Source organism: Equus quagga, chromosome 7 (genome assembly GCF_021613505.1).
Source record: "Equus quagga isolate Etosha38 chromosome 7, UCLA_HA_Equagga_1.0, whole genome shotgun sequence".
Taxonomy (NCBI): Eukaryota; Metazoa; Chordata; class Mammalia; order Perissodactyla; family Equidae; genus Equus; species Equus quagga.
This window is the reverse complement of record NC_060273.1, coordinates 100,308,201-100,452,379: the sequence shown is the minus strand read 5'-3', so window position 1 is coordinate 100,452,379 and position 144,179 is coordinate 100,308,201. Positions and strand designations below refer to the sequence as shown.

The following is a 144,179-nucleotide window of genomic DNA, read 5'->3' as shown; positions in this document are numbered from 1 at the left end:
GGGGAGGGGACGGAGGAATTTTGTTGTGTATGTGGTAAGTTTGAGAGACCTTCAGACGTGCAAATCAAGTATGCAGTTTCTGCACATACCTGTCTTATATTCAACGGAGAAGTTGTGGTCAGAGATATGGAAAGATCATAAATGTGGTAGACAAATGACTCAAGTTCGGGAAGCTCGAGGCTAGATGATCCTTAAGGGTCTTTAGATATGAAGGATTCATGATTCAATAATGTGATGCCATCTCGCTCAGGCTGAGCAGTCTCTTACCAGTCTCACAGAGGGCCCTTCCTATCATTATGGTTTCTCTTGCACTATTGCTTTGCCAGGATTATCCACTTTTTCTCCTTTGCTTCTACAGTATCTATCTTGCATGGTTACCATGAGCGTTAAATAAGTTACATAAAATACCTGGTGAGCACTCAATAAATGTTAAGGCTATCTTATCTTAAATACAGAATCCTGTTTCTCAAAACGTAATTTCACTTCACACGAATGTTCATAGTGCCTTTATTCGTAATAGCCTCAAACTAGAAACAGCCCAAATGTCCACCAACAAGTGAATGCCTAAACGAATTGTGGTAGATCCATACAATGGAACATTAGTCAGTAATAAAAAGAAGGAACTAATGAATACATAATGGTATGCATGAATCTCCCAAGCTCTAAACAAGCCAGACAGAAAATAGTACATGCTGTATGACTGCATTTATATGAAATACTAAAAGACTAATCTAATCTAGAGTGACAGAGGAGCCAGCCTCGTGTGCTCTGCTTCGGCAACCTGGGGTTTGCTGGTTCACATCCTAAACACAGACCTACACTCATCAAGATACGCTGTGGCGGCATCCCACATACAAAATAGGGGAAGACTGGCACAGATGTTAGCCCAGTGACAATCTTCCTCAAGCAAAAAGAGGAAGATTGGCAACAGATTTTAGCTCAGGGCCAATCTTCCTCATAAAAAATTAAAATAAAAAGTAAAAAAATTAAAAAACATAGAGCGACAGAAAGCAGATCAGTGATTGCAGGGGACCAGGATCAGGGTGGAGATTGATCAGGAAGGGCACAGGAAACTTTTTGGGGTTATGAAAATCAACCTTGATTGAGGTAGTGGTTCTACAGGTATATAAATGTATCAAAACTCACTGAAATATACACTTAAAATGAGTTCATCGTATTGTATGACAGTAATCAGGAAATACCACATATCAGAGTTAGCTCTTCTGGGTGACTGGGTACCAAATTTGCCCCATTCAAAATTCTCTCCTTCATATTAGTTTTAATGGTTTTTCTTTTATTTTTCTTTTTTTCCTTCACTCACATTCAGTTTATACTTTTTTAAGTGACATTATAGTTTGACTGCGACTTTGAGGTTTTTGGTATTATTCAGTTTCCTTGAAGTCTGGCTTTGGTTATGCTATTCTATGAATCTCACCAAAGCCTCTCTTTTAAAAATTGTTTTCCAGAGTTATCTTTCTAAGAATAACCCTTATGTCACAGGACTCTACTTGGCCATAAGATAAGGAATCTAGAGGTCATTTACCTTTTGTTTAAGTGGCTCCTCTCTCTAGCCTCCCCAAACAAGATTTCTGCTACCACTGACCAGGGGAAGAAAAGTAGAGTATATATAACATGTAGATCTGTGGTTCTTTAGTTAAATACTAAGAAAACTTGAAAATCTTTTGTTGTTGTTTTATTGTTTAAAGAAGACTAAACAAAGTGTCTGCAAAGCAATTCTAGTTCACAAATTTTGCTAATAATTCTAGTTTTGACTCACTCTTTAATAACATAGTACATGGAACTATGAAAGTGTTTATTCTAGCATTATATAAAATATATTTCAAAACTTCTAAAGTGCATAGTTTAACATTGTGAAATCTGAATGTTTCTTACAATTCTATTGGCCTAATGCTGACATAGTTACTAATGCTTGTGCAGCATGAATCAGGTTGTTATTCCTGGTAACATGACTAGATAACTGCCACTCTCCATGGTTCCTTAAGAATACAAGTCCTGGTTATGGTCTGAGAACCTTCCAGTAAGACCAGAAGTACCAACATCAATACTTGCAGAAAGGGTGTCAGCATCTCAGAAAAAAATCCTATAGAAAACAGTGGAGCCTCCTTTAAAGAAATGCTGCATCCCTGATATTTTGATGCCACAGAGGTTGATACTGGGTAGTAAAACACAGCATCAATACTCTGAATCAAAACTGATTTAGAAGACTTGGACTTTAAACGTGAAGAAGTTTTAGGATTTTTTTGAAGAATTTGATTAGCTGTTTTCCTTCTTTATGTATGCACAATAGTGAAACACAATAAAAATATATGACTAAAGAAATTTAAGGGAGACCTTTCAATAAGAATAAAATAAAAAATCTAATTAATAAGATGTGTTTTATCATAGTTTGATTGGTACATAAAATACTGGTGTGTCCCAATCTATGGCATCTTAGATTCAATGAAATTCCAAAGCAAATAACTGGAAACAAACTAAATGTCCAACATAGGAGAATAATTAAATAAATAAATAAAATAATGGAATATTATAATTACAAATCACATTTTCCAATCTTTTTTTTTGTGACAGCTTTATTGTATTGAGATGTAATCCACATACCATAAAATTAACTCATGTAAAATGTACAATCCAATGGTTTTTAGTATATTCCTAGAGTTGTGCAACTATTGCTACAATCAACTTTAGAAGATTTTCATCATCTAAAAAAGAAATTCTGCACTCTTAGCTATCATCCTTCAATCTTCCCATTACCTTCAGGCCTAAGTAACCACCAATCTACTTTCTGTCTCTATAAATTTATATATTCTGGACATTTCAGATAAATGGAATCATATAATACGTAGTCTTTTTGACTGGCTTAAGTTACCATAATGCTTTTAAGGTTCACCCATGTTGTAGCATGTTTCAGTACTTCACTCCTCTTCATACTGAATAATATTCCATTGGGTAGAAGTATCACATCTTGTTCATTCATTTTTCAGTTGATAGACATTTGGGTTGTTTACACCTTTTGACTATTATGAATAATGCTGCTATGAACATTCACGTACAAGTTTGTGCGAGGACATACGTTTTCAGTTCTCTTGCATAAATACCCAGGGGTAGAACTGCTGGATCATATAGTAATTCTACATTTAAGGGTATAAGACTATTTTCCAAAGTGGCTATATCATTTCACATTTCTACCAGTAGTATATAAGTGTTCTGATTTCTCCACATCTTTGCCAACACTTGTTATTATATGACTTTTTGATTATAGCCACCCTACCGGGTGTTTCATTGTAGCTTTGATTTGCATTTTCCTAGTGGCTAATGATGTTGAGTATCTTTTCATGTGTTTATTGGCCATTTGTATATCTTCTTTGGAGAAAAGTCTATTCAGATCCTTTGTGCATTTTTTAATTGGGTTATTTATCTTTTTATTATAGAGAGTTCTTTATACAATCTAGATACAAATCCCTTATCAAATATATGATTCACAAATATTTTCTCCCATTCTTTGAGCTTTCACTTTTTTGGTAGTGTCCTTTGAAGGACAAGTTTTAAAAATTTTGATGAAGCCAAATTATCTATTTTTTCTTTTGTAGCCTGGGTTTTGGTGTCATATATAAGAATCCACTGCCAAATCCAAGGTGACAAGATTTTGTCCAATGTTTTCTTCTAAGAATTTAATAGTTTTAGCTCTTACGTTTAAGTTTCTTGATCTGTTTTGAGTTAATTTTTGTACATGAGGAATGTGAGGAGTACATACATTTTGTATGTAAAGAATATATACATTTTGTATGTAAGGGAAGTGTCCAACTTCGTTCTTTTATATGTGACAATCCAGTTGTCCCAGCACTGTTTGTTGAAAAGTCTATTCTTTCCCCATTTCACCCTTGATTTTGGCACCCTTCTCTTGACACTCTTGTTGAAAACCAATTCACCATATACACATGGGTTTGGGGGTCTCAGTTCTATTTCATTGACCTACACATCTATCTTTTGCCGGTACCACACTGTCTTGATTACCGTTGTTTTGTGGTGTTTTGAAATTGGAAACTCTGAACCCTCCAACTTTGTTCTTCTTTTTCAAGATTGTTTTGACTATTCTGAGTCCCTTGAATTTCCACATGAATTTTAGGACAGTTTGTCAATTTCTGCAAAAAAGTGGCAGCTGGGATTCTGAGAAAGGTTGCATTGAATCTATAGTTCACTTTGGAGAAATACTGCCATTATAACAACATTAAATCTTCCTATCCAAGAACATGGGATGTATTTCCTTTTATCCAATCTTTTTTTTTTCCTTCTTCTCCCCAAAGCCCCCCAGTACATAGTTGTATATTCTAGTTGTGGGTCCTTCTGGTTGTGGCATGTGGGATGCTGCCTCAGCATGGCCTGATGAGTGGTGCCATGTCCACGCCCAGGATGTGAACTGGTGAAACCCTGGGCCACCGAAGTGGAGCGTGCGAACTTAACCACTCAGCCATGGGGCCGGGCCCAATCCAATCACTTTTAATGTACTAGAGGAACCATATGATGCAGATATGTCACTAGGAAAATGGAAATGATATTCCTTTGTTATCGGATAACAGAAGATTTTGATTTTACTTTCATACGTTTCTGTATTTTCCAAATTTCAACAAGTATACCTCTAAATAACCAGAAAGAAGTTATTTTTAAAGGAAAATATTATTTAATAAAATATGCTTAAGTTAAAGTGTTTCATAAACATGGAATATGCTTGGAAGTAAAAATGCTTGAAAGATTTTTCAATATACATGAACATACCACTGTTTATTCTTGATCACTTACTCATCAGAATTTACTGATTGAATACTTTATGGCAAATACTGTGCTAGGTCCTGAGTGTACTGTTTTAAAAAAACAGATATGATTCCTGCCCTCATGAAGGCTACATCTAGTGGGAGAATGGGAAAGAGGCAAACAAAGTAGTAAACAGAAATGTAATTACAGGGCTGGCCCAGTGGCATAGTGGTTAAGTTCACATGCTCTGCTTTGGTGGCCCAGGGTTCACAGGGTCAGATCCCGGGCATGGACCTAGCACCACTCATCAAGCCACGCTGTGGAGGCATCTCACATAAAATAGAGGAAGAATGGCACAGATGGTAGCTCAGCCACAATCTTCCTCAAGCAAAAAGAGGAAGATTGGTAACAGATGTTAGCTCTCGGCCAGTCTTCCTCAGACACACGCAAAAAATGTAATTACAAGTTGTAAAGAGTACTTTGGAAGAAACCCATTGGTACTATGACGGGGAATAATAGTGAGGTAGAGCTAACCCACTTTGATATACTGGTCAGGGTAGCTCTCTCTATGACACCAACATATAAGCTGAGGCTTCAGACTAGATATAAATGTAAGTGTTGGTTTTAGATATTTGTCAAAATGTTCAAGATAGTTTCTTAAACTGAAAGGTAAAAATAAGAAACTTTAAAATTCTGAAGGGAAATTAATTTCAACAAATAGAGTAATCCCACAATCTCTTATAACAGCACAAATAGGGCCCAAAAAAATTCAATGCCATTAAATGTGGGGTTAACTCATCATAAGGTTAATGACATGCAGAAAGCCTGCTGTGGTCCAACTGTGCAGGCCAAATCCTGTCCTGTCCAAGCCGTGGTTTGGCTCCATCTGACGGTAGCTGTCTGCTCCAGCTTAACTATGCATGGGGATGATTCTAGGTCCCTCTGAGCGCTAGGAGTTTCTGGGCAGAAGCAGAAGTTCCAGGAATCTCCAGTTAGCTGATGCCTTTTTTGTTAGCCTGATGGGGAAGGCTGAGCTGAGAGAATATTGAAGATTCAAAGCCCCACGTTTTACCTGCCTCTTCCTGAGATGGTGTACCCTGACATTTCCCCTCCTGGCCTCAGTCTATCTTCCACTTATCCTCCCTCCAAACATAAGATCTCCAGCCCACTCCTGTTTGAGAATGAGGGCTAGGCAAAGGACCAGAGTCAATACAGAGTTCACTGTGGGTTATCATGGGGGTCTTATTATATGTTTTGGTTGCTACTTGCTTACCCAATATTCATTCCCTGCTCTTAGTAACAGAACTCAGATGTTGTTTGGGAGGCAATGTGACCAACTGAATTATATGCTTCCTTGAGCTCTACTGCAAGTAGGCATGGTAAGGTGATGTACTTTGACCAACAAGACGTCAATTAAGGGATTTGGGAAAGCTCTGCTTTAAGGACATAGGCACCACTCTTTTCAGCTTCCTTTTACACCTTTCTCCCTAGAACCTGAAGATGGGGCTGGAGATAGAGCAATCATTTTAAGACCATGAGATAACCACCAGGATGAATGCTTTATGTGAAGAATAGTGATGCAGAAAGATAGAAGGAAGCCGGGCATTGTGGAACACCATTGTGGAACGGCTGCTCCAGCCTGGATGGACCACCTCCAGACTTCTAACTGAGAAAGTCAACTCTTATTTGACTACGGTTAGTTTTCTATTATATACAGCCAACTGAAATCCTAACGGCTACAGCTGTGTACCATGAGCATAAACTTAACATCTTTTAAAGAATCCAAGGTTTTTAAGGTTTTAATGTAGGAAGTCCAACTCTCATGTTTAATAAAAGAGAAAATTCACAGCACTCCACACCTTATCACCCACTATAAAGTGGTTAGTAAAGGTCATTAAACAGGGGTAGCACAAAGGAGCGGCTTCCAAGAGGGAGTCATTTAATGCCACTTATCTTCATTAATCCCATTCCCCAAACCATACCAAATAAACATAAACTCCGGTAAAGCTGTGCTTGCTATGTAAACATATTTCTAGACAAGTTCCTTGGTCCCCCCTTTCAATAATAAGATTGCTATCCCTGATCTCCTCTAATATGGGAATTTTGTCACAGTATAAAATAACTTCCAGGGTAACTCTGCCCACAGTTAAAGTTATGGCTTAGGGTTTATTACTGCACATATTTTTCAACTTTCAAGCAGATACATTAAAGTGATGTGGCTCAAGGAACGATACAGTTTTTTCCAATTTGCCTCAGCAGGTTGCTACTCTAATCTGAAATCCCCTCTTTACCACCACCCCCTTACACTCAATGCCTCATCCTCCAAAACAAAGCCCTTGAATTATGCTTACAGAATTCATTATTCTTCAGGGTAGATACAGCTCCATTCAAAGTAATATGAGCATCTGTACAGAAAGTGTAGCTCAGACAAAGTAACATATTAATAGGCCCGATTAGAGGAAGGGAAGGAGAGAATTCTGCTGGTTTTCTATATGGACTCTGGCCCACGTGAAATTAAATTCTTTTTGCATCCTAATATGAAGAATGTAGATTGTTTTTATTATTGCAAATGAGATAATGCCCTTTCAAGTAGGAAAAATCCACAAAACTATATATATCAAAATATATCAAAACTATATGTATCTAAACTATACAATGAAATTTTTTATCCCAGAACCAAAACAGGGAAACGCTTCCAGATAAAATACTATATGTAGCCAACTAGAGTTACATATTTTTTTCATTATAGAACAGAATTACTCCATAAAGTTTTCTGATATCTTTGTAATGTTTCCCAAAGAAACTTCAGAAAAGTAATAAAATTCAGCTAAGAATGATCATAACTGAGTCAAGAGTCCCAAATAAATGATTATTTTTCTAATTGTCAAATTCTTACATATCAAATCACTTGTTTCTGAAATCTTTTTAAAAACTTTTTGGAGAAAATTCCCCACTCTCTTTTTTTTTTCTCTAAATAGGCAGGGACAATCAGCAGGAGGCAGCTCGTGATTTTCAGAGAACTTGAGCATCACCAAGAGAAAGGCTAAAGAAACGTAACACACAACTTAGGCTGCCTACTTCCTTGAAGGCAATTCAAATTTCGGCGGGCGCGTAAGGTCTTCAGCGCCCTGTGGCAACCCTTCGGAGAAGGATACCGTAAAACATTACGATCGCCTTCTTCACCATCAGTGTCTGATAAGTGATAAAAATTTGGGCAGAAGTAGTTATTTTGCCAAGCTCTGAGACTTCAAGCCGCAACACCGCCCCTGTAGGGGATCTGGAAGCAAACACAGCGAGGGTTACGAGCGGTCGCGGAGGGGCGCCCCGAGACCCCTCTGGAGACTCATCCGGTTTGCTCCCGCGGTGGGGAGCAGGGTCTATTTTCAAGACTCACCTCTAAACCCCAGTTTGTGCCTGAGTGCTTTATTCCCCTCAGGCTAATACGTTTAAACTAGCTATGGGTGGCAAACTATGCCCATTCTTTGGGCTCCCAAGTTTGGCACGCAGAGGCTCTGTGGCACATGAAAGTTCTTCACAGCTTGTTTTCACGTCCAACTCTGTCTCTGAGAGCGCATCCCTATCCTGGTCCGGCCCCGGGGCTGTCACCGAGCAGCCGGACAGATCGCTGCCCGGTGCCACATCTTGACGGCCAGGAGCCCGAGGCTGCAGGGCAGCCCCTCCGACCTGGACAAGTGGCCCGCATTCGTCTCCCCACAGGCAGGAGCGCTCCGAGACCCGGGCAGGACTTGCATCCTAAAGAGATGTCTCCCAACACCCAGACAAAGACAGCGCTGGGAAAAGTTGGAACAACTGGCACCACGAGAAGGCGAGTAGATCAGCCCCTCGGTCTCGGTGGCCGAGCCGGCGACACGCTCTTACAGTCGCAGCCAACTTTTCCCGTAAGCTTCTGAGCAACTTGCTGGAAGTTGGGACGAGGAGGCAGGGAAGGGGTCAAGGGCAGCGCGGAGAGGCTGGTCGCGCCCCAGCCGGTTTCGCGTACCTCCCCGAGTACCTGCTAATGTATCCGTCGCCGTCGCCGTCGCACGTCTGGAAGAGGCGCCGCATCCTCTCCTCCTCGCCGGTGCTGGACGTGTCGCTGCTGCTGCTGCCGCCACCGCCGCCGCCGCTGCTGCCGCCGCTGGCGCTCCCCGCCGCAGCCGCCGCCGCCATCATGCGCCCGCTCCCTGCTCGGGAGGAGGAGGAGGACGCGCGGCAGGAGGAGGAATCCGTGAGGCGCAAAAGCTCTTCGCAGCCCCGAACCTGCCTGACAACCGAGCATGCCCAGTGGCCGCCGGGGCGCTCCGAGCGAGGGATTCCACCTCTCCGGGTTTTGCCCGGGCTGGGAAGATGGGCGCTCTGGAATAGCAGGAGTAGGCACCTTAGGGGAGAGGCAGAAGGGGAAGGTGTCTTGTGGAGTCAGGGAGCCAAGGGTGGCGACGGGGACGCGAGGGGAGGAAGAGAACACAGGAGGCCTCCGAGAAGGGTGTCAGCTCTGCGCATCGGACCACGACGCGGGCCACTGGGACTTGGGGATGCTTCAGGCAGAGCGCGGGTGTTCTCTCGGCAGAACTCTTCCAACTGCCAGGAGTCGTGGATTCCTTTTTCAGAAAAAAAAGATAAACGCTCCAGTTTTGCAGACTTAAAGCCGTGCTCGTGGTCCCACTCTGCGGGACTGAGTTCTGCACCCATAGTCCCAAATGAGACCCGGAATGGCTGGTCGTTTTATGCATTTTTAACACCTGTCAAGAAATCTGACCCTCCTTGGCTCCGACTGGTCTTCCACTCTATAGTGGGAACAGTCTGTGCTCCTGTGTAAGATTGTGCACGTTTGGTCCATTATTGGAAACAGCTCACTCTCCTGACCTGGCATCACTTGAATTTTCCCCAACAGCTTTAACAATATCAACAGCGAACAGAATAGATGGTCTTATTTGATCCACACAAGAAACCTGAAAAATGTCTTTATTGTCAATTTGGGATTTAGGAGGTGGGTAGCTACCTCATAGCGTGATTTTGGTTATAAAATAAAACGGTATAGAATGCACTTAGGACAATGCCTAGCACCTAGTAAGTGCTCTATAAATATTAGCTGCCACTATCCCCATTACAGATAAAAACACTGAGGCACCCAGACTTGCTCAAGGTTCCAGGCTCAGTAAGTGTTAAGGCAGAGGCAAGGCCAGGCAAGCGCTCTAAACCCCCAGAGCTGATCCCTTAAACACCACACTATCCTTCCACCATAGCAGAAAAGGAACCACAATGAACCAATTTGTGGTTGAGAGAATGACTCATTATTCTGTCCCAGACTTTCTGCCAGAGGTCTATAAAGTCCTGTGATGGTTTTAAAAAACATCTGCAGATTCTCTCGTCTGCAGAGTCTTGCTTCATCCAGAGGTGGAGTCTGTCGCCTCCCCTTGACCCTGAGTGGGCCTTTGTGATTGTCTGGACTCCTGAAACCAGGTTAGAAAAGACAATACAGATTCCACCTGGCTCTCTCAGTTGGGACACAGACCTTTGAAGTCCAGAAGTGACTTGAAAGAAGTTTGGCCACCCTGAAGCTGCCATGCTGGAGAGAACATGCAGAGACCATGTCAAGACAGAAAGAGAGGCCCAAGGAGCCTCAGCTGTTTGAGCTTTCCCAGCCCAGGTGCTAGACAAGTGACTGAGTGCTCCTTCAGATGATGCTTGCCCTAGACACGTGAGAGACTCTGAGCAAAAGCAGCGTGAGAGATTCTGCATAAAAGCTGTCTAGGTGAGCCCAGCCAACCCCCAGAAATACGTAACAATAATAAAAGGATTGTTTTTGTTTTAAGCCACTACATTTGGAGGTGATTTGTCATGCAGCAGTAGATAACTGGAACATGTCCCTATGTCTTGGGACTCTCTACCAGGTCATAAGGAAGGTGTCTCTGCCCTCTTCTCCCCTCTCTCCACCCTATCCACCCATTCCTACTTTAGATCTTTTTAATTCTGTAAGCTCCCAGTATTTCAGGGTACTTATAATCATATAATGAATAGGATGTTGTCTTAGAAAAATTTTGTCAATATAGTCAATCATATTTGCTTAAAAGATGCTACTAGCAACACAAATATTCCTGGCTACAATGGAACAAGGACCAATACCCAAGTTTCTAAAAATAAATAAATAAATATTTAAAAATCTTTATTCTAATTTTTCATAGAATAAAACTTTTGTTGTTGTCTGACAATACAGCCAGACAGGAGTTGTTACCCTCAAATCCTCCTGTAGACTTGATGGTCTGTGGGGAAAAAAAGCATTTTTCTAAATACAAAAATGTATGGAGAGTATGGAAACCCAAAGGATTTTCCAGGATTTGCGTAGATCTCTACATAACTACACTCCATATATACAGAAAGTGGAGTATAAATTCAGTCAATTACATTTCAAAGCAAGGAATGTTTTTCTCCTGAGAGAATACATGCACGACAGCTCTGGAAATTTAAATTTAAACCATCTTGAATTAAATCTGAGCACACAAAAAGTGGGTCTTGACAAATTTCCTAAACAACATTTGCTCATGCTTGGGTAACTCAGAAATGGCTGAACAGATAGGTTCAACCTTTCAGAAAAGAATTTGCTTCTGAGCTGATAAGAAGCATATGAAATTTCAGCTGAAAAGGTTACTAGAAGAAAGAGAAATTTGTAAGACATTGAAAATAGAGATGGCATGTGAATATAAAGATGATAAATGTAAAGCAGGAGCTTGGAATGAGAGCAATACCCAGGCCCATAAATCTAACAGTCCTGGTTATGTCATAATTTCAAAGGTTTTATGTATTTATCTGAGATGAGTACATAGCTCAACGTCGTTGTCCTTATCCAGTTTTTTTTCTTGTCAGATTCTTCTTGGTTATAATAACACTTCATATTTATGTACTACATTTCAAAATACGCTGTAGACATTATAAGATATGCTGTCTTATATGTCTAAAGGTACCAGTTAAAACAAATAAAACAATGGCAGCACTGTGCAAACTTGATTACCTGGTGCCTGCCCTTCCAAATTCTGTTTACCAAACTAGGACTACAAGCTGGAGTTGAAATGAGGACCCTTCTGGTGCGCTCTGCCCACCTTTCTCTCTCTAGGGCTCTCTCTGAGCCCGGCTGAGGTCCTATATCCCTCAAGAAAACTTCCTTCACCTACCCAGGTGGCACTGATCTCCTAGCGCTCTCCTAGCTTAAAACATACATTTTGAGAGCAGAATCAAATAGTTTAATGGTGATTTGCCTCCCCTACTCACCAATTATTTATTATTAAATGAGGTTTTAAATTGAGAGAAAACAGTGAGGTAGAGTTGAGGGAGCTCAACTAACTTTTACTGAGCCCTTATCACAAATCAGTCAGTTCTGATTTAAATGTTTAAATACTTTACCTCACTTAATGCTATCTAGTGGGGGAAAGTATTTATCATTGCTATTTATGGGGTGGGGGTTGGTGAGTGAGGGGAATTAAATCCAAAAAGTTTAGAGTAACATGCCTAAGTAAAGAGCTGGATTTGAACTCCTATCCACCTGTCAAGCCCATGTTCTTCACATTTACTTCATGTTGTCTTAATATCAGGCCAGTGCTATTTGTGTTAGCATTACTCTTTTTGAGAAACACTGAAAAGGGGTAACAATAATAAACTTTATATTTATATATTTGTTTCTTATATATTTATAATCATAAAGAGTCATCATGAGCTTTTATAATCTGTCCCAGTTTGGGTTCTCTGGGAGACCGCCTCCAAGACAGAGTTTCACATGCAGGATGCTTACTAGAGAGTGCCAGTGAAGGGAGCAGGATGGGACAGAGGGAGAAGTCATGCTGTGACACAGGCCCAGAGCACCCTTGTCTGACTTCACAGAAGCTCTGGAGCTAAAATGGCCTATATTAATTCCCTGTTACTGTTGTCACAATTTGCCACAAACTTAGTGACTTAAAACAAAACAAATTTATTAACTTACAGTTCTGGAGGTCAGAAATCGAAAATGAGGGGCCAGCCCCGTGGCCGAGTGGTTAAGTTTGCGCACTCTGCTTCGGCGGCCCAGGATTTCCATGGTTCAGATCCTGGGCGGGGACATGGCACCGCTCATCGGGCCACGGTGAGGCGGCGTCCCACATGCCACACCTAGAAGGACCCACAACTAAAATATACAGCTATATACTGGGGGGATTTGGGGAGAAAAAAGCAGGAAAAAAAAAAAAAGATTGGCAATGGTTGTTAGCTCAGGTGCCAATCTTTAAAAAAAAAAAAAAGAAATCAAAAATGAGTCTCACTGAGCTAAAATCAAGGTGTCAGCAAAACTGTGTTCCTTCTGGAGGCTCTATCAGGGAATCCATTTGCTTGTCTTTTCCACCTTCTAGAGGCTGTCTGCATTCCTTGACTCTTGGTTCCTTCCCCCATTGTCAAAGCCAGCTGAGTAGCATTTTCAAATCTCTCTGACTTGAACCCCTTATCTGCCTCCCTCTTACTCTTTAAAGAACCCCTCTGATTCTACTGGGCCCACCCAGATAATCTAGGATAATCTTTATTTTCAATTCAGCTGATTAGCAACCAGAATCTATCTGTTACCTTAATTCCCCTTTGCCATGTAACATAACATATTCATAGGTTCCAAGGATTAGGACGTGGATACCTTTAGAGGGTCAATTATTCTACCTACCACATAGTCCATCCAATTATCCTGTACTGAAATGAAAGGGCTGGGTTTTTACACCTCTGCCTCAATCAGTCATTGAATGTAGAGCCATATGCCATTGGATCCACAACCCGGAAACGTTGTGACCTTGGCAAGGTGACTTTCTGTAGCACAGTCAATTCCTGGTGAACTGACAGGTTGTCACAAGACAACCTTCTTAGTAGCTGGGCAGCACTCTTAGAAGCTAGGCAACAAGTCCTTTCTTGAAGGGAGAACTGGATGGTGCATTTCCATGTTCATCACAGGTCACTCCTTGAGCCATTGGATCCACTTCTTCATGTATGTTTGGGGAACATCTCCTCCAGGATTCTGCTGGCCCTCTCCTTCTGGGGGGATCTTTGAAGAGGAAATTTAGTGGGAAAAGTTACATTCCCCACCACTGCTGCAGGTCCTAGGGTCCCAAATGCTACTCATTGTCTCCCTCCTCCACTACCAAGTCTAGACTCCCTTTACCTCAGAGAGCCAGCCTAGGGGGTTTACTTGGTGTCACAACCAGATCCTCATCTCTGATTGCTACACTTGTTCATTTTCTGTTATAACTGGACAAGGGAGTATGAAGAGGTACCCATATAAATCACCTGTGTGCTAAAAATATTCCTTTTGCTCCTGTTATGTAACTGTAGCCTTGCCTCTCCTTGATGATTAGGGTCAATTGCCTCAGCCAAGATAGTGACTCTTCTTTTTGGCTGCTGATGTCTGTATCCCTTGGTGGAAGTGGTCTTCCATTGGAGAATAGGACTTCTAACCCTGCAGAGGTGAGAGCTTTGGGGACAGGGGGCACAAATTTCCCAAATGGATTGTGAGGAGTCAAGGTAAATGTGGTTTCCCTGCTTCCACCCCTTGGTTTCTAGACCCATGTAGTCTTCCTACTGGAGATGCAGCACTATATGAAGTTTTTGATTCAAAGTATAGTTTGTGTCCTGGAGGATGGTTCACCATCATCACCTTCAAGCTGGCACTTCAGCTGTTCTTCCAGGAGGATGTTCTACTTCTCTTTTCAGCAGCTTCTTCGTGGTGCAGTATGTGAAATGACCAGTGAATCCCATGGTCATAGCCCATCCTGCACTTCAGGTAATGTGGTTTACCTCATTTGACACAATCTTATGTGGGATCCCATGTTAACAGATCAAATACTCTGTAAGCCCTTGGACAGTAATACTGGCTGAAGCCCTGCAGGTAGGAAAGGCAAACTCATGCCAGGAACATGTATCCAGTATGAGCATGAATCACTGGCCCTTTCAGAGTAGAAGTGGCCCAATGTAGTCAACCTGCCACCAAAAGGTCAATTGGTCTCCTCAAGGAATAGTGCTACATTGGGACCCAGCATTAGTCTCTGTTAATGGCAGGTTGGACATTTGGTAGCAGTAGCAGCAACATCAGCCTTGTTAAGTGGGTGCTCATGTTGTGGGGGCCATGCATAGCCTCCATTTCTGTCACCAAGTTACTTCATTTTATGCCCATAGTGCTGACACTGCAGTGGCTGATGGCAGGGGCTAGCTGGTGTCATCTGGCTGAGGCATTTTGTCTACTCTCTATACAAAGTAAATGACCACTTGAAGCTCTGCTTATTGGGAGGATTGTCCCTTGTTACAGTTTTGGTTCTCAGGGAAGCATACCGGGAGACAGAATTTGTTGTGCAGGATATCTACTAAGGAATGTGCTGGAAAGGACTGTGGAAAAAAGAGAAAGGAAGCAAGATTGGACAGAGGGAGGAGTATAGCTTGGTATAGACCTGATAGCAATCTTAGTTGACCTGATAGGGAGCTCTGGAGCTAAAATGAGTTTTCAGAGTTGTCCTATGTTGGCCTGCATGACTAGGCCTTTATATCTCTATCTTAGTCAGTCACAGGGTGTAGGCTGCTCTGAGAAGGTCAGTTGTGACTCTGGTCAAGGAGCTTCTTTGAGGCTGAGTCACTCCTTGAGCAGTTGATGGCTGAAGGCTGCCACTGATGGCATTCCTAGCTGCTGGAGCAATGAGTCCTTTCTTGAAGGGGGATTCAGTGGCACATCTTTATGTCCACACTGAATCACATACCCTGAGTTCAAATCCTATCCATATTAATTACTTCCTGGGTGATCTTGGACAAATTACTTAACCTCTCTGAGTTTTGGTTGCTTCATCTGTAAAATGGGGGTTATAGTATTACTTATTTCTTGGGAATGTTGTGAAATTCAGGGACATAATTCATGTAAAGCACATTATATGAATCACTAGGAAGAGCCCAGTGAAACTGAGGTATTATTATTTTTTATTAGAGAGCTGGATCAGGCTATATATCATGATATTTCTGGGACCTTTACTGTTGGATATCTCATATCATCAGACATTCTCTTTTAAAATGTTTTACGTTTTTCTTTCTGGGTTCATATATAGGAGGTTAGCTATAGTATTTAGATTCAAATCTCTGGAAAAAGGGCCTGGTGTTTTCTTTGCACACACAGCACCTCTTGTATATAAGAGGCTTGCATTTCTTCTTGCAGCTAAAGGGTGTGGCAAACATAGTAGGGAATTCTGGAGTAGGCTGAGTGTGTGCCTGGCTCTGCGTCATCATCATCACTGTCACATTACCTCAGACGATGACTGGCTCTCCAACTCCCTCCACCCCAGCTATGATGGGTTTGATGGGTGTGAAGAGGAGCCTTCCTTCTGGCAGGTGGTCAATGTTGGTTGACTTTAAATAATCCCTCACTAAACATCATCTCTTAAAAGGAGCCTAGGTATCTTGGATTTAAACTGAGCAGCCATACTCTGTGAGGGGTCAAACTGGCCCCCAAAGAAGGAAATGGTGAAGCCAAGAGCCCCAAAGGGAAGAGTTCCAACTCAACATCTTATGCAAAGCCCTTGGGGCAGTGGTTTTCAAACTGCAGGTTGCAACTCATCAATGGATTGAAAAATCATTTTAGTGGATGGTGACCAGCTTTTTTTTTTTTTCTAATGAGCTAGAGAAATAGAAAATAGAAAATATCTGAATGCATTAACCTAGTAGTCTTACATATAGTTTCAAAAAATTTTTTCATTTGTACATGTATGTATTTTTTCTGGAATACAATATAAAAATCTTGTGTATCTGGCTGAAATACACTCCCTTAGGGGGACGATACATATAGCAAGAACAATTACCCTGACACTTTTAGCCCAGAAGTCTTACTTTTCTTTCTTTTCTTTTGATCGGGAATGGCTTGAGGCGTTTCTTTTATTCCTCTCCATTTTATTCACCTTCTATTCATCATACTTGGAGTGATCAAGGAAGAATGCATTTTATTTCTGTTCCTCCTATGCCCCTCTCAGTTCCAAGTGGTGCCTGGGGTGGGCCAAGAAGCCTGGTCTGCTCTATTTCTCTCTCCTAGTAGGCAAAGCAGTCAAGAGTGAGCTAGGCTGCTGGGTTCAGGGAGAGAGTTGGAGCAAGCTTCTTTATCTGAGATGGGGGGAGCCAATGAAGAAATTACTGGAAATATCATTTGGATCCTCAAATCTAAGTTGCTAGGCAGAAATCTGGAGCCAATGTACAGAGGTAAACAATGTCAGAAACAAAGTTGGGGGAGGAAGGGTTGACCTCGCAGGGTCGAAATGGGAGGAAGAGACGTGAAAGAAAAGAATTCGCAAAATGAGGAACATCCACAGCAATGCTTCATGATTTGAAAATGAGAAAAGCTAAAAACATATAAGCTACTTCTTTATCTATAAATTTTCATATTATAAATGTGCCAAAAGGAGATGATAGGGCTGTGGGTTACATAGGTGTATCCATTTCCAAACTATATAGCTACAAATTGTGCACCTCAGTATATATACATTTTACTTTAAAAAATTATAATAATTGAGTAAGAGTGGGAAGTGTGTAGAGATACAGATGGATCAAGAATGGGAGATTATTGAGGTTGGGCATTGGGTACATGGGGATTCATTACACTATTCTGTTTACTTTATATTTGAAGTTTTCCACAATACGAACCGGAAAAAAATGTTTCAAAATGCCTTAAATGCTCTTCCATGTTATTAATCCATCCAAGAGCTGATATTATCTTTTCCCCTGTAATCTCAAACCAACACGGAAGCAACAAATGGGCTACACTGTCTCCACATTCTTGGCTGTTTGGAACAGCCACATCCTGAAGCCTCAATAGACCAAGCTCTCCAGGAGAGGCTTATCTACCATAGCCACACTGGGCAATCAGAAGGGAGCTAAGAGACAGAGATGGTGGCTTTGTGTGTAAAAGACTTATTAAATCCAGCATTTCTTCATTGACCTCACAGATCTCTCTAATGTCACCTTTCCAGTAGCCTGTGAGGGTCCCAGGAGATTTGTGTTTGTTATTTCAGTTGTTGTTGATAATTAAGGAGGCAATGAGACCTGTACCTACCTAGAAAATGCCTGACGTTGTGAATTATGAATAGAGAAGATGAAATGGCAACAGCTGGCAATTCAACATGTGTGGTTTGCTGTAACAGGAAGCCACAAACTAATCTTGGAGGCCCAACACAGCGTGAAGGCTGTAGAACTGCTTGCTCAAGGCTAAGAAGTTAAAGGCTTGCTGTGAGGAAATGGCCCCCTCATCCACCTCCTCATTAACAGGTCCAGAGTGAGGGTGTGCTGCCAGAGGCTGATCTTGATGTCTAGTGATATGAGGCAGAACTGGAGCCCCGGCATGAGACAGTGTAGTAGAAAGGTATTCTAGTCTTGGATCTTCAAGTAACTATACAGCTAACCTATACTTTTATTTCCTCATCTGTAAAATGATCCAGCTGAATTCCAAAGGTCCCTTTTATTTCTAAAATACCATTATATATTTGCCTTAGTTAAAGTTTCACTCACCTATTGCATTGCAAATTATCAATTCGGCAGAATTGTCCTCTCCTCATATGTTACCAAATTCTTGACAAGGGTCAGTCTCAAAGCAGAGAGAGTAGTAACTGCTTCTGTGTTGTGATTTAGGGCATAAAGAGATGGAATCCCAAGTTTGCAAACTTCTCACTAGCTATATATTTCCTGAAATTACACTTGAAGAGATTTGTTTCTTTGCATTTTGGAGGTTCATTTTTTTTTTATTGAGTTATTGATAGGTTACAATCTTGTGAAATTTCAGTTGTACATTAATGTTTGTCAGTCATGTTGTAGGTGCACCACTACACCCTTTGTGCCCACCCCCCACCCCACCTTTCCCCTGGTATCCACTAAACTGTTCTTAGTCCATAATTTTAAATTCCTCATATGAGTGGAGTCATACACAGATTATCCTTCTCTCGCTGGCTTATTTCACTTAACATAATTCTCTCAAGGTCCATCCATCTTATTGCAAATGGAATGATTTTGTTCTGTTTTGCAGCTGAGTAGTATTCCATTGTATATATGTACCACATCTTTATCCATTCGCCTGTTGCTGGACACTTAGGTTGCTTCCACGTCTTGGTTATGGTAAACAGTGCTGCAATAAACATTGGGGTGCATAGGACTTTTGGGATTGCTGACTTCAAGCTCTTTGGATAAATACCCAGTAGTGGGATGGCTGGATCGTATGGTAGTTCTATTTTTAATTTTTTGAGGAATCTCCATACTGTTTTCCATAGTGGCTGCACCAGTTTGCATTCCCACCAGCAGTGTATGAGGGTTCCTTTTTCTCCGCAACCTCGCCAACATTTGTTGCTATTGGTTTTAGATATTTTTGTCATTCTAACGGGTATAAGGTGATATCTTAGTGTAGTTTTGATTTGCATTTCCCTGATGATCAGCGATGATGAGCATCTTTTCATGTGCCTATTGGCCATCAGTATATCTTCTTTGGAGAAATGTCTGTTCATGTCTCCAGCCCATTTTTTCATTGGGTTGTTTGATGTTTTGTTGTTGAGTTGCGAGAGTTCTTTATATATTATGGATATTAAGCCTTTGTCAGATATATGACTTGCAAATATTTTTTCCCAGTTAGTGGGTTGTTGTTTTTGTTTCAATCCTGTTTTCATTTGCCTTGAAGAAGCTCTTTAATCTGATGAAGTCCCATTTGTTTATTCTTTCTATTGTTTCCCTTCTCTGAGAAGGCATGGTGTCTGAAAAGATCCTTTTAATACTGATGTCAAAGAGTGTACTGCCTACGTTTTCTTCCAGAAGCCTTATGGTTTCAGGTCTCACCTTTAGGTCTTTGATCCATTTTGAGTTTATTTTGGTGAATGGTGAAAAAGAATGGTCAATTTTCATTCTTTTACATGTGGCTTTCCAGTTTACCCAGCACCATTTGTTGAAAAGACTTTCTTTTCTCCATTGTATACCCTCAGCTCCCTTGCCAAAGATAAGGTGTCCATAGATGTGTGGTTTTATTTCTGGGCTTTCAATTCTGTTCCATTGATCTGTGCACCTGTTTTTGTACCAGTACCATGCTGTTTTGATTACTGTAGCTTTGTAGTATGTTTTGAAGTCAGGGATTGTGATGCCTCCCATTTTGTTCTTTTTTCTCAGGATTGCTTTAGAAATTCGGGGTCTTTTGTTGCCCCATATGAATTTTAGGATTCTTTGTTCTAAATCTGTAAAGAATGTCATTGGGATTCTGATTGGGATGGCGTTGAATCTGTAGATTGCTTTAGGTAGAACGGACATTTTAACTATGTTTGTTCTTCCAATCCATGTGCGTGGAATGTCTTTCCATCTCCTTATGTCGTCATCCAATTCTCTCAGAAAGGCCTTGTAATTTTCATTATATAGGTCCTTCACTTCCTTAGTTATATTTACCCCAAGGTATTTTATTCTTTTTGTTGCGATTGTGAATGATATTGTATTCTTGAGTTCTTTTTCTGTTGGTTCATTACTGGAGTATAGAAATGCTACTGATTTATGCAAATTGATTTTATACCCTGCAACTTTGCTGTAGTTGTTGATTACTTCTAAGAGTTTTCCAATGGATTCTTTGGGGTTTTCTATATATAAGATCATGTCGTCTGCAAACAGCGAGAGTTTCACTTCTTCCCTCCCTATTTGGATTCCTTTTATTCCTTTTTCTTGCCTGATTGCTCTGGCCAGGACCTCCAGTACTATGTTAAATAAGAGTGGTGATAGAGGGCATCCTTATCTCGTTCCTGTTTTCATTGGGATGGGGTTCAGTTTTTGCCCATTGAGTATGATGTTGGCTATGGGTTTGTCGTATATGGCCTTTAAGGTTCATTCTTAAGGTTCATATTTGCATTTGAGGAGGTTCCCTTATTAAAATGGAAATGCTCCTGGAAGACTACTCAGTCCTTAGCACAGATTTCAAACTTTGTGCAAATAGTCCATTAGATTGGTCTTGTGGGCAGGAGGAGAGGATGGAACTGGGGAAGAGTGTGAAGACACTGATGTGAATCCAGTGCACTATCTGGGCTCTACCACCCTGAGTGATGGACCAATTGTTATAGGAAAGGAAATATGAAAAGATTAGGTTAGGGGATGGTATGGGGAGACCTGAATCAGTTGGAGTCCACACAAATTTTAGCACATGACTCTAAAGTCCCCTACATTTCTGTCGTGGACTTAATATTCATATCCCTTCCCAAATTCACATGTTGAAGCTCTAACCCCCAATATGAATGTATTTGGAGACGGGGCTTTTGAGGAGTAATTAGGGTTAAATGAGGCTCTGAGTGTGGGGTAATCATGATGGGATTAGTGCTCTTCTAAGAGGAGACATGAAAGAGATTGCTCTCTCTCTCCACACACACATATACACACACACCGAGGAAAGACCATGTGAGTACACAGCAAGAAGGTGGCCTGTGCAAGCCAGAAAGAGAGCTCTCACCAGAACCTACCTCTGGATGTTAATCTTGGACTTTACAGCCAGAAATAAATTTCTGACGTTTGTGCCACCCAGTCTGTAATACTTTGTCATGGCAACTGGAGCTAAGACAATCTCCTTTTAATCACATGGCTCTCTTCCCTTCCAGTGTTAGCCATGAGTCAATTTGCCAAATTAGGCATGAAAGAAATGTCCCCAAAACATCTGGCAAGGGAATATTCTTAAATATTATTCCTATCCCAGAGGTTACCAGGGTGGTCTTTCTTCATGTGCTGTTGCTGAAGTTGACTACTTTCGGTTGAAGTTGACTACTTTTGGATGATCCATTCAAACAAGGTGATAGCATTTCCTAAAGGAGCACTTCTTTTTTAACCTGTCCCACATGTGAAGTTAGATTTACTAACTTGATACGTGTTGGAGCTGGAAAGACTTTTACTGATTTTTAAAAAATTATCAACATTTTCAAACATGCTGCAAAGTAAAAACAATAATACAAAGAGCACCCACATCCTTATCACCCAGATTCAGTGATTACCAGGATTTTGCTTGTGAAGATTTTAAAGAAAAATATCAGTGAGAGGCAAAGTATTATATTTACAAATACTACGTGTGCCATGGAGAAAAACAATCATTATTTTGTGGGCTGTAATATGCTGTCAAGCTATAGAAAATGTATCTAATCATTCTTCAACTAGAATGTAAGGGTAAATCTGGCCTAAACTTTAAAAGCTGCATTCTTTAATAAAATGGAAACATTAAATATTCAGCAACAAACCATTTGTCTTTCAGTGGGTTTTGATGTTTTCTTCTCTTCAAAGGGCCCCAGGAGGAGGTTCCCAGGAGAGGGCTCCATGAATGGCCAGACTCTCCCTCTTCATATCTGAGCTCTTCTTAACAGTCTCCTGAGAGAGAAACCTAGAAAAGTCATTCTCCTCACCTTACTACATGCTCCCATAGATTCTCATTTGAGTCTTTTTACAATCACAGTTAAATCCTTAAAGTGTCACCATTTCTACACTTGGTTTTTACAGCCTACTCTTGGCTGGCATCCTAACAGCATCATTTCCTTAAAATTCTACAAGGACATATGCCAGCTAACATATTTATGTTACTTCTATCTTCAAAACGGTTTAGTGGTTCCACTTTCCAGGGAAGTAAATGTCCTCTGCTACCAGACCACAGACTAGACTCACATTGATCACCTTGGGTCGCCACTTTCTTTCTTGCTTCCATCAGCCTGCCTCTCCATGTTCCCAATGAGTGGTCTTCAGGTTTGTGAACTGGTGCATTTTCTCCTACACCACTCCTTTGCTTAGAAAGTTCTTTCCTGTGAGCTTTTCTAAACCTCTTTTCCCCTTTTACTGTACGTCTCTTTAAAATTACATCTACTTGAAAGAACAAACAAACCTAGCAAGACTGCCTGGAAGAAATGTTTTTCCTCCTTCCCTCAGTCACCCTCAGCATGAGATAGCAAGTGCTTGATAACTTACACAATGCATTTGCTGACCTATTGTGTTCACATTTCGGGGCTGAGCTTTAGCTTTTGAGAGATGGTTTTAGAGTGTTCTGAAGGTTTTTGAGGAACGTCCTGTAAAAATATTCATTTAAATTTTAACTCCAAGATCTGAGAGACTAAATCTATTTAAATTTTCTCTATGAGTGCTGAATAAATTAGTTTTTGATGTCTTGAGTAATGGTTAGGATATCGTATGATGACATGATAGTGGGTAAGAAAAAGAGGAGGAATACAAACTAGTTGATAGCACTTCCAGAGAGTCTATTTTCATGAGTTTTAAATAGAAGCACTGCCTTCATGAACCCAACAACTGTCATCTCAACCTTCACTATGATTACTGCTATTATTACAGGAGTTCAGTTATATGTTAAAATCAATGACGTTCAAGAAGTGGGACCTAAAGCAAAAGACAGCTTTCTAGTACCACCTTGTGGCTAACCTATTAATATACATTGTAAGCTGATTACTACGTAGAAAGGTAGATAGACACATGTACGAAGTATTAGTGAAATATGCATTTTTGATGAATACATAATTATATATGTAAAAAATTATAGAGCTGAAAGGAATTTTACGATTACTTAAACCTCAAGTAGGATAAATTTCATCCCACAGATTCAGATATGTAAGACAATTTCTCTGTAATTAACTTACTCTCAGTTAATTCTGGGGCCCCCTAGTCCACCTTTAGGCGTGCTCCAAAATTCTGGAGGACTTAAGGGGCGTAAAGGCATCAGCAAGAGCGGGAAGGGGTTTCTGATCCTTGGTCATCAAACAACATAAGTAACTTCTGAATCTTTTGTTGCTTGTTCCCAGCTGCAAGATGCCTTCAGGTCTGGTGTATTTCTGCCAATTCTGGACTCTTCTTGGGTACCAGGGATCCTCTGCTGCTCTAGGTCACACTGTGCCCTACCTGTCTAGATGCATCACATCACCATTCCTTCCTGGGCTGCCTCTCTGGGGCCCCACTTGGTAAAGCAGCACATGTCATTCTGGTCTAGGATCTCCCAAACCGTCCGGAATTTTTTATGTATTTTCTCTAGGAGTGCAGGGCTCAGGATTCCTCTTACTGAGTCACTGGCATGTTAGTACATGACTTCTTCCTCCCCTACGTCTCCCTATTTCTCCCATCCTCTGGCCCCTAGCAACTACCTTTCTACTCTCTGTTTCAATGAGTTTGACCTTTTGTTTTACATTCCACATCTAAGTGATGCCATGCAGTATTTGTCTTTGTCTGGCTTACTCAGTATAATGCCCTCAAGTTCTGTCCATGTTGTTGCAAATGACAGAATTTCCTTTTTTTTTTAAGGGTGAATAATATTCCATTATGTGTGTGTGTGTGTGTATGTGTACACCACATTTTCTTGATGCATTCATTTGTTGACGGACAGTTAGATTGTTGGCTATTGTGAATAATGTTGCCAGGAACATGGGAGTACAGATATCTCTTTGAGGTAATGGTCTTATTTCCTTTGGATATATACCCATAAGAGGGATTGTTGGATCATATGGTAGTTGTATTTTTAATTATTTTGAGAAACTTCTGTACAGTTTTCCATAGTGGCTGTTACCAGGTTTCATTACCACCATTCACATACCTATTGGCCATTTGTATATCTTGTTTGGAAAAATGTCTATATCAGATCTTTGTCCATATTTTAATTGGATTATTTTTTTTTTTGCTACTGAGTTGTATGAGTTTCTTATATATTTTGGATATTAACCCCTTGTGGGATACGTGGTTTGCAAATGCTTTCTCTCATTCCGTAGGCTGCCTTTTCGTTTTGTTGATTGTTTCCTTTGCAGAGCATAAGGTTTTTAATTTGATGTAGTCCTGCTTGTTTATTTCTGCTTTTGTTACCTTTGGTTTTGGTGTCAAATCCAAAAAATCATTGCCAAGACCAATGTCAAGGAGCTTACTCCCTTTGTTTTCTTCTAGGAGTTTTACAGTTTTAGGTCTTACATTCAAGTCTTTAATCCATTTTGAGTTGATTTTTGTGTATGGTGTAAGATAGAGGTCCAGTTTCATTCTTTTGCATGTGGCTATCCAGTTTTCCCAACACCATTATTCATTCAATTATTTATTAATATAACTGTAGGCTGGTGGATGTTTATTTTATTCTATGGGTGATAATCCAATACTATCATTATTCTGTTATTCAAATTGTGCCAGCATTAGCCCTTAGGAAGGAGTTCCTTGAGGTTGGCTCCTGTGTTCTTTTGGTAAGCCTGTATCCTATTTTGAGCAATTTCTTTCTTTCTGAGTCATCAAGATGTTTCAGGCTCATCTCGTTTTGTCCTGTCCCAGACCTGGAGTCAATCTTTTCTCTAGGGAGCCCTAGTTCCTTTTACTGGAGAATAGTGTCTAGAAAGTAGGATGTGGGTGCTAGGTATACTTAACGATACTGAGGTGTCATTGCCTCTAGACCCTCCCTGTATTTATACTCATATATACTTACACATTTATTTTTACTTCTTTATCTATCCATCTGTATATATATATTAAAAGCTATTATTTCATATTGAAGCTGCTAATTCCAGTCAAATACCACAGAGCTCATTCTGGCTTTCCCTCTTTCCTTTTTTGTAATTCCTTCCTCCAACATCTGACTGCAGACCAGAGAAGAGGGAGAATCACAGGAGGGGTACTGTAAATCATTTCTTTCCACATTCCATAGGTCAAAGCTTAGCCATATGGCTTCACAATTTCAAGGTAAAAATAAAGACAGAAATGTAGAGGAATATGGAAGAATGTGGTCTAGTGTGCTAAGAAAGAGGAGGAGAAACATGAAAATTTATGAGCACTAGCGTTCTTTACCATACCCAGGGGATGCAAATATCATTTTCTATGTGTGCCATCAGGTGAAAAAGTTTGGGAAGTACTAATAAGAGAGAGTAAATGATACGTAAAAATTAAGGAGCAGCTAGATTTCTTCCAATGAAATTATATTATCTACTTAGGGCTAAACATAACTTTATTATTTTTATTTGGAAATATTTTTGATATGTAAACAATGAAATCAATGAGAAAACACCAAAACTTAAACGTGGTAAGTGGATTTAAGGTTTCAATTCAGAACACATTTTTCCACCTCAATCTCTAAGACAAATAAAAATCTGAGTTTTTATATACGTATGTCTGTTTATTGGGCTGGGTTTTTGGTTTTTAGTTTGCAAATTGTCATCATTTGAAAGTCTGACATCTTGTTAAGCACTGTAAAAAGGTGACTCACTAACATGGTGGGGATGACAATTACTCTTTAACTGATACTGAGCTGCCAATTCAAATTCTATATGGATGTACTGGGAGTTGTATGCTCTTTTCTGCTTCAGTGAAGGAGACAATTGTTCTCTGTGGCTTTCTGATTTCTTATAAAATCTGTAATGTATGCTCTGGGAATTAGGATATTCTATCCTCAAAGATAGTTATTCTTCCTCTTTTAATGTAACTGTATCGCTGATGTTTTCTTGTGGGAAATCAGACATATTTACTTTAGATAAATTAATTATCTGAGCTAAACAAACCTGAGAGTTAGTATCTTGCGTAACAGAATATTTAATTAATACAGAATACTTGATCATGCAAATTGGGCTGGAATTACATTTAAATTTAAAACAAAAGCTCACATAACAGGTCTGTCTATCCAGAGGTCCCAGGATGACTCTAAAGGAAGAAAAAGGGTATTTATGCCTTATGATATTATGTAGGAAAAAATACTACTAGACTCAAAGTCTCATAGGAGACTTTTTTTTAAAGAACAAATTTATTAAGGTATAATTGACATACAACAGCACATATTTATAGTTTACAATGTGAAAAGTTTTGATAAACATATATACATGTGAAACCATCACCAAAATCAAGGTAATGAACATATACACCCCCCAAAGCTTCCTCATGGCCCTTTGAAATTCCTTCCTCTGCACCTTATCCCTAGGCAACCACGGATCTGCTTCCTGTCACTATAGATTTGTCTGCACTTTCTAGAGTTTTACATAAATAGAATTATACAGTATGTACTCTCTTTGTCCCACTTCCTTCATTCAGCATAATTATTTTGAGTTTCAACCATGTTGCTGTGTGTAACAATAGTTCATTCTTTTTATAGTTGAGTAGTATTCCATTATATGCACATATCACCATTTGCTTATCCATTCCCTTGCTGAGGGACATTTGGATTCTTTCCAGAGAATCCAAATGAAGGCTGTCACAAATAAAGCTCCTGTGAACATTTGTGCTCTAGTCTTTGTATGGACATATGCTTCCATTTTTCTTGGGTAAGTGCCTAGGAATCAAATAGCTGGACTTTATGGTAACTGTGTTTTACCTTTTTAAAATTTTATTTTATTCAAATCAAATTGAAATTGAAATTGAAAAGTGTGTTTTACTTTTTAAAGAAACTGCCACATTTTTTCCAAAGTGATTTCTTTCCCATCAATAGTATGTGAGAATTCCAGTTCCTTTGCTTCCTCTTCAATATTTGGTAAAATCAGTTAATTTTAGACATCCTAATAGGTATGTAGTAGTATCTCTTTGTGGATTGTATTTGCATTCTTCTAATGACTAATGATATTTAGCATCTTTGCTTATTTGCCATCCATATATCTTCTTTGGTAAAGTGCCTGTTTAATTTTGGCCAATTTAAAAAACTGGGTTGTTTCTTTTCTTATTATAATGTTTGAAAGATATTTATATATACTGGACATGTGTTTTGTCAGATATATGATTTGAAAATATTTTCTCCCAGTCTGTGCTTTGCCTTTTCATTCTTTTAATAATGTCTTTCAAATAGCAAAATTGTTAACTTTGACGAAATCCAATTTATCAATTCTTTTCTTTTATGGTTTGTGTTTTTGGTAGTATATCTAAAAAATCTTTGTCTAACCTAAGATCACAAAGATTTTCTCTTATGTTTTATTCCAGAAGTTTTATAGTTTTATTGCTTATATTCAGGTAAGGACTATAACCCAATTTGAGTCAATTTTTGTGTATGGGTTAAGGTACGGTTTGGGGTTATTTTTAAATTTTTATTTGCATTTGACCATTCTGTCACCAGCAGTGGACTCTAACTTTTTTTTCCTGTCTAGTGTAACCTAAATTCTCTTGTCTTGTTAGAAGGTGTAGATATTCCTTTCTCTAATGTCTTTGAATCTTGAGGTTGTTGGTTTCAGCTATGTTCCAGGAAGAAGATCTAAATGCCAACTGCCCTGAACCCAACTGCTCTGAGCAGGACCAGACCGATCCAGAGTGCAACCACAAGAGTGACACCCGCAGAGATGGGTGGAATGTTATACTAAAGCAACCCGACTTCATTAATGTCGTAAATTCTCCTCCTCTTGGAAGGGCAAAGTAGCCATTTTTAGATCATGCAATATATGTAAAAACATGTTTTCAAACCACTTATGTGCAAACTTATGCCCGCCTCTACATGCAATGATGAAACTTCCCCTTTTGAATATTCATTCCCTACCACAAATAAAAGACAACCACTCTCCTTGCCACAGCTCTGTGAAGTGATTCCCTGTGGTCTCCATTTTATTTGCTGCATGCTGTGAATAAAATTGTGCTTTGTGTCACAACTACTTCTGGTGTAGGTTTTGATTTAACTCACCAAGGAGCAGATTCACTTTGGTCCAGTAACAATTCAATTGTTCTATCACCATATTTTGAAAAAAGCCATCTATCTCCACTGAATTGTCTTTTTACCTTTATTGAAAGTCTGTTGTCCAAATATATATAGGTCTGTTTCTGGACTGTCTATTCCATACCAATTATCTATTTGTCTACCTTTATGTCAGTACAACACTGTCTTGTTGAATGCAGCTTTATAATAAGTTTTTAAATCAGGTAGTATTAGTTCTCAAGCTTTTTTTCTATTTTAAAGTTGTTTTGGCTATTTTAGTGCATTTCCATATGAAGCATCAGCTTGTTAATGTTTCTAAAACATTGTGCTGTGATTTTAATTGGGATTATGCTGACTTTATAGACTGATGTAAGGAAAATTGATATTTTAACACTTTGGAGTCTTCTGATTCCTGAACACAGTATATCTTTACATTTATGTAGGTCTTTAATTTTTTTCAGCTGTGTTCTCTTGTAGTTTTTGGTTTTTAAAATCAATTAGAATAAGATAATTCATTTTCTTTGTTATACATGTTTTGCTAGTAATTTGCAGCTAATTACAGCAAAAAAGTGAGGTCAACCTGAAAGTGACACATATCACTTCAACTCACTACTCGTTGGCCAGAACTAATCATATGTTCCCACCCAACTGTAAGGGAGCCAGGAAGTACAATTCTGCTACATATCTGGAAAGGAAGGAAACTAGAAATATTTGGTGAACATCACTGTTGACTACCATAATATCCTTGGTTGTTACCCATCAGCCATTCCCCATCCCTTATAGCTTGCTAAGGGGACCCCAGTTTTTTTCACTCTCTTCTAGGTGACCATCTGCTTTAGGAAAGACCAGACCTTTCACAGTAATCCCATTCCTCTTTACTGGTTATTGGGTTAGCCATGTTCTGGCTAGGATACATAAGGATGTCTATTTCTGGGACTTCTGGGAAACTTTTTCTCTCTCTCAAAAAGGGATATCAGACAGGGGCACTTATCTTTCTTGCCTTTATCTGATGCTGTCTGATGATGTGCTTCCTTGTTGCTGAAACTAAGAGGGAGTGGCAAACACTCCAAGGCTGGCAGAGTGGTAGGCTGGACAGATTCTGGAAGACTGAGGGCACTGGCGTACAATGCTGAAACAATCAACCCTAGAATCACCCTACTTCTAGACCTCTTGCTATATGAGATGATAAATGTCCTTATTTTGGACCTTTTCTGTTTGGAATTTCTAATTGTACCATCTAATTGGTACTGAATGCTAAAGAGGAGCCAGGAATTGTGCTAAACGCTTCATCTGCATAAAGGTAATACAATCTAATTTAATCCCCATAATAACACTGTGATGTAGTTGTGTTTATCATATACATTTTATGGATGGGGAAATTAAAGCATAAGGAAGTTAAATCCTTGCACAAGACCACACAACTATAAAGTGGTAAAAACGAAGATTAGAACTTTAGGCCTTTCTGACACTAAAGACAACTCGAAATCATTTGTAAATATTTTATATCTTCCCTACGTCTAATTTTTCTCTGAAGCATACGTAAAAGGTAGAATTGCAGTGTTTCACTCTAAGCATCTACAAATTTCCAGGGGTACACAAAAATATTAGATAACGTAGAATCTGATTAACCTTATAATTTACTGCTATGTAACTTTAGGCAAGTATTCTCTTTTATTTCAGTGAACATGTTCCATATCCTCACTAGGTACCAGAAATACAAACATTTAGACATTTATCCAAAGAGAATGGCAAGAAGGAAAAAAGAAGCAAAACATTAAATCAATGCTTAAACATTAAATCAACAATTCTATAAAATGAGTATTAAATATATCCATTTGCAGATGGGAAACTTGAGGCTCAAAAGGCAAAGTAGTCAAGCCACAAAGCTAATAAATGATGGAATCGATAAGTGGTGGAATTATGAAGTTACAGAGTGAGATTGAAAGCAATATTTGTCTGACTCTGTGTAAAATATTTTCAGTTTTACTGCAATATATTTAGTGCATCCAGATATTATCTACTATCTATGTTTTGTCCTGAAATGAAGCTAGGCTTCATGATCAGCTGGTCCTGGTTTCCATTCTTACTTCATTAATTACTGTGACAATTAATAAAGGGAAACCTCATTTAAAATGAAGACAGGAGGCCAGAAGGGGGAACTCCTTTACAGTGCCACCGGAGGTCAATTGCAGGAAAGATAGTCAATTACAGACCCCATCAGAAAGAAGTCATCAACTGGAAGGAATAGTCAATTACAGGAAGAAATGTGCATTGCGTCCCAAACAGAAATCTCCCAGTTCAGCAACTCAGCCAGTGAGAAGCCATCACCACCCTAAACTCTTGCTTTTCTCCAATCACCTTCCTTCAAGGCCACTCCTCCCAATTTTTTCCTTTTTCTCTATGAAATAACGTTCTTCTCCTTTGATTGTTGAGTTTGGCTATGGTCTGCCATAGCATACACATCCCAAATTGAAATTCTTCAGCTATTCCTGAATAAACTCATTTTGCTGGCAAAATAATTGCCTCTTTTATTTTTAAGGTTGACATTACCAATATCATGGCCTTGGGCCAGTTTTTAACCTTATGCAGCCTGTTTCCTCATTCGTATCACAAGGTAATATAACTGCTTCATATGGCTTTGTGAAGATTGGGAAAATAAAGACAGTGCTCCTGGGCACTTAATAAATGACAGGCATTATTATTGCACAGCTAAGGAAATTAGGATACATAGAGATCAAAGTAGTGATAAATGTTCACCCAGTTCACTGGTAACCATGCCAGGACCAGAATGTAGAACCTATTTCTGCTTATCCAGAACTCTTTCTAGCAGCCAACCAAGGAGACTAGGACGTTAAGGATTATGAAGAAAGTTTTTGGAGGGTAGAGACAACCAATCCTAATTCCAGATTCTAAAATACGGTCCACTGATAAAATGTTTATTGTGTGCCTATTCAGTTCTAGCTGCTGATGAGACAGTGACAAAAAGATCAACAAGATTCCTGTTCTTAAGGAGCTTATATATATTCTAGGAAGAGCAAGTAGTAAATAAATAAACAAAATAATTTCAAACAGAGGTAAATTATAACAGATTGATGTGGGAGAGCCTGTCTAGGTAAGGGATGGAATCCTGCCTTAAATGATGAGAAAGAGGCATCCATATAAAGTACTGGGAGGAAAATTGTCCAGTGTTGGAGGAAACTGTGCAAATGGAAAGTTCTGCTGATGGTAGTGTCACCGAACCTGAAGTGAGTTCGCTCACCCGTTGCGCAGCAAGCCAATCTCTGACACCGGGGGTGGTGGAAGAAAGTAGGAACTTTATTTTTGCACAGCGCTGAGCAAGGAGAGAGGGCAGCTAACGCTGAAATCCCAAACTCTCTGAAAAGCTAAACGGAAGGGTTTTTATTTGGGGCTTTAGGTAGGGGAGCGGGAGCATATGGCCTTGTTGGTCGGAGCTTTCCCACCAGCCTGTCTTTGGCCTTGAGACACTTGCAGAGAGGAGGGAGCTCTTGACCTTGCTAGTCAGCAGCTTTCCCACCAGCCCATATCTCTTTGTGGGGAGGAGATGGTCCAGGTGCGTGTCCTTGATGGTGTCTGTCTCCATGGAGGATAGTGGATTCTGGAGGCAGGAAGCCAGAGAATAAGCAGGGAATGAGTGTTTTGGTTTTAACCCCATATATGCTGGGTTTAATGTGGGGAAACTGATACCAGGGTCGGTATCAGTAGTGAGCTTGGTGTGTTCAAGGGAGAGAAAGAAATAAGTGCATTTGAGCACTGTTGAAACAGTAAACAGACATTGATGATTAGGCACCTAGTAACTAAAGTATTTTTTCTTTTTTGCAGTTAGTGATTATAGCTTTCAGTTGTTCAGCTGCCCACTGTTAACTGTGCTGTTTAGGCAATACGCTGACTCCCACTAGTTTCCTATAGATAACATCTCCCTGGCGCCTGATTCACCCTGGCAATGGGTGTTCGAGCTGTTTTTCAGGAATTAGGATCCGCTTGTTCAGATCAGGCTGATTGAGACCACCAACCCATCAACTGGGCCCACGCAGATGCCTGACAAGTGACCTTTTGATGTCAAGAGGCTAAAGACTCCACCCTCAGATCATGCTAATGTCACCATTTCGTGAACATGCCTACTATGAAGAGGCATGAAGTTTGAATACACTTGTGCAGATAATCCATTACCTCACCTCCAATCATCTATCTCCACACTTCAGACCACCTTGCCTCCTACCCCATAAACACCCCCGAGTCTCCATTTTAGAGGAGTCAGATTTGAGATTCGTTCTCCCGTTTCCTCACTTAGTTGCCTTGTGATTAAAACCCTCTCTCTGCTGCAGTCTCATCATCACGGTGTTTGGCTTTCCAGGCAACCGGCGAAAACGAACCTAGTTTAACACTGTGAGGATGAGAGTAGTGGGAGATGAGATTTAGTGGATGTTAGTAGAATTGCGTACAAGCAAGTGGAAATTCTCACAACCTTTCTTGACCTCCCAAACTAAAGGGTTCCACCTTCCTATTCCATCATCTCATATAGCACTTATACGTACCATTTAATCATTTACTTGTTTATTGTCTGTCACTCTCATTTAGGGTTGCCAGATAAAAGACAGACGCTCAGTTAAATTTACATTTCAGGTAACAAATATTTTCTTACTATATATGTTCCTAAATATTGCATGGGAAATGTGTAATACTAAAAAGTCATTCGTTATCTGAAATTAAAAGAAACTGGGCATCCTGTATTTTTTTTTTTTGCCAAATCTGGCAACTCTAGCCTCACTAGAATGTAAACTCCAGGAGGGCAGGAGCCATTTTTCTGGTTCCCCAATGTCTATCTAGGGCGTAGCATAGTGCCTGCGAGGCACATAGTGGGAGCCCACACACGCTTACTGAATGAATTAATGAAGGATTTAATGGAACAATGAGTGACTGAATCAAAGGATGAACTAGAGCTCCGTAGCGCGAGGCGTGCGCGAGGACGGAGAGGAGCACCTCCGTGCGGGACATTGGACGAGCGTGCACCGGCCCGAGGCAGCCGGCGGCAGACGCGCTGAGGTCACGGGCCCCGGCGGCCCTCGTGACGTCATCACGCCCGCGCGCTCCGCCTCGCAGGGGCTTAAGTGGCACCGGCGCCTCCTTGGCTGTTGTGGTGACTGGGGGCTTTCGGGTTACCCCGGCCCAGCTCAGGCTGCGTGTGGGGCCGTCCGGTCCCAGCAGAGGTCCCCGAGGCTCTCTCTCATTGGCCGTCAGCCAGCAGGCTGGCCGCTCCCTCGCGGGGAGAGCATCTCCTCAGGGCCATGTCCAGGCCCAGCAGCGTCTCCCCGCGGCCGCCGGCTCCTGGCGCGGGCGGGGGTGGCGGGGGTGGCGGGGGCGGCCCCTCTCAGTGTGGCCCTGGGGGCGGTGGCCGGGCCAAGGGGCTGAAGGACATCCGTATAGACGAGGAGGTGAAGATCGCAGTCAATATCGCTCTGGAGCGCTTCCGATATGGGGACCAGAGAGGTGAGGTTCCTGACAGGGACCCCGCCGGCTGCCCCACCTCCCCCGAACCCGGCCCGGGTGTGCAGGGGCCGCCTCTGCGGAGGGAGGGAGGACCCGGCCGCCCCGCGGCCCGGGGGCCTGGGCCGCGCTCGTTAGCCCCCCCTGGGAGGTGAAGAACCAGCCGGCGTCCTGCGGATCGGCAGGGGTGAGGGGCACTTGGCCGGCATCAGAGGGTGAAAAAGTCAGGTTACACCCTTGCAGGAGGCGTTTCTGTCCGGAGGGAGAGGCCTATCGGCAGCTTGGGCGCCTAAGCCACAGCTTTAGGTATTAGTAATCTTAAAGGAGGTTGTGGTAGCCTTAACTGAGGCACGTTCAAGCCACAGAGGTCGAAGAGCGGAAGGAAATCAGGCAGTACATGCACTGGCGATCTGTAGTGCTTTGATTAGATCCTAGAAGCATTACGCTAAACACCTAAAGAGATTGAAACTTGTTTTGGTGTAGGAAACGGCTTCCGCACTTCTGAAGGTTAGAAAGGTATTTGATGCAGAACCAGCAGCCGACCTGTGGTCATCTGTACAGTATAATGATGCTCATTCCGATTTGCTGGCCTAAATAGGGGATCCCTTACTGTGGAAGCTTACAGTCCAAGACAGAGAATGACCTGGACAGAGTGTTTCTGAGCTTACATTAAACAAAGGTAAAGCTTCAGCAGTATATAACAAATCCAGTCTGAGATAGTGATGAGTTATCAATAAGGACGTGGAATGGGAATTCTATACAGTTTTGAAGGCAGAGACAGTGGAGTTTGATGTTGCACATTCATAATACTTGAGCATGCCTCATGATGGAAGTAAATAAAAGTTTTGTTAATTAAGCAAGTAAGGACTAAGTTAAAATATTATCATCCGTCATTGTGCCAACTCAAGATTCCAGTACAAGTAAGAGGAATAATCTTCGGTTAGCGTTAGAGTCCTTTATCACATTTAGGTTTATCTTTTGTTAATATAACTCTGGTAGACATTGAGTTGTTATTGAATTAATATGTGCTTTTCAAGTTTGATTATATGCTATATGAGTTTATTCATATTTTAAATCTATATATGTTGTATATTGAAGCACCTTGATAGAAAATTGCTTAGCCTCAAATGGTACTTTCTGTTTTTTTCCATGTAGAAATGGAGTTTCCTTCTTCTTTGACCAGTACTGAAAGGGCCTTTATTCATCGATTGAGTCAGTCTCTTGGTTTGGTCTCTAAAAGTAAAGGGTAAGCTGATAGCTTTTCTTCTTTAAAAAAATTATTTATCAAAAAAAGAGAAATGTTTCTGACTACATTTAAATAGTTATTACTGTTTTAGGTTTACATTCTTAATTATATTGCATGTAGATAAACTGATTTTTGTCTGTATCAAACTCAGCTCTTTCCTTTTCCTCCTATCTCCCTTTTTTAATTTTCCTTAGGGGGCAACAAAGAAGTAAATTTTAAGATGTAAGAAAAAATAGCTTAAAAGTTGAAATTGATTGCTTGAGAAAAATATTTTCTTTTTTTGCAGAAACTAGATCCTTTTTTTAAGAATGGATGGAGTAAAGATAATAAGTACGATTATTTACAAAACTTATCTCTTAATGTTACTGTACTGTAATGGTAAGCTTTAGAACACATATTCATTGTTTTCTTTCCTACCAACTCAAGAATCTGGTGATTAGAAATGGTTGAGTAAAATGGAACAGGAGAAAACAGTATATATTTTTTGAGTGTTCCTGATCCATATGGGGGAAAAAGTCATTTGAGCCCTTCAGGTGGAAGAACTCTAAAATTCTCTGGAGCTGTTTTATTTTGGGAGTAAGGATGGTGGGATTCCTCTATAGCAGGGTTTCTCAGTGTTGGCGCTGTTGATGTTTTGGACTGGGTAATTCTTTATTGTGGAGGGCTGCTTTGTGCATTGAAGGATGTTTAGCAGCATCCTTAGCCTTTACCCGCTAGATGCCGGTGACACCTCCACCTGCAGTTGTGACAACTAAAAATGCCTCTGGACGTTGCCAGAATGTTCCCTGGGGAACACAATTGCTCCTGGTTGAGAACCACGGAGAGAGGGAAAAAAAGAAAATTTCAGCTTACCGGTTTTTGCCAGGTTAAGAAGAGGGAAAGCAAAACTTTATTAAGTACCTATATTAATAAATAAAGAGTAGGAAGGTCTTAAAATGAAATTAGCTTATATAGGAATGTCTTGCATATGAATGCCCACCACGGTGATACATTACTGACTGAGACAGAGGCTTTAGCTTAGGTGAATGTGCATTTTGAATATCATTAAGGCCAGTGCTGGGACAATGGTTAGGTTCCGGAGCATGCCCAAATTATAGTTCTCTGGATAGGTAATATTCTGCATTTGAAAATAAAAATAGAGGACCATAATCCTTTATCCAAAAACACCCGGACCAAATATGTTTTGAGATTCTGATTTTTCAGATTTTAGAGAAGTATTGTGGTATATTTGCAATATGATATGTAATATCCTTAATAAGGTATGGGCATCACCTTTAATCACAATAATATTTCTACTGGAAAATGTATGAATATTCACACTAAGACAAATAAAGACTAGAAATAGCTTCATGTCAATTTAATCAGGATTTGCTGCCGAACAAAGCTGCAGCAAACCTACAGAAATCTTCCAGTTTTCAGAGCTGTTTGGGTTTAAGAGTTGCAGGTAACAGGCAGTAGGCCTGCACTAGAAATCATATATTATAAATGCACACTTCTGCAGCTATGTCATTTCTGTGGTTAAATGGTTTTTGAATTCTGAACAGTTAATTTAGAAATGACCATTGGAAATTACTCTTGGAAAAGCAGTCCATTGGAATAGACCGTCTCTACTTCTGTGCAGTAGCATGGCCGGTTAAGGGATGGTGCAGAATGGAGAAACATCTCGGGAAGGGGAGAGCAAGAAAGAAATTATCAGGACAAAAAAGAGAGATAAGGAAATATTGAAGAGACAGAGAGAGAGGAAAAAGGAGCGAGATGCTAAGGGAATCAAGGCAACCCTGCCTGCTTATCCAGCCCCTAATACCAATACCTAGTGCTCCACAAACCCTCCTATGAAATTTCTTAGCTCTTTTCTTCCCCTTTTTATCTTTGAGCAAACTTAATACAGTGTTTATCTAGTGGTCCTTGTGATTTTTAAATGTCTTTCCTTCTTTTCACGTATATAAAAAACTAAATAACTTTGAATATACTTCTCAAATCCTTTCTTTTCATTTGTGTGAGAATTTGTACCTGACTTATTATATTTCATGGGTTTTTCTGTTCACCCTTGAGTAAAGATTTTTTTTAACCTCCTAGCATTAACTTCATTAACTTATTAGCAAATTAGTTTTTCTGCTTTTTTTTCTTTTGTGCCTGGTATTATGGCTCTTTAATACATATTTGAGAGACAGTCTGGTGTGGAGGAAAGAGCAGGAAACCTGCATTCTATTCCATCTCTGAGCACTTCATTCTCTAGCTTTGGTCATGCCTCTTAACTTTAAAGGCCTGTTTTCTTAAATGTAAAATATGAAGGAGTTATTCTCTTTGTTTTAGTTAAGATTCTGTGCTTCTGTAGTTCATTTTGAGCTTCCTACAAGGTTTTTAAAAATAGATTCCAGGCTTACTCTGTGATAGTTTACAATTTTTTTCTGATCACTTTTTCCTTTTTGATCTCCTTTCTTTCAAAATGAAGCCATATGTTTTGGATTTTGTTTCTGTTTTCCCAAAGAGTTGAATTTGCTTTGCAATTGATTATTTTTAATAATTGCTTTTTTTTTTGGTGAAAATATTCTTGTTGGAGTAACACCTTCATTTTGTGTTCTTTAGTATATCCTAATGTTTTCTTTGAAATTTTAGTCGAGTTTTTCCATACTAAAAATTTCACCTCCTTTTAATTTGTTTCCTTTTTTCCTCAACTGAGGTCACTGTGTTTTGGTTTTAAGAGCACGCTTTTCTGAGTCTTTAACTTGTTCATGAACAAAACAAAATCTCTTTCCTATTCTTTTATTCCAAGTTAGACAAAATGAAATTTATAAAATGAACTTTGTTAAAAACTTGTGGAAGGAGAAAATATAATGTATATGAAAGTAGGTTTTCCAAGTTTCTTTCCCTGTGATTGCTTAAATCACTGCTTAGTAAGTATCCAAGTGCTCTCCTCACCCTGACAAGGAGTCTCAACCCTGTGAGGAAGCCCCCTTTTCAGATTTGGGTTACTGACTCCCTTGCCTCTTGCCTTGGAAGGTTGCATACTGTGCTTCCCCTGTCTTCCCCTAGCTAAAATAGGAAAAAAGGGATAAAAGTGAGGAACTCTCTTAGTGAATTTTGGGATATCTATTGAAAAGAAAAAGCCTATGGTGCTCAATAATATTAGTAATAACAGCATGCAACATTTATTAACCGCTCTTGTGCAACAGGCATTGTGCTAGATGCTTTAAATAGATTATCATTTCATCCTCACAATAGTCGTGTGTGGTGGGTTCTCATTAAAATCTGGTACCTGTATAACAGATGAAGCAATTCAAGCTTGGAGAAGTTAAGTAATTTTCCCAAGACTGCACAACCAGCTAGTAGCAGAGCTAAGATTTGAATATAGTTAATGTTTAATTAATTTTTTATGTTCACACTGAATTCAAAGCAATGTCCTGGGAGCTATGAGGAGTTAAAACGGAAATGTTAGATAGGTCTCATCTCTAAAGTTGCTTATAGTCGTTAAGTCACAGAAAGAACAAATTTACCACAAAACATAGTGTCTATGACATGAAAGCACCTGTGTTTGTGACAAAGTTAACTGGTTGGTGTATTAATTTCTAGGTAATCATAAAAAGGTACAAATTGCTATGATGCAAACTTCAATAAATTTGCAATTCTATATTACAGTATTAGGGAGAAAATGGTTTGGAGTTAGGTCTTTGCATCTGTCTGCCTAATGGAAGTATAAATTAAGGAGATGTGAAATTAAGCATATACTGGGCATCAAATGAACATTATTTTTTTAGAGACCTTAGCTCCTTGGTGGCCGTGAGCTTTTTAAGTAGTGATTTCAGATTTTGGCTCTTTAGATGATATTTTAAACTGTTTACAGATTTGGAAAGTGGGAAATAGCAAGGCGTTTGGTTGTATTTGAGTTAAGTATTCTGTAATGTGCTGTGTAAATAGATAAATTGATCAATGTTAAAATTGCATCAAATTTGATTAGTTATATCATCATTTTTCTTTAAAAGGAAGAAGACATAGAAATGCCAAAACTTCTTTATAGCGTGTGTTGATTACTTTTACCCTTTGAAAATTGGAAGTTATGATGTTCTTATTTGAAATTTTAGTACATTTACCTTTATACTTAAAAATTGCATATGGGGCTTGCATTTTATTATTTTAAAAAATTCTTATGGGGCCGGCCTGATAGTGTAGTGGTTAAGTTCCTGCACTCTGCTTGGGCGGCCCAAGTTCGCTGGTTTGGATCCCTGGCATGGACCTATGCATCGCTCATTAAGTCATGCTGTGGCGCCATCCCACATACAAAATGGAGGGGGATTGGCACAGATGTTAGCTCAGTGACAGTCTTCCTCAAGCAAAAAGAGGAAGATGGGCAACAGATATTAGCTCAGCGCCAATCTTCACCAAAAAAATAAAAATGAAGAAAATAAAAATTCTTGTGTAGTTCATTCCTCTAGCATCTTTTCCATATCTTGCAGTTAGTTTCTAGTTAATTTTGCTCTATAAAGAAGACTCTTACAGTTTTCATCAGAACATAGTGTCAGTTACTTTGGAATGAAAGCATAATGAGGAAATCTCAGTATGTTAGTTTACATAGTAGGACAAATCTCTACTGTATTGGATATTTCTATCCTCACAACAATGAGGTGAATATAGTACCAAAAATTTCGCTAATCTTTTTATTGTATATCAGTGTCACTGTGGTGCTGAATGTGGTAGGAACGAGCACTAATAGCCAGAAGTAGAATCTTTTACTAAAACGTAAAAGCTGTCAAGCTGATGTCATCTTTCTGCCTCACCATCCATATTCAAACTAAATTCAGTAAATTTTAAATGGTAATGGCTAAGTACTCACCCCTGCTTTATATGAGTTATTTTTACACATAAGTGCTGTATTATTATTAGGCAACCCAGTGAAACTTTCCTAATTTCAATCTGACCTATTATTTTGGTTGTGAGCTTAATGAGGAAAAAGTGTATTTTACTCAACTTTGTGATTGTAGTGCCTGGCATACAGTAAGTGCTCAATGTATGATGAATGAATGAATAAAAGAAAAATAGTTACAGGTGAAATACAGCAAAACTTTACTGAGATGAGTTTTAAGAAAATTAAAGCATCTTGGAGCTGATAGAAATAGTAGTGAGTTTAAAATTAACTGGTATACAGTGTTGGAGAAGTAAAATGATTTATTTTTGATCATATAGTTAGTTGAAAGATTCTTACCAGCCGAACACAAACCTCCTGACTCTTGCTCTAGTGCTCATTTCAGCATACTTCCTGCCTTCTGTATGTAAAATTTTATAAAGTAAATGGCACAGAGGGGAGTGAATGATTGAGTCTATAACAACTGTGCTGAAGTTTCAGGAGGGTCCCTGGGAAAAGAACCTACAACAGAGACCATCTCTAGAATCCAATAATTCTGATTTACCATGGAAGTAACTAAAATTTCTAGATCAGGTTAAATTTAGTTATTTCATCTTTATACCATCATTTAAGCATGACTAAGCACTTGTTGTGACAGCATAGAAAGCTTATAATTCATTAAAGCAATAAGGAGTTTCCAGAAACCGAAAATTTTGGTAAATTAAAAACCTCACTTAGATGACTTAGATGGCTAAAACTGTATAGGTTAATCCCCAGTTTTATGTCATTCTCACAGTGAAGATATCGTTGAAAAATTTTAAAGCTAATGAAAGTTAGGAAAATTATACATGTAATTTTCTTTATATTTGTGGCTATGTTGCTTATTTCTGTAACATGATAGTGACATTAACAAATGGTGAAACATATTACAAAATGTTTTTGGTAATTTTTTTATGCTTTTTTTGTTGAGGAAGATTGGCCCTGAGCTAATATCTGTTGCCAATCTTCCTCTTTTTTTTTTTATCCTCCCCAAAGCTCCAGTACATAGTTGTTTGTCCTAGTAGTAAGTCCCTTTAGTTCTTCTATGTGGGATGTTGCCACAGCATTGCTTGATGAGCAGGGTGTAGGTCTGTGTCAGGATAACCAGCAAACCCCTGGCTGCTGAAGCAGAGTGCACAAACTTAACCGCTATGCCCCTGGGCCAGCCCCTGGGTAACTTTTAAAAAAATATAATAAATGATATTTTTTCTTGACTATAATTATAATAATAGCTTTCATTTTTTTAAGTGTTTACTCTGTGACAGATACTGCCCTTTACATGCATTCTTATTTAATGATATGTATAGTCCTTTGAGGCAGATATTGTTCTTATCTTAGGCTCAGGGATATTTTTGCTAATAGTCCCACAGCTAGTAAGTGGTAGAGCTGGAATTCAAACCCAGGTCGGTATGCTTTCAGAGGCTGAGCTCTTTACCGATTTGACCACATTGTACTAGATTACAGATATGTATTATTAAATCATTTCAGAACACGTTTGAGGACTTCCTGTGTGTATAACATTGTACTTAGTACTCTTGGAGCTATAAAAGTCATAAAAGACATGGTTAGACCTGGACCAGTTAAAAAACCAAATATGCTTATATCAAATAATTTGAGAACAGTTATAAATCATTATTTTATAATTGAAGACTAGAGTTAGAAGCTTTGAAAAATTTTGTTTTTTTCAATATGCATCTGGGATACTTTTCGGTAATGCTGGTTTATATTTTTCTGGTCCAGCCACCAAACTTGGCTCTCGGCTCTCTTAACCAGTTTTCGGGGGAGCGTGATATTACCAGTATACTGTGGAAACATTCAGTGGGTCTGGACAGTGAACCATAATTTTTTTATCATGATTTTTAGATTCTGTTGTTCAGATTGGTTTTATCCCTCTATGTGTTTCCCAGCATGTATAAACTGGTGATGTTTCATCCACCATGAAGTCTGTTAAGACAAACTTTAACACTTACGGGTAAGTATGCCATTTTTGCTGATTTAGAATTGGATTTGCAGCATTTTGAAATTTTAATTGAAAGTGGTCTTGTGGCCACGTTAGCACTAAACCCCTCTTTATTGAATTTTTTGGGATTTTCAGCATCTTCTCCCGAAGTATTTTGATTTTTTTCAATGTTTTGCTTGAGACTTGTTTTCTAAGTAGGCATACATCATATGTGAACAAATTGACTATATATAGTAAATAAATGATTTTTATTAATATTCAGAAAGGGAGCAAATAGATACCTAACTGTGAAGAAGAAAGATGGATCAGAAACAGCTCATGCAATGATGACCTGTAATTTGACTCATAATACAAAACATGCTGTTAGGAGCCTAATTCAGAGATTTCCTGTCACCAATAAAGAGCGTACTGAACTTCTGCCTAAAACAGAAAGAGGAAATGTGTTTGCAGTTGAAGCTGGTATGTATTTTCTGGGGAGCTTCCTTGTTTATCCTATTATTTGATGACTGTTCTTTTTCCATTTTAAATTTATTTTTGAAAACTAAGATGAAGTAAGATTTCTTAATTTGAATAGTTTGTTAGAAATTATTGAGGGTTGTGAAAATTTTGGAGTAAAATACAGTGTTAAGGTGTGTCATAATGTTAGATAAGTTTTTTTGTGTGTGTCATTATGGCTCCAATTTACTGAGCACTTATTGTGTGCTAGGCAGTATACTAAACTCTTTATACAGGACCTCAGAACAGCCCTTGCAAGGTAAGAATTTCCCCTATTTCACAGGTGAAGAAACTGGTGCTAAGAGAAGTTAAAGAATTTGTTCAAAGCCGCTCAACCAGCTGGTAAACTGCAGAGCTAGGATTTGACTCCGAGGTCTGGACTTTACTATATTAAGCTGCCATGACATGCTAATAAATGAGATTTTGAATTGGGGTTTTAGCTTCTGGTGAGAGACAAGACAGAGTCTTCAGTGCATTAACTTTCTGAAAAGGTAGATAAATAATATATTGAGGTTATAAAATGGAGTTGTAATTTCACTATTTGGAAAAATAACTTCCCTAGTGAGAAAATGATTTTATTACCTAAAGTGACAGAAATTGCATAATTTCCATTGTCTGTTGGAGTAGGTTTGCAGAGTCTAGAAAACATATGGTCCTAGATATCAAGAAATTTAAGTTTTAAATACATGCACACAACAGTATTTTGCATTGTGGGAAGAATATAAAACACAGCATGCTTGTTTTTTTTTTCCTGTCTGCTTAGTTAAATGTAGATGTTGGGTGAAATGCTGAGTTAAGAAATTTGTTAAGCATTAGGACCTTATATTTACACGTTATTATATTTGATCACAAAATCTATATGTTTAACTTTAAAAATAGAGGATATTTTTCTTTTTCATAATGTGTTTTCATATTGTCCAAAATAGTCTTTATAAGTATAATGCACATTGTTTCCTACTATAAAATTTTAATTTTCTGTCATTATTGATAGATATCAAAGTTGTATTTTATTTTTAATGGTTATTGGATGATTGATTTTTGTTCATTTGTAAACATTATGCGTCAGAAGTAGTTTTGAGAAATCTGCTTTCTAATTGATACTGAAATTTGTAACATGTTGTCTAAGAATATTAAGTGTAGGAGTACAAAGGTTGAGGCATTGCTTGCTAACTCTATGTAGACTGAGTAGAGAAGAAACACTTGAATTACATTAGAAATTATCTTTATTTTTAACACTTTTTTTAACGTTGATCATAAATTTTTTGTTTTCTGTTGATTTTTCAAAGAAAACCGGGAGATGAGCAAGACAAGTGGGCGACTCAATAATGGCATACCTCAGATTCCAGTGAAAAGAGGAGAATCCGAATTTGATTCTTTCAGGCAGTCTCTGCCAGTGTTTGAGAAACAAGAAGAGATTGTTAAAATAATTAAGGAAAATAAAGTAGTGTTGATTGTAGGAGAAACTGGGTCTGGAAAGACTACACAGGTTTGTTTCTTCTTTGACATTTATAGAAGAAAAAGTATTTTATCCCATGTGACGGTTTTATATCAAATGTATACTACATGTATTTTAACAAAAGCAAAAAAAGAAACTTCTGGTTACTTTAATGGTTATTTCAGAAATAAATTATTACTGGGAGTACATTGTGATAGTTTGTAGAAAGGAAATGTTTTACAATATTTATTTTTACACTAGTACTTTGGGCCTTCATTTAAACAGAGGTAAGGATGTGATTTGGCATCATGGAACAATGTGGACTTTGGCCTTCAGTTCAAGTGCCAATTTCCTTGTTTATTGGATGTGAAGTTTTAGGCTAGTTTTGTAACATCTATGAGCCAGAGTCCTCATTTATAAAATGGAACTAATAATTGCTACCATTTGAGGTGAAGTTTAGAGATGTCCGTAAAGTGCCTACCATAGTGTTTTGTACATACCAGCTAAATTAAGAGCAATATTAATAACATAAAATGTTAATATAAAGTTCACTGTAGGATAGAATTAATGTAACAGTTTGGATGTTTAGAATCAAAGTACTTGATTATCATGAAGTTTCACTCATGGGGTGACAGATTGGATGTATGGCACAACGTTATGACCTTTTCTTCTTTATGTTCTTTAACATGTTAGCATGTTAAAATAGTAAAATTACTTTGCTTTTGATAGAGGTTCAGATAGAATAGTTCATATAATTTTACATTTTTTTCTTTTATGGACAAATTTGCTTTTGACAATTGCTTAAGATATCCTAGGGTTATGTTGGTTGGTTGAATAAACTTAGTCAATAGGTAAGGCAAGGCCGTAGGAGACGTTAACTATAAACTTTACCAATTATTTACTTGTAGGACTTAACTATTTTCATGGAAGTGTAACTCTTTATCCTTAAAACCTGAGCCTGTAAAACTAAATAATTAAAAACGTGATGAAATTTTTATCTGAAGACAATATATAAGATTTTTCTTTAGCATGAATCCTTTTATGATTAAGTGATATTCCGTGGAGTCACTCCAGAGATTCTGTTCAGGCATCTTAGATTCTTACAATTGCTTTAGTGTTAGAGTTACTTTTGCCAGTAGGTGTTAATTATAAGTTTTATTTATATTGAATGGAGATTATGGAAGTTTTGATAAATATAATAAATTTTTTTTTATTTAAATTATTTGAATGTCCTTGCTAATGATATTTGTATATTGGAATTATGTATGCCTATTTTCACAATTATGTATATCATTTTACTAGGTATGAAAAGAAACTTGAAAATTTAATTAGGAATTAAATGTACTCTTTGCTTTTCAAAATAAACTGTTAATCTAATGGGTTTAAACCTAAGAAATAATTGTATGTTGTTTGAGGAGTTAAAGTACTGGTGTTTTTATTCTATGAAATATAACAGAATTTAAAGTCAATATCATTAGCCAATTTCATCCTGCTTTTGGTAGCATGAGGAAATTCAGTGCCTTTTGAATTTTCATGTTCATTATGTAAAATTCAAACATTATGGAAAATATTACATAGAAAGTGAAAGATTTCAAATTCTCTTGCCACCTTCTCTCCCTGAATGGTCAGAAACTTGGAGTATACGTTTCTGGGTTTTTTTTTTTGAGTATCTTTGTTTTGTTTTTGTTCTCTTTATAGCATTGATATGTATTGTTTTTTAAAACAAACGTAGGATAATATTATACATCGTTTTTTTTGAGGAAGATTAGCCCTGAGCTAACATCCGCTGCCAATCCTCCTCTTTTTGCTGAGGAAGACTAGCCCTGAGCTAACATCTGGTTGATGAGCCCATCTACCTCTACTTTATATGTGGGACACCTGCCACAGCATGGCTTGACAATCAGTGTGTAGGTCCACACGCAGTACCCGAACCTGTGAACCCTGGGCCACCAAAGTGGAGTGTGTGAACTTAATTGCTGCGTCACCTGGCTGGCCCCTATACATACATTTTCCATCTTGCTTTTTTCCCTTAATAGATATTAGATACTTTTTCATGTCACTACCTAGACACGTACCTCATTTTTTAGACAAGTTTATAGTATTCCTGAACATTTTTCCACTAACAGTGATAAAAAATGACAGTTTACTGTGTGCTGGACTTTTATAAGAATATCTCATTTGAACCTCTCAATAACCCTAATTCGTGTAGGCTTTCTGTTATCTCTTTTTACAGATGAAGGATAAAAGCTAAAACTTACAGATGTTAATCTGTCCAAATTCACATAGCTAGGAAGTGGCAGAGCAGGAATCTTATTCTTGTATTGTACTTACTTTCTTATACTATATCCTAATATTTCTTTGCTAATTTGTGGGAGTCTTTTAATAGGATAAATTCCTACAAGGGAAATGCTGGATCAAGAATGTGCCAATTAAAATTTTTATAGCTACATTAGTAGTTATTGTCTATTAATTGAAAAAGTTATTGTATTAAAATAGTATTGAAAGTATTGAAAGTTCCCATTTCTGTAAAGCTTGGGCAACAATGGACAATTTTTTTTTTACCTTTATCAATCTGATAAGCAATAAATAGTTTTAATTTGCATTTCCTTGATTCTTAGAAAGTTGAATATCTTTTTATTTGCTTATTATCCATTTATATTCTGCGAATTGCTTATTTAGATCTCATTTTTATTTTTGCTTAATCATTTTAAACTTATTTTTAATAGCACTCTGGTATATTATGGATTCATGCCTTTTGTCTGTTAGATATTTTAAAATTAATTTTCCCCATTTTTCGTTTGCTTTTTGGCTTTGCTTATGGTATCTTGCTTAGTAGTTTTACATTTTCATTTGGTCACATCTGTCAATCTTTTTTTTAGGGCTCTGAGCCATGCTAAGAAAGGCATTTCCTACTCCAAGATTAAAAAGCATTCTCTTATAAATATTTTATTCTAATACTTTTATATTTATAGTTTTAAAAATCCATCTGTAATTTATTTTGTATCATATCAGGTAGAAATCTTTTTTCTCATGTTAACATCTAATTGTTCCAATATAATTTTTATTTAGTTATCCTTTCCCCCCTGATTTAAGATATCAGTTTTGATCATATACTAAGTTTCTATAGTACCTCAGTCTATTTCTGGAATTTTTGTTATGTATCTTTAATTATCTGTTCCTACACCAGGATCTTACTTTTTGCTTTTTTGTAGTTTTATAGTATGTAGCATAATATTACTCTTCATTATCTTCTCTTTTTAGATATTTCTTAGTTTGTATGAATTTATGCTTCTGGATGAACTAGTCAAATTTAAAAAAAATCCTAGAGGCTCAGACATGGATGAAAAGATGCTCTCTCTCACTCATAGTGAAAGAAATGAAATCAAAACAATAATTATGTTTTTCAACTATCATATTGGCAAAAATTAAAAAATTGATATCTAGTATTTGCGTAGGTGCTGGGAAAACGGCATCTTCTGCTTTGTTTGTAGGAGTATAAATTGTTTTGGAGGGCAATTTGATAGTGTTCTATCCAAATTAAATTTGTATATTCTTTGACTCAACATATATGTCTTTGCAAAAGTATGTATAGATTTTCATTGCAGCACTCTTTATAATAGCAAGCAACGACACCAACAGTAACAAACCTAAAAAAACTGGTAATTACTTACTGTGTAGTATTTGTTAAATTATAGCACATCCATAGGATGAGAATATACAGCTATAAAATGGATTAGGTAGAGCTGATATGTTAGGTGAAATCTGAAAATTATATACATTAAATGTAATAATCACTTTGTGTGAATAAAAACCTGTTTATATACACAAGTATTCTAAATTGTGTAAACAGTTTTTTTTCCCCTGAAAGAGTTCTTAAGAAACTTAACAGTAGTTATTTTTTGGATAGGACTATTCGTAGTGATAGGAGTGGGAGGACCTTTACTTATTTTAAATCTTTCTGACCTGTTTGAGTGTAATCATAGAAAAGTATCTGCATGCCTGGTATTAGGCTATTGTTTTTCTTCATGCTTTTTACTATTTAAAAAATCCCAATGGAATTTTGATTGTCATTTCATTGACTTTATAAAATAATTTGGGGAGAATTGACATTTTTGCAATATTGATTATTCCCATCCCAGGAATATGTCGTATTTCTTTTGTATTCAAATTTTATGTTTTTCAGTAGCATTTTATAGTCTTCTTTGTGTAAGCCTTAACTATTTCTTTATGAATTTGTTTTTCAATATTTTATTTTTAGTTTCTGTTGTCAACAAGATCTTTTTAAATTACATGTTCTATATTTAGACATGTTAGAGAATTTTTTTAGTTCTAATAGTTTTTTGGTTGATTGACTTGGATTTTCTGGGTGTTTAATCATGTCATCTTTATTTTTATTTTTATTTTTTTAAAAGATTTTTAAAACCTTTTCCTTTTTCTCCCCAAAGCCCCCTGGTACATAGTTGTATATTTTTAGTTGTGGGTTCTTCTAGTTGTGGCATGTGGGATGCCGCCTCAGCATGGCTTGATGAGCGGTGGGATGTCCGTGCCCAGGATCCAAACTGGCAAAACCCTGGGCCGCTGCAGTAGAGCGTGTGAACTTAACTACTCAGCCACGGGGCCGGCTCTAATCATGTCATCTTATAGTACTTTAAAACTTTTGTTTCAGATTCCTCAGTTCCTTTTAGATGATTGCTTTAAAAATGGTATCCCCTGTCGTATATTTTGTACTCAACCAAGACGATTAGCAGCTATTGCTGTGGCTGAAAGAGTTGCTGCAGAGAGAAGAGAAAGAATTGGTCAAACAATTGGATATCAAATCCGATTAGAAAGCAGGTAAAGACAATTCTCCTGTAGCCTATCTGTTATCATTCTTAGAAAAGACTGAATGTTTATATTTCACTAAATATAGAGAATGTGTTAGTTAAAAAGTTAGATGATCATTTTGCTTCAAGTAAGTCTATGACAGGACCTTGAGGTCATGTCTAAACTTAGGTTTTGAATAAATAGTTTGAGAAAGAGTTTGGGCTATAGATATAAATCCCATTTCATAGTGTCATGATCAAGTACAAGTTTTTTCACCTCATTGAGCCTCAGTTTCCTCATCTATAAAATGGGGCTAATAAAAGCATCTAGAGCACACGTTTGATGTGAAGTGCGTAGTAAACATTCATTAAATGTTAGTGACTGAACTGATTATTATTAGTACTAGTAGTACCTTCTTGATGAGTAGTGCTATCTCTTTGCTCTCAATGGTTTGGATATAGTGATTCAAAAGGCTGATCTCATTTATAATATACTTTTTCCCCCCCAGCAAAAATATTTAAGTTCTTAAAAAAATCTGTTTATAGCTCTTTAACAAAATAGTTAATTAATTAAAGCTGTTAGTAATAAAAAATTTGTGAGATTGTCAGGCATAAAATACATATTTCACATAACTTTGTTAATAAAGCATACATACAAGTACTATTGTATTGGTAACTTTAAGTAGCATTTAAAATACATACGATACTAGTATTTAATGTGATCATGTTTTAGTTACATATGAAATTTGTAATTGTGCACTTTATTTTGATTTTTTAAAAAGGGTTTCTCCAAAGACACTTCTGACATTTTGCACTAATGGGGTATTGCTTCGTACATTGATGGCAGGAGATAGTACATTGTCAACTGTGACACATGTTATTGTGGTAAGAATATTGCTGAAATTTCCATATATAACTCAGATTGCTTAAAATTTAATATGTGATTATACTTTTAGAATAGGGTATAAGTGAGAACCAGTTTGTTTTTTTGAACAGGCTGTTATAATCAGGTTACTTTTTATTGTCTATAATTATTTGGAATAAATTTTTTTGTGTTAAATAAAGATATCCTTACCTTCAAGTTTTATGAGTAAAATAAAATAAGTAGATAGTTTTTTTAAAAAGCTTTTTTTTTGCTGAGGAAGATTAGCCCTGAGCTAACATCTATTGCCAATCTTCCTTTTCTTGCTTGAGGAAGATTAGCCCTGATCTAACACCTGTGCCAGTCTCCGTCTATTTTTTTATATGTGGGTCGCAGCCACAGCATGGCTAATGAGTGGTGTAGGTCCATGCCTGGAATCCAAACCTGTGAACCCGGGCCACCGAAGCAGAGCGCTCTGAACTTAACCACTAGGCCATGGGGCTGGCCCCTAAAAATATGCTTTTTATATATGAAAATGATACATATACTTAGAGTTCTCCAGAATACTGAAAATTTTCTTTTTTCTCTAGTCATCTGATTCCTCCTTTAACCAATATGTATTTCCCGGTGTTAGGGGCATACTTTATAGTCATTTAACTTCATGGTTAAGGTGCTAAATTAACTAGTTGGTGATGAAGTAAATAGATGAGTTACCACCTTATTCAATTTTTCTAAGCTTTTATCCAGTTTGTGTCAGGAAAAAATTAGATTAAGTTTTATAAGCTTGTAATAAGCAGCTTTTGGAAACCTAGTTGCGTGTATTCAAACCAAAGGATGCACCTGAGCCCTAAGGCTAACAGAAGCATATTTAATAGATTGTGTGTGTATTAAAAGTATAATTAATTAGACTCCACTAATTCAGAATTTGTTGTATTTTGTGGGTTTTATATTCTGTGATAAAAAGGGTGCTAGTTTATTACCCACAGTAGGTTGTTACTGTCTGATTATTTCTGAATTGTTCATAATACAAAATTTTTGCTAATTGGCCTTGTCCACACTTAGTTTGGATTAGTGTAAAACCCAGCAGCTCCATAATTTTAAACACTCAGTCATCCATAAAGTTTTAACTGTTCCATGGTTTTATTTTTGTTTACTGCAGGATGAAGTACATGAAAGGGATCGATTTAGTGATTTTTTACTTACAAAGTTAAGAGATTTGTTGCAAAAGCACCCAACTTTGAAACTAATTCTTTCTAGTGCTGCCTTGGATGTAAATCTTTTTATAAGATATTTTGGAAGTTGTCCAGTCATATATAGTAAGTTAAATTATCAGATTTCTTCTAGAATTTTTATGAAAGAATACTTTTTGACATAATTATATTTATTGTAATAGGAATTGGGGGTGTTCTGAAGTAGAGGGCATCTATTTCTGTTTCCTCTGAGATATGCTTAATCAGTCATCTTTCTGTATTTTCATCCTCTCCTTTTCCATCTACAACTCTTTGGTATTGTGTTTGAGATCAGTTCTCTAGTCTTGAAAAGAAATAAGCTTTATTTTGGCCCTTCATTCCCCTTTAAATTCTGTCCTGTAGCTTTCCCTTTATTGCTAGACTCCTTGAAAGAGTAGTCTACACTCCCATGTTTACTTTATATCTACTTCTGAGTATGTTGCCACTTAACTTGTGTCCTTAAATCAAAACTAGTTTTGCCACTGTTCTTTAAAAAAAATTATTAAATTCCTCCTCAAAAATTGAAAAAGTTGTATGTGTTCACCTCAGTGATACAGTATGAACATATATAGGAAAAAAGTTCACAATTGCCCCATCCTCTTTTTATTTCATATCCTACTTTCCTGACATTACTTGATGTTAAAGCCTAGTATACATCCTTTCTCATCTTGTCCATGCTCATACAACATTTGTAAATATATACGTATGTATTGGGTTTACAGAAATTGGTTTTACAAAAAATAAGCACATGCCTTATATGTTATTTTGCAGTTTTCTTTATTCATGTGACAGTACGTCATGAACAGTCCTCCTGTTCAGTAGCTCCAGATGTAGTTCATTATTTTAAGCAGCTATTTTAGTATTTCATAATATGAATGTACCATGATTTATTTAACCATTTCTTTATTTTTGGACATTTAGGTTCGTTCTAGATTCTCCCTTCCCGCCACTGTAAACAGTGTTGTAATGAACATCCTTGTACCTATATCCTTACATATTGCTCTTATCTCGAGGGATAGATTCTTGAAAGTGAAATTGTTGAGTAAAAGAGTATTATCTATTTTGAACTTTAACAGGTTTTGCCATTTTACTTTTTCAAAATGCTGAAATGTTTCCCATTTCTGCAGTGTATGGGGCTGTTCATTTGTGCATTCTTGCCGTTGTTATTTTGACACTGATTTAATGCCAAGCCTACTATTCAAATTTTACATAGAAATCTTAGATTTTCTTAGTATTTCTCATGGTTGCACCCCTCCAAACTTTTTTTGTGAAATGCTGAGATCCCATAATTTATTTGACAACCCTGCCTTCTAAGTCTCATTTTGCATTATAGCCTGTACTTCCGTGGTCTCCTTTGTGGGCTTCTTTTCTTTTGCATGGTGCTTAAATATGGGTATTTTCTAGGATGAGTCCCTTGATCTGTTTTTTTTCCTCTTCCTTCCTCACCTTCTTTTCCTTCCTTCCTTTCTTTGTTTTTCCTCTTCTTTCCTGCTCTGTGCTGTGCTCTACTAGGTACTGGAGAGGCACAGTCAGTTTCCCTGGAAGCTCTCATTCATGCCCTTGGCTTCTACTTTCTCTTTTATGCCCATGACTTCTGAATCTTTATTTCCAATTCAGACTTATAAGCAGCTCACTTCTGATATGCCCCAAACTGAATACTTAATCTGTTTTTACACAATCTCTGTCTCTTGTGTTGCCTGTTGTGGTTAGTCACACCGTCAACCTGCTCACCTAAGTCACAAACCTGTCAGTCTCTTTCTTCTCATAATATTCCTGGATGATAAGGCACATAAAATGTATACATCTGCTGATTGAAAGCTTATTTTGGCACCTCACATGTGACATGTCTAAAACCGAACCCCAGTACCCACCAGCCAACCTGTTCCTCTATAAGCTTTGCTTATTACCTCAGAGAATGACTTCATCATCTCTCCAGTTTTGTAAACCAGGCATCCAAGAACCATGGTTACACTTCCTTATCATTCCTCCATATCCAATCTAATACTGAGTTCTGTGGATTTTACTTTCTGTTTCTAGAGTCGATCTCTTTTCCATTTTTACTATCACTGGTCTTATTCAAGTAATTGTCTTCTTTTACCTAAACTGTTGAAATAACTCTTAGGTTGTCTGTTGCATCCACTTTGCTCTCTTTGAAATCCGTTCTTCACGTTGCAGCCAGAGTGGTCTTTTCTGAAGTGGAATTCCAGTGATGTTGAACACTTCTCTGAGCTTAACATTTTGAATGACCTTTACCTTAGGATAGAGACCTAAACCCTTAATGAGACTTACCTGTTTTTTCTGCCTCATCTTGAACTACGATCCCCTCTCCACTTCCCCTGTCCCACCATGTTCCACGTAGCTTGGCCTTTTAGTTTCTTAAGAATATGATATTCTTTCCCACTATGGGATCTTTGCATGTGCTGTTTTTTTCTTTATTGTATACTCTTTTCTTTCCATATAGTTTATTTTGTTTACTTCACTTGTCTTGGTCTTCATTTTCTCAGTGAGGATGCTTTTCTTGACTCAGTCAGATCCCCCTATTATATACTGTCATGGTATCTTGTATTTCTCTCTCTTTTTTTTAAAGATTTTATTTTTCCTTTTTCTCCCCAAAGCCCCTGGTACATAGCTGCATATTTTTAGTTGTGGGTCCTTCTAGTTGTGGCATGTGGGATGCCACCTCAGCATAGCTTGATGAGCGGTGCCATGTCCACGCCTAGGATCTGAACTGGTGAAACCCTGGGCTGCCAAAGCGGTGCGCGCGAACTTAACCACTCAGCTATGGTCTCGGCCCTGTATTTCTCTTTCATAAGACTTGTCACAACTCTGTTTTTACATTTGTTTTCTGGATCATTGGTTAATGTCTGTCTCCCCTGCTAGCTTGCAAGCTTCAAGAGGTCGGGAGGTAGCCCTGTTTCTGCTTACTATTTGTATTCCTGGTCCCTAGCATGATGCCACACACATAAGTAGATAGTAAACATTAGATAAAGCAAGCTAATGAACAGTTGTCTAAAATAAAGATCAAAGTTATATTTAAAGGACAGTATCGTGAGGATCACTTGACCTGTGGAATTGCTTTTGGATTTTACGCTCAGGTTCATTAACTTGGATTCTCATGTTTTTATGTGAATTATCTCTAAGATGCAGGTTGACTTTTTAAAAGTAAATCATATTATTTAGTACAGGGAAGACCATTTGAAGTAAAAGAAATGTTTCTGGAAGACATTTTAAGAACCACTGGATACACAAACAAAGAAATGTTGAAATACAAAAAGGAAAAACAGCGAGGTAAGCTTTTATTAAACAAATATAAAAGAAAATTACTATTGATTTTGACTTTTTGGACTGCTCCGCTCTTATACTATGGAGGTACAAGGACACTTGAAAGTGTTTCTCTCTTGTGTATAATTGTTTAATATTATATTAAAATACTGTCCTAACTGTACCTTTTGCATTCTGGTTTATGTCTGGGAGTTATAATCTATAGAGAGGAATTGAAAGTGGATGTGCCAGAGTTGAGCAGCTTGAGTGTGTCTATGTCCAAAGATTCAACCACTATTTTGAGGAGGCAGAAGAGTATATGCTTTTCTGCACATATAATGTGCTACATATGAGAAGAGTATGATATGCCACAGCATATCCCATAGGACAGGAGTGGGGAGTGGGTGGGAGGGAGTGAAAAGAGTAGCATGTGAGTAATAACAGGCTCATCTTTGATACAAACGTCAAGGTTTTCAAATCTTGATATTGTTATGAATTGCAATTTTACTTTGAATTTAGCATATTTGCCTATTAATACATCTCTTACATGACTTATACTATATCTCAACTTTTGAATTAGGGTTAGATTCTTTTTGCTTACTTTTGACTGCATTATTCATGATAGATTTGGCTTCAAGCTTTGATTTCTCTTAGTCTGTGTGACCTTAGATGAATATCTTACCTTCTTTGGGTCCTCCACTTGGAAAAAACCTGTTAGCAATGCCTATTTCACAGTGCAGTGCTGGATCACTAATATGTATATTATAAAACACCTAGATCTCGAAACCGTTGAAGGTGAAAATTGTATGTAACTTGTCTCTCAAACAACTAGTGTGGTGGTAGAAGTTCAATAGATGGTTTTCTGCAAAATGCTGTATCAGTGCTGTCATTGATTTAAACATTTTTTGTATGGCTAAAATACTGTTCTTTGAATTATAAACTTACTTAGAAGTAAACTTCTTACTAGTAGATAAATAGATGATGTTTTTAAGCAGTTTCATGTGTCCTAGTTCAGCATAACACATTTTATTGAATTTCCTAGTGTATTTTTAAAAAGTAATTTCAAAGTAAGGCCAATTGTTAAGTATTTTTGGATTCATTTAATTTTTTAAAACAAAGGGATATGTTAAAAAAAAGAATTTATCTACTTATTTTTCCTTTGGTAATTAATTTAGAAGAGAAACAACAAACCACGCTTACAGAATGGTATTCAGCTCAAGAGAATACTTTTAAACCTGAATCTCAGAGGCAGAGAACTGTTCCAAATGTGACTGATGAGTATGATTTATTAGATGATGGTGGTGATGCTGTCTTCAGTCAGTTGGTAAGACCTCACTGGTTTCACACTAGTATTTTCAGTGAAAATTGTGTAGTTCAAAGAGCATCTTATGAGATTATAATTTTTTATTGCATTACTAAAGTGAACTCTCTTAGTTTGTCTTAGGCTACAAGACATTTTTCAGAAGAACTTTCTAACACTTTTTTTTCAAATAGTGCAACATCCTTTATTGTTTTATTCTGAGTTTAAATTATTTCAATATTTTCTCGAAATTTTTTGAAGTTATAGATATTATGCATATACATTATTATTGCTTGATATTTTATCATTTCAAAAGTTTAAGCACTTATGAGCTAAACAATGTAAGATAAGCTAAGTTAGGAGAAAACTGAGTAAAGACTGTTGGTATTAGAGCAAATGATCAGTACTGGTATTTGTTTCCACCACCGACCAGCGATGTGACTTTATAAAATCAATTACCCACAGTAGACCTCAGTTTCTCCTTTTTCCTTTTCTTTGTTTTCTTTGGCCACAAAATCTTTTACAAATGAAATACTTCATAGAAGCCCTGCCTGCTCATTCATCTCTCTCCATCCACTTCCCCATACTGGGACCTCTGCTACCTTGGGTTCCATGGAGTCTGCTTGAAAACTACAACTAGCTGATTTCCTAGGTCCCTCTGGTCTTTGATTCTGGTTTGGAATTCTCAAAAAGGCATTGGTGATTAGTGTGATGCAGAATATAGCTGGGACTACGCACTTTTTAGAAAAAGTGTTTAATTGTTTTGAGCATGACACAGATATGCTTGCAGTTCCTACCAGTGGTTAAAGTTCTAATGCATCCAAATGAAGTATATATGAGTTTTAAAAATATCTTTAAAGAATGTTTAAAAATTGTTATTTAGAATAGGGAACATCCTTTTGGTTCAGTGAACAGCATTTTGACTATTAAATTATTGGTTCTTAAGCCTGGCTGCACATTAGCATCACCTAAGGAACTTTTAAAGCCCTGTGGAATCTGGCCTTCATCTCCAGAGATTCCAGTGTACTTGCTCTGGGGTAGGACCTGGCATCAGTGTTGAAAAACTCCAGGTGATGGTCCTTCTGATGTGCAGTTGGGAGAGAGAGCCACTGGTGTACAGGTACATTGTGCAACAGCCTATCAGAAGCCCATTTAGTTAATATTTTGACTGGATCATACTCTTTTGTTGATAAGCTTATTCTCAGATAAAAGATGAATGTAAGAACAAGATATAGTATTGTGAATGATAATGTTTGTGATGAGATGAGAAACTTTTATGTGAAAGCCTGTGCTATGGTATATAGATTCTTGTGGATATTTTGGCCATCTCATGTTCTTTGCAAGCAAAGGTTAAGATGTGTGGTAATTTAAAATCTTTACTTTTTTTTTTAAAGACAGAAAAAGATGTTAATTGCCTTGAACCATGGTTAATAAAGGAGATGGATGCTTGTCTTTCTGACATATGGCTACATAAAGATGTTGATGCCTTTGCTCAGGTCTTTCACCTTATTTTAACTGAAAATGTTAGTGGTAAGTGTAATTTATTTAAATTTTCTTTTTTTTATTACTCTTGCAGTCATTTTATGGTGGAAGGGTGGTTTAATTCAAAATGTATGTACTATGTTTTTTTGTTCACAGCTAATAATTTAGTTTTTTGGAGTACTTATTTCAAATGCACAAATCAGGATCTTATTAGCCTAGTAGAATAAATAAATACTGTTAAATGAGGGATTCTTAACCTAGTTGTCTCCAGAATAGTTTTATGGGGTCTGTGAATATATGACAGTTATGTGCAAAAGTATTTTTGTGTATATATGTGCACATAAATACACTCCCCCCAACCCCAAGGGGAATATCTTGGATTTTCAAAGAGATTTGTAAATTCAAAAAAGGAAGGAAAAAAAGGTTATCGACCTTAAAAGTGAAATAACAAGGTCTTTAGCCAAAATTAGTTTATTCAGGAATAACAGAGGAATTACAATTTGGGATAAGCAAACTCTGGTGAACCACAGGCAAGTTTGAGGAGACAGAGGGATGTTCAGCTTTTATTAGGTTTTAGGAGGAAGTTGGAGAGGGCTGTGGCAGTTTTTCATTGGCTGCAAGCGCTGAGGAGCCTGTTGTTGGGTCAGAAGGAAATCATCTTTCTTCCTGCTGGGGTCTCTAAGCTGTGCTGAGTGATACGTATGTGAGAGTCCTCTTTTCATGGCTTCCCAACTCCATTTTGATTTAGCTTTCCTTTGTTCATATTCACATTTTCCCCCTTTGATCAAGATCTTTCCTTGAAAATATCGCTGATCAAGAATCAGGTTATCCAGTTTTAGTGAAATTATATTTTGTCCCTTGGTGCCAGAAAGAACCTTTCCTGGATGTCATGTTCCATGTTGGAGGGAAAGTGCATAGTGATTGGAAAACATTTGAGGCCATGTTTGAGTAACAAAGAGGGTAGAAGGGAGGAACTCTCAGGCATTTTCACTTTTAAGATCATATCTTGTCAAGGTTATTAGCATTGGCAGTCATCTCAGAGTGTTGAGCTAACATCATTCTATTTGGTGTGTCATTTCTGTGAAGTGTGTCATTTCTGTGAAGTTTGACAGACAACAGGTACAAAGTTAAAAAATAATTGTGCAAAGCAGAATTAAAAGTAATATGACAAATCCAGTTTGTATGATGGTTCTAGACCATGACCCTAGACTTGAAGGTAGCCAACTGAACAAATCAAAGGGTGATGGAGAGTCAGGTGAAATTTGTTGTAACCAGTACACTTGTTCCTTGATCTTGTGTAGTTGAGTTTCTGCTTCTCCAGAGGTGTTGGATTACCCATGTGTGATAGATAGTATTTGCTATCACACAAACACCTCCTTGTTCAGCAAGTAGGTAATCAAGGGCTATGTAATTGTCTAAAACTACTTTAGCCAACAAGTCAAGTGATCATTGTTGGGCAGCTATTGCTTTGGCTTTGGAATTGGCTAGCTCTCTTAATGTCAGGGGGAGATTTCTGATCATACACTTGTGGCACTTAACTCTGCCCCAAGGGAGAAAGGCTCTTTCTATGGAGGCAAATCTGGAGTTGTGTATGCCCCCAGGTAGTTCCCATTTAAGACACTGTGGTCTTCAAGTTTAGTTCTGAGAAAAACAAATTTGGGGAAATTGAAGGTTCCCCATAATGGCCATTGAAGTTCTAAACTATATTTGGTTAGGTCAGTCCATTTAGTTAAAAAGGCACATGAGGAGGGACATGTGTTTTTCAATATAAAACTGGCTGGGGCACTAGAAGGAGGGCCATCCTTAAAGTGTTTAGAGGATTGGGATCCCATAATCTTAACTTAGAAGTTCAGAAAAAAAAAGAGTACTCACCAAAAGGACGATGCCTTCAAGAAAACAGATCCTGAACAAAGTCAGAGAGCTCGACCAAAAAGAGGGAGCTCAAATCTGAGAGGAGGCTTACTGAACTTAAAGGAAGAAGGTGATTCACGGAAACGGAAAGCACAAAGGGCTTGAGTAGGTACTGCACATGATTCTGGGGTCTTTAGTTCCTCAGGGGTTCATCTCCTTCAGGTCCCTTTGTGGTTGTCATGAAATCAACCTTAAAAATGAAGTTACAAGGTTTTTAGCTAGCCAAAATGAGGTTATTTGGGAATAGCAGAGGAATTGCAATTTGGGACAAGCAAACTATGGTGAACCATAGGCAAGTCCAAGGAAACAAAGGGAAGGTCCACTTTCATAGGTTTTCGAAGGAATCTGGGGAGGGCTGTGGTGAATTTTCACTGACTGCAAGTGGTGGGGAGCTTGTTATTGCTGAGTCAAAAGGAAATCATCTTCTTGCTGGGGTCTGTAAGCTGTGGTTGATGTGTGTGTGTGAGTACCCTCCTTTCATGGCTTCCTGACTCCATTTTGATTTAGGTTTTCTTTGTTCATTTTCACATGGTTAATAACTTTGCTCTATACTTTTCATTTAGTAAATGGGGAATTTGAGCATACCTTTGGTTATGTAAGCTCAAGTTCTAATTCACATGTACATGCTTTATGTCATGTGACATGTTTTCACTAATGAGTTATCCTGATTTTGTTAGTTGCTTATGGTGGATATTGGCAACCAGAGGTGAGTTTCAGAATTCTGAAGGCTTCTAGGCAAAAGGCAGAATGAAAGATCATAGAAAATCAGTACTGGAAAGGATTTAGATGTCAAGTAATTTATCCCCTCACCTTAAATTCTCACATTATTGTTATTATCGATCACTACCTTCTTGAAACATTTTCTTCAATTAACTTCTGATATTCCATACTTGATTTATTTTAGTCTCATCTTCCTGGCTGGAACTTATTGGTTTTCTTGGCAAGATTTTCCTCTTTTTCCTGACCTCTAAATATAGAATGTCCCAGGCCTCAATCCTTGGATCTTACTTCTGTTTACACTTGCTCCCTGTGTAGATCTCATCTAGTCATAGCTTTAAATATTTGTTTTAAATGGCTCCTAGTTTTTGTCTATAGTCCTATCTCCCTGCCACCTCATTTCATTACACCTAATCACTTGACGTCTCCAACTGGATGTCTCTTAATGGAATGAAACTGGATATACCCCAAACAACTTTTCATTCCCTTCTCACCTCCCTCCCTCTCAGCCTGCTCTTTCCTTGGTGTTTCCTTAGTGAACATAATCAATTGTAGACCTCTTTAAAAATGCATGCACCTGCCCATCCCAGACCTACTGAACCTGAATCTAGGGTACTACCATTCACCTAGTTGCTAAGACAACAAAATATAAAATCATTCTTGCTTTTGCTCTCACACCTCACATATAATCCATTAGCAAATCTTTTTAGCTTTACCTTCTAAATAAATCTCAAATCTGACCATGATTCACTTCCCCTACTGCTGCCATCCTAGTCCAAGACAACATTTCTCACCTGGACTATTGCAGTAGCCTATTAACTGCTTCTATTATGTTATTGCAGTCTGTTCTCCAGAGAGCAATCAGATTAATCCCTTTAAAAAGGAAATTGGATTATGCCGCTTTCCTGCTCTCCACTCTCCCAGGGCTTTCAATTACACTTTGAATAAAAGTCACTCCTTCTTCTGAGTTGGTCTCTGACTGCCTCTGATCTCATTTTCTGCCACTCTTTTCCCTGTGTTCACTGTGCTTTAGTCACTCTTACCTTGCTCTTCTTCATTTATGCTGGCACATTCCCATCTTTGGATCTTTGCTTTTGTTGTTTCCTAAGCCTGGAATACTGTCCCCACAGATACTCCTATGGCCCAATGCTAGCTTTGTTTAGGTCCCTACTTAGATATTGCTTTGTCAGAGAGGCCTTTTGTGATCACGTTACTAAAACTGCGCCCTTCTCTCACTATTTCTCCCTATACTGCTTTATAATTCATTATTGTACTTTCATTGCCTGACATCATCTATTTTTGATATTTTTACGACGTGACTCAGACACTAGAATATAGACTACTTGAGGGCAGAAACCTTGTCTGTTTTACTCATCTCTGTGTCCCCAGAGGTTCATAGTAAGTGCTCAATAAATATTTGTTGACTAATGACATAACTTTTAAGCATCCTACCAAATGCTCATCTATTTGAACATGTTTAGCAATAGGAAGCTCACTGTCTTTGTTGAGGACATTTTCTCAGATTTGGTTTGTTTTAATTGTTAACTTTTTAAATATGTTTTGAAGTGAAATCTACCTGTATAGATTCCATCCTTTTCTGCTTCTGGGGTGATAATGAAGAGATTTAGTATCTATTTTTGCCTGACAGACCTTCAGGTATATGAAGATAGTTATTCTTTCTCCTTTTTTGTTTTCTGGTCTGACCACACCTATGACTTCAGCTATTCCTCTTTAACATAACATGGTGTCTAGTCCTCTCCTGCCCTTGTCCACCTTTTCTGGTTATGTTCTAGTTTGTCCCTTTTAAAAAACATGGTGTCCAGTCCTAAGTGTTAATCTCTTAGTGATCAGCTTTAGGTCGAGTAGATCTATCAGCCTGAAAACCTCTACTCTTTACTTATATTAATTCAGCCTGTGGTAAGTAAACTCTACCAACCACATTGTCTTACTGACTCATATCGTCTTTGAAACTTCTAGTTCTTTTTTTTTTAACATATGATTTTATTAAATTAATCCCTCCTAACATTTACTTGTTTTTAATTTTTTTGAGCTTAAGACATTCTATTTATTCCTTTTAAATCTCATCTTATAGTTAGCTTTGGCCTATTGTGTCTGCTTAACAACTTTTTTCAGTTCTAATTTTTATTGGAATTAACTAATTAATTAGAATTATCTAATTTTAGTATATTAACAAGCTTTCTCTGTTTATTAACTTGAGGGACCTGGGTCACTGACCAAGCATTTTGTATGCTGCAAGAGGCCTTAGGTCAATATTTGGGTACTATTGTTCAAGTGATTGTAATGCCACATATCTGCTAGTCTAACAAACTTCTTAAGAAAGAAATTAAGATCTTTGGCACTTTTTGTTCTTTGTGAATGTATTTTGGCTCCTATTGATCTGCTTTTTTTCAGCTTATCATTCATTAAAAAAAATAATCAATCTGTATTTTGAAAAGTCATTTTTCTATTTGGAAATGTGGACATTTGTTCATCTCCAGTGTTCTGGCAGTCTTTTTTTCTCCATTATTTTTAAAAGTATTTGTTCTGGAACAGTTTAGCTATCTCACCTGAAAGTTAGGAAATTTGAACTCTGAGATATGTTGCTGTAAACTAGAATGTTATTGTAGCTCTACGAACGGTTATTTACTTCCTATCTTTTTATTTCTCTTCTAAAATCTGAACTCCCAATTGGCATGAAAGTTGAAAATACTTCATGTGATCCAGGAAATCTTGGGCTTCTTTTTAATGCCATCAATATCCTTGTGTAATCCTGGCTAAGCAGCTAGTAATTAGCTGGTTTAGTAAGACTAAGCATTCTCTGGCACATTTACTGTCCTAGTCATCTATTGCTGCATAACAAATGATTTCCAAATTTAGCATCCTAAAACATTTATTATCTCACATAGTTTATGAGAGTCAAGAATCTGGAAGAGACTTAACTGAGTGTTTCTGGCATCTAGTCACTTGTGAAGTAGTAGTTAAGCTGTTGTTAGGGGATGCAGTCGTCTGAAGGTTTACTGGAGTTGGAGGATGTGCTTCCAAGAAGGCTCACTCACATGGTGTTGGCAAGAGGCCTCAGTTCATCTCCGCTGTTGGCAAAAGGCCTCAGTTCCTTGCCATCTGGACCTCTCTGTCGGGCTGTCTTATTCTTCCCAGGATGTGGCAGGTGGCTTCTCCCAGAGTGAATGCTTCAAGAGAGAAGGATAAAAAGCAAATAGGAAGCTATAGGTACCTTTTATGGCCTAGTCTCTAAAGTTGCACATCATCACTTTGACTTTATTCTCTTTGTTAGTGTGAGACACTTAGTCCAGGTTGCACTCAAGGATAAGGGAATTAGGCTCCACGTCTTGAAGGAAGGAATTTTGAAGAATTTTTGGACGTTTTAAAACGCCCACTTATTCATACCCTTCTGCTCAAAATACATACATGTTGGTTCTGTTCTCCAAGTATCAGTTGAATATTCAGTTGAAGCAGTAATTCTCATATGGTAAGTGCGATCATAATCCTTGCAGACCTCTTTAAAAATGCATGTGCCTGGCCATTTCAGACCTCCTGAACCTGAATCTAGGAGTAAGACATGGCTATCCGTGCTTTCCAAAATAACAAGCCTGAGGTAATTCTCTTGTAAGTCCGCCTCCTCACTTAAGAACCACTGATTGATGTCAATTGGGGATACCATGTTTTAGAGTGTCATTAAATAATGAGGGTAATTGGGTATATATGGAAAAGTAAAATTGTCCTTTTGTAGTTATCTTACATATTACTGCAGAGGGTTTTTCACATAATTTCAGAAAGAAATTACCACTTTTGTAATTTAAGCAAATTAGTGCTAAGCAGTTATATATTGTATTGCTTGAGAAATGTATTCTAGGAAGGAACTTAAATTCAATAGAACTTTAATTACTTTTGTCATGGAGGGGTTTTACAGGAAGTAAATTTTCTGCCAGTGTTATTTCCATAAAGCATTTTGGAAAATAACAGCCTACAATGATGGGGGAATCAAAGCAAAACAAAAGAACAACAGAATATTGTCTTGAACTTTGCATTTGCACTTTTAAGCATTCATTACCAGCTACTGATGAAAATTAGCTTTAATTCTTCGTTAATTGTTTCTTGTCATTTGATGATCAACGCAATATCTAGGTTTAGGAAGATTATTTGAGCGTTCTGCAAGTTAGTAACTTTCCTTTTCTGTATTATCTTGGTGAGATTAAGACAGTTTAACAACTGTCTTTCCTTCTCCTGTCTTCCAACTGATATTCCTTATTCCATGCTGTTTATACTAAGGGCATATCAATAACAGATTTCCTTGGGTGATCTGAGTTAAGGGTCAGGTAAGGCTATTATCATGTAGTTAGGTGAAGGAGCAAGTCCCAGGTTCATTCTCCTGACAATTCTTTCATTTAAGATTTTTTTAAATTAAAATAATTTAAAATAATTTGGAAATTTAACATATATTTATCTTTTCCTTCTTTTAGTTGATTACAGACATAGTGAAACCAGTGCAACAGCTCTGATGGTTGCTGCAGGACGAGGTTTTTCAAGTCAAGTAGAGCAGTTAATTAGTATGGGAGCCAATGTCCATAGTAAAGCATCAAATGGCTGGTAATTTTAAACTGTGTCTACTTTTTGTATATCTTTATAGAGCTGCACATATCTTTTTTGACTTCTTATATTTATCGTTATTAAAAGCTATTGTGTAACAATTGCTGATATATCTCTAATGGGTGAATGAATAGTTTTGAGTGACTAGTTTTATAATTTTGAGAACATTATTTCTCTGTCTTAATTTGATATCTTTGAATTTTGGCAGGATGGCTTTAGATTGGGCTAAACACTTTGGACAGACCGAAATTGTGGATCTTCTAGAATCTTACAGGTAAAACTTTATACTATGTTTAATCAATCCTAGCTGCTTTTTAAAAAGCCATGTAAATTGTAGAATATGACAAATATAGGCTATTTATACTCTCTTATCCAGAGACTTTTGGGTTTTTTTCGTACTTCTAAGGAATTTTTCTGTCTGATTTTTTGATAGGTTGCTAATAAGATACACTGTATTGTAATATTTATCTTTTTTTAAAATTTTATTTTGAAAAAGCATGAGGGAGTTTTCCAGTTAAACCTGGTAGATAGAACATATATATTTTTCTCTGCATTTTCCCAAAGCCTCACTAAAACGGTAAGGAAGGAATATTAAAATGTGTAACCTAACAAAGTCAAAGAGAATGCAAGAGGACATGGCAACTGATGGAAGATATTAGTACATTTTTGGATAATAGATGGCTAATGGATCAGTGGTGTTTGATTTAGCAGAACTAAGGAAACTGAAACCTGAGTGCCTGCAGAAGGAAGTGCCAAAGAGAAATTTATTTCAGCTTTGGAACTTATTAGAGGCTCATTTAACTACTTGTAAATAAGGCAATGAAAGAAGGGGCTGAAAAAGTAACAGAACTGGTTGAAATTCTCTATGAGGAACGTTTAGAATTCCAGATTCCCTTCTTCCCTGCCATTTGATATCCCTTCCCCACCTTGGCAGGAAGTGGGAGGCTTATTAAAAAATTAAGCCACAGAGGCTTTGGACTTGGGGTTACCAGGCACAACTGGAGAGTGGGAATGAGGTGTCTAGCAGGAAAGGGATTTAAGTGAAAGTCTACTTAAAGACCGAAAATTGAGTCACCTGTCACCTTTTCCTGTTTACTATGTTCTTTGGCAGAAAACTTGAGAATTCTTTCCTGGAAAAATAGACCAAGCCTAGAGAAAATAATTAGAGTTATAGAAGGTTTAGCATTCCTTCAATGAAATGACTGTTTTTAAACCAGGTAGCTCAACAGTCACCACTGTGTACGCGGAGTTTTTTGTTCATTACTTTTTAAAAATGAACAAACCTCCAAGGATTGATCATTAGGCATTTGAGGGGGAAAAAGCACCCACAAATCAAACAAACAACAATAGCAACAAAAAACCCCGGAACTTGCCTGAAACTAAGCGTCAGTGACCAGAAGAAAACTTCAAAAACAGTGATAGAAGATATTCATGAAACCAAAACAGTATACTATTAAAAAAGGAACAGAACACAAATCTTTATTCAAATTTCATTGTCGTGAAGGCTGCCCAGATTTACCCTGTTATTGCAATTTACCTCCTTGTGCTATTGATTCTCCTTAACCTAGTCTACTTTTTCTTCTGTCCACAGGACCTGCCACTCTCTGATAAACTGTGTAATTTACTTACTTACTATATTCACTGGTTTATTATCTGTCTCTTCTCTCTACTAGAATTTAGCAAGCTCCTTTTCTTCTTTGTTCAAGGACAGTGCCTGGATATAGTAGATGTTCAGTGAATATTTGTTGAAAGAATGAATAAACAAGAAAGAGCTCGCATAAATTAAAAATATGATAGCAGAAAAAATTCAGAAAGGTTGCAAGATAAGGTTGAGAAAATCACTTAGTAGGAAAAAAAATACAAGAGATGGAAAATTGTAGAGAAAAGATAAGAAAGTTTATTTTCTGTATGCCCTTTATCAGGAAACTGTTGGAGAATGTGCTCCACAAAACTGAGAAAGGAAAATAAAGCAGAAAAACAAGGTAGATTCAGCATAGAAGATAGGTGAAAGAAATGCTCAGTATGCTGGTGCAGAGGACTGTGGCTGTGATGTCTGCCTAGTAGGGCTAGTCTTAGAGAAGCAGGATATGGAAAGCTCCAGGAGGGAAGTCCCTGAGGGCGAAAAAATGATTATTTGATGTTTTTGACCATATTAAAAAGACTTTATGAATCTGAGACTTTGGGAAGAATTAGTGATAAGTACACAGAAAACTAAGCAAATAAAAATTAGACAGTAATTACTCAAAAAAACCCCGAAAAGTTAGAGAAGAAAGGAGGTGTAATCATAGTTCACTATATGGCTCATGGTAAATAATGTTTACATAGTTAAAGTAAAGGCTGAATGAAGATTTAACAAAAATTGTACAGATTGGTGTGAGTGAAAAGTATAGGAGGGTGGAGGTGCTGACTTCATTTTTCATTAATTGGTGGTTCACAGATAATGACTAAATTGTTAAATCAATAAACATAAATGTTGCTTAAAGAATTGAAAAATGTCCTAGGCAGTGTGACTAGGAATGGAGAGAGGTTTTTGTTATAACTTTCATAAAACCATTTGTTTATTAACACGATGTACATGTATTACTTTGGTTTAAAAAAAAATGAAAGGGCAATACTTTAAAAATCCTATGAAACTAATCTTCTTTTAGGTAATTAAGGATTTTAGGTAAATTTAGATAGATTATGTAGATTTTAGATTAGATATCTAAAGAAAAGATAAAAGATATTTAAAAGAAAAGATAAAATATATTTTATAATACATTGATAACGTCTGTTTTCAATCTGTAAGAGTCTCAAAAAAGAAAAAAATGGAGTCTGAAGTTAAAATATATTAAAACTTTTGTTATTCAGGAAGATATAAAATGTTTTATTTGACTTGGGTTTTCATTTTTAATTCTATTTAGTCTCAGACATTAGATGAAGTAAATGTTTGAAGTATGAAATTAGTTTTGTCACTTTAATTTCATTAAATGGTAGTGTAGGTTACAGAATCTCAAAGTTCTTGCCAGATCCAAATGCTAATTCTAGTATGTTGTCGTTTCAATAATAGCTCCCAGAACTCGCAATCCTTTTAGTGCTAACATTTTGAATATTCAAGACATTCTAATGATGTTAAATGTAGGTCACTAGACAGACACTGTAGATGACCAAGTAAAGCAATTATCTGGATAATATTTTAATTATGCTGGCTAACTGGGCTTTCTTTTTATTCCCTAGATCATGACATTGTCAATTATAAATTTTAAATATTTAAAAATTAAATTTATTATTATGTTTTCTAGGTTAAGTATAATTGATATCTAAAGTTTATAGCTTTAAGCAAAGAACATAATACTGTTTTCATTTACCTGTTAAGAAATAACAAAACAAAAAAATTTGGAATGTTTTAAAATGGATCTTAAAATTTAAAATACTACAATTATAAAATTGTATAAGTTTAATGTTTTCCCTATTGGAAGCAGTCTTTTGTTATTTTTCTTATGTTATTTTTCTCTGTTTAAGAGAGATTGGGCTGCACTGAACTTCCTCGGAATCTTATTGATAGTTACTAGTGATGGCAGTGGTTTATACTTACACACAAGATGAAGAAGCAAGGCATTTATTTCAGTAATTTATGCTGATTCTGGGCTTTTGGAAAACAGCATAATCAGCCTGCTTTTAGTATAGAAGTACCAAATTAGTAGTCATGTTAAGCTGGTATCTATAGAGGTTTTTTTTTTTGGCTGAGGAAGATTAGCCCTGAGCTAACATTCATGCTAATTTTCCTTTAATATCTTTTTTAGTATGTGTGTCACCAGCACAGCATGGCTGCTAACAGAGCAGTATAGGTCCATGCCCTGGAGATTGAACTTGGGCTGCTGAAGTGGAGCGTGCCAAACTTAACCACTAGGCCACTGGGGCTGGCCCAAGTTTCTTTTTTTTTTAATGTGGACTTTTCTTCAGAGTATTGTTTATAATAGTGAACAATTAGAAACAATCTATTAAAAAATATAAATGATGACCAAAAGTTTGTGTTTTTAAAGTTTTGTTGAGATAAAATTCACATACCGTATAATTCACCCATTTAAGGGTACAATTCAGTAGTTTTCAGTATGTTCACAGTGTTATGTAATCATCACCACAGTCAATTTTGAGAACATTTTTATCACCCCAAAAAGAAACCTGTACTCATTAGCAGTCACTCCTCATTTCCCCTAACTCTCCCAGCCCTAGGCAACCACTAGTCTACTTCATGTTTTTATAGATTTGTCTATTCTGGACATTTCGTATAAATGGAATCATATAAAGTGTAGCTTTTTATGATTGGCTTCTTTCACTTAGCATAATGCTTTCAAGGTTTATCCATGTTGTAGCATCTTTTTCTGACTAATACTCCATTGTATGGAAAGACCACAGTTCGTTTATCTACTCATTCATTCATGAACATTTGGGTTGTTTCCAGTATTTGACTGTTATGAACATTTGTGTATACAGATTTTTACGTGAACATACATTTTCATTTCTCTTGTATATCTCCCTAGGAGTTAAATTGCTGGGGCATGTTACCATATTACACTATGTTTAACATTTTGAGGAACTGCCACATCGTTTTCCAAAGTGGCTGCTCCATTTTATGTTCCCACTAGCAAGGTATGAGGGTTCCAGTTTCTATACACCCTAACAATTATTATCATCTATCTTTTCTTTTTTTTTTTTTTAAAGATTTTATTTTTCCTTTTTCTCCCCAAAGCCCCCCAGTACATAGTTGTGTATTTCTAGTTGTGGGTCCTTCTAGTTGTGGTATGTGGGACGCCACCTCAGCATGTCTTGATAAGTGGTGCCATGTCTGCGCCCAGGATCCAAACCGGCAAAACCCTGGGCTGCCGAAGCAGAGCTCGAGAACTTAACCACTTGGTCACGGGGCTGGCCCCTATCATTGTCTTTTCGATTATAGCCATCTTAGTGGGTGTGAAGTGGTATCTCATTGAGGTTTTGATTTTTATTTCTCCGATGACTAATGATGTTGAACATCTTTTCCTGTGCTTATTGGCAATTTGTATATTTTCTTTGGAGAAATGTCTTCAGATTGTGTTTTATAAAGTGCTTATTGCCAAATTTTACTTTGAATAATGTACTTGAAACCAAAACATAAATTATATTATAGCTAGGACATTAAATATCACTTACCCTCCTTAGGGTATATTGAAAATTTGAAGAAGGACATAATGCGAATCTTTGGCCGTTAACAGTTACTCTTTTTAATGAAAATTGACTTAAAAATTTTTTTTTTTTTTTAGTGCTTCATTGGAATTTGGAAATCTAGATGAAAGTTCTCTGGTTCAAACAAATGGAAGTGACCTCAGTGCAGAAGACAGAGAGCTCCTAAAAGCTTATCATCATAGTTTTGATGATGAAAAAGTAGACTTGGATTTGATCATGCATCTTCTATACAATATCTGCCATAGTTGTGATGCTGGTAAATACGTATTGTCTAAAAGATCTGGAACAAAAATATATACTTTGATTTAAAAATTAGTATCTTGTGTGTACAAAGTTTTATATAACTCCATTGATAATAATGCATAAATAATCTCTTAAGCGTCATCGTATAAATATTACGGTTTATCAGTACTTGAAAACACATGATGTGGTTCATTATAGCTAGTTTTGTTGATTGGTTCTGCTTTTACAATGAGATTTAATATTATGAAAATCATTCTTCTCCAAGGTGCAATTTTAATTTTCCTACCTGGATATGATGAAATTGTTGGACTGAGGGATCGCATCCTGTTTGATGACAAGCGGTTTGCTGACAATACACATAGGTAAAAGCTAAAGCTTTGTATTTGTTGCTTTAAATAAGAGGTGAGTACCATAGTATATTTTCCCTTTTAATTGTCAACAGATATCAAGTCTTTATGCTTCATTCAAATATGCAAACATCCGATCAAAAGAAGGTATTAAAAAACCCACCTGCAGGTGTTCGAAAAATAGTAAGTTTCATAAAATATTTTTTCCATTTTATTAGACATTAGTTCTATTTTCATGTTAACTATAACATAACATCCCATTGCAGATCCTTTCCACCAATATTGCTGAAACCAGTATCACAGTCAATGACGTTGTCTTTGTTATTGATTCTGGTAAGGTGAAAGAGGTATGTATGGATAAGTTGTATTTTCACTTAAATGAAGAAGGTTAAGTGCCATTCCAGTAAATGCTTTTATAACCAGAATTCACTTTAATGGGAAAATTTCTGGTTCTACATGAATTTAAGATGGCAAATGTTGATTTCACTAAAGTGAATATTCTACCTTAAACAATTCAGTATATAGGATGTATCTTATATTTTAAAAAACTATACAAAAAAATTAGCTTCTGCTAACTAAATACTAAGAAAGTAAAGGATTTGGCAGTTTTAGTGAGAATTTTGTCAAACGGTATGGGAATTTGATTCATATTTTGTGTGTTTTCCTGTTACATGTGGGCATGGACCATGTTCTTCTTCTTTGTTGTTATATCTTCTGTGCTTCACAGATAGTAGGTATTCAAAAGATGTTTATTTCAAGAGAACCATGCTGAGAGAAAGCAAGCAACCATAAAACCAGGGTTCAGCAAATGAAAGTTAACAGCCAAATTGGGCCCATCACCTGCTTTTATAAAAATAAATTTCACAGGATCACTGCCACGTCCACTCTTTTACCTGTTGTTTGTGGCTGCTTTCAACACTGCAGTGGCGGATTTGAGTAGTTGGAACAGAGACCCTCTGCAATGGCTGAAATATTTACTACCACCCTCGATATAAGTAAAAGGCAGTGTTTATTTCTTTTTAGTATTGCAATGCCCAGCAGTTCTTATTACCCTTAACTTTGGTAGATCCTTTCACTGAAAGAATTGAAGGTGATAGAGGTGGTTGATTTTTCAGAGAAAGAAATACTATCCATGTTGTGAAAAGCAAGTTGTGTCTGTTCTAGTGGATATAAATGCTCATTTTTAATGTGAAAAAGATCATTAGTTGCAAAATATTTTCAATGTGATTTTTAGGAATTACTTAGAGAAAATAAAGTTTTACTGTAAAATTTGGACATTTTATTATAGTTGGATACTGTAAAGGAGGGATAAGTTTCATTTTTTGTAAGAAGATGATGAATATTGTCACTGAAAGTCTAAATGTTGAGTCAATGAAGATTCAGATTTTATTGTCCTAAAATTATCTAAAGCTGATGAAGTAGATTTTGAATATTTTAGAAATTAATTCCTTTAGGTGTTGTTTATCAGGTGAATCATGGTTTAGAACACGATGGTAGTGTCAAGTTATTTTACTTACGAAATTGACAAATTTGACAGTTTATTAAAAACTAAATAAATGGCATCTTTTCTGAAAAGCTCATAATTAACTATTCTGAGAAGATGTTTGTATTTGCTCTGTGTAGTTATTTTATGAAAGGGAAAGTACAAGTCACTGAATGATTGGAGTATATATTCTAGTTAGGAATGCATTCTTTTAATATATTTTTTGACAGTAAATTTTGACTTTAGATTCTTTAAGGAAGTATGAGGGTAGTAATGGTTCTTTTTTACTTTCTCTTCTATAACATTCTGGATAGGCTAACTGCGTTAGTGGCTCAGCAGGAGGTAAAATGGAAGGGGTTAAAAATTCTTCACTTTGGGATAGATTTAGTTCAGCAATTGTTATTCTTATCCTCCAGATCAGCTGCCTGGAAAGTATTTCAGAAACTGTCTTTCCCTGATCACTCCTATTCCGCATAATGATGTAAATCTGATAGAAAATGACCTTAAGAGAATAGATCAGTTCTCTCTAATCTTGATACCTTATGAGAACTGACTGCTGTTATCCAGCTGTGGCAGAGAGAAAAAAATAGCTCAGCAAGGCACAGAATGAGGAAGTTTTACAGCTCTTCTAAGTTTAATTTTCATTCTTTTTCCATGGAATGGTTGTAACCAGAAATCTGGATTTTTTTTTTTTAAATCAATACCTTGTTCTAATGATCTAATCGAGAGGGGCTTTGAATTAAACTTGGCATGTTAAAATGTGTTCGTAATGTTTCTTGCTGTTACTTTTTAAATACCTTTATGTTTTAACACGAAGATGATTTAAATTATACAGAAATCCTTTGATGCCCTGAATTTTGTTACAATGTTAAAAATGGTGTGGATTTCCAAAGCTAGTGCCATACAACGAAAAGGCAGGTAATGTATATTTAATGTACATTCATTCAATTGCCTGTAAAATGGAAACATTTTCATATGTATTACATATTTAATGTATATTCAACTTTCTATGCAATGTTAACTTTTTCATGTTAGTCTGAATTTTTATATTATTTTTGCAAAGCAAACATTTTAATACTTTTTTAAAAGTCAAATTCAGGTTATGTTAAAATTAAAAAGTTTTTCCTAGAATAATTTACACATGAAGATGTAAGAAATTTAAAAAACAAAAATAAAAGCAAAAATTTGGGCTCGGCCTGGTGGCACAGTGGTTAAGTTCGCCCATTCTGCTTTGGCAGCCCAGGGTTCACTGGTTCAGATCCCAGGTGTGGACCACACACTGCTTGTAAAGCCATGCTGTGGCAGGCGTCCCACATAAAATAGAGGAAGATGGGCATGTATGTTAACTCAGGGCCAGTCTTCCTCAGCAAAAAGAGGAAGATTGGCAGCAGATGTTAGCTCAGGGCTAATCTTCCTTAAAAAAACCCAAAATAAAATAAATAAAAGCAAAAATTCTGAATATTTGCAATACACAGGACAAAGGACTAATTTCTGTATTATACATAAAAGCTCTTTTAAATTAATTGATAAAGATTAATCCATTAACCTCACATATTCCACCTCATATATACCAAAAGAAATACAAATTAATGAGGTACTAGTTTTTGCTTATCAGATTGGCACTGATGAAAATGTTTAACAGTGTACACAAGGGAGTTGGCAAAAGCATGGGCCAATAGGCTTTCATAGTTTGTTGATGGAAATTTAAGTTGGTGTGTCTTCTTCAGAGGGCAGTTTGAAACTGTTTATTCAGATCTACCCTTTGAAGGTAGAGTCCACTTCTCGTAATTTGTCCTGAGTATACTTGCACATGTGCACAAAGATGTATGTTTAAGAATGTGTTTTTCAGTATTATTTGTAATAGTGAGAAGTCTGGGAGCACTGCAGTGTCCATCAACAGTGAAGTGGTTACATAAATTATGTTTTAGCCACACAATGGTAAACTAGGTAACTGTTAAAAGGAAAGATGTAGATGTATGTGTTTTTATGTGGAATGAGTTTTCAGACTATCTTATTTGGAAAAAGTTAGGTATAGAACATGAGTCTAGTGTTCTTTTGTGCTAAAAAATATATGTATATGTTTGTGTGTATATTTAGACACATACGTTGTTAAGTCTGAGAGAAATATTAAAAGACAATTGTTGTTGACTCTGAGGAGGAGGATTTGTGGGGCTCTTGAAGGAAGGAGACAATTTTCATTTTATATTTTTTTGTAGTTTGGTTATTTATTTTAGTATATGTGTTACTTTTTCATTTTTAAAAAGGTAAGATTAAAGAGTATCATTTTTCAGTAATTATTTGACTAATTTTTCTTCAATTTTAACTAATAGGAAAACATCAAATACTGACTTTAAAGAATGCCTCATATGCTGAAGACAATGAATGCATTATTTCTGTACTTTGTAACTTCATAAAATGCTCTTGAGGGCTTTGTTGTTATTGTATGAATTGTCTTATGACAAAGTGTGGCTTGACACATTGAGTTGTATTTATATGCTGTGAATAGTATATTATTAGGGATAAAAATCAGAAATTGTAGACATTTCCATTGTCATCTTTTTCAACAGATATTTTTTGACAGCCTTCACTGTGCAAGTGTTATGGATACAATGATGAATAAACTATAATCTGATGGATAAAGTCTGAGGTGGGCGGAATGTTGCCACCCATTTTGGAACCCATTAAATTAAGCAATTTGTTTTCTTTGCTACCACTGGATAATGCTTCTAGAGGAGTTAAGATAGAATCTGAGATAAATATGAATAAAGAGATGTTGTGGAAAGACATTTCTGGCAAAGGGAAAGCATACACAAAGGCCGAAAGGCAAGAATGAGCAAGAAGGTTGTTTGGATGGAGTTTAGTTTAGAGGAGAATAGTGAAAAATGAGTGGAAAGAGGTAAGTTGCAGACAGGTCTTTAAGGCCCATTTTGTGTTTTTCTCTCTCTGCTTTTTTTTTCTTCCCCTCTAATAAACCAGGGGATGGCATGATTATAGTTTTCTTTCAGCTCTTTGACGAATGAATTGGTACAGACAAAATGACGGCAGGAGGACCCAGTAGGAGGCTCTTTTATTAGTACTTCCATTTACAATAAGTAAGAGATGAAATCAGCTTGGATTGTTATAGTGGTGGTAGAAATAAAGAGAAATTGATAATTAATTCAAGAGATATTAAGGGATGTAATATTGGTGATCGTATATCCAAGGGCATGAGGGGTAAGGAATAGAGTGGAGTCAAGGATGTCAATCAGGTTTCTGTCTTAGAAAAATTTATGGGTGGTGGTGCCATTGTCAGATAGGGAAAATGCCAATAGTGGTTGTATTGGGGAGAAGAATTAACTTTTGGTTGTGTTGAGTTTGATTTGACTAGAAAATCCAGGTGGAGCTAAGAGGCTTCTGAAGTATAGGTCTAGAATTAGGATAAGGAGATCTTGATGGAGGGAAATTGAAATCAGGAGGGTAATTAAGATGACTTTGGGAGAGAGTAAGGTAAGCAAACAGAGGGCTGAGCTCCAACCTCATGGGAACATCCAACATTTAAGGTCTGGGCAAAGATAGAAATCTCTCAGAGGTGGCTAGATAGATGGGAAAGCTGATGGGTATCTAGTGAGGGAAATATTTGATGAAGGAATGGCTTGACAATGTCAAATTTTGTAACTTGTATCACATTATGTTATAGTTATGTTTGCTGCTCTGGATTGTGAACTTTGTGAGGCTAGGGATTTTCTGTATCTCTATCACTTAGCATATTCAGCCTTGCCATTAGCTCATGTAGTGACTTTGGGTAAAATTAAAAGAGACTGCTTTTCCCCAAGATATTTTTCTACAACTTTCCGGAAAATATAAGTCTCTATGATGATGAGGTAAATGACACTTCCTTGGAGTTATGTAATGCATAATTTGCACAATTCTAATCAGTGGGCCTAAATGTACTGCTTGGTATCAGCTCAGTAAATAGATTAAATTTAAATTACCAGGTACTTATTCATGCTTTATTTTTTACTTACTTTCATATGTATTTTATTTTTTAATTTTTACTATTACCTTTGAAGGTATATCAGGTAAGTGTCATTTATGAATCTCAGTTTATAAATGAGGTAATTGAGTTCTGGACAAGTGAAACACCTGAAAGAATTCACAGCGGGTACGAATCAGAGCAGGAATTCAAACTCAGATGTCGTGATCCTGGTTCATTGTTCTGTCTCCTATATCACATTGCTTTTTTAGTTTCCTTAGTATAGCCTTTATTCTTTCTTTGAGTTTTAATTTTGTGTTTTACTTTTAAGGGCAGGGAGATGTAGACCTGGAATTTGTTTCCGGCTCTTCAGTAGACTCCGATTCCAGAATATGTTGGAATTTCAGACTCCAGAACTTTTGAGAATGCCATTACAGGTAGAAATTTACTTAACTCTATAAGTCTATTTTTGTGGGTGAGGGATGAGAGGTACCATTTTGGACTTTTAAATAATTTATAAAACAAAATTATGAAATATATATTATGGAGGGTAGTTATATAAATAACTAATATTTTTTCTATACAAGAAAATTTAATCCATAAACCTTCAAAATTTTAACAAATTACTTGAGTTCATTTAAATTAGGTACAGTTTATAAGTATTTTTTTTATGCAACATTCTAGGAGTCTATCAACCACATAGTGTTCACCTTTTACGTTCTCCACGAGGATTAGAAAATAAATTATTTAAGGTCCAAAAGAGAATACCAAAGTCCCAGTTTAACATACTGAAGTACTTTGGTAGTTTTGGAACTGAGTTTATTGAGATTTCCTGACCTTTATTGTTTTCCTTTAGATTTTCTGACTTCAGGGAACAGCCAGACACTGGGTAGTTTCTAGGGAAAAAACACCAGAAGTACATTAATTTGATTCTTTCGTGTGCTGAACTAGACTCTGACTTCCAAACCTTTAAAGAGACACTGGATCATGTTTTTGGCATCCATGTATCTAGATGACTTCCCACTTCCCCAAGTGTATGTGCCGTTTTCTATTCCTCTTAGGATAAAATGCAAAATTCTTAACAAGAGCCTAAATTATCTCTTCTGCTTCCGTCTCCAGTTTTAATTTTTTAATTCTTGCCTTTCCTCCTCTCTCTACTCATACAAGTAGTTTCAATTTCTCAAGCATATCTTGTTTCTTTCTATTTTAGGGCCTTCATATGTGCTCTCCCCTCTCTCTAGAATCCTCCCCCTTGTTCCTTTTATAATTAACTCCTGCTCAATCTTTACATCTTAGTTTGTGTCATTTCCTCAGAGAAATTATCTTCAACTTCCCCTGGCCTCCTTCTCTTTCCTTAACTTGATTAAATCTTTTATTTTACCTCTTTAGCTCCTTCATGGTATTCTTCATAGCAGCTGTCACAATTCTAATTAAGTAGTTGATTTTACAATTATTCTGTTTTTCACACACAGTGAAAACTCCGTGAAGGCAGACTCTTGTCCATCTATCTTCTTCTTTTTCTCCAACTTGCTGCATAGTGCCTAGCACCTAGTAAGCACTTAAATATTTGTTGAATGGATAAAAGATTCTAGAATGTAATATAAAGAAAAAAAAAAGTTTTTTGGGACAGTAACTCTTGTTGTTGTATATAAGAACTATGTGAGGAGACATTGCCAGTGGGGGCAAGATGACTGTGATGAATTGATGATGGATGTTTATTAAGATTCTAGCACTTAGGGCAAAGTATGAGCCCATCTTTCATAGAAAGACATTGTTCCCTCTACTCTTCATTTTAGTAAAAGGCTCTACTAGTCTGTGTTTGGGAACTATACTTCCCATGTTTTCTTTGAAAATAAAAATCAATTATAAATTTCAATATTTCAAAATTATTTGCTGTTTTTATTTACAGGAACTTTGTTTACATACCAAGCTGTTAGCCCCAGTTAATTGTCCTATTGCTGATTTCCTTATGAAAGCTCCTGAACCTCCACCAGCTTTAATTGTAAGAAATGCTATACAAATGCTTAAGGTTGGTATCTTAATGGTTTTATTTTACCTGACTGTTGTACTTGAAATGTAAACCAAATGAAAATGCATGTTAACTAATTTTGTACTTAAAAAATTATCTTAAATAATCATGTATTTTGAATCTCATGGTAATTAGAGTAAAATAGTAAGTATAGTTCTTTTTTATATATTTGAAGCAAAATATATATATATATATATAATTTTTTTATTGAGGTCATAATAGTTTGTAACATTGTGAAATTTCAGTAGTACATTATTATTTGTCATACACCATATAAGTGCACCCCTTCACCCCTTGTGCCTACTCCTCAACCCCCTTCCCCTTGGTAACCACTGAACTTTTCTCTTTGTACATGTGTTTGTTTATCTTCCATGTATGAGTGAAATCATGCTGTGATTGTCTTTCTCTGTGTGGCTTATTTCACTTAACATAATACCTCAAGTTCCATCCATGTTGTTGCAAATGGGACAATTTTGTCTTTTTTTATGGCTGAGTAGTAGTCTATTGTATGTATATATATCACATCTTCTTTAATGAATCATTGGTCGATGAGCACTTGGGTTCCGTCCATGTCTTAGCTATTGTGAATAATGCTGCAGTGAACATAGGGGTGTATAAGTCTCTTTGAATTGTTGATTTCAAGTTCTTTGGATAAATACCCAGTAGTGAGATATCTGGGTCATATCATATTTCTATTTTTAAGTTTTTGAGAAATCTCCATGCTGGTATTTTTTTTTTTTTGGTGAGGAATATTGGCCCTAAGCTAACATCTGTGGCCAATCTTCCTCTTTTTTGCTTGATGAAGATTGCCACTGAGCTAACATTTTTGCCCATGTTCCTCTACTTTATGTGGGATGCCTCCACAGCATGGCTTGAGGAGCAGTGCTAGGTCTGCACCCAGGATCTGAACCTGTGAACCCTGGGGTGCCGAAGCAGAGCTTGCCAACTTAACCACTATGCCACTGTGCCGGCCCCTACATACTGTTTTCCATAGTGGCTATACCAGTTTGCATTCCCACCAGCAGTGTGTAAGGGTTCCCTTTTCTCCACAACCTCTCCAACATTTGTTGTTTTTTGTCTTGGTGATTAGAACTATTCTAACAGGTGTAAGGTGATATCTTAGGGTAGTTTTGATTTGCATTTCCTTGATGATTAGTGATGTTGAACATCTTTTCATGTGCCTATTGGCCATTCGTATATCTTCTTTGGAAAAATGTTCATATCCTCTGCCCATTTTTTGGTTGGATTGTTTGTTTTTTTGTTGTTCAGTTGTGTGAGTTCTTTGTATATTATAGAGATTAACCCCTTGTTGGATATGTGATTTGTAAATATTTTCTCCCAATTGGTGGGTTGTCTTTTCATTCTGATCCTGGTTTCCTTTACCTTGCAGAAGCTCTTTAGTCTGATGAAGACCTGCTTGTTTATTTTTTCTTCTGTTTCCTGTGTCTGAGTAGATATGGTATTTGAAAAGATCCTTCTAAGACTGACGTCAAAGAGTGTACTGCCTGTATTTTCTTCTAGGAGTTTTATGGTTTCAGGTCTTACCTTACAGTTTTTGATCCATTTCGAGTTTATTTTTGTGTATGGTGAAAGATAATGGTCTACTTTCATTCTTTTTTTTTTTGAGGCAATTTAAAGAAGCTTTTATTTATTTATTTATTTATTTTTTGAGGAAGATTAGCCCTGAGCTAACTACTGCCAATCTTCCTCTTTTTGCTGAGGAAGACTGGCCCTGAGCTAACATCTGTGCCCATCGTCCTCTACTTTATATGTGGGACACCTGCCACAGCATGGCTTTTGCCAAGCTGTGCCATGTCCACACCCGAGATCCGAACCGGTGAACTCTGGGCCGCCGAGAAGGGGAAGGTGTGAACTTTACCGCTGCACCACTGGGCCCGCCCCTACTTTCATTCTTTTGGATGTCACTGTCCAGTTTTCCCAACACCATTTATTGAAGAGACTTTCCTTTCTTCATTGTGTGTTCTTAGCATGTTTGTTGAAGATTAGCTGTCTGCAGATCTGTGGTTTTATTTCAGGGCTTTCAGTTCTGTTCCGTTGATCTATGTGTCTGTTTTTGTACCAGTTCCCATGCTGTTTTGATTACTATAGCTTTGTAGTATATTTTGAAGTCAAGGGATTGTGATGCCTCCAGCGTTTTCTTTTTTCTCAGGATTGCTTTAGCTATTTTGGGTCTTTTGTTGCCCCATATGAATTTTAGGATTCCTTGTTCTTTTTCTGTGAAGAATGTCATTGGGATTCTGATTGGGGTTGCATTGAATCTATAGATTGCTTTACGTAGTATGGACATTTTAACTATGTTTATTCTTCCTATCCATGTGCATGAATATTTTTCCATTTCTTTATGTTGTCATTGATTTCTTTCAGTAATGTCTTACAGTTTTTAGTGTATAGGTCTTTCACCTCCTTGGTTAAATTTATTCCTAGATAGTTTATTCTTTTTGTTGCAATAGTAAAATGGGATTGTATTCTTGAGTTCTCTTTCTGTTAGTTCGTTATTGGAATATAGAAATGCAACTGATTTTTTAAGTTGATTCCATACCCTGCAACTTTGCTGTGTTTGTTGATTATTTCTAATAATTTTCTGATAGATTCTTTAGGGTTTGCTACATATAAAACCATGTCATCTGCAAACAGTGAGAGTTTCACTTCCTCATTGCCTATTTGGGTGCCTTTTATTTCTTTTTTTTTCCCTGAAGATTGGCACCTGAGCAAACATCTGTTGCCAATCTTCTTTTTTGTTCCCCGTCTTCTCCCCAAAGCCCTCTGGTACATAATTGTATATTCCAGTTGTACGTCCTTCTGGCTCTGCTATGTGGGATGCTGCCTTAGCAGGGTTTGATGAGCGGTGCTGGGTCTGCACCCAGGATCTGAACCAGCAAAACCCTGGGCCACTGAAGCAGAGCACACAAACTTAACCACTTGGTCATGGTGCTGGCCCCTCCTTTTCTTTCTTTTTCTTGCATAATTGCTCTGGCCAAAATCTCCAGTACTATGTTGAATAAGAGTGGTGAGAGTGGACACCCTTGTCTTGTTCCTCTTCTAAGAGGGATGGCTGTCAAGTTTTTCCCTGTTCATTTGGCTCTGGGTTTGTCATATGTGGCCTTTATTATGTTGAGATACTTTCCTTCTGTACCCATTTTATTGAGAATTTTTTGGATAAGTGAATGTTGGATCTTGTCAAATGCTTTCTCTGCCTCTGTTGAGATGGTCATGTGGTTTTTATTCCTCATTTTGTTAATGTGGTGTATCACATTGATTTGTGAATGTTGAACCATCCTTGTGTCCCTGGTACATATCCCACTTGATCATGGTGTATGATCTTTTTAATGTATTGCCCTATTCAGTTTGCCAATATTTTGAAGATTTTTGCATCTATGGTCTTCAGTGATATTGGCCTATAATTTTCCTTCTTTATGTTCTCCTTGTCTGGCTTTGGTATCAGGCTGATGTTGGCCTCATAGAATGTGTTAGGAAGTGTTCTAGCTTCCTCAATTTTTTGGAATAGTTTGAGAAGGATGAGTATTAAATCTTTGAATGTTTGGTAGAATTTTCCAGAAAAATAGGATTTTTATTTTTTGGGAGGTTTTTGATTACTGTTTCAATCTCTTTGCTTGTAATTGGTCTATTCAGATTCTCTATTTCTTCTTGATTCAGTTTTGGGAGGTTGTATGAGTCTAAGAATTTATCCATTTCTTCTAGGTTGTCCAGTTTGTTGGCATATAGTTTTTGATGGTATTCCCTTATAATCCTGTGTATTTCTGTGGTATCCATTGTAATTTCTCCTCTTTCATTTCTAATTTTACTTATTTGAGCCTTTTCTCTCTTTTTCTTAGTGAGTCGGTGTAAGGCTTTGTCTATTTTGTTTATCTTCTCAAAGAACCAGCTCTTTTGTTTCACTGATCCTTTCTACTACCTTTTTTTTTTAAAATTTCACTTATTTCTGCTTTAATTTTTATTATTTTCCTCCTTCTGCTGAATTTTGACTTTGTTCTTCTTTTTCTAAATCAATTAGGTGTAGTTTGAGATTGCTTATTTTTAGATTTTTCTTGTTTGTTAAGATAGGCCTGTGTTGCTATGAATTTCCCTCTTAGGACTGCTTTTACTGCATCCCATATGAGTCAGTATAGGGTATTTTCATTTTCATTTGTCTCTAGATATTTTTTCATTTCTCCTTTAATTTCTTCATTGATCCATTGGTTTTTCAGTAGCATGTTGTTTAGTTTCCACATCTTTGTCTCTTTCCCAGCTTTTTTCTTGTAGTTGATTTCTAGTTTCATAGCATTATGGTCAGAAGAGATGCTTGATATGATTTCAGTCCTCTTAAATTTATTGACAGTTGCCTTGTTTCCCAAGATATGGTCCATCTTTGAGAATATTCCATGTGCACTTAAGAAGAATGGGTATTCTGCTATTTTTGGATGGAGTGTTCTATGTATATCCATAAAGTCCTTCTGGTCTAGCTTTTCCTTTAAATCTACAGTTTCCTTGTTGACTTTCTGTCACCCATTGATGTAAGTGGGGTGTAGAGTTTCCCCTACTATTATTGTGTTGTTGTTAATATCTCCTTTTAGATTTGTTAATAGTTACTTTATGTACTCTGATGCTCCTATTTTGGGTGCATAGACATTTATAAGTGTTATGTCTTCTTGATGGAGTGTGCTTTTTATCATTATATACTGCCCTTCTTTGTCTCTCATTGCATGTTTTATCTTGAAGTCTGCTGGTGTCTGATGTAAGTATGGCAACACCTGCTTTCCTTTGTTTGCCATTAGCTTGTAGAATCGTCTTACATCCCTTTACTCTGAGGCTGTGTTTGTCTTTGGAGTTCAGATGTGTTTCCTGGGGGCAGCATATTGTTGGGTCTTGTTTTTAAATCAATCCCCCCACTTTGTGTCTTTTAATTGGAGAATTCAGTCTGTTTACATTTAGAGTCATTATCCATATATGAGGGCTTATTGCTGCCATTTTATCACTTGTTTTCCACTTCTTCTGCATTTCCTTTGTTTTTTGTCTCATGTATTTTGGACTGCCAATTCAGTTAGGTAGTTTTCTATGATGATTTTCTTAGTTTTCTCTTTATCATTTGTGTCTTTGTTCAAATTTTTTGTTTACTGTTTACCATGAGGTTTGCATAAAAAATCTCGTAGATGAGCTAGTCCATTTTCTGATAGCTTCTTATTTCCTTAGACTAAGCCAATTCCATCCTCCTCCTCTTCTCCTTCTAAGTTATTACTGTCACATCTTATTCCATCTTGTGTTGTGAGTTTATGGTTAAAATGATGGGATTATATTTATTTTTGGTGTTTTCCTTCCCTTTATCTTTAATGTTATAATTAAGTGTTTGCTAACTTGTTCTGATAGAGAGCTGCAATTTTCTGATTTTGTCTACCTATTTATCTCCTTACTCAAGGCTTTGAAACCCTTTTCTTTTTTTTTCAGGTATAGGGGCCTTCTTGAGCATTTCTTGTAGGGGGAGGATCTGGGGGCAATGAACTCTCTTAGCTTTTGTTTATCTGGGAAAGTTTTTATTTCTCCGTCATATTTGAAGGATATTTTCACTGGTTAGAGTATTCTTGGCTGAAAGTTTTTGTCTTTTAGAATTTTGAATATATCATTCCACTCTCTCCTAGCCTGTAAGGTTTCTGCTGAGAAATCTGCTGAAGCCTGATATGGGTTCCTTTCTAAGTTATTTTCTTCTGCCTGGTTGCCCTTAATGTTTTTTCTTTGTTATTGACTTTTGCCAGTTTTACTACCCTATGCCTTGGAAATGGTCTTTTTATGTTGATATAGTTAGGAGATCTCTTGGCTTCTTTCACTTGTATTTCCAGCTCCTTCCCTAGGTTTGGGAAGTTCTCAGCTATTATTTCTTTGAACAAGCTTTCTGCTTCATTCTCCTCTTCTCTCTCTGGAATACCTATAATCCTTATGCTGCATTTCCAAATTGCGTTGGATATTTCTTGGAGAATTTCTTCGTTTCTTTCTACTCTTAGTTCTCTCTCCTCCTCCATCTGAAGCATTTCTATATTTGTCTCCTGAAGACTGCTGATTCACTCCTCCATAATATCAGCTATATTGTTCAGGGAGTCCAGATTTTTCTTTATCTCATCCATTGTATTTTTCATCTCCAACATTTCTGATTGGTTCTTCTTTAGAGTTTCAGTCTCTTTTGTGACAAAGTTCCTGACTTCATTGAACTTTCTATCTGTATTTTCTTGTAACTCGTTGAGTTTTTTTTATGATAGGTATTTTGAATTCTCTGTCATTTAAATTATAAATTTCTGTGCCTTCAAGATTGATTTCTGGGTACTTGTCATGTTCCTTCTGGTCTGGAGATTTAATACATTTTTTCATACTGCTTTATGGCATGGGTTTGTACCTCTGCATAGTGATAGTACCTGATCACAGCTTCTACCTGCCACCACTGGGGCTGGGGGATGGAGGTCAAGAGCTGTATATTTTGAGCCTGCCATCATCTGTGGCTTGCTCACTCCAGCTGCTGGCTGCTTTTCTATCTGTGTGGCGCTATGGCTGACTGGCTGACCTGGAGTGCTGGGCTGGGGATGGGCACTCTCTTTCACCTTGCATGATCCTAGGGGCGTTCTCGTTCTGCCCTTGCTAGCTACTCTCCTTGGGTGTTGGCTTGATGAAGACACCCCCACAACAGCTTAGGCACATCTATATGGGGCTTTCCTACAGGCTGTGAGGGAACTTGGAGAGCAAAGGTTTTCCTGCAGATGGCCATCTCCCCCCAGTCCTTTCACAGCTGCATGCAGTCCCCAGGTTGCTGCTATTTGGGAGGGAGAGGAGATTCCCCTTACCTCCTTCCACTTCCTCTGGGGTGTCCAGCTCCTCCACCTTCAGACGTATGGCTGTGTGGGTCTCTCAGACGTCTTTTGTGATATGTGAATGTCCTCTGTTGGTATATGAATGTCCTTTTCGTTGTATCTTAGAGGGGAGAGTCTAAGGGGAGAGCTCACTCTGACATGATGCTGATGTCACTTCAGCAAAATATATTTTTTATGAGATGTGGTAGCAAAAGAAAATTTACATTCTTACGTCATACTTATGGATTTTTAAGTGTGTGGTTTGATTAAACATAATTTTTGGTCATGTCAGATTCTGTTTTGTATCCTTTTGTTTAGACAATAGATGCAATGGATGCATGGGAAGATCTCACTGAACTTGGATATCATTTGGCTGACTTGCCAGTAGAACCACATCTTGGTAAAATGGTTCTGTGTGCTGTTGTTTTAAAGTGTCTGGACCCTATCCTTACAATTGCCTGCACGCTAGCCTATCGAGACCCTTTTGTCCTACCAACCCAGGCGTCTCAGAAACGTGCAGCTATGCTTTGTAGGAAACGTTTTACTGCAGGAACTTTCAGTGACCATATGGCACTTCTTAGAGCATTCCAGGTATTATTATTGTCATTTTATTTCTAAAAGTGTTGCTGGTTAAACACATTTCTGGGTCGTGTAACAAATTAAAAAAATACATATGATTTCACTAATTTTGTTATTATAAACTCACATTTTATTAATAGCCCAGAAAAATATCTTCCTAATGTTAGTATGTTAAAATTATCACAGTTTTTCTCTATTTTCTTTCATTTTCTCAATGTTCTCCTTGTAGGAATATATGTATGTTTGTATGTATATATTTATTTATACTTGTATTTATTTTTTAACTAATAGGTTTCTTATCTTCCTTATGTTTCAGACATGTCTCGACAAGGAATGCTTTAAAATTTTAGTTAAGCAACATTGTATATTCAAAGTACATAGAACAAAGCTTGAGAGAAGGTTATCTTGAATTTAGTATCTATTTATTGATTTTTAGAGTGCATCTTTTTCTTGTGTGGTCAAGACACTATGCTAAGAACCTCATTTTATAAAGTGAATTCCAAAAATCGCTTAACAACCTTTTAAGATAATAGTAGTGAGAAAGTGAGGAAAGTGATAAATGGGAAAGAAAAGATAAGGAAAGTGGGACTCTGAGGAAGGGAAATGATTTAGAAATTCAGATATGTGGGGAAGAATATGTTATTTCTTGAAAAAGTAGATATGTTATTTATCCTTAAATTCTCCTGAATGTAGGCTGTGCCTACACATTTTTAAAGAGTTTCATTTTGTTTATGCAGGAAGTACTCTTTTTCAGGCATACAGGAATTTTCCAGTGCATGCAATTTAAAAAAATAATTGAACTCTCTTTTGTGGGCATTATTGAACAGTGGATGGTGCCCTGCTATTAATTGAGTGTATTAGATACCATATATTCTAGTAAATCAGTTGAGTGATAATAATTAGAGATTTTGAGTAGAATTCCTTTCTATTCTTTGCTTTTTCCCCGGCTCCTTCAAAAACAGAGAGGAGAAATTGCTGCCTTGGTCTTTCAGTTATATTGCAAAGCAAGAGATCTCATTTTCAAAGAGGAGCTTTCTTGTACTGCATATAGATGGTTTCTGGAAATCACTTTCCATTCTTAGACAGTTTAGGAGGTTGATATAGAGCTTATTTTTGGAGGACTGGAGTGTTAGAATTCTTAGATATAAATGGTGTTATGCTGGCTTAGTTGAAAACCTGCCACACTTTGGTGGAGGAAAATTAGACATATCTGCAAAGGTAAATATTTTTACGTAGCTGGTCATTTAGGTTACCTGATACTTAGTTCTCAGTGGTATTTTATTAACTTAATAGTTTCATAGCATTTGAGTATAAATTAACTAACGATAAATTTTATTTGATCATAAAGTCTTAGATTTTGTTTTTTATATTTTATTTTTTATTTTTTTTATGTAATTGACATATAATAGTAGTTTTGGGTGTACAACATAATGATACAATATTTGTGTATGTTGCAAAGTGATCACTGCAGTAAATCTAGGTAACATCCATCACCACACATAGTTACAAATTTTTTCTCTTGTGATAAGGACTTTTAAGATCTACTCTTGAGTCTGTTAACTAGACTCATTGTGGTGACCTCCTCAGAACATATACAAATGTTGAATCAGTATGTTATACACCTGAAAGTAATATAATGTTATGTGTCAATTATATTTCAATAAAAAAATAAAAGTTTATTAAAGCAAAAAAGATCTACTCCCTCAGCAACTTTCAGATACACAATACAGTGTTATTAACTACGGTCACCATGCTGAACATTACATCCCTAGGACTTATTTATTTTGTAACTGGATGTTTGTCCCTTTTGACCACCTTCACTCACTTCACCCACCCACCACCCTCTGCCTCTGGCAACCATCAGTTTGTTCTCTATATTTATGAGTTTATGAGTTTTTTAAATAAAATCTTAGATTTTATAAAATAATTTAGAGATAGAGAATTAACTTTGAGTGGTTAATGTAGTCATTTGCAGTTACTGTGTTATTTAACTAGGAAGTGATCGGTAAATACATCTTGTTATGTAATTATATTTTTATAGGCATGGCAGAAAGCACGAAGTGATGGGTGGGAGCGAGCCTTTTGTGAGAAGAATTTTCTTTCGCAAGCTACCATGGAAATAATCATAGGCATGAGAACTCAGTTACTTGGTCAACTTAGAGCATCAGGTAAAGTTTTCCCCCAAAGAACCTATTTAAACCACTGAGAGTACCCTGCCCATACCTCATAGATTTCTAGTGTAAACTGATGCCATCTTATATTATTTTTAAGACATTATTACATTGTTGTATATCTTATATTCATGAACTGCTTTGTAGATGTCTGTGTGACCTCAACTTTTGTTTTTGGTTAAAAAAATGATATTGCAGAAGCTGTAGTTGAGAAATATATGAACACCTTTGGATACTGTTGACAATGAGCCATTTATAATATATTTGTTGGCAAAAATCAGTTTAGATATTGTAGTTACATTTTATTACTATTAATAAACAATTATTTAGCTCTATGAAATAGAAATTATCAAAATTTAAGTAGATTGATATGAGTGCTGGTCTTCATATTTTTGGAACATAAATAATAATCTCTTGAAGGCACTTGATTTTTTTTTTCTTAAAGAGAATGCCAGTGTTGCTATTTCATTTTAGAATTGCTTCCTTGAATTTCCCTTTGAGCAGCATAGTACATTGAAAAAATAGTCAGAAGAAAAGTACCAGGGCCTTGATTCACAAATTAGCTGATGTGTCAAAGTAATATAATTAATGAACCAGAGGATTTAGAGTTGTCTCAAATATGGGGAAATATGAAGGACTTTTGAAATTCAAGAATAATCTATATTTACTTGACTTTACTTCCAGAACTAGTGTCTGTCGTAACCAAGATGTTATCAGTACCAGTCAGAAGAATGGTTTAGGTTTTCAGCTATGATTTTAGTATGTTTCTTTTTTTTTCAATTTTAAGTATATTTTATTTAACTCATATCTAAAGTGTTATTACAATATGTAATAATATAAAACATTATTAATGTGATATTTTAAGTTTTTTTGTACTAAGTCTTTGAAATTCAGAGAGTATTTTGCATGTAAGCATATCTCAGTTAGGACTAGCCACATTTCAAGTGCTCAATAACCACATGTGACTAGTAGCTACCACGTTAGATAGCATAGATCTATATAATTGGGAAAATTATTGTTGTAGTGGGTAGAAACCTGATTCAAGCAGTCATAGTAATAATTATTTATTTTTTTATTGAGGTAACATTGGTTATAACATTATATAAATTTTGGTTTTCATTATTATATTTCAACTTCTGTATAGACTACATTGTGTTCCCAATGAAAAGTCTAGTTGCCATCCGTCACCATATATATGCGCCCCTTTTTAGTATGTTACTTATAGCAGCTTATGCAGAACTGTGTAACAAGAATGTGCATTTTTTTAAAATTCCCTGAGTCCCCGAGTGAATCTTCTACTTACTTTATCCTGAGCAAACAAACTTCCTTAGAACATATTTTAAACTTTCCAGAGGAGATTTTCTTATTGTGGAATTTGAATATCATTCAACTTGTGTGAGTTATACAATTTTTTGTAAAAACACACAAATTTAAAAACGTATTTTGTACAATAGAAAAAAAGTTGATATGGTTTTTTCCTCTTTCCAGGTTTTGTTAGAGCGAGAGGTGGTGGTGACATTCGAGATGTTAACACAAATTCCGAGAACTGGGCTGTCGTTAAAGCTGCATTGGTGGCAGGCATGTATCCTAATTTAGTCCATGTGGACAGAGAGAATGTAGTATTGACAGGGCCAAAGGAGAAAAAAGTACGGTTCCATCCCACTTCAGTGCTCAGTCAGCCTCAATATAAAAAGGTAAAACATTTTTAATGCTCCTAGGCCTTGAAGTAAAACTAATCTGATTTAGATAGTCGAAGATCAGTGAAAAATGCCCAAATACTGACCTACTGTAAGAAATTAACTAGTTATAACTGTATAATTCAACATTGGAACAAAATTTTGATGAAATCTTAAGAGTTGGAAGAGGTAATGTGCTAAGTAGTGAGGACTTTTGTACAAACTACATGAACAATGACTTTAATTTTTGCTTGGGTACTAATATACATCATCTATTTCATTGAGGGTCTTTTTACATTTTAAAAGTATTGCCAGTAAATTAGGTGATAAATACAGTTAACAATTTTTAAATTTATTTTCCTAATAGATTCCTCCAACTAATGGTCAAGCTGCAGCAATTCAGGCATTGCCCACAGATTGGCTTATTTATGATGAAATGACCAGAGCCCATAGAATAGCTAATATTAGATGTTGTTCAGCAGTGACACCCGTCACTGTATTGGTATTCTGTGGACCAGCTAGGTTGGCAAGTAATGCTCTTCAGGAACCGTCATCCTTTCGAGGTAAATGTATTATGAGAGAAATAAAAAACATTTGAAATGAATTTTTTTCTTTTTACTATAAGAAATTATAAAAATTTATATAGTTGCAGCTCTCTTTAGGTGTATTAAAACTAATTAGAAAATACTGAAATGTACCACTGTTCTTAAACTTGATTTCTAAGGTAACTTGATATTGATGTGTGCATATTTGATTAAGCCTGCTGATAGGAAGTTTGTTTTTCTCTTCCACTTGAATTTAAATGATAGTTTAAAATAAATAAAGGTAGTTTAAAGGAAATAATTGTTTGGTGATTCAGCAAGTATTTTTTGGGCAACTGCTGTATGTCAAGTATTGTGCTAGGCATTGAGGATGTAACAGAAAACAAGATAGACAAGGTGTTTCTGTCCTCAGGAGTTTACGTGATAGTAGGGGTAAACAGCAAAAAAGTAAATAATCTGCATGGTACTATTAAGGAAATAAAGAGAACTGCCTTAGAGGTGACCTACTTTAGAAAGGGACCCTAGACAAGTTTCTCTGAGGAGAGATGTGATTTAAGCTGAGACCTTAAGTATGAGGAGAAGTCAGCTATGTGAAGATGCAGAAATAATCTCTAGGTAGAATCAGATGGCAAGGGCCAAGACTGCACTAGGAAATGATCTAGGAACTGACAGAAAGGTTATGTGATTGGGAGCATAATGATAAAGAGGAGAGTAGGGTGAGACAAAGTTGAAAGAAAGGCATGGACTTGTAAGTCATGGTAAATGCAAGGGAAGGCATTGAGGGGTTTTAAGTAAGGGAGTGACATGATGTAATTTATGTTGGAAAAGATTGTTTTGGCCACGAGAATGGATTGCTGAAGGAGCAAGAATGGAAGAAAGGAGACAGGTAGGAGGCTTTTGCAGTGGTCTCATGATGTAATGATGGCTCAGAACTACAGTGGTGGCAGCGGATATGAAGAGAAGTAGATTCAAAATTATTTTGGAGGTACTAGTTGGATTGAATGTGGATGGAGAGTGGAGGGGAGGAGTCATTCACTCTCAGGTTTTTCTCAGTGGTAGCTTGCTGAATAATTGATGCCACTTATTTGAAATTAAGAAAACTGGGAGGAGCAGGTTGTATAGGGGAGAAATCAAAAGTTCTGTGTTAGGTATGTTAAAGTTTAAGATGGCTAAGGCATCCTAAGTAAGATTTTTTTCTGAAGGCAGTTGGATTTTCATATCTGGAGCTCAGGAAAGAAGCCTGGGGCTGGGAAAACAAATTTGTGAGTCATCAGCTTGTAGATGATATTAAAGACATGAGAATGAATTTCCTAAAGTGAATGTGTAAATAGAGAAGAGGGTTCTTGACAAAATTCAGAGAAATTCTAATCATTAGAATTTGAGTAGAGGAAGAAGGAGTAGCCAGGTATTGAAGGTATATAGATTTCACAAATGTGTCGTCAGCTCTTTTGACTGTTATTCTGAGAGATTGAAAAAGATATGTACTGAAAATTCTATTTGTTCTATTTGGTGGTATGGCGATCATTGATGACCTTGACAAGAGCAGTTTCAGTGGAGTAATGGGGCCCACAGGGGATTAAGTTTGTTTAGAGAGTATAAATAGCCTGGTAAGTAACTCATGAGAATATGAATAAGGTGAGGGCATTGGTACATTGACATCTTTATCTGTGTGTCCTTTTGCTTTCATTAAATATTTTCCTTGGGATAAAATTCCTTAAAGTGTAAGTTAATTTTGATAAAAGTATATGAATATTATTTATGGTTCTTCTTCCTTATAGAGCCATATTAGGGCCATCAAGAGTGAGTTTCATTGCAACTGCACCATCATTGGGTGCTAGTGTTAAAAAAGAAATTTGCTATTTTAATAAAATATGTTATAAAATAATATATTTTTTAAAAAGTTCTTTCATTTACACTTTTAATTTTTTCCTGTCAAAAAGAAATAATTCACCGAGCATTTGTTTATATTTCCCTTTAGTTGTTTATTTCATCTTTTGCCTATTTGAATACTGATGTTTTTCTTAAAAATTTGAATTACAGCTTTATGATTTTAAAGGTTTAGTCCTTTCTCTATCATATTTAATATAATCTATTATCCTTTTTAGTTTTACATATTTTGAATTCTGTGTTTTGATTACTGTATATTCAGATTGAATATCTTTTCCTATATTAGTCACTTTCAAAGCTGGGAAAGTTTCATTCCTTCATTGACCTGATAAGTATTCTGTTTTTGTTTGTCTTTCTTTTTCTATAATTTGATTTTTAAGATATTTAATTTTCTAAACCGTGTTGAGTTGACTCTGGTTTAAAGTGTAGATCCGAGTTTTTTCTAAGGCTTTCCCCTCATCTGCACCATTTATTAAGCTTTGTGTATTCTCTTTTTAGAAAGCTTACATTATTGCGTATTACATTTGGCATCTTTATTGCATATTACCTTTGTCATTATTAAACTTTCTGTATACTTGATAACTTTAAATTTCTGCCTTTATATTACACCATCTTGTTTAGTAGTTTTGATTTTTAGTAAGTTGTAGTATCTGGTAGTGGAGGACCTACCTGTAACTCTTTGCTGCCTTTCTGTTATTAAACTATTCTTTGATAATCTTACCTGTTTTTTATAATGAATATTCAGTAGTCGTCATCTTATAACCCTTTCTGCAACCAACAATTCTTTTGTGATTTTAATTTAGTGTTTGCTTCCAGGAAATTTAGGATATTATTCTGTTTAGCCATACCTTCTATTAAATCTAGCAATATCTTTTTTTGGTAAGTTTTATAAGAGTTGGATAATATTTCTTAAGATGATTTTAAGATTTTTGTTGTTGTTCTTGAATTATTACAGTGAATGAGTTCTCTTTGTGTCATTTTCCTGCTGATCTTGTTTAATAGGAACACTACCACAAACAGTATATTTACTCTGTTGCTTTACTAAGCCCTCATTAATCCTTTGAATTTTCTATTTATTAAATTATATCACCTTCACGTGGTAATATTTTAATTTTCTACTAAAATATACTAATTTTATTGCTTTTTTATGCCTTCGGAAAACCATGTTAATTGTCCACTTTGTCTTGTTGAATTATAAAGATTTAAAGTCTAAAGTTGTACCATTAATGTTAATTTTTATTTTAATAAAAGTACTATTAAATTAAGGAAGAATTCTTCTGTTTTTAATGTTTTAAAAATGTGTTGAATTTATTAAATAGCTTTTGGGCATTTGTTCATATAATCAGAATTTGTTTAATCTATTGATGTGATATGTATGTTTTCTTAGGGAACTATCATTTCCTGCCAAGAATAAACCTTCCTTGGATTAAGGAGAATTTATTGCATTGCTGAATATTTTGCTAGCATTTTATTTAGAATTTTTATATTTGTGTTCATTAGTGGGGCTGACCTGTAGAGTTTGTGTGGTGTGTGTATGTGCATAATCAGGTATCTTTAGGTTTTATCAGGTTTAGCATTAGATTCAGATTTGTTTTGTTAAAGGAGTTGGCCATTATTTGATTCCTTGAATGTTTGAGAGAGTTGGTGTTCTGGAATTTTTTGTTGGTGTTCTTTAAGGACATCTTTAATTTCTTCCTCAAAAGGTCTGGATTTTTCTCTTTCTTGTTCTTTTAGTTTTAGTCATTTCTTGTTCTTTCAGTTTGTTTTGTAGAAAATAATTTCTTTGAAGGTTTCAAATTTCTTCTAAAATTATGCATGCTATATCTTTTTAGTTAAAACATTTTATATTAATTTTTATAATTTTATTGTCATTTCTGATTTTGTAGATAGATTGGTGCTTTCCTCTCTGTTTATTAACTTTACTAGCAGGTTGCTTTTTAGTCTTTTCAAGGAACTAGATTGTAGTTTTTACTACTATCGTTTTGTCTTATCTAATATAATTTTTTTCCTTACTATTTTCTTCTATTTTTCTTTGGGTTTTATGCTGTTTTTTCTAAGATGTATTTAAATCTATAGTTTCTCTTTTTTCTTTTTTAAGTTGAAAACTGTGAATTTATATGAGTAGTGGTTGATATATAAGGTTTTCATTTCGTTCTTTATGTTCTTAGTTTTCTTCTTCATACAGTTACTTTTAAAGATTGTGCTTCAATTTTTATGTTCTTGTCTTTTTTGTTTTGTTTTGTTGTATTGTGATTAGAGAGTGTGATCTTTACAATGTCTTTTTTTTCTCTTTTTAAATACTGAGATTTAATTTGTGACCTGTTGGGTTTGGAGAACTCCCCACACAAATTATTAGTATAATCAGAAGGATTTGTATATATAGTATAGTATATCAATATACTAAATACAGAGTATCTATATTTACTTACTTTTTTTGCTATGATTATAATATGGTAAATGTGAAAATTTTTTCCTTTTAATGTTTGTTTGAACAGCGGATGGTATTCCTAATGACAGTAGTGATAGTGAAATGGAAGACAGAACTACTGCTAATTTGGCAGCTTTGAAACTTGATGAGTGGCTCAATTTCAAACTAGAGCCTGAGGTAAGCTTTGTGGTACTGTGATAAATTTCTTTCATTCAGTTAGTATGAATTGATATACAGTATGATGAAAATTGTATCTTTAATGTTGAGCTCCTAGTATTAGAGAATACAGCTTATTTTTCAGTTTTCATAGGGCCCTATTCTCTGCCCTATTGGGATTTATTCTAATAGAGAATCTGAAAAACCTAGGTGTGGCTCAATATTTAAGCGTGGTAATATCTGAGTATTTCTGTGTATATAAGAAAATATTGAGTATTGGGTACACAAGAACTCCCTTTATTTTATACAACTCTGTTTCTAAGAGAAAGATAGTGAGTTTATCCTGTTTTCTTTTTTTGTAAATCTCTGAATTGGGAAATATGAATATTTCTTTTCAAATTAAAAATTTTCTTGATAAAGCCTGCCCTTAATTCCATCGCTACTTTTAAAGACCTTTCTATAACCTTTTTTTTTTTTTTTTTTTCTTCGCAGCTAAGCTATCAGTACAGTAGTTGACCCTGGCTAGATTTACTTTTTTATTACTCATTCATTCATTACTTCAACTTACTGTAGTCTTGCTTCCATTTCCACCAGCCTTTCACATCCCTGAACCTGTACTTTCCAAGGTTAGCATTGTCCTCCATGTTGTCAAAGCCAGCCTTGATAAATTTAACCTTTCTCTCATATTTGGCACTATTGTCCATACCTGTCTTTTTGTAATTCTGCCCTTTCCCATTTTTCTCTCCCTCCCCTCCTTCCCTGTCCCAACTTCTTGGTCACTAATTACTGTGACATTAATCTTTCCTGATTCTTCTTTCTAGAGAGGTCTCTTAGGTTCTTTCACTGACTCTTCTGTATGTGTTTGTGTGTTGAATGTTAGATGTTCTCCAGTACTGTGTTTTATTCTGCTCTTCTCACTGTCTCTGCACAGTCTCTAGGGACCTCACCTTTGTGTGTAGATTTAGTAACCATTTATGCATTGATGACTCCCACGTCTGTCTATATCTCTAGCTGAGGCCTTTCTCTGGACCTGTGAATCCAGCTGCCTTCTGGACATCATCTTTTGGATGTTCTACAGGCACTTAAAGTATGAATGGAACTAAATGTATTTTTCTTTCTTTACCCTGCTGTTACTTTTCCAGTATTAATCACACTCCACCACACATTGTTTATTGTCTCTCTCATTAGACTGTCTCATTTGATTTTGTATCTCTAGTGCCTAAAATATGGTAAATGAGAAATTTTATTTCATTCATGCAACAAAAAGAATGAAATTAGTAGTAAATTATATGATATGTAAATGCATTCTTTGGAAGCAATTGCAGACCTTAACTAATAAATAGCTGTCTTACAAGTGTAATATACATTTTGCTTTTATCTATTTGAACTGAGGAGACTATCTTATTATAGGCAGCCAGTTTATTGTTGCAGCTCAGACAGAAGTGGCACAGCTTATTTTTACGCCGAATGAGAGCTCCATCTAAACCTTGGTCTCAAGTTGATGAAGCTACCATAAGAGCCATCATAGCTGTTTTAAGCACTGAAGAACAGTCTGCAGGTTTACAACAACCATCTGGAATTGGCCAAAGGCCAAGGCCTATGTCTTCAGAAGAGCTTCCTTTGGCATCATCTTGGAGGTCAAATAATAGTAGGAAAAGTTCAGCAGATACTGAATTTTCTGATGAGTCTACTACTGCAGAAAGGTAAATTTATAACATTCCACCAAAGTGGGAGATATTTTCCCCAGGAAAATGAACTGTTCACCATAGAATCATGTGCTTATATAATAATAAAAATTGCTTTCCTGTAATCTAAGATACACAAAGAAGTTACGGTAAAAAGAGAAGAGTTTTACACTTTTAGAACATAATTCTTATAAGTTTTAAGGTAATATGACGGATTTCAAGCTACTGGTATTTGTGTGTTATTTATTAAGGACATTTTTTATAAGGAAAAACTCAAGATATTTAATGTGCAGAATTCGCAAAGACAGCAACATGTTTTTATTGTATATTTTAGTTAATATATGTCGAGTGACATCTTTTCTAGATACCTTACAGCAAGAAGTATTATTAGCTATGGTCATTTAAAAGAACAACCTTCCCACAAGTCTTACCTTGATATCTATATTGCTGACAAATACTTCATTCATTCATTCAGGGACACATTGAATGCCTATTATTCTTGGTGTGGGGGATATAGCAATGTACAAAACAGACAAGATCTCTTCCTTCGGAGAGTTTACAGTTTATTGAGAGGAGGCATGTAATAAATAAGTAAACAGATTTACTGTTGTGACAAAGTTTGTTACAGTTTAGCCAAGTTCTTTTTTCTTTCTATGATTTAGCAAGTAGATGTGATGTTTTTGTTTGTTATGTGATTCTAAATAATAATAAGGGAGTTCTTATATTGAATTATTTAGCTAAAAAATGTATTCTGGTAATATAATAGTTGTTATAGTGAATTGTTGGCTATGATTCAGAAATATTTCTTCTTGTTAAAGCATTTGTTATGGGGGCTGGAAGTTCAGCACATTCCACTTCAGCAGTTCAGATCCCAGGTGCAGACCAGCACCACTTGTCAGCCATGCTGTGGCAGTAACCCATATATAAAGTAGAGGAAGATTGACACAGATCTTAACTCAGGGCTAATCTTCCTCAGCAAAAAAAAAAAAAAAAAAAAAGTTAGGATCAAATTTAAGTTTCTTTATATCAGTTAAAAAAAAATTTTTTTGCCCTGTTAGAATTGATAACAAAGACAACATTCTTGCCTGTGATGCTAGTTTTGGCAACATTGAAAGTGTAGAAAGAATATGATTTCATTGTTAAAAAATGGAAAATAGAAATGATGGAAACATAAAAGATATGTGATGCTTACTGTTTTTCAAGGATCAGTTGGGGCTTTTAGTACCTTCTTTTGATCAGATTTTGCATATTTGAATGAAGCAGTAAGGCTTCATTGGTTCAGACTTCAGTTCAAGAGGAATAGTACATACTGGTTTCCAAGTCAGATATTACATTTTAGTAATAATTTATCCTGTTGCCATGAAAACTTGCTCATAATGTTCCTGTCTTCACCTTTCTTTCTGATACAGACCCTGCTGAGTGAAAGGAGAATAGTAAAAAGCACATTTTCTACTTAGATACTCTCCACTTTTTGAAAATATTTTTCTAAAAGCTTACTTGAACAATGATTGTTAAGAATGTGTGAATATGTTTCCATAGAAATTGTTGTGTGGTAGTGTTATTTCTAGACCCATCTATAAAAAAATCTGTGAGATTCATAGAGACTACATATGTGTGTGTGTATAAATGCATATGTATATATGTGTATGTGCACATAGTCACACACACATATAGGTGCACACACACATTTTAAGAAAAAAAAAGTTTTTTTCCTTTATAAAAGTAACACATACTCATTTAATAAAATTTGGAAATACAGAAGGTAATCAGAGTTAAAAAGTGTAATATTAGTTATACTTTAGGAATTGGTTATCTTATAAATTAATTTTTTCACCTATGGTACCACGATCAACCATTTTCATTTCCTTAGAGATTCAGCCTGGCACTCTTCCTTCTCTTTCCTATTGAGTAGTGGGATATAGAATTTCACCTACTTTCAGACTTTTGGTAATATTAATAAATAAAGCCTGGAGTTGATGAATCTTGGTGAGAAATAGAATGAGGACTCTTAGGAAGATTTATTTTTAAAGGGAGAAGTTGTAATCTTTGTGGGATTACTGCTTGGAGAAAAGGTATTTATAGTTAGAGTTTTCACTCTTGGATGGCAAGATACAGATTAGATAATTTCTTTTAATAAAAGCATTTTATTGAAACTTTTAAAAAATAGTTTAAGAAACCATTAAAATAATACAAGTTGCCCATGTCCTACCCTAAAATCAAACCAATGTTTTTTTCTTGTCATTTTCTAAATAATAATTTGATGGCAGAGGACACACTTACCTTTTCTTTAAGAAAAATGAGATATAATTGGGTTCTATATTGGAACTCTTTGTTCCTCTTAAGTGAAAATTTAGGTGAAAGGGTTTATGGGAATGCTTTGGTTTTTTTTCAATGAAATATTCAGGGGAAGCCAAATATGAGAGAGAGAAAAGCTAGAATAGAGCTCAGAGTAAAAGATCAATTTGCAAATCACAAGAGTAGACATTTAGTTCTACTGAAAACATCATTTTTATTTTAATAATGTTTTACCCTCATTGAGTTCTGTCACCTAATTTTTGGGTCAATTAGGTACCAGGGTAAGAATGATGAAATTGTAGAGGTTGTAACTAGATAACTCATTGAACTTCAATGCACAAGAGGAAAAAAAAAACCTGAAAGGTGTTTTTCACACTTCTTAGCAAGCTGTTGTTAATGATTCAGATGTACATTCGTTATATATTTTTTGTTAGTATCTTTATGCTTTAGCTATTTTATTTCATTTGTGAAAGAAATAGTCCTCGATCTAAGATATTTATTGAAGGAGGGTGGAATTGTGGGGATAGCTATTTTAACTTGTCTTGAAGCCAGACTAGTCATAATTGCAAGACTCTATAGAAGGTTAAGAATTATTGAACACATTCTTTTTTGTTTTAAATTTATTTGTTATAAATATTGTTAAACACAGCAAAATAAATGATACCATAATGAACTCCATATCCCAGATTCCATGTTACCAAGATTTTCACCTATTTGCTTTATCTGCCCACATTTTCTTTTTTCTCTTTTGCTTTCTTTTTTTGTTTACATAGTTCAGAGTAAATCCACACATTATGTCATTTTACCCTTCCATGTTTATTAAATATGCATCTCTTAAAGATAGAGGCATTTTTCCTGCATAATAAAAATTTAATTATCAATCCCAGTAAAATGATTGTTTCTCAATTCTCAAACTATAGGTTTATTGGAATTAGCATCCAGGGGGAGGACTCATGCATTGTGTTAGGGTGTTCTGTTTCTTGAGTCTCTCATGATCTAGAGCAGTTCCCCTGTTGGCTCTTTTGAAGAAACTAGGTCAGGGGTACTATGAGATGTACTACATTCTGGATTTGTCTCTTTGTTTCTTCCTCTCATTATTTATTGCTATACCCCATGTGTTTCATGTGAACTGGTAATTAACTCTCAGGGCTTGATTAGATCCACTGTTTTGGCAAGAATATTTTGTAAGTGGTGCTGTGACTTTATATTGCACAACTTTAGGAAGTACTCAATGTCTTTTTTTTTCTTTTCTTCTGGTTGTTCACAAAGACATAGCCTTTTTTTTTTTTTTTGAGGAAAATTAATGCTGAGGTAACTACTGCCAATCCTCCTCTTTTTGCTGAGGAAGACTGGCCCTGATCTAACATCCATGCCCATCTTCCTCTACTTTTATATGTGGGATGCTTGCCACAGCATGGCTTTTGCCAAGCAGTGCCATGTCGGCACCCTGGATCCAAACTGGCAAACCCCGGGCCGCCGAGAAGCGGAACGTGCGAATTTAACTGCTGTGCCACCGGGCCAGCCTCAGACATAGACTTTTTAAAAATTTATAACATTCCTGACTGCCATCTTTGCTGCATTTATTCATAGAATTTTAGAATAGAAGAATCTTACATTTTATCTAGTATAATTGTTTTTTGAACAGATAAGGAAATTAAAGCTCAGGTAAGTTGAGAGAATTGCCTAGGATCACATACCTAGTTAGTTGTAAATTTAATACTGTCCTAGAAATCTTCTTTCCTGACTCTAGTCCAGTATTATTTCCATTTTGCCATACTGTAATTTTTAGTATGCTTTTAAAATCTATTTTACTTGCCTCTAAGATATTCTCTAAAAGTAGAAGGGAAGTGGAGTGGGTGATATTTTAGTAAGGGCAATTAGCATAGATGTATTTAAATAATTTTATAGTGTTAAAAGACATTAAATATCAATATAAAGTATTACAATTGTTAAAGACCTCTCCTAAACCATCATAAAAGAGGTTAGGAATTTTGTAAGGGAATTAATACCTGAGTATTTGTTAATACTAAGTTAAAGACTTTCGTAGATTGTTTTAAATGTATTTTTACCCATTGTTTTTGTAAGTGTACCCCAATAGTCCAACTGTTTCTTCACTTTTAAATGTAATAGAAGAATGAAATTCCCTTTTTAAATAGTATTCCATAAATCATGATGTCATTGGAACTTTGGTTTGAAATGGCATCTGCTATGTTATGAACTTACGTATAACTGATCTTTGCTTCCTCCTTCTCACTCAAGAGTATTGATGAAATCTCCATCTCCAGCACTACACCCACCTCAGAAGTACAAAGATAGAGGAATTTTACATCCTAAACGCAGCGCCGATGACCGATCGGATCAGTCTTCTGTGAAGTCTGCGGACAGCAGTTACCCAAGTCCTTGTGCCAGTCCTTCTCCTCCGCCCTCAGGAAAGGTAGAGTATCTGAAGGGCGATACAGAGGGGCAGGTTTGTAGCACATCTAATGTTACGTATTTAAACAAAATTATAAAACAGTTCTACTTTTTAGTTGCTAATCATGGCCTCAGTTCTAGATATAAATTCAAGCTGGCAAACTTGAGACACCTTGAGTAAGTTTTTTAGCTTTTCTTTCTTGTTAAATATTTCTAGTTATTACCATCTTGAGGTGTTTTAAAATGATCATTAACTGATGGAATATAGCTAGGCACTTCATTATTTCCATTCTGTATCTTTAGAATCTTTTTTTGTTAAAACAAATAACAAGAAGATTATCTTAAATTATTTTTAGTTTATAATTTCAGAATTGAAAACAATGGTTTCTTTCAATTGTTAATTGATTTCTCCAAATCAATGGTTATGTTAAAAAATACAAGACAGGATAGGGATAGGAAGATGGGAAATGTTGATAGGGAATTGAGAACTATGTATCTTTTTAGGAATTTGTCACATGAATGATTTCAAATGTTTAGAATATGTTTACTTTTACTTTCCTGCATTGTTAGTACCCGAGTGAGTACTTGATTAGGTTTATTTAGTTATATTCTGGCGAAAATGTCTGCTGAAACACTCTTGTTAAATAAGATGAAAAGAAATGTTTTTGCAGATTTACACCCTTAGGTTTTAGGTTTTTTATTTTTAAATATCTTTATTAAGGTATAATTTATACACAATAAAATTCACCAATTTAAACTGTACAATTCAGTGAATTGTATACAAATGTATGCAATCATATAACCATACCACAGTCATGTACTGAACATTCCCGTATTCTGTGGCTCCTGGCAACTGCTGAACTGCTCTCTGTCCCTTGAGTTTTGCCTTTTTGGGAATTTCCTGTAAATGGAATAATATGTATGCAGTTTTCTGTGACTGGCTTATTTCACTTTTGAAATTCATCCGTATTATTGAGTGTATTATTAGTTTATTACTTTTTATTGTTGAATAGTATTTCATTCTTTGGATGTACCACAGTGTATTTATCTATTTACCAGCTGATGGACATTTGGATTGTTTCCACTTTTTGGCTATTATGAGTAAAGCTGCTCTAATATTCAAATACAAGTCTTTGTGTGTAAATATGTTTTCTATTCTTGAATAAATACCCAGGAGTAGGATTGTTGGGTTGTGTGGTAAGTGTACGTTTAACTTTACAAGAAATTACTCAGCTATTTTCCGAGATGGCTGTATTATTTTTCATTCCCTTCAATAATCTATGAGAGTTCCATTTGCTCTATATTCTTGACTTACTTGCCATTATTAATCTTTTTAATTGTAGCCATTCTAGTGGGTATATAGTGATATCCTATTGTAGTTTTAATTTGCATTTCCACAATGACTAATGATGTTGAGCATTTTTTCATGTGCTTTTTGCCATTCTTGCATCTTCTGTGGTGAAGTATCTGTTGAAATTTTTGTTCAACTTTTTTGGGTTGTTTATTGGTTGTTTGTCTTTTTTTATTTAGTAGTACGAGTTTTTAAATTACATCCTGGATACAAGTCTTAATTGTATATGTTTTGCAGATTTTTTCTAACAGTCTGTGTTTGCATTTTCATTTTCTTAATGGTGTGTTTTGAAGAGTGAATGTTTTTAATTTTAATGAAGTCCATTTAATCTATTTTTTTCTGTTATTGTTTATATTTTTTGTGTCCTAAGAAATCTTTGTCTAACCCAAGATTACAAAGATTTTCTTATATTTTCTTCTGGGAATTTTATAGTTGGAGCTCTTACTATTTAGGTATATGATCTATATTGAGTTAGTTTTTGTTTATAGTATGGATAGGTCAAGGATCATTTTTTGATGTTGGCCATACAGTTGTTCCAGCACCGTTGTTAAAAAGATTATCCTTTTTCCATTGAATAATTACCTTGGTACCTTTATCCAAAATCAACTGACCATAAATATGTGGTCTATTTATTGGACTCTCTCCTGTTTCATTAATCACTATACTTCTCATTTTGCCAATGCTACAGTGACTTGATTATAGTAGCTTTATACTTAGTCTTGAAATCATTTACTGTTTTTTCTCCAACTCTGTTCTTCATTTTCAAAGTTGTTTTGGCTATTCTAGGTCCTTTGTACTTTCATATAAATTTTAGAAAAAGCTTGTCAATTTTTACAGAAATTTGTTTTTGTATTTTGAGTGGAATTGCATTAAATCTGTAGATTGATTTAAGGAAAATCGACAACAATTTTTAGTCTTCCAATCCTTAAGCATGGTATCTATCTGCATTTATTTAGATATTCTTTAATTTCTCTTAACAGTGTTTTGTAAAGTTCAGAGTTGAGGTATTATACTTTTTTTGTTAAATTTATCCTTAAGTATTTTATATTTTTGATTGTGCTTTTTAAAATTTTAGTTTCCAGTTTGTTGCTAGCATATAAAAATACATTTGAATTTTGTTTATTTACCCTATATCCCATGATCTTACTTCATTTATTAGTTCTATTAGCTTTTTATGTAGATTTCTCAGGATTTTCTACATGGATAATCATGTCATCTGTTAATAAAGGTAGTTTCAGTTTTTCCCTTTTCAATGTGGATGCTTCTAGCTGAAACCTCCAGTGAAATGTTTACTGAAAGTGTTGAGAGCAGACTTTTCTGCCTTGACCTTCGAGGGAAGACAGCTTTAGTTCTTTCACCATTTAGCATGATGTAACTGTGGGACATTTCCTTTAGGGTCCAGTTTGCTGAGAGGGTTTGTTATGAATAAACCCTGAATTATGCTTAATGCTTTTTTTACATCTATTGAAATGATAACACAGTTCTTTTTTTCGGTCTGTTAATATAGTGGATTTCATTGATTGACTTTCTAATGTTTATACCTCACTTGGTCATGATGTATTATCCTTTTTAAATATTGCTGGATTTGATTTTGTTCAATCAAAAATTTTGTCAAATGAGGGATCTTTGTTCATGAGGGATATTCTGTAATTCTCTTTTCTTGTGTTATCTTCGTATGGTTTTGGTATCAGAGTAATGCTGACAACCTCATAAGATTAGTTGGAAAGTGTTCCTTCCACTTCAGATTTTTGGAAGCGATGTGTAGAATTGGTATTATTTTTTCCTTAAATGTTTGGTAGAGTTTACTAGTGAAGACATTTTTAGCTTTCCCTAGTGTATCTTGAATCAGTATTATGCTACTTCAGGTATAGTTTGAAAATCTTGCAGCAGTGTACTTTCATTTTACACTTCTGTCCTTTGTGTTAGTGGTTTCATACATTTTATTTCTACATGTTATAAATACCACAGTGAATTATTTTTCACTTACATAGTCAGCTATCTTTTACCAAAAGTGAGAAAAATATCTTTTATATTTACTCAATATTTACCATTTCCTGTGCTCTTTATTCTTTTATGTTGGTGAGAATTTCTATCTTGGGTCATATCCTTCTCCCTGAAAACCTTCTTTTAACATTTCTTCTAGTCCAGATCTCCTGGAAATGAATTATTTAAGCTTTGTCTGAAACGCCTTTTTAACTTTTATTTTTGGACAGTTTGACAGTGATTTTCTTTCATTACTATAAAGATGTCACTCTGTTATCTTCTGGTTTACGTAGTTTCTGATAGAAAGTTTACTATTATTTTCATCTTTGCTTCTTTGTATATAACATCTTTTTTCCTCTATCTGCTTTTAAGATTTTCTTTTTATCACTGTTTTTCAGCAATTTGATTTTGATATGACTCGATTTGGTTCTCTTTATATTTTTTCTTCAATCTGCATATTTATAGTTTCCATCAATTTTAGAAAATTTAAGACATTTTTCTTCACATATTTTTATATCTCACCTCCTCCCCTTCCTTCTGGGACTCTGGATACACAAATGTAAGTCTACTCGATACTGTTCCTCTTCATTTTTTTCAGTCGTTTTGTCTCTTAGCTTCATTTGATATAGTTTCTATTGCTGTATCTTTAAGTTCACTGATGTTTTTATTTGTAGTATCTAATCTGCTGTGCATTCTTTCTAGTGTATTTTCACGTCAAATATTATATTTTAATTTCTAGAGTACCTTTTGGGTCTTTAAAAAATACCTTCCATTTCTTTTCTCATCATGTTTAGTTTCCTTTACCTTCTTGAATATAGTAATAGCTACTTTAACATTCTTGTCTCCTAATTCCATCATCTGTCAGATCTGAATCTGTTCCTACTGATTAATTTTTTTCCTGGTATGGGTTATATTCTGCTGTTTCTTTATATTCTCTTAATTTTGTTTGGCTGCTAGATTTTTGTTATATTCCTTTAAATAGTGTTAGACATCGTTCTGCTCCACAGTTAAGTTAGTTGCAATCACTTTAATCCTTTCTATATTTACTTTTAAGCAATGTTAGGGTGGGTCCAGAGCAGTTTTTATTCTGGTACTAATATCATTCCAATACTAAGATGTGACCCTTCTGTTGTCTAATGCCCTAGGTATTACAGATTATTTGCATTCTAACTGGGGATAACATGAAAGATCCCCAACCGTGTGTGAACTTTGGGACTTTTTCAGTCTGCTGGTTTCCTTGGGATCTTTCCCTGGCCGGAGGTCATTTTTTCTCACTCATGTGCAGGTCAATACTTAAGCCAAAAATTTGTGGGGACTCTCTGCAGTTCCCTGGGACTTCTCTTTCCATGTAGCTGCCTTCTATCTAGTACACTGCCATGCAAATTCTAATGACCTTGGCCTCTAAACTCCAAGCTCCATCTCTGCAGTTCAGCCAGACCATTGGATTCTGTTTGTGTTTCCCTTCCCTGCACTGTAGCCTGGAAACTGTATCCAGGCAGTAAGCCTGGGCAATTTCTGTTTTGTTTTCAGACTTTGAAAGTTTATTAAAATATTTTCTGAAAGTACGTTTGGAGTATAAATCAAAGTTGGTAATCCAGGATCTTTTCTTGATAATGGATTTTGAATGCTCTGAAAATGAATACTTGGTTTTGGCTCTTAACCTTGTTTTAATTCACCCTGTGAAGGTTTTCAGGCATGATAGAGCTGTTTGCATTTGTTGAGTATTTGGTAAAATATTTTGGTTTATATGTTTATGAAGATGTTATTTAATGGAGCCTGTTGATTTCGAAAGGTCAAATTACCTTTCAAGAACTTATGCAATTTTTTTATAGGGCTCAAAATCTCCTTCACCAAGACCAAACATGCCTATTCGATACTTCATAATGAAGAGTAGCAATTTGAGAAACCTTGAAATTTCTCAACAGAAGGGTATCTGGTCTACAACCCCTAGTAATGAGCGGAAGCTAAATCGAGCCTTTTGGGAAAGCAGCATGGTTTACTTGGTATTTTCTGTTCAAGGATCTGGACATTTCCAGGTGAGCCATCCTGAAACGCTAAAATGGGGTTGTTCTGGCTGCAGGTTAGCACACAGAGATAAAAACAAAAACAAACCAACCCTGGCTTTTTATTGCATCAGAATGCAAGAGTGCATTTTGCTTTACTGAGAATAAGGAATGTGCTGCGCCTCTTTAAGGGAATGATAAATAGGGGTCCCTTTGTTTTTGCCTTGTCTTACCAGAGCATCTCCAGATAAACAATTTCTCCTTCTGAAGACAGCTTTAGATTTACTATTTCTCAGGTGGATTAAAAGTAATGAGAAGCTTTACTTTTTGGTAAAATGTTTATTTAAATAGGCCAAGGAAGTTAGTATTGACAATTGAGAAACTGAGTGTGTTTCCTAACTCATCTTGACTTATTTGAATTTATAAAGTAATGAATTTATTATTTGAGATTATTATTAATTTTTGAAGTAGAAACTTAGAGATTAGATTGTATCCATTTATCATGGAATAATGTCAGTTTAGAGCTGTTGATACATTATTTAGAAAATATTTGTTCATATTTAAAATTATGTTAGAAGACTGGAATTGGTCTTTCCTCTGAAATTTGCTAATACATCTTATAAAAAACACTTAAATAGCTTATTTTTTGTTTTTGTTAGATAGCTGTTATTTTTATATTACATTTTTATCTTAAAATTTAAAAAAACCTCAGAGCTTTCTGGGATAAATTGAATTCAGACATAAAATCATCCTCACCTTCCCTCTTCCCCCTCATTTTGCCCACAGGGATTTTCTAGGATGTCTTCTGAGATAGGAAGGGAGAAGAGCCAGGACTGGGGCTCTGCTGGCCTGGGAGGAGTGTTTAAGGTGGAGTGGATACGAAAAGAAAGTCTTCCCTTTCAGTTTGCACACCATTTACTCAATCCTTGGAATGACAACAAGAAAGTCCAGATAAGCAGAGATGGGCAGGTATACAAGGCATTTAACATTTTTTCTTTTACTTTTCTTTTTGTTTTGCTATTATTATTCAGTGATTTGTTTGAGGAGCAAATGTAAGAATACAAATTGTATATTCCATATGCACGTGGGAGGTAGTGGTTCAGATTTGTAAGAGAGCTAGTAGAACCCTACTTGCAAATGTGTCTGACAGAGCTCATTGCTTTTTTAGCATTTTGTAAATTTGCCTTCCCTCTGTCATTGCATATATAGAATCTTTCATCAGTTACTTCATGGAGGCTCTTGTTATCTTACTGACTAAAGATTTGATCAAAACTAAGTGTAATTCTGAAGTAATGTAAAGTCTAAGGATAACAGTATCTAACTTCTTTATGGCTTTAACTAATTATGTAAAACAACCTTTTTATATTTTTGTGGCTTGTTTTATTTATTTTATGTTTTGCTTTGCCTTCATGAGGCTGCTGACATGCATTTTAAACTAGTTAAGGTAAGGGAATTAACATATATATGGAATACTGGGCTAGCTGCTTTATATGAGGTAATTTCATTTAATGCATAAAATGAGTTATTAGCTCAGTTTTATGTAGGAGAAAATAGACTCAGAGAAATTAGCCTTGTTTAAGGTCACACAGCTAATAATTTATTTGAACTAGTGTGATTCCATTCAGTCACCATATGAAAAGTGTTCAGGTTCTTTTTAAATGCACGTCATATCACAAGAGAAGTATAAATGACATTCTTTTCAATTGTATAAGAATATTTTCACTTTTACTATATAATAATGATTTTGAAATAAATCTAATTCCTAACATAAGAATATTATGATATGGTCATCTAAGATAGTTTCTTGAAAAAAACTCCCAAAACATCTAATATGTTAGGTTTCACAGTAAACCGTTGGAAGTTCAAGCACAGTGATTTTGCTAAATCTCCATTAAAAACAAAATTCATTATTTCTAGATAGAAAACATTTTTAGGAGAACTCCATGGAAATCTCTCACCATTTTGTCACAAATGCTTGTGATATTTGCAGGTTAACTACAATCTTGAAGTTTGGAAGTCAGCTCTGTAAACCTTCATGCAAAGAATTAGAGCAATACATACCATATGATTTTAGCATGTTCTGGTAGAAAAGTGAAATTTAAAGTGAGTTTCTAACATTTTTATCAGTATAGATTCTGGTGATTAAAAAAGTTTAATCTAGTTCTTTTTATGTTTATTCTCGCTTTTGATTTATCTAGGAACTAGAACCTCAGGTTGGTGAACAGTTGCTGCAGTTATGGGAGCGCCTTCCATTGGGAGAAAAAAGCACAACTGATTGACACTCAGGTTATACCATGCTTCACTTTGAGTGCTGGCCATATTTGTGATCATTAGGGATGTCTCTCAGATTATTTATCTTTTCTTTTCTTTTTTTTTTTTACCCTTCCAGAGTTCTTAGCTACGGAAGAACATCATGTCTGTTTATAACCACTGAATGCACTGACTTCCAAAAACTGAGATGGGGTTGTGTGTTATGAATGGGCTTTTCTGGTGTAGCGTGTTGTTTTGGAGCCACCATCTTTATATAAAAGAGAAAAGGATAACTTTAGTTTTTATAGTGGTCATAAGGAATGATTGATTATGTAATGTTTGTTAATTGTATGTTTATAATTTAATAAAATAGTAGTTTCATTATTTGACACATCAGTTATTTTAAACATTCTTAGTTTGAAGTTAAACATTTCATTTGTTTAAAACACTGACTTATAACTCTTATTTATGATTTTTTTAATGCAAAATAAATTACTTTAAGTAAGGCCTGAATATATCAATACATCTGAGCACCATTTTAGAACAGTCAGCTCTTAAGATTTATCATTAAAAAACAAACAAGCAAACAACCAAATTCTAAAAATGTCCCTTTAAAAATAGTGTGACTGATTAAGGACTATTCATTCTGCCATTTTTAACCACAAGGTACGTTAAGAAAAAAAAGGAGGGATGTTCTTTTTCTGTGATTATGAAATGCAGTAAAATCTGAAGAAAGGCAGAGTTTCTCTCGGTCTTTGATCAAATCAGATTCAGTGTTTAGTTTTATTCCTGGTCTTGCGTCTTGTAACCTGATGTGTACCATGCCCCTTCTTTCCCCCCATGGTAGAACCTTCACAAATCTCATGTGAGCACAGTAATTATGACTTCTTGTTTTGGCTTGGGAAACTTGATTTAGACAAGTTAAAAATTTAAACAAGTTATACAAGTTAAAAAAAAAGCTCAACATTTAATGGTAGCTTGATTGCTGTATGTCTTGCAAACTAAAGTCCACAAGCACCACAAATCTAAATGCCTTCTGTGTGTTTTCTAGTATTTCTTATCCTACTTATATTTTTAGATATGATTTCTCTTGTTGTGCATTTATGGTTTAATAAACAGGGGATAATTTTTTGTAACCTGTGTTAGTGCCAACTCCCATTTTTCTTTGCCATCTCAGAATTGTTTGGTTTGATCTCTTTATCACCATTGTCTATAAAGTTTCCTAAAATCCTTTTCTAAGGGAAGTAGAGATACAAGGAAAAATGCAAGAAATGCCTTGGTTACTGAGCTCTAAATATAACTAGTTTGATAGCACTTCTCATGATACATTTGGATCATTGCTGTATAACAAAAAACTAACATGAATCTAATTAAAGACAGAAAGAAAACTAAGTCCTCTGCTTCTGTATTTGAGAACAAAGAAGCAAAAAATCACGGGTCAACATAAAATCTTGAGAACCCTTGTACTTTCTCTGGGAAAATATTATATGTTGGTGCATTAGTTTAGAATGTCAGCTGTGATTTTTGCCTGTATTTGTAGTTGTTGGGGTTTTTTGTTTGATTGTTTTATACTTTGAGACATATCTGTAAATTGAGCCTACGTGAATTATGTTCCACTGTATGTGTATTACAGTTCTTTCGCTATTAGGGCAACTTATGTTTTTCTGATAATGTATATACACATTGTTTAGGTATATATCTAGCAGTTCACGGTGTTCTAAATCTGGAAGTAAGGACTTTTAAAAGATAAAACTTGTTTTAATTTCCATCTGTTTTATAATATCAACCCTTGAATGTAAATGAGTTTGTTGATATTTAATATGAATACAATTTGAATGTAATTAAAATGCTGTTTTTGGAAGAGATGAACTTTAAATATGCTTATTAAATGAAATTCTATTAAATTATTTCTGTCTTGTTATTTCTGATACATATAATAGGACCAAGGTTACAATGATCAGCAATATCCCTTGAGATCTTAGTGAATTTCAACACTTTGAAGGATAAAAGTAAATTGATATAGAAGGTGATATTTTCATATCAGTACTCCCCTTAAAAAAATTTGCTTTATTAATACAGGGGGATGGAAAAAAATCTCGACGTGTTTTCATATAAAATCTTTTGACTATTAATATATGCAGCCATCCACCTTCTGTTCTCAGTCAGAACACTGCATTATGGTAATGTGCTATTGCATCCACTGAACAACTCAACCTCCCTCTACCAATTACAGCAGATAGGCAGTGAGGAAAGAAGAATGTCAAAAGCGTACTTCAAGAAAAGACAGTTTGAACTAAGATTTTGTTCTCAGTGACTCATTCTTCACCATTTAAAATCTTATGTATTGAAACAGAGAAAGTCTTGAGGAATAAGTCACATGAGCTTCACTTCTGAGTCAACACCAGGGCAAAAATATTGCAACTGAACATGTAGCTCACAAGTGACCACACCTTCCAGTCTGAGATAGCTTCCCCTAGCACAGATCCTCACTGTGATTCAGAACTCTCCACAATTCCTCTCTACCCAAAGGACTGCACAGTGCGGTCTATGCCCAAAGCCACTGGATGCACTTTGGTCTTTCCGGCCAAATGTGAAATTTCCACTTAGCTGTCTAATAAAATCTCAGGCTCTGCACGTTCAGAATTGAACTACTATTCTTTCCCCAGAACCTGTTGCACCTAAAGCTGTCCTCTTTTTCAACTGATGCTGGTTCATTGTTTTGGTTGCTCAGGCCAGAAAACTCAGAATCATCCTTGACACCTTTGTTTCTTTCATTCCAATCCATCAGAAAATTTTCTTGGGTCTACCTGCAAAATACATCTAGACTCCAACCAACTGTTTCTCACCACATCTGTCATAACGACTCTGGACTGAGCCACCATCATTCTCACCTGGATTATTGAAATAGCTTCCTAAGATGTCTTCCCTCTTCTACCTCTCCTCCCTGCCACCAATCTATTTTCAACACAGAAATCAGCAATCCTTTTAAAACATTGGATCAGTTCATATTACCCTGCTTCTCAAAACCCTGCAATGGCTCCCTATTTCACTCAAAAGCCAAAGTCCTTATAATGGCATAGACCCCTTATGTGATCTGGTCCTCCATTATCTCTCTGACGTGCTCTCCTCTCCTCTCGTCCTCTACTCGTTTTACTTTAGGCACATTGACCTCTTTACTATTCCGTGAATAGACCAGGCACATTCCAGCCTCAGAGACTTGTTTTAGCTGTTCACTCTGCCTAGAAGGCTCTTCTCAGAATATCTGGCCAACTAATTGTCACCATTTAGTTTTGGGTTTCTTGTAAAGTTTTCCTTAAAATGTATTTAACTTTTAGAATTAACATACATTAAAATCAACTTTTTAAAAAGATGTACAGCTCTGTGAATTTTAACCCATATGTAGATTTATGTAATTTTCTCCACAATCAGCATACAGTTCCGTCACCTCCAATACTCCATGCTATCCATTTGTAGTTATTTCCTCCTCTCATCTCTAACTTCTGCCAGCTATTGATCTGTTCTGACATTCTAGTTTTCTCCTTTTGAGAATTTCATATAAATAAAACCACATAGTATGTAACCTTTTGGGACTGACTGCTTTCACTCAGTATAATGCCTTTGAGATTGGTCCAAATTGTGTATATCAACGTTCATTTGCTTTTAGTAGTCCATTGTATAGAATGTGCCACATGTTTTTAAAACCACTTACCCACTGAAGGATGTTTAGGTTGTTTCCATTTTTTTTGTGAGTATAAATAGAACAGTTAAACATTTGTGTACAGGTTTTTGTGTGTAAATATGTTTCCATTCCTTGAGTAAAGACTTAGGCTAGGATTGCTGGGTCACATGGTAAGCGTATGCTTTATTTTGTAAAAACTGCTGAACTATTTAGTTGCTATGCCATTTTGTGTTTTTATCAGCAATGTTTAGAGTTCCAGTTGCTCCACATACTTGACAGCACTTACTATTGTCAGTGTTTTTTATTTTCACCATCCTATTAGGTATGCGATAGTGTCTGATCATGGTTTTAGGTTGTATCTCTCTAATGGCTGTTAATGTTAAACATCTTTTCATGTGCTTATTATGTCACTGTTTTAGTCTGTTCAGGCTGCTATAACAAAATGCCACAGACAGTGTAGCTTATAAATAACTGACATTTATTTCTCACAGTGCTGGAGGCTGGAAGTATAAGATTAAGGCGCCAGCATGGTCTGATTCTGGTGCAGACCTTTCTGGTTGCAGACTGCTGACTTCTTGCTGTGGCCTCACATGATGAAGGACAAGCAAGCTCTTTGGAGCCTCTTTTATAAAGACACCAATCCCATTTGAGAGAGCTTAGCCCTCATCACCTAATCACCTCCCAAAGGCCCCAAAAAGTTCTGCTAATACCATCACATTGGGCATTAGGATTGCAGAGTCCAGAAATAGAGACAAACAAATATGGCAAACTGATTTTTGACAAAGATGCAAAGACAATTCAATAATGGGTAGATTTTTCAACAATGGTGTTGGAGCCATTGGACAGCCATATACATAACAATAAACCTCAACCTAAATATCACAACTTGTACAAAAATTAACTCAAAATGGATTATGAATCTAAATATAAAATAAAACTACGGAACTGTTAGCAGGAAACATAGGAGAAAACCGTCATGACTGGGATTAGGCAACGAATTCTTGGATACGACACCAAAATCACAAAACATAAAAGAAAAAAAACTGACAAATTGTAGTTCATCACAGTGAAAAACTACAAAAAATACTGTGAAGAGAATGAAAAGATAAGCTACAGATAAGAGGAAAAAAATACTTGCAAAACGCGTATCCGACAAAGGACTTGTATTCCAAATATGCAATGAACTCTCAAACTTAATAGTAAGAAAACAACTTAATTTTAAGGTGGTCAAAACTCTTGAACAGACACTTCACCAAAGAGGATGTATGAGTGACTGTTGTAGGGACAGCTCATCATATTGGATAAAAAATCAAGACTCATCTACATGATGCCTGCAAGAAATGTGCTTTAAATATGAAGACACAAATAGGTTAAAAGTTAAAAAAATGGAAGAAGTTTTATCGTGCTAGTATTAATGAAAAAAGCTAGAATGGCTACACTACTATCAGGCCAAGCAGAATTTAGAGCAGAGAATATAACCAGGGATAAAGACAGTCAATTTAGTAATGATAAGCGTCAATGGACATGATAATCCTAAATGCTTTAGCACCTAATAAAAGAGCTTCAAATACTGAAGTAAAAATTGATAGAACTGAAAGGGTAAACAGGTAAGTTTACAATTATTGTTGGAAATTTCAATACCCATCTCTCAATAATTGATAGAAAAAGTAGGCAGAAAATCAGTAACGATATAGTAGGCTTGAAGATCATTAGCAACGAACTTGATGTAATCAACATTTACAGAACATACCACCCAGCAGCAGCGGAATACACATTCTTTTTAAGTGTGCACGGAACATTTATCATTATAGGCCATTTTGTGGACCATAAAAGAAATCTCAGTAAATTTGTTTATTTATTTTTTATTGTATTAAGAGAGCTTACCACAAGATCTACCCTCTGAACGAAGTTTTAAGTGTGCAATACAGTAATGTTAACTATAGGCACAATGTCATACAGATCCCTAGAACTTATTCATCTCACATAACTGAAACTTGATACCCTCTGAACAGCAACTCTTTGTTTCCCCCTCCCCCTAGTCCCTGGCGACCACTATTCTATTCTCTATTTCTATGATTTTGACTATTTTAGATACCTCATATAAGTGGAATGATGCACTGGCTTATGTCACTTAGTATAAAGTTCTCCAGCTTCATTCATGTTGTTGTGTAAAGCAGGGTTTCCTCCTTTTTTAAGGTTGAATGATATTCTGTTGAATGTACCACATTTTATTCATTGATATACATTTGGTTTGTTTACATAGCTTGGCTATTGTGAATAATGCTGCAATGAACATGGAGTGCATATATCCATCTATCTCTTCGAGATCTGATTTCAATTTTTGTGGATATAGACCCAGAAGAGGGATTGCTGGATCCTATAGTAATTCTATTTTTTAAAATGTCAATAAATTTAAAAGAATTCAAGTCCTACCAAGTGTGTTCTCTGACCACAATGGACTTAAATTAGAAATGAGTAATGTTCCACTTCAAATTAGCCAGAAAGAACAATGTTTTCCTACTAGTTTCCTCATAAATTCCAAGGTTGGCTCTCATTGGATCAATTGGTCATGTGTTTATCCTGACACCAATCACTGCACTAATTGGCAAAGTCTATGTCAAATGCTCACTCCAACACATGAACCAAGAATAGGAGAGAAATGGTTCTCTAAAGGAATATCAAAGTGATAGTACCAGGATAAGGATTCTGGGGTAGGCAAAATTATTAGCTATCCACTACTAAAAGCTACTAGAACTAATTAGTGAGTTTAACAAGGTTGCAGGATACAAGGTCTCAATATACTAGAAAAAAATTGTATACTTCTATATACTAACAAGAAACGATTGGAAAAGGAAATAAAAACCAATACCATTGATAATAACATAAAAAATATTAAATACCTAGGAATAACTCTGAAAAAAGATGTGAAAGACTTGAACACTGAAAAATACAAAGTATTGCTGAGAGAAATTAAAGAAGACCTGAAAAACAAATAGAGATTTACCTTGCTCATGGGTTGGAAGACTCAATATTGTTAAGATGTCAGTTCTTTCCAAAATCTATAGATTTAACACAATCCCAATCAAAATTCCAGCAGACTTTTTTGTGGACATTGACAAGCTGATTCCGAAATTCATATGGAGATGCAAAGGATTTAGGATAGCCAAAACAACTCTGAAAAAGAACAACTTTGGAGGGTTCACACTACCTGATTTCAAGACTTATGAAGTATAGTACACAAAATAGCTTGGTGTTGGCATAAAGATAGACAAATAGATCAATGGAACATAATGGAGTGTCCAGAAGTAAACCCAACATCTATGGACAACTGATCTTTTTTTTTTTTTAACAAGGGCAATGTGGTGGAAAAAGTATAGCCCTTTCAACAAATAGTGATGAAAGAATTGGTTACTTAAGTGCAAAATAACAAACTTAGATCCTTACCTCACGTAATATACAAAAATTAACTCTGAATGGATCATAGGCTTAAATGTAGGAACTAAAACTATAGAATTTCTAGAAGAAAACATAGGAGAGAATCTTTCTTACCTTGATTTATGCAGAGATTCCTTAGACCCCCCTATCTCTAAAAGAACAAAAGGAGGGGCTGTCCTGGTGGCATAGTGGTTAATTTCACACGCTCACTTAGTGGCCTGGGATTTGTGGGTTCAGATCCTGAGTACAAACCTATGCACCGCGTGTTGAGTCATGCTGTGGCAGCATCCCACATACAAAATGGAGGAAGATTGATGCAGAAATTAGCCCAGCGACAATATTCTTCAAGCAAAAAGAGGAAGATTGGCAACAGATGTTAGCTCAGGGCTAGTCTTCCTCACCAAAAAAAAGAACAAAAGGATATATTTGGCTTCATCAAAATTTCAAACTTCTGTTCTTTGGAAGACACTGTTAAGAGAATGAAAACACAAGCCACAGACAGTGAAAAAGTATTTGGAAGATATATATTTAATAAAGGACTTCTATCCAGAATACTTAAAAAATTCTCAAAACTCTATTATAAGAAAGCAAACAACCCAATTAAAAAATTGGGCCATTTGAACAGATACCTCACCAAAGAAGATATACAGAAGACAAATTAGCACCTGAAAAGATTCTTCACACCATTAGTCATTAGGGAAATGCAAGTTAAAACCACAATGAGATACCATTGCACATCTATCGGAATGGCTACAATGAGAAAGACTGACCATGCCAAATGTTGACATGGATGTGGAGGAATTGGATTTCTCATGTACTGAGGGTGGGAATGTAAAATGATACAATCACTTCAGAAAATAGTTTGGCGTTTTCTTAAAAAGTTAAACGTACACTTACTATATTCCACTCCTAAGTATTGACATAGTTTTTTCCTCATGCTTTGCATATTTTCATTATAGTAATCATATTGTTTTATGATTGTTTTCATGTCTGCCTCCTTTTGCCCTGTCCACAGACTGCATACTCCTTGGAGGTGGGAAATCTTTCAATTTTATATGCTGACTTTCTTGCACAGTCTCTAGTAAGCATTTAATAAATATTTATTTAAGAAATTACTAAGAACAATAAAGAAAATAAGAAAAATTCATTATTGAATATGAATTTTACTTAGTCTCTTTTATAGTATAGCATAATGTTTTAGTCTATTTATTTTCACTTAAAATTATATGGTAATGTTTCCCCCATGTTATTGCAGATTTCTGATTCATTCATGGTAATGGCTATATAATAATAAATTCCATTTATTATAATAGAATTTATAATTTCATCTATTTTTCCCTATTGTGAATAGTATTGTTGCAAACATTTTCTTATTTTAAGTAATTTCATTAGGATAGATACCCAGGAGTGGTATTACTAGATGAAAGGCTATGAACAATTATACTAAATTATTTTAAAGTACACTTAGCTACAATCGGAGCATGCAGTTCCCAAAACAGGGTCTTAGCTATACCTGGGTAAATTTTTTTAAATTTACTTTTAAATCAGGGAAATAATCTGTTAAGAAATTGGGCCTAATCTGTTTGGGTTAAAAAAACCTACCTGTTTTCAATATTGATGGTTCTTTCTCCCACATGTGGCAATAATTTTTTAAAACAATTCTACAGTTGCAATTTATCTGTTTAAGAATATGTTTTATCCACTCTTAATTCATCCTGGGTAACCATCAGAAATTCTCATGTGAGTGTGTAAAGATATAAAATACTCTATCTTGGGGGCTGGCCCCGTGGCCGAGTGGTTAAGTTCGCGCGCTCTGCTGCAGGCAGCCCAGTGTTTCGTTGGTTCAAATCCTGGGCGCGGACATGGCACTGCTCGTCGGACCACGCTGAGGCAGCATCCCACATGCCACAACTAGAAGAACCCACAACGAAGAATACACAACTATGTACCGGGGGGCTTTGGGGAGAAAAAGGAAAAAATAAAATCTTTAAAAAAAAAAATACTCTATCTTGTTCCAAAATGATTTGAGATTTTATTAAATTCTGGTGTGAAATGTAAGAGAAAATAACAAAACAAGAAACGACTTTTTGGAGGACTGTATAAACAGCCAAGTGTAGGGTTCATCAAATGAGAGAAGGGCAACTATAAGACTGGACTATATTGCTTTAACGTACTGTCAATACTTTGATCATCTTCAGAGAAGAATTGGATTCTGGAAATTTTTATTAGTTTTTGTCTTTTGCTTTTAGTAAAAGTGCTATTACATAAATGATAAAATACGTTGCATTGAAGGAGAGTTACATTTTTGGTCACCCCTAAGAATTTGGTGTGTGTATCCATCAAAAACTTTGGTGTTACTTAATTGTAAGTAACACATTCTGACTTAAGCAGTAAAAGGATTTGTTGGAAGGATGTCAAACAGTTCACAGAACTGACGGAATTGAAGAACCAGGTATGAAAATGAGCAGGGGAGTGGGTAGAGGGAATTAGAGCCAAGGAAAGTTTGGGCCAGGACCTCACCCCCAGCTTTGATGCTGCTGGACACTGCCAATGCTAGATTCTCATTTCTTTCTTCAACAATCTTCCAGGCTCCCCTGTATCTTTGCCACACCCTCTCAAGAATCAAAGTTGGTGGGGTAAATGACTGGCCAAGCAGGTGCCCTTCCTCCTAAGGAGTAGGAAACAGAAGGAGGGTGGGATCCTGTTTCCCACCAGCCCTAATACAATGAAGTATCTCCTCAAATAGGAAGGAGGTTTGGGTTATGGTTATATTAACAAAACAAAACAAACATAGATCTGTTACAACATCTATTGATTCTTGATGATTATAGGATCATTTTTCATTTTCCAATGGTTTATATAATGTATACAGTGGAGGTTCTTTAACTGTGGCCCATGCATGGTTAGGTAAGGCTAAGGAAGGCCATATATACCCTGAAATTGTATGCAGAATTTTGGTCTATGTGCCTTTTGCATTTTGGGGGTGGTGGGAGGATCCACAACTTTTGTTAGATTCTCCAAGAGGCCCACAATCTAGAAAAGTTAAGAAATACTACCTGGTGGTGGGGGGTGATGTCAGCAACATGGTGGAGTGAGCTGTTCCCTTTGTCTCTCCCTCTTTGAACTACAACTAAAGGGACATTCATTGATCAGGGGAGGATACCCACACAGCACATCAGGACGTCTGAGAGATCTGCACAGCTATACATCCGAAGGTGGATGGACTACCACCTGGGGAGGTGGTGGAGATAGGTGAGCAGTCTCCTGCCCCCAGGCAGCCCAGTACATGTGTGTGACTGCTCTCCTGGCTGGAGTGCTTATATCACAGCTGCAGCCCTGAGGGTAGGAGCACGCCTCAGTGTGACTGCAGAAACAGGTGATGGCAGCCTTGAGCCCCCGTGTGATCACTTGCCTGTCTGGCGGGAGAGTCTACAGGGCCATGTGATCCACAGGGAGTGGAATTGGCAGTCCAAAATATATGGAACAAGAAACAAGGGAAATAAAAAACAACTGGAAAACAAGTAATAAAATGGCTGCATTAAGCCCTCGTATATCAATAATCACTCTAAATGTAAATGGGTCAAATTCCTCAATCAAAAGACACAGAGTGTCTAGATGAATTAAAAAACAAGACCCAACAATTTGCTGTCTTCAGGAAACACATTTCAGCTCTAAAGACAAACATAGGCTTAAAGTGAAGGGATGGAAGACGATACTCCAAGCTAATGGAAAGCAAAGAAAGCAGGTGTTTCCATACTTACATCAGACAAAGTAGACTTTGAGATAAAAAAAAATGAGAGACAAAGAGGGGCAGTATATAATGATAAAAGGGACATTCCACCAAGAGGACATAACACTTGCAAATATATATGTACCTAACACATGAGCACCAAAGTACCTAAAGCAACTGTTAATTGACATAAGAGGAGACATTAACAGAAACACAATAATAGTAGGGGATCTTAACTGTCATCAATGGATAGATCAACCAGATAGAAAGTCAACAAGGAAATAGTGGAACTAAATGAAAAACTAGACCAGGTGGACTTAAGAGATATATACAGAACAATCCATCCAAATCCATCCAAAATCACCAGATACACATTCTTCTCAAGTGCACATAGAACATTCTCAAAGAAAGACCATATGTTGGGGAACAAGGTAAGCCTCAATAAATTTAAGAAGATTGAAATCATATCAAGCATCTTTTCTGACCATAATGCTATGAAACTAGAAATCAACTACAAAATAAGAGCTGGGTAAGTGACAAACAGGTGGAGACCAAACAACATGCTACTGAATAACCATTGGATCAACAAAGAAATCAAAGAATATCTGGAGACAAATAAAAGTGAAAACACACCATACCAACTCAGATGGGATGCAGCAAAATTGGTCCTAAGAGGGAAATTGATAGCCAAATAGGCTCACCTTAAGAAACAAGAAAAATCTCAAATAGGCAGTCTTAAGCTACACCTAACAGAACTAGAAAAAGAACAAACAAAGCCCAGAGTCGGCAAACGGAGGGAAATAATAAAAATTAGAGCAGAAATAAATGAAATTGAAAGAAAGAAACAAACAAAACAGTAGAAAGATCAATGAAACTAAGAGCTGGTTCTTCAAGAAGATAAGCAAATTGATAAACCCTTAGCCAGACTCACTAAGACAAAAAGAGAGAATAAATGAATAAATAAAATTAGAAATGAAAGAGGAGAAATTACAATGGATACCACAGAAATACACAGGATCATAAGAGAATACTGTGAAAAACTATATGCCAACAAATTGGACAACCTAGAAGAAATGGATAAATTCTTAGACTCACACAACCTCCCAAAACTGAACTGAGAAGAAATAGAGATTCTGAATAGACCAATTACAAGAGATTGAAAGAGTAATCAAAAACCTCCCAAAAAATAAAAGTCCAGGACAAGATGGTTTCTATGGGGAATTATATCAAACATTCAAAGAAGATGTAGTACCTATCCTACTCAAACTGTTCCAAAAAATTGAAGAAGACAGAACACTTACTAACACATTTTATGAGTCAACGCCACCCTGATCCCAAAGCCAGACAAAGACAACACAAAGAAGGAAAACTACAGGCCAATATCACTGATAAAACACAGATGCAAAAATCCTTAACAAAATATTGGCAACCCAAAACAGCAATACATCAAAAAGATCATACACCATGATCAAGTGGGATTTATACCAGGGACACAGGGATGGTTCAACATCCACAAGTCAATCAATGTGATACACTACATTAACAAAATGAGGAATAAAAACCACATGATCATCTCAATAGAGACAGAGCAATCATTTGACAAGATCCAACATCCATTTATGATAAAACCTCTCAATGAAATGGGTAAGAAGGAAAGTACCTCAACATAATAAAGGCCATATATGACAAACCCACACCAAACATCATACTCAAGTGGGAAAAACTGAACGCCATCCCTCTGAGAACAGGAACAAGACAAGGGTGCTCACTCTCACCACTGTTATTCAACATAATATTGGAGGTTTTGGCCAGAGAAATTAGGCAAGAAAAAGAAATAAAAGGGATCCAAATTGGCACTGAAGAAGTGAAACTCTCGCTGTTTGCACATGACATGATTTTATACAGAAAACCCTAAAGAATCCATCAGAAAAGTATTAGAAATAAAACTACAGCAAAGTTGCAGGGTACAAAATCAACTTACAAAAATCAGTTGCATTTCTATACTCTAAGAACGAACTAACAGAAAGAGAACTCAAGAATACAATCCCACTTACAATTGCAACAAAAAGAATAAAATATCTAGGAATAAACTTAACCAAGGAGGTGAAAGACCTATACAATGAAAACTATAAGACATTATTGAAAGAAATCGATGATGACATAAAGAAATGGAAAAATATTCCATACACACGGACTGAAAGAATAAACCTAGTTAAAATGTCCATACTACCTAAAGTGAACTACAGATTCAATGCAATCCCAATCAGAATCCCAATGACATTCTGCACGGAAAAAGAACAAAGAATCCTAAAATGCACATGGGGCAACAAAAGACCCCAAATAGCTAAAACAATCCTGAGAAAAAAGAACAAAGTTGGAGACATCACAATCCCTGACTTGAAAATATACTACAAAGCTGTAGTAATCAAAACAGCATGGTACTGGTACAAAAACAGATGCACAGATCAATGGAACATAATTGAAAGCCCAGAAATAAAACCACACATCTACGGACAGGTGATCTTTGACAAAGGAGCTAAGAACATACAATGGAGAAAGGAAAGTCTCTTCAATAAATGGTGCTGGGGAAACTGGACAGCCACAAGAAAAAGAATGAAGCTAGACAACTATCTTTGACCATACATATAAATTAACTCAAAATGGATGAAAGACTTGAAGGTAAGATATGAAACCATAAAACTCCTAGAAGAAAATATAGGCAGTACACTCCTTGACACTGGTTTTAGAAGGATCATTTCAAATACCATATCTACTTGGGCAAGGGAAACAAAAGAAAAAATAAACAAGTGGGACTTCATCAGACTAAAGAGCTTCTGCAAGGCAAAGGAAACCATGATCAAAATGAACAGACAAACCACAAACTGGGAGAAAATATTTGCCAATCGTATATCTGACAAGCAGTTAATCTCCAAAAATAGATAAAGAATTCATACAGCTCAACAACAAAAAACCAAACAACCCAATCAAAAACTGGGCAAAAGATCTGAACAAACATTTTCCCAAGGAAGATACATGGAAGGCCAATAGGGACATGAAAAGATGTCAAACATCACTAATCATCAGGGAAATGCAAATGAAAATTACAATGAGACATCATCTTACACCTGTTAGAACGGCTATAATTACCAAGACCGAAATGCAACAAATGTTGGAGAGGATGTGGAGAAAAGGGAACCCTCATACACTGCAGGCAGGAGTGCAAACTGATGCAGCCACTTTGGAAAACAGTATGGAGAGTTCTCAAAAAATTAAAAATCAAAATACCATATGATCCAGCCATTCCACTAGTGGGTATTTATCCAAAGAACTTGAAATCAACAGTTCAAAGAGATTTACACACCCTTATGTTCATTGCAGCATTATTCACAATAACCAAGATGTGGAAGCAACCCAAGTGCCCATTGACTGATGAATGAATAAAGAAGATGTGGTGTATAGATATACAATGGAATACTACTCAGCCATAAAACAGGACAAAATCGTTCCATTCACAGCAACATGGATGGATCTTGAGGCTATTATGTTAAGTGAGATAAGCCAGACAGAGAAAAACAAACACCATATGATTTCACTCATATATTTAAGATAATAAACAAATACATGGACAAAGAGAACAGATTAGTGGTTACCAGAGGGAAAGGGGTTTGGGGGCCAGGGGTAAGGGATAAAGAGGCAGATATATATGGTGAATGACAAATAATAATGTACAACTGAAATTTCACAATGTTATAAACTATTATGACATCAATTAAAAAAAAGAAAAGGAAATTACCTGGAATGGTCTACTTTCTCCCTGTGAAATTTCATTTGCTTGTAATTGTCGCTAGTATTACAACCTTTTGTCCGCTAGATGGTGCTGTTCTATGCATTTTCAAACGAATCACAAGCTTGCTTGATATGAAGGAAAAAGTGCAGTGGTGTAAATGGCAAGTTCTCAAGATCATTTTAGGGTCGGAAGGAGTTTTAGAAATCACATAGCTCAACCTCATTGTTCTACAAATGAAGAAACTTATGCCAAAAAGGTTAAGGGAGAGCTTTGACTGGAACCAGGAACACCTGGAGCTGGGGCTCTCCTCCTTCAATGGTAACAACACTTTAAGCAAGTGCCTCTGGCTGCTGAGGGACTGGGGTGGTACTGGCTGTGGACTTTGGCTTCTTTGGCTCTGAGACATTTGTAAATTTCATTTACAATCATGACTTGAAATCCAGTCCTTCTGCCCTGAGCGATGGTGGTAGTGCTGAGGAGCGCATTAGTAAGGAGGGCGCTTGCACCGATCCTTCCCCGTGACTAACTCTCCACGGCCCACTTCTGTGGATGGCTTTGGACATATCTTATAATTAAGTGCATTATGTTCTTTCCCGAGCCAATAGCAACCCTATAAATGTGTGCATAAGGAATATTGATGACATATAAGGGACATGCTATAAATTTTGGTGTTTGGATTCCTCAGACATGAAGAGAGAGAAAACTCTAGCCAAATGAGGAGACAGCTCTGGGAAAGTGGCTGGATACATTCCCTGCAGTATCCTTTGTGTACAGACCACTAGACCAAGGCACAAAGCGGAGCCACGGCGTCTGCTCAGGACTCAACTCTCTAGGGGATAATCCTTCCAAACTTCTCCCAAAAAAGAGTCTCCAGTGCCTAAGTCTTCAAAAGATGTGCTCTTTATTTTTTGCCTCCACTTCCCTGTTCTCTTTGTTCCTCGGTCCTTTCTGACTTTGACTTTGGCGATATCCTCAGCCACACTCTAGCCAAGGCAGGAACCAAAGTACTCACCATTCACACCTTTTTCCACCAAAGCTAACAATATTGAATCAATAAAGTGCTCTTTGAAAAAACAATCTTTTCATTTGTGCTGAGAAACAGATGCAATTATATTTAAAACTCAATGTTGTGTCTTAAATTTCAGTAAACAACTGTGAAGCTCCCTATAATGGATAGTCGCTGTTTGTCTCTACAAGTCCACTGTCCTTTGTGCCCAGGATGCTGACTTTTATTTCATGATTTCCTATTCGGTTTGGCCAGTGGGAGGCACCAGCAAGAGATGGGAAGGTGGGAGGAGACAAAGCTGGGGAATTTATTTCCCTACAGCTCCGTCTGGTGGGTCACTGGGCAAGTTGGCTGTGTCCTTTATCCTCTGCTGAAGGCCCTGCTCCTGTCACCCAGCCCTCTCCTACAGCTGGGACTTTCTGGTTTCCAGTAACTCCTGTTCCTTCTTTTGCTCCCTCCAGACTAGGGGTGTTAGGAGCTTGTGGCTATGACTGGTCATGGAGTGCTTCCTTCTCCCTTGCCGTTTTTCCTTAACCCTGTTGCCTCCTTTGTAAACAGACATGTCATTAAAATCTCTTCTTCTTTCCATCTGTTTTCAGCCAAAACCCTGACCCACTCAGCCAGAAACATCACTGAATTTCTTAATATGAGATTACTTATAAACATCTATTTATGATGCTGGATTTGTGTGTGAATTTTCAAACCGAAACATTAATGGTCAAGTTTTATTAGATTTAGTCTCGAAACATTTGCTGAGTGTGTTGGGGCAGAGGAAAATCCTTTTTCTATTCACCTTGTGTTCTTCTGGTTGGACTAATAATAAAATTGACACAACACCAGATTAACAGGAGAAAAACCCAGTTCAGTCTGTGCGTATTGGAGATCATAGAGGAATGACGCTCAGAGAGTGGACAAAGCAGGCAGTATATATGTTTTACACAAAGAAACTATACATCTGTGAGGAATGACGGGGCAAAGAAACTTAGATCTGAGGGATGTAGTTAGTGAGGAATTTCAGCAGAGTTTAGGCTTCAGGTAGTAAATCAACAAGGCTGTTGATACAGGTTTCTCGGCCCTGCATCCCTTAACTGGTGATAAGGATGCTGGGAGAGCAAACTTTCACGGGGGAGATGTATTCCCTGCTTTCAGGGGGAACAGAGACGGGAGGGTCAGAATGCCCTTTTTGCTTCTCAACTAACTTTAATTCAAAATAATCGATATGCTATTGTAGGGTATTTTGGGGTGGGCTGCCCTGGGCCCCAACAAGTGCCAGGCAGGATGCGAGGCACTTCAAGTCTCCCATTTGATGCTCATCACAACCCTCTGGTTGAATCAAAGCTTTTGTAGTTAAAAGTTTTCAGGTGTTTAAACAAGAGTTGAACATTGACATTTGTATTGTGTATGCCTTTGTATGTGTGTTTTAAAACATTATCACAAAACTCCATTGTTTACTGCTAGTCTTAGTTTCTAGGATAAACGCCATTGTATGTTACCAAGATACCCCTTTAGGAAGGAGGAACTTACGCCCCTCAGACTGAGTGGGCTGCTGACAGAAAGCCCTCAGATGTCAGACCCTTGTGGGTATTGTCATAGCTGAAGAGAGGCCTTGCCCGGGTCATGCCCCCTTCAAGGGTGGCCCATCTCCAGGGATTGATTGATGCTTGGGGTGTGAAGGCTCAGCTCTCTTCTACCAACTTGAGACAACTCTGAAGAGTCATCCAAGCTTCAAGACTTCCTGTAGAGGGGCTGGAACCTCCACTAACATTGCATTGTGGTTCATCTTCTCCTTTTTCCCAACTCTATTTCTTTTGCTTCCCTTTTTAGGTATTTATCACAAGGACCCTCCTGCATGCCATCATCCTTCTCAGAGTTGAACCCAACTTGTCATATTTGGTACCAGGAGTGATCCAAGAATGCGGATGCTGGGATAGGATCTTGGATGTAGATTATGCACTGCCTGGTTGACAGTGAGGACTCTCATCACCAGTGGAAAGTGGAGTGCAGAGAGCCCCCGGCACAAAGTGGAAACACAATTGTTAAAACTTTTGACCCTGCTTGAGTCACGCCTATTCACTGTGGACTGGATGAGAGGGGACGATGCTGGACCTGACTTGAGTCATGTACTTTGCAGCCTAGGAACAGCCAGGGAATTGTGATGAAAATTCAACAGAAGCACATGGGAGAGGGTGGGAATTCACTAAAGAAAGGGATGATGCGGTGTCCAGTGCAGCTGGAGACACAGTCCTTATTACTAAAGTCTTTCTTGTGGCCTTCAAGGCTCTACTTGACCTGGTTTGTCTTTCTAAACTTCATCTCCTTCCACTCCTCCCTACCCCACTCCCCAGCTTTCTAGGTGGCACTTGCCTTCTAACTGTTATGTCTTGAGGAAATGTCTGATTCCTGGTTTGGACATAAAGAGGAAAATGGAAAAATTCTGAAGTCGTTTTCTCAGATGCATAGTTTACTCCAATTCTGTTTGATTCTTGTTTCCCTATAGTTAACGTTAGATCTTTGTGGCATTAGTTCTCTACGACCTAAACACTTTCTATACTAAACGAGAAAAGGAATTGGTGAAGCAAATTTTGACATTTTCCAAAGATTTCCATGGTTTAGGTCATTTCTGTTTTCTGTATCCTGAGATGATCAAAAGTTGACTGGAGCTGACGATCACACTGAAAATTTTTGTTGTTGAGTGATTTCTTTTTCTACTTCCAGGATTTTTAATGTACATGGGTTACCAATTATTCCATACCATTATTTCCCATATATGTGCTGTAGTCCAAAGAGAAGGTGTTAATTTCGGCTCTGCTGTTTACTTATCTTTGTGACTTGGGGCAAGTTTCTTAGCGTGTCCACGTTTTGCCTTTGTAAAATGCAGATAATATGCACCTTAAAAGGTTGTTGTCAGGATTAAACAAGATATGGAGAATACCTGGTTCAGAGTGTGAGACAGAAAGGACATACTAGTAATATACTATTGTTTCTTATTTGATAAAAAGAGCTCGTAAGTAATGAAATATGATAATGCCAAAAAGAATGCTTCCTTCACCGAAGGATTTTGCTTCTCCTAGGTAGTAGCCCAGGCATGACATCTGTTTCATTACTCTATATTCTTAAAATTAGCATGGCACAGCATTCTGCTGGACATTTAATGGATGGAAATAATTAGAAATTTTATTTTTGGTTCAAAAAATGGCCTCAGAGCATATGGAAGTCTCCTAATTCATTGGCAAGAAGTTCATAAACTCTGTTGGATCTACAGCTGTGAACCTACAGTACACGTCCTCTGGGCATTTTTAACAGATTTTCACTTGGTGATAATTAATAAATTAATAATTGGTGCTAGGAGAATTGAGTGCATAATGCAAGGAGAATTAGAAGTGGCAAGTAAGAAATGCATGTTTCTAGAAGTGACCTGCTATTAGAACAAAAGGAAAGCTTGAAGGGTGACTTGACCTTGGCTAACATCCTGGCATGTTCGATTGATTACTCTCCACCCACTTGTAGTAGTAAAGTGAGTGTCCTTCATTTAAACACTGATCACTGATGCTATGGAATTTGTTGTGCTTTATTAGAATGGTGGTATGATGGGACTCTTGAATTATTAATGACTAGTGCTGAAGTATTAAATTCATACAGAATACATTTATAGCCTTTTAAGGAAAAGTGATGTACATATTGTCTTTGAAAAACTGTTGATGTTGAAAGTCATATTCTTCTCCATAATTGCTATCTTTTAGTATGAAAGATCTCTGTGTACAGTCTTGTCATTTTCAATGTTACCAAAGTTCAGTACAATTGTAGGCACACAATAACAAGAGTTCAGAATCTGTAGAATACAATTCTCTCCCTAAATCAGTGATAGAAGTCGGTCATGTTTCCATGGGGTCTACTGCACTCTTTAGCTTTTTTAATCCTTTTATGGATAGGACTGGGGAGGATGGAGAGTGGATTCATATTGTTTTTTTCATCCTGTTGCCCCATCTTAGACTTGTCCCATTTCTGAAGCATTACCGCTTTGGGAGTTGAGGAGACAGTTGAGCGGAATCCTCTGTGTTCACTTCCTGCTGGTTGGGTGTAGGAGCCCTGTACGTGCCTTCCCTCCCACACCCAGGAGTTACATCTGAGACTGATCCACTCTTACAGACCCGGCGCTTCAAAGCAGATGAAGCAAGCAATAGACAAATTAACATCCCCACTCAACACTGCTATAAAGTACAGAAAAACACTTTATAACTGGTTTAATAAAAGAAGGTATTACTGTTTTTCAAATTCAACTAGGCACTGACACTGTACCAGGCACTGAGCTAGGTGCTTGCACATATATTATTTCATTTTATTCTTAGCATTGTTGTTTCCCCCAAAGTTCCAATGGGAAATTAAGTGATACTGTAAGCCATTTGTGGGTGAAATTGCTGCCAAATGTTCAGAGGAAAATCAGAGCTTTAATGAATGGTTTAATTCAAGGCTGAGCTGAACCAATCCCAAATGCTTTCCTTTTCCAGTTCAGAATGTGTTGTTTTTGCCTCTTTCCTTGAATGTCCCCCTAAAGTTCTAAGGTCTGAAACCTTGTCACTGTGAACACTGGAATAATGCAGACATATTTGAAATGTACAAACTCTGCAAGGACACCAGGTTGACCTACTGTTGTCAAAAAGCCCATTTATTACATTGATTCAGCTAAGACGTTGGCATCACACAGCTTCTTTTGAAATTTACAAGCTGCTTTTAAAACCCCTAGGAAAGAACAGCCGGACGTGTGGATGCATGCAATGAGGTTTTATGACAGGTGGAGAGGCGCATCCCTCAAGCTTAACTCTGACTCCTCCATTCAGATGAGATGTTGATGGAGGGAGCCAGCATGAAGACAAGGCATGTGGGGCTGTCTGGATGACGGGACCTCAACATGTGTTTCTAGTCACGTTCCGATTCCAGATAGAAAGTACTTTCTGCAGGCACCAGGTGAGAGGACTTACCGCCTCAGCTTTTAACCCTTCCTCCAAAGCATCATATGGAAAGGCGTTTGAGCCCAGAGGTAATATGACACTTCCAAGACAGGGTCAGTGTCCCAGCCTAAGGGAATTCATGTGGTCTAGTGCAAGGTCAGAAGATAAGAGGAGAACAAGAGGATTCTCCAACGTCACCATCAGCACCCTTCCCTCTCCTTCCTCCTCAGTCAGGAGCTGGGATGAGGGTGGGGGGTCCTGGCTCTCCTCCCTCTCCACTCCATTCTGTAAAATTTCAACTTGTTCTGAATCTTTCACGCCTGTTCAGACTGATACCATCTCACTGTCAGGATGTTTTCGGAGGAGGCAAGGAGCCCTTCAGGGTCAGCTGACACCAAGAGTGGTAGCCGTCGTCTAGGGGAAGCAGGGAGGTGACACAGGTGGAGGAGAAGCTCTGTGCACACAGGCTGAGGTCCTGGGCTACTCCTCCAGCTCCTCCAATCCAGCTGAGAAGCATGACCTTGAGGCAAAGGAAGGGGTTTACAACTGGTGAAAGTGTACCGCATAGGATTGGTACTTTGGAAAGAAAAGCAAATCCTCAGTAGCACGTAAGCAGGTACAAGAGCACGGCTGAGGACATTTTTATATTCAGAGCAAGGACACAGCTTTAGGTGTGTTTTCTTAATATTGTGGTAAAATATATATAACATAAAATTTCCCGTTTTAACAATTTTAGGTATATAGTTCAGTGGCACTAAGTACAATGCTGTGCAACCATCACCACTGTCCATTTCTAGAACTTTTTCATCATCCCAAACTGAACCACCACATCTATTAAACACTAACTCCCTAGTTTCTCCTCTCCCCAGTCCCTGGCAGCCCCATTCTACTTTGTGTCTCTACGAATCTGACTTCCCTAGGAATCTCAGGTAAGTGAAATGATACAACATTTGTCCTTTTATGACTAGTGTATTTCATTTAACATGTCTTCAAGGTTCATCAATGTTGTAGCCTGTGTCACAATTTCCCTCCTTTTCAAGGCTGAATAATATTCCATTGTATGTATATACTACAGTTTGTTTACTCGTTTAGCGGTCAATACCCGTTTGGGTTGTTTCCACCTTTTACCTCTTGTGAATAACGCTGCTATGAACGTGGCTATGCAAATATATGTTCAGGATCTTGGTGTTTTTACTTTGAAAAATTACATAGTATCTATAGTTTGTTAGGTGTTGGAGCATTATGTATTATTTTTGGATTATGTTTTCATACTGGAAGAGTGTCCCAGCATGAAAGAAAGGGTGACCTTTTCAAACATTTGACTAGAAAAGCTGGACACAGCCTGGTAGCCTGAAGCAGAGCATCTGTAAATTAATGCTAGTTAAAATTGTTTATTCTAATGACAAAATCTTTTTCAGGTTAGTAGGCTGCCAATCAACTTTAGAAATTGACTTTCCAAATCCTAAGTGATGTTCTTACCTTTAGTTTCCGGTGTTTCAGGAGGCAGCTGGGGTTGAAGTGCCCAGCAGCTCCGGATGGGGGCCTCCCTCTCGTCTTTGTTAAGAGGTGATAACTCTGTTTATTTCACTCCTCCACACTTTGCTGAGAGAATGAGGTGGTAGTGATGGAAGGAAACAACTATAGCGACTTCTGTGTGTGGTTAGGAGAGCGAGGCTGAAACACAGGAAAGCGCTAATTCTAAGTGAAAACCCAGCAGGGAAGTGGAAGTACGAAGGCTCCATCCATCATTTCATCTCCCTACGGAGCGGTTTCTCTGGGCTGCGAGGCTAACGTGTGATAGAGAGCTCCTATGAGTTTAAGGATTTCTGTACATCTTCTACCTGTAGTTGGAGAGCTAATGCTGCTTCTCTTTGGCGTACTGAAGTGGTTTCACGATCTCCAGAAGTGTTAAAATCTCAGGCATTTGCTTCTGGCTCGCTCTTGTTGTTGACACTGGGAGAAACTGTGCAGATAGCTTCTCACCCATGAAAATCCACACCAACTGAACACACTGTCAAACAGACCAGCAGAATCACAGTCACCACGGTAAAAACGCCTCAGAAGTGAAAAGATACTCAAAGCAAACTGCTGCTAAGTGATGAAAAGAATATGAAGAGCACTTTATGGCATTAATTTTATTATCCTTTGTAGTTTCAGCTCAATGGTAAAGACTTACAGGTGCTTGTTATTAATCAAGAGAAAAGTCAATTTAAAAGCTCATAAGTGGCATAAATGATAAAAGAATTTTATCCAACATTGAATCGGGGAACATTTTAAAGAAAAAAAAGTAGAAGCAATACTTATCTACAAAAGTCATGGAAAATATGTGCCCATTTATAGCTATTAAACATGAGTGCAACTGTAGTAGTATTCTTAAAAATATTTGTTTTTCTTTTTTGTATTTTTCCATGTATTTTTCTTCTACAGCCTGAGGGTTTCATATGGCTAAGGGTGGAGATGAGGTTATAGGATGGTTACAGTAGGAACATGAAGAGAAAGAAAGAATTAACATTCAATTTCTGCCATTTCGAACAAGATTTTGCATTAAGGCAACAGGCTTGCAGGACAGCCTTTATTAAGGAAGAAACAGTTGTCTCAAATTTAAGCATATCAAGAATCAAACACAGAGAACTTGGATCAGAGTATCACAGTTTCTTCCATAAGGGTGAACAAAAATCCTCTCTACCTATGTTGGCTATTCCCTGAGACTCGCTGCCCTGAGGATGGAATGAAATTCTCTTTCCTGAGGGATAAGGAGGGAGGACAGAGGCAGAGTGGGTAGGGTGTAAGAGACATCCTTAGCTCTTCTCTCTGGGCTAAAATATCTTAAATAATCCGAAGGGTATGCCAAGGGCAGGGAGCTGTGTCCCTGATTGGTATCTTGGTGTTGAGCATAGGGGTTTATTTGTAAGTTACCTCCTAATTTGTGGCAGAGGTCACATCAAATTAAATTGGGTAACTCAGTGGTTTTAAGCATAAAAGGGAGGCTAAGCTTAGCTTTCCCACTAACCTTTCGTTAATGGGTGGCCTAGACAAGATCCAGAAGGTTTCGATATTCTCTAGGAAGGATACAAAATTTTGCTAAGGGTTAAGATGTGTAAACTCTTTAGTAAGTGCTCATAAATATTCACTCTCATTTAAAAATATGAACTATCTATTGCTTTATGTGAAATCATAAACTCAGGGAAACTGTCTAGGAGTAGATAAATCATGGGGGTCCTGTTGGAGGGGCTTCTCTGTGGGGGTGCATTTCGAGTGTCCTGGGCCTGTATACTTGGCAGCAACTTTATTCTAAATCCGCAGATTCTCCAGTTGATGGTGAATCATTATTTGACCTGGTTAGAAAAGCGCAGAAAAAGACTATGATTATGAATGGGTCATTAACAGAATCCCATTGTGTTTTATCATATTAAATGTCACTTTCAGAGATCAGAATAATATCATAAGACATAATAAACCAGTTAGCTTAATATATGTATTTTATGTCACAGTAGAGCCCACCTCATGGGTAGGTATAATTGCCCCTAGTATTTGAGTGTTCCCTGTAACTTGTTTTGCATTTGTTACTCACGAATTTGTCTAAATCTTTGAAAATAATGCACTGGTATGATCTCTTAAAGATAATGGGTTCCCCCAGTTTTTGCCCACACTGTTAAATGCAAATTCCTTTTATTTGTAATAAAACCACCTCTCTCAAACACAAGTGTTTCTCTTTGTTATTTTCTCAGACAAAAGAAATGCAGAAAAAGATGTTTTTACTTTCATGACTCATAGTCATCTTTAAAATGAGATAGTTTGAAGGTGACCTGGCAAATGAAATAGATTGTTTACAAAAACACAGAAGACATTGTTCTCTCTACCCCAGTGAAAAACACATGATTTCTTAAAACGGCTGAGTACTGTTACTCATTGTGAAAGTCAAAGCCCTTTCTCCAGTTAAAGTTTGGGGATTATTGTCTTGGATAAATGTCTCAGCAAGGCTTCTCTGCTTTTCTGAGGCATGGTTAAGTACAGCACCTAATGGGGGTGTTTTGGTCCTTACTTTTCACTGGGGAATTAAGGAAACAAGCTCTAGATGACCAGCAGTTTTTAACTGAATGGTACCATACTCAGTCTACTTCCTGGGAAGAATGAACTGAAAAACAAAAACTGTATGTGTTGGCAGACAATCCTCCCTGTGTCTCTTGTGTTTCTGCATGTCTCGTGAGCGGAGGCACTGGATGTCTTTGTTCTGGGGTATCTTTGCACTGACGTTTATATGGCAAACATCCTGGGAAGATAGAGACAGTGTGTCCTTCTGGAACAAAGGGCAGGCATGCTTACCGTCTTTGTAAAAGCTTACTGCCCTTGTCCCTTGTGTGCAGGTGTCCCTCGACTCTCTTTGCATTGCCCTTTGGGAACTGGGGCTCAGGGAACTGACAGAAGAAAATGCGGATACTCTGGCAGCTCCTATTGCTGTGAGTAACCAGCTGTTTTGGCTCTGACCCGGGAGTTTTGTGTCTTCTGTCAGGATCCATAAACTGTGGCAGACTGAGAGTGAAAGACGAGCAGATCTTCAAAGGAAAGTTGGGATGCAATTACCTGAAAAGGAAGGAATGGATTCTGGGCAAACAATGATCAGATATCTGCTACCATGACATACACTTTCATATCTGTGGTCCTTTCCTCCCACTGATTTTCATGCTTAGTGGCCCTCCTTGTCCAAGTCCTAGTCGTCACTCAAGGCCAAGCAAATCTCTCCAGCCCAGGAGTGGCATTGAACCTCTTGGTATCTATTCCTAGAAAAATGCATTGCGTACAGTAAGCATTTCATAAATAATTGCTGTTGATGAATTTGATTTGTGTTCCCCCCGTCCTCTGGCTATAAGATCTTGGAGGACAGAGAGTGTGAGATCTGGGATTTATTAAAGTCTTTAGCAAATATTAAAGTACAATGTAAAAAGAGTCTTATTAATCTGGTAAATACATATTAAAATTAACTATATTGATAAATAGTTTATTACTGGTGTCAAACGTATTGCGGGAAAAAATTGCTCAGTAATATAAAAAAGATATGAATTAGGTACAAAATCCTTATTTTGGTAGATATAAGCTGTATTCTAATCTGTTATGGGCTTTCGAATCATGTGACAGCTTTTGGCTGTATCCTTGTTGAGAACGTTAAGATTTAGTGTGAAGTGTCAACACATAAAAATCAGAAACAAATTCAAGAGGCAAAGTGTTTATTTGGGATCAAAAAATTGCAATTTGGGAAGCACAGATTCAGATACAAACCCAAATAATGTCCTGATTATAGGAGAGGGGCTCAGGGTTTTCTTATGGGAAAAGAGGAGGAAGATGAGGTAAAATGTTTTTAGGAGGTCATTGGTGCTAACAAGCTAAGCTATTCTTGGCTATCCATGATGGGTTATGATGCTCTCTTCAGAAAGCCCACAGTCATCAGTCTTGTGATCAGGATGTCCCTTCTCCTGCTGACTTCTCAAACAATTGCGTGTAAAACAGTTGCCATTTTTGGCCCAGTCCAAAGGTTTGGCCCAGTCCAAGTTTCAGGAAACAAGATGAGCAGGGCAGTTCCTCCAGAATGGCTGCTCCAGCTTTATTTTAAAATGGCTCCACTTAAGTCAATTTTTCACAGAGGAAAGATGCATACTGGGAAATATTTTTTACCTAAAATATTTCACTAGAATGATGGCAAGTTTGATAAAAAAAATTAATAAGGAGAATGGAAGGATGGTTTCAATATGTAAGAGCTAGTCTAACTACATGTGTGGCTCAAGGTGAACTTCTCTTGGTACAAAGAGAAACTAGGCACCCTCCCAAATGCACCAAGTCTGAGGAGCAATGCTATGCCCTAAGATTCTCTCTAAGATCATGGGCCTCATTTGAAAATGATACAAACCATCTCTCTTGAGACATAAGGAATATGAACGTCTCTTTTCCATACTCATATCAAGATTCCTTCAAAACTCCATCACTTCCTTTTCTTCTCTGGCGTTAATATTTTATGGACCTTAATGCTTTAAATGTTGAATCATTCCCTTTGGAGCAATTCTTTGAAAATAATATGTAATTCAAGGGGGTACAAAGCCTTACTTAAAAGGATTAAATCCAAAGCAGCTTGCTTTGTCATTGGCAGAGATGTGTAAACTGAGGCAAGGACTGGCAAATTTGTGGATCTCAAGGGTGAGAGCAGTTCTGAAGCTCTCGGAAGCACAGCCAAAGGGAAAACATAACCAAACATCCAATAAGATAACCTTTTGTTTTACTTTTACTTCATTTTAATAAGAGAAACCACAAGGGAAAGGCTTAGGAGTTTTAATAAACAAACAGAAAAAGTGAAGTGGAGAGTTTTAAACTTGAATATTCGTGAGAATATACAGAAACAGAACTGCTATGAAAACAATGGTTTCTAAATTTTGTTGCACATCGGAATGACTGGGGAATCGTTAAAGACTATTGATGCCTCATTCTCACTCTCAGACATTGCAACTCAGTTGGCATGGGGTGCCACCAAGGAACCATCATGTCAAAGAGTATTTCCTCAAGAAGATGCTTCCTGATCTGTGATAGGTTTTAAAGGAGATTAATTACCTGTAGTGGGCTCAACGGTAGCCCCCCAAAAGATATTTCCATGTCTTATGTTACCTTATTTGGAAACAGGGTCTCTGCAGATGTACTTAAGTTAAAGATCTTGAGTGAGATCATCTTGGATTAATGAGTGGGGCCAAAATCCAATGACAAGTGTTTTTATAAGAGAGATTAGACAGAGAGAAGAGGAGAAGGCCATGTGACCATGGAGGCAGAGATTGGAATGATGTACCCACAAGCCCAGGAATGCCAATAGTCACCAGAAGCTGGAAAAGGCAAGGAATGGAATCTCCCCTAGAACCTCTGGAGGGAGTGTGGCCCTGCCAACAGCTTCATTTTGGGCTTCTGGCCTCCATAACTGTAGAGGAAAATTTTCATTGTTTTGAGCCACCCAATTTTTGGTGAATTGTTATGGCGCCTCTGGGAAACTAATACGTTACCTAATGCGCTGTAGCAGCAGAGCAGATGCTAAAACGAGGGATAAAGTGATAAATGCTATTCTTGCCACAAATGCATCATAGCCAGAGGGTAGCTTTGTAATTCAGGTTCCAGTGTTCCCATTGTGCGGAGTTGGGTTGGAGTACAATTTGGCAGGCCATTATTCCACAAAGCGAAAACTCCTTTGCCTCAAATATCCTTTATCTTTGTATCATTTAGAACTTTTTCAGTTGTGACACACATAGGTCCAACTGGCCTCCCCCAAACTGGTAAGTAGATGATTGATGGCGAGATCCTAGTGGGATGCTTGATGGCTTAATTAGGGGATCAAACAATGAAAATGGGATAGAATTTCTTTTCGTCTGTCAGTTCTGTCCCCTCCACTTGGGCTCCATTCTCAGACAAGCTTAGTCCTTTGGGGGCAAGACAGCAGCAGCTGCAGATCTTATGTCCTCACCACTGCAACCATGTCTGTCCCAGAACTATCAGCACACATCTCCTGGTGCTTCTAGGTTGTGATTGGGTCAGATGCTAATCGCTGACCTGATGGCCACGGCCAGTGGAATACCATGGATTGATTAGGCTGGTGTAAAGAATACGTGGAGTTAGACACATGTGGATGTTCCTGAATGTTTGATTCTATCTCAAGCTAAATTTTAATGATTAGGGGCTCTGATTCATTGTAGCTTATCCTTCTGGATAGAGTAGCTGTACTTTAATCTTGTTGGTCTTCGTCAATTAGTATCTGGAAACTGTTTTTTGGGCATGAATTAGGCTTTTTTTTTTTTAGGTTCCATATATAAGTGACATCATACAGTATTTATCTTTCAAAAATGGCAGGATTTCCTTCTTATGGCTAAATAATATTCTCCTTAATATTTTGAAGGCGTTATTCAATTGTCATCAAGCTTCCAGTGTTCCTGTGAAGTTAGGATGACATTTTGATTCCTCATCCTTTGTATGGGACATTTTTCCTCTCTGGAGGCGTATGCTTGTATGAGCCAATTCTATATGGAAGTTCGTGTCATGTAGCTCTGGGAGATTTTTTGAATTATTTCTTTAATAATTTCCTCTCTTGTGTTTCCTTTTTTTTTCTTAAATCAAACTACTTTAAGTCGGATGCTGCGTCTCCTAAACCAGTCCTCTAATTGCCTTTTCTTTCCTAGTTTTCATCTTTTTATGTTTTTTTCTCTATTTTCTAGGACATGTCCTTAACTTTATTTTCCAACCCTCCACTGATCTTTTTAACTTTAACTATTTGGTTTTTAATTCCCAAGTTCTCTAACTGTTTCTTTAAGCATTCCTTCCTTGTTTCTTGAAGTATCCTCTTCTTTAGGAGGTCAATGATAATTTTTTTTGAAGTTATCTTTTGTTTCACGGCCTTTCCCTTTCTTGTTTGCTTGTTTTCATCCTGTCTTTCACATTAGACGCTCTCCACAAGTGCCTGCTTATCCTTGGGCTGTCTGTTCATCTTTAAATGAGGTATTAACAAGCTGGTGGAGAGCAGAACTTGTCTATGGGAGACTTCGTTGTAGGATGATCGTAGGGGTATGCAGTCATTTATTAGGGGACTCCCACATGTCAGACTTTCCCCTTAGTTGGTTAGTTTCTCCAGAAAAGATTCTCCTATCTCCTGCCTGGAGTAGGGTGATATAATCTCCCAGCTCCTACATTCCAGGGTACTGAATGGGGTAAAGGATGGAGAGGTTCTATAGATCAGTATGTAGGCTCCTAGTCTTTTCCTTGTTGCTTCATGCCTTACTTTGCCTTCTGCTGTTCAGGATGTCCAAAAAACCAGGGTCTTTCGGGTTCAATTCTCCAGAGAAGTGGTTCTCAAACTCTTCAGTCTCAAAACCCCTCCACAGGCTCTTAAACATTATCGAGGTCTCCAAAGATCTTCTGTTTATGGTGGTTATATCAATTAAATAAAACAGAAATTTAAAAAAATTTATTAATTCATTAAAAGGTAATAATAAACCCATTGCATTTTAATATAAACAACACATATTTATGAAAAATCACTAAAGTTCCAAAATAAGCAATTTAACAAGAAAAGTAGCATTGTTTTATATTTTTACAAATCATTTAAATGTCCAGCTTAATAGAAGACAACTGGATTCTTATATCTGCTTTGCATATATCTTCTGGAAAACTCCACTATACACTAATGAGAATAAAAAAATCAAATAAAATTCTGGTATTATTATAAAGATAGTTTTGGCCTTGTAGACCCCTGAAGGTGTCTTGGGGACTCCACACTGAGAACTGCTGCTCTAGAAAATGCCTCCCTCTTCCTGCTGAAACGAGAATGGGTTGGTGGCCTGTCTGTGCAAGTTGGGGAAAGGATTTGGGGGTCTAAGTGCTCCTTCTACAGAGGTTCATCCAGCCCTCCTGTTCCAAGCTCACCCTCATCCCTGCTCTCTTTCCCTTCACCTTCGTATCTGGTATATTTAATTCCTGAGACTTAGTGGAATTCTACAGTCTTAATTGCCTTGTTTTCATTTGTGCCCTCTTTACAAAACTCTGAAATTCCACCTTTTTCCACTCTGCTGAGTCAATGTAGTGATTTTAAAACATGTCTGCAAATACTGTGACCCTCGTCCCAATGAAAGGTGGTGGTGGGGGGCTTATGTTTCCTTTTCTTGCATATGGGCTGACCTCAATGACTGATTGGCAAATAGAGTGCAATGAAACAATGCTAAGTGGCTTCCAAGTCTGGAACAGAAAAGATACACCTTCTGCTGGATTCCCTAGGGACACTCATCTTTGGATCCCTGCCTTGCCATGTAAGCAGTCCTAGGCTGCCATACTCTGGGAAGCCCAGCTCACATAGAAAGATCATATGTAGTTATTCCAGTCAACAGCTCAAGCTGAGGTCACAGCTAACAGCCAGCATTAACTCCCAGACACGAATCCCAAAGCCTCCAGATAGTTCCAGCTCCAGTTGTTGAGTCACCCAAGCTTTTGAGTCTTCCCAGCTGAGATCTGTGACATTATGGTGTAATGACAAGCTGTCCATGCCACATCCTTTCCAAATTCCTGACTTGCAAAATTTATGAACACAAAAAAATAGTAGTTTTAAGTTGCAAAGTGTTGGGGTAATTTGTTATACAACCATAGATAACCAGAGCAGTCAGTGACCACTCATTCCTCTGTTCTCCATCTGCCAGAATTTTCTTGTCATCATTCATCCATTGTCTTCTTCTGTTCTTGTTGTCTTTTTATTTGTCTAACACCTTTATTCCTTTATTTTAGGGATTTTGGCAGGTGGTGGAAAGGAATACATGTTTAATTTACAGTGTTTCAATGGATGATTTTTCAAGTGTCTTTTGTCCCATTGAAGTACATTGCAAGATTGTTTTCATTTTAAATGTAGTACAGCATTCCCACTTTTTCTTGGTTTCAGTTACCCGTGGTCAACCACGGTCTGGAAATATTAAATGGAAAATTCCAGAAATAAATAACTCATAAGTTTTAAATTGCATGCCATTCTAAGTAGCATGATGAAATCTGGTGTTATCTGGCTCCATTCTGCTCGGGACGTGAATCATCCCTTTGTCCAGGATATCCCCTACTCACCCGCTAGTCACTTCATAGCTGTCTTGGTTTCAGATTGACTGTTGCGGTATTACAGTGCTTTTGTTTTTTCCTAATGTTTATTTTACTTAATAATGGCCCCAAAGCACAAGAGTAGTGATGCTGGCAATTCAGATATGTCAAAGAGAAGCCATAAAGTGACTCCTTTAAGTGAAAAGGTGAAAGTTCTTGACTTAATAAGGAAAGGAAAAAATTGTATGCTGAGGTTACTAAGCTCTGTGGTAAGAACGATTCTTCCATCCATGAAATTGTGAAGATGGAAAAAGAAATTCGTGCTCATTTTGCTGTCAGATCTCAAATATGTATGTATAGGAAAAAACATAGTATATACAGAGTTTGGTACTGTCTGTGGTTTCAGGTGTGCACTGGGGGTCTTGGAGTACATCCCCAGAGGATAAGGGGGGACTGCTCTATGGCTGTAAATCCGTATCTCTGTGAGCGGGTATGCATGTGTACTCATGGAGTATATTTATTTGAGCTTTTTGAGGAAAAGTTAGAAGACAAATAACTACTACGTGAAAATAGTGTGCTTATTGTCAAACATGCCCATGGCATTTCTCTGTGAGGTGCTCTAGACAAAACACATTTCCCCACGCCCTTGGTACTTGAGGATAGTATCTTCTTGAGCTATTATACGAGCAGTTACAGAAATACTCAAAATCTGCAACAGGAAAGAACTACTCGGTAACATTTTTATGGGCTGAATTATGTCCCCTCAAAATTCATTGTTGAAATCCTACCGCCCAGTACCTCAGAATGTGACTGTATTTGGAGATAGGACCTTTAAGGAGGTGTGATTAAGTTAAAATGAGGCTTTTAGGGTGGTCCCTAATCCAATCCAACTAGTGTCCTTAAAAGCAGAGGAAATTTGGACACACAGAGAGACACCAGGGATGTGAGTGCACCGAGAAAAGACCACGTGAGGACACAGTGAGAAGGTGACCATCTGCAAGCTAGGGAGAGAGGCCTCCGAGGAAACCAAACCTGCTCTTTGATCTTGGACTTCCAGCCTCCAGAACTGTGAGAAAATAAATTTCTCTTTTTTAAGCCACCCTATCTGTGGTCTTTTTTCACAGTAGCACATAACAAATGAGCAAAGTAATACAAATGTTAAGCATTTCTGCTTTCTCTGTAGGTCCCCACACCTGACAGATAGCAAGGATCAAGTCAGATCAAATCAGAGCAAATCAAATGCAGTGCTGTTTGTTGAGCTCTTCAGGCAGGTGATATACAAGAACACCTCCCAAACCCTGCCCGAGGAAATCAGTGTGGAGATATCTGATGCCCACTCAGTTAAGACTGGGCTGTGGGGGCTGATGCATCTTATTTGGTCATGTTTCTTTTTCCCAGTTTAGGAAGAGATAAATATCCAAATGAACTCTACAAACAGAAATATTTAACTTGTTCTAGGCAGTATCCAAAGCACTTCCTTTTAGTTTTTAATTCTATCAAGATTTTGCTTCTCCAGAACCATTGAGTATGCTACTAAGGAACTAGCCTATCTGAATTAAAATAATAATACTAACACAACACAGGCTGATCTAAAGTGTGAATAAAGAAAACCCAAAGAAGGAGAAGGGTGGGAATGATCTAAGCGGCCCAGATCCTTTCTCTCATGGAGCTCTTCCTTTCATCTTCCAGGTGCCACCACTTCAATGTACGAGGCCCTTCCGCCAAGAATGTCTTCCTGTGACTCCACCTTGTCAGCACAGTAAACTTTTAGTCGGTCTGCATACTCGGATCTAATACCACTTTGTGAAGCCTTCTCAGCTCAGCCACACCATGACCTCATCAAGCTTTTTCTTGGAAGGATCGGTCAGTTACTTTCATCACTGATGGTGTGGGTATGGTTTATTAAAGACACTGTGTATGTAAAATGTAACTTCCTTTTCAAAACTGAATTTACTATTTAACTTGAGCTCCATTCAGTTAATTCTGAGTTGTCCTACTTGTTTTTACAGGGAAGGAAACAGGCATTTTATTCCTGGTCATCATTGGTCCATATTGGCATATGTCTGTCTTAGTCATGCTGGCTCATTCCTGCCTGTCTCAGTCACTGGCTTCTATCCTTGCTAGCATCCATGAAACATGGGCTTTCTCAAATGGATTCAAGTACAAGTTCTAGACAATATTCTCTGTTCTCTCAATATGACTAACCTCAAGACTCTTTAGGTTCTCAGGCTTTCTCCACTACACTGAGCCTTTAAAAGTCAAAGGAGACCTTTTGATGCTCTTCTAAGCCACGCCGGGTCATGAGAACTCTGGGGCTGTCTGAAGCTCCCTTTGTCTGGTGGTCACGTCTGCTCCACCACTGCAGGATATGGACAAATTCTAGGACTTCATTTAGGAAGCAAGGTTCAGATTTTGTCTGCTCTCACATCCCCAAACTTATGGTGGGTTCTTTCAGCTGAGAGAGGGCAGAGGCAGTTACCAGGGATACTCACTTGTCTCTGGTTCTCTTGCTTCCCATCTGACTGCTCAGGCAGCTGAGAGAGCCTCCTTTGGGAGTGGAAAATTCTTGCTTCAAGTAGTTATCTGCGTGTTTCGTATCTGGACTTAGAAGGAGCAAAGCCAATAATTTGAATCCTTTGTTCTCTGGGTTGCCTGTGACTGCCCCCTTGTGCCCCTTCACCCCCTGAAAAAATGGGTACGAATTGTGACTTCTCTTTCTGTCAGCCATATTGGGTGTGTGGCTTGTTTTCCTTATTTTTTTAAGGTTTTATTTGTGGAGATTTTGGGGTACTCTTTTTGCTCTTTCTCTTATTTTCTCTTCTGACAGCCTATAATTCATATATGACAACTGGAGCAGCTGCAAGGCATCCTTGAGGATGTAAGTCAGACTCTGAGGATGGCAGAGCAGGAAACTCAAGAGGAGCTGATAACTTTATGGAGCAAAAATCCCCTGCCCTGGACTGCCTAACCCCAGACAAACAGCCACATACCTGGATTCTCTTATGTGAGAGCATAAACCCTTTGTGTTTAAGCTACTATTATTTTTTCTTTATGTGTAACTAAAGCTACTTCTAATTGATACTGCTGATGCAGGCTCGGCGAGCCGAGCAGTCAAAAGAAAGATTTCTTGGACTCTCAAGGTCTGGTAGTAATGCTCTTTTATTCAGAGAATAGCATGGGGACAAAACCCATGGGCAGTGAAGGGCTGCAAGCATGGGGACAGGACCCATGGGCAGTGAAGAGCTGCCATGTGTTGAGGGTTAGGGCTAAATTTATAAAGCATGGGTACATGACTTATTTTTACCAGACAAAGGAAAGATGATGTAAGAAGTCTTTAAATGGTATCAGTGCAGGTGGGGTCTGGTTATTGTGTGGTCGTATAACTTTAGCTATGAATCGGGTCATATAGATTGGCATGTAGGCCAGGATGCCTTGGCCTTCTCTCCCTGGGGCAACCTTGATCCACATCACTGCTAGCCTAATCATTTCAGACGTGGGTTTATAAGTATGTACTGAGTAGACACAAAGATAAACAGGACATCATCATTATTCTCAAGGAGCTCACAAGCCACTCTGAGGGGAAGAAACCTGCACAGCTCACTCTGGCACACAGGAAAGTAGGAGAAGTACAGGAGAGATGTGCAAAATGCCACAGGAATTCTGAGGAGAAAGAGATACAAGTTTAGCACGGAACAAATATGGTGAGAAACTCAGGAAAAGATGGATCTTGAAGGAAAAAGATAGATTTTTTTTTTGGCTGGAGACAGGAAGAGAAGGGTTTTCCAGGCTGAATAAATAGAGTGAGTAAAGGGGGATTGCACGGTATCTGTTCAAGAAACGCTGCGTTGTCTACATTGGCAACATTCCTGCATGGAGAAGAGTAGGGAGAGGTGAAGTTGGAGAGTCAGGTTGAGTCTACTCCTTAGAGGCATCAAATGCCCATGCGCCAGGGTCAATGTGTTGAAAAATAGCAACGAGCTTTTCTCTTTTTTATTTCCACTTACTTGATTTTCTCCATAGTCAGCCAAAGCATGTAACTTTCCTGGGAGCAGAGACATTAGAATTCTTAAAGTTGGAATGCAAATGAAAAGCAAGTGTTAATATTTAGCTTATGAAATTCAAAATAGGATTTAGCAGTAAGTCAATAAGCTTGGAAGCCAAGTTTTGTCTTAAAAGGAGGATAACTTTCTGAATTCCTTTAACGGGCTGAGAACAAGAGCCCAGAGGCCTCAGATCACAGGATTCTGCTACAGTGTTGAAAAGATTTCCCTGTCCCTTTTGTTTTCTAGGCCTGGGGCCTTGATGCCCAAGTAGGAATAAAGAATAAGATAGAATGGAGCTTCCAGACCTGTGTGCTGCCAATGGGTTAGATACATTTCCTGACCCTTGGTTTTCAGGAAAGCCTGGCGTTACCTGAGGTGGCCATGCCCGTGGTATCTGTGGCTCTGGTCTACAGCTTCTTGACATGGACAATTTTATCTGGGACTTGAGCAAAATGATATCAGGCCCTCTCCCTGTGCTTGGCCTAGGAGATGCTCTACACTCGGGCATGGACAGCTGATGGGCGGGATGTGTTGCTGCCCACTGTGATCACGTGGCCTCTGATGCTGCTGGGGATTGCAGGGGTTGGGGCCAGCTCATCTTCCAGGATGAGCTCAGGAGCATAGGGTGCAACCTGGGTCTGTGGTTAGGTTCAGAGAGCCTGGTGGGAGCTCCTGGTAGAGCTCTTGTGGCTGTTTGTCCATTTATCAGACACTTTCCCCCATGTGCATCAGATGTGCCCTTTATGGTGCCCAAGCTAGCGGTGGAGTGACTATTCTAACAATGCATGTGCCTTCTGCAAATTAACTCTACTGTTAGTTTGAATATTTCATTTGGGAAAAAGTTTGATTGGACTTGAATTGCTTTTGCATTATTGCCAAAAATCTTTAACATTACATTTGTCCATGAAAGAAAAGAAAGAGCTGGTAGATTCCTTAAATGTCATTGTATCATAAATTTGTGAAGTTTTGAAAATTCCCAAAATTTTGAATGGCTGTAAAATATTCAGTGTAAAAATGGTTTTAAACTTATCACCCATTTGTGAGAATAAAGTTTCTCATCAATGGCAACTCTCTAGAATTTGAAGAGCTCATCATTAAAAACTTGATCAGGAATTGCTTGTGCCTATTTTAGGGATAAAAGCTGATATAAAATTTATGTGCATAGGATCAAGCTCAAGCTCAAGCTTCTTTTAAAAGATTGTAAAATATCTTGGTGTGTTTTATAAAAATTCAAAATTTAATAACTTTCCTAATACTTGGCTTTTTGTTTATTATAATCATATATTATAAAAACAATGTAATCAGTTTTTTTCAGCAAGCCACATATAGATGTCCCCAAATCTCCTCCAGTTTACCCCAGTGTGCAGTACAAATATTATCAAACTTTATTTTCGTCGTGAAAAAGGATTGGAA

At 36.9% G+C, this 144,179-nt stretch overlaps 2 protein-coding genes across 4 annotated transcripts in view; one reads left to right on the top strand and one right to left on the bottom strand.

The window, feature by feature from the left end:
* MCC (MCC regulator of WNT signaling pathway) overlaps positions 1-8,940 on the bottom strand; it is a 411,658-nt gene extending 402,718 nt beyond the window's left edge. The window contains exon 1 of one of the 3 annotated variants that reach the window (XM_046665743.1): positions 8,780-8,940. In XM_046665743.1, the coding sequence (XP_046521699.1) occupies positions 8,780-8,940 (161 nt within the window). Of the gene's footprint in view, positions 1-8,767 lie in introns of all 3 variants that reach the window. The other 2 variants (XM_046665741.1, XM_046665742.1) reach the window with 2 other exon arrangements.
* Positions 8,941-33,505: 24,565 nt separating this feature from the next.
* Positions 33,506-109,472, top strand: YTHDC2 (YTH N6-methyladenosine RNA binding protein C2). Its single transcript, XM_046667869.1, has 30 exons — positions 33,506-33,871; positions 35,024-35,114; positions 42,213-42,409; positions 43,732-43,931; positions 48,547-48,713; positions 49,465-49,567; positions 50,704-50,860; positions 53,954-54,061; positions 55,210-55,358; positions 56,729-56,864; positions 63,923-64,049; positions 64,258-64,323; positions 69,326-69,504; positions 69,757-69,853; positions 69,934-70,021; positions 70,105-70,185; positions 72,157-72,239; positions 75,605-75,710; positions 77,183-77,302; positions 84,466-84,738; positions 86,768-86,894; positions 88,386-88,591; positions 88,941-89,136; positions 93,498-93,607; positions 94,997-95,289; positions 99,826-100,000; positions 105,145-105,348; positions 106,102-106,284; positions 107,514-107,601; positions 107,705-109,472. Exons 1-29 carry the CDS (start codon positions 33,670-33,672, stop codon positions 107,592-107,594), a joined length of 4,305 nt encoding a protein of 1,434 aa, XP_046523825.1. The 5' UTR covers positions 33,506-33,669; the 3' UTR covers positions 107,595-107,601; positions 107,705-109,472.
* The last annotated feature ends 34,707 nt before the right edge of the window (positions 109,473-144,179 follow it).

What these genes read in the sequence shown, in the direction of transcription:
- YTHDC2 (XM_046667869.1), top strand. Translation starts at nt 33,670, where the DNA reads ATGTCCAGGCCCAGCAGCGTCTCCCCGCGGCCGCCGGCTCCTGGCGCG. An exon ending in GATCTTCTAGAATCTTACAG is followed by an intron (nt 64,324 to 69,325) that starts GTAAAACTTTAT and finishes TTTTTTTTTTAG; the next exon opens with TGCTTCATTGGAATTTGGAA. An exon ending in CTGCAGGTGTTCGAAAAATA is followed by an intron (nt 70,022 to 70,104) that starts GTAAGTTTCATA and finishes ATCCCATTGCAG; the next exon opens with ATCCTTTCCACCAATATTGC.